This window comes from Neodiprion lecontei, chromosome 3 (genome assembly GCF_021901455.1).
Source record: "Neodiprion lecontei isolate iyNeoLeco1 chromosome 3, iyNeoLeco1.1, whole genome shotgun sequence".
Taxonomy (NCBI): domain Eukaryota; kingdom Metazoa; phylum Arthropoda; class Insecta; order Hymenoptera; family Diprionidae; genus Neodiprion; species Neodiprion lecontei.
The window spans coordinates 7,729,213-7,867,651 of record NC_060262.1 but is presented as its reverse complement, the minus strand read 5'-3'; the positions used below and the strand labels follow the sequence as shown (position 1 = coordinate 7,867,651).

The window sequence follows — 138,439 nt, the reverse complement described above, 5'->3', positions numbered from 1 at the left end:
GGAAGGGATTCTTAATTAAAAATCCACAAAAAACAGGTATCAAAGTCCAAAGCGCGCAAATAAAACGATCAACGAAATCAAATTAGTGATTTCGCAACTTTGTCTTTTGTCAAATAATACTGTTTTTTAATAACTACGCTTACTACGTTTACCGTAAACCAATTATTTTTAATTAACTTTTGTTACTGTGACTATACCATTTATTTTGAATTCATTTTTGTTAATGTGCTTAACCCATTATTTTGTAATAAACTTTTTGTTATTGTGTTCAATTTAAATTGCGTATCGAATGAATTAACAACCTTCTAACCACCACTCAATTCTGACTCTAGGTGGTAATACACAAATCGTTACACACAATGTGCTTACTGATTTCACAAGAACGTGCGATAAAATTATTCGTACAAAAAAAAAAAAAAATGAACTTGGATTACTTGGAGACTCCTGAGCCCCTAAATATGGCTGTGAAAGAAGCACGTCCTTTAAATTTTGCACGCAGTTCGTAGGCCGAGCAGTTGATTTATAATAAAAGTCAGTGCGACAGTGCAAAAGTAATGTTATGGAGCTCATATTAGAATCTTGGGGCTTATCCGAACTTCTCCCAACATATAAGGGGGGAGACCCAGTTGGAACGTCCAAAAAAAGACTTTTTTTCCGAATTTTTTTTGGCCAAACGACAAAATAATTTTTAACCACAGTTTTTCCATATGAAAGATATATATTTAAAGTACACATTACAATTTTTTCAAAGAAAAATATTTAAATGTAAACCGGTAGGAAGCAATGGGCGAGACGTCTGCAAAAAAAAGGGTGTTGCGGTGATCACTCTCGCTCTGCAATGGATCATCTGTAACCAACAAAAGAGGGGGGGATCATTAGTTAATGATATAATGCTGTGGACGAACGAAGGGTTTTGAAATTCTTCAATTTTTCACAAAATGGCGGACGTTGAAAGTCAAAAGTGTAGTTTTGACCAAAATTTCGCACACATTTTTGGCTATAAAAAAAAAAATAATTGTCCAAAAAAAAAAAATTCCATCGTTCATCCGGAGGACAACTATGTATAGAATAAGTGAGACAAATTTCAAACCGATCGGTAAGGCCGTTCTCGAGTTACAGTGATCACCGACTTCGAAAACATGGTTTCGAGAAAAACGCGTTTAAAGTTTTGACTACGATTTGCATGCAGATGAAAAAATTATTTTGTAAATTACATTGAATCGTATATTCCTGAGTCATATACTGCGGCTTCCTCTGCTTTGTTATTAAATAAACAATAAAGGCTTTAACGGACCCTCAAATAGTTGAGCGTCCAGCTGCGGCTACCTGCCTACTTTTATGCCTCAGACACGATGCCTTTCAAAGTTATATATTTCGGCGAATAACGGTCCGATTCGCCTGTAATTGGCCGGAAAATACTCTTCAAATATTGTACTTTTAGAAAATGGAAAAAAAATCGATTTTTTCAAAATTCTAACTGGGTCTCCCCCCCCTTGAGTATTAGTGCAGTGTGTTTTTATTCATAAATTCCTGATCTGGATATGCGAAATCATGTTTGAGGTTAATGTGTGCGATACAAGATTTAATTTCGACTTAAACGGGGAAAATTCGAACGTTCGACTCATCGACTCGATTCAAACTCACGGTACGTAATATTCGTGCCCAAAGAACGACGTGCGCTTTTCGAACGTTTCAAAGTGAGTCGGTTTGAAAAAAGTGACAGCAGCTATACATATACGTAGTACGGTAATGAGGCAACAAGCGTGTAGTTTGATGTAACTAAATAGGATTGATTAACTAATAATAAATATTTCAGTGATCGAACATCTTGTTTGATTGTTTTGTGTAACAGGATCCTGTTTCTAAATAAATAGATAACTTATTAATTATTAAAAAATCTTCATCACACGCAAAGAAGTATATACAAGTGCACGATTTCTTATCTATAAATAAATATTTAATTCGCCACATTCAAATATATGATTTGTTGACAGCACGGTCGTATATACAGGTCTGGGCACTCCCATATATTTCGTATACCCCACAGTGTGCCTCTATCTGAGGCACATTTTTCCCACGTTGGCCGCAAAAGCGCGGAGCACCGCAATCTCGGGGGCACGTGTGTGACAGAGACAGAGCGACATGCGCGCGCATGCATTAGCGAGGCTGTAATAACTGCGCGCATGCCCCTCCGTCACTAGCGACGTGGCGAAATTTGGGAATATCGGCCTCAGTTAGAGGCACAGGTTTTTGGATGGAGTACCCAGACCTGTATACACGACCGTGGTTGACAGTAAACAAGTCCTGCTCACTTTAATAAGACTCTTTTCTCGGTGTAGGTGAGTGAGAAGAAGTAAACACCCGTATAAAATTACACCTGTATACATTCCAATGATGAGACATGAAGCTAACTTATCAATCCATCTTTACACCAGCTGGGAACTGACGTTTACAACTACGGAGTCTCTACTCGACTACAAAGTCAACAAATACGTTGCATTTTATGGATGGTTCATTGCCGTTCAAAGACGTCCCTGATAGTTAAAGACATACTTCTGGAAAAAGATTTAGCAAAATTTAAGAAGGTGCCCTAAAAGTTATTTTTAATTGTTTCAAGCGATGCTTTTAACTTGACAATTTTTAGTGGGATTCGTATAAAGTTATGAGTATGCGTTAAACCCTTTGATAAATTATTAGATTTGTTAGTTACAAAGATGTTTTCATAAATACAAAACTTGGAAATAACGGAATTATCAACAGAACCGATGCTTTATATCAAATGATTTTGGAATGATGAAACATTTATTAGATTCTCAATTATACTCTACTTTGGCTTATTTTACCAAACGAAATCTTTCGCAATAAATTGATTGAAATGAGTTTTTCCACGATGTCGGAATCGTTGAATACCGAATTCAGAAAGCGCCTGAGGTTGTATCGAATTCTTATCGATAAATATATATTATTATTTTGTGAGAATTTGTTTTCACAATTCTATATTACGAGTTATAATTTTGCTCAATTGAACGACCGATGCATCAACATTCACGACACCTTACGTTTGTACAGTTAAAAAATCGATTCGTGGGATATAATTGTATGAATAAAATTTCAGATATTAATTATTTTAAATCATTTATTCGTCCATCCATTTATTCGCAAAATTAAAATACGCCTTTTAGACAATGAATAGTCAGGGGAAATGAGTTTTATGAAAATGCTTTTAACTAGTCTTCTTCTTCAAACAACAACACTTTACTCATTGTTCTCCCTTTTCTTTGTTTTATTTAACTTTTATTTCCGTCTATCGTAGTCGAAGTCGGTTCGCCTTCTTCCGAAATCGCTTTCACCCTAATGGTTAGAAGCAATCAAACGCAGGTCATGACTGAGTCACATTGTGCGCCATGCACCATGGAAAATAGTAAAGAAAAAGAGCTAATCTATTCGCTTTCACACTTTCTGGGAAGTTGCATTTATTGAACTTTTATGGTCACTAAACTAAGAGGGTCACTAAGGCGGAAAGTCCTAATGGTGTCATAAAATGGCAGATTGTCGCAGCTCGCCGTCCCAATTAACCCCGGATCAGAGACATTTTATGGTACCTTTTGTGTACTTCCTACCTGCGATGCCTTGTAGTCAAAATGAATTGAGGTTGAAATTTCACTTCATTGTTTTTCTATTTTAATTGTATCAGGTATACATTTTATGTTTTCGGATTTCTTGCGCCAGCCGTCGCGGTTTAGATATATCAAATTCTTACTTTCGTAATCTGGGAAACTTTGCATTTCATTGCGAAGAGTTAGATTATGAAAGAAAAAAATTTATATGATGTACCTGTATAAGAATACGATCGTTTGTGAATTACCTGCGAATCTTCAATCGTTGTCTTCAATAAGAAATATACGACGATGAAAGCTTCTTCTAAAATCCATTTCTGTATCATTTTATGTTTGTTTGTGAATTTTCTTGGATTTCAACGCGGAAGAATATCCAACTTCGTCAAACCTGAATAAAACTATGTTTTCGTCATTCGCTTTTGAAGGTTTGTTAAAAAACAGTTTAAAACGCAGACAAGTTGCAGTACCGACAATATTATGTTTGAGAAGAGGCGTGTAATTCTTGAAGAAAGATCATAGCCACTTTTTAATCAACGTTGCAAGAAAAGTTTTCGTTTCAGTTTATGCTGTTGGTCCTACGTTGTTTCCGATGTCCGACTCTGAATGTTTTTTGCTTGAAGAAAAGCAACGCTGAAAAAAAAAAATAATATATAGAACGAAATAAATGGATTAGTAAATGATATTAAACAATTAGATTCTATTTATATAATTTAACGAAATAAATGGATCAATAAATAATATTAATCAATTACAATTTAATCCATTTATTTCGTTAAATGGTGATTTCTTACTTTAAGACACAACTTTGATGCGCTGGTACTTTGTTAATTTCATCGTTGTAAATCGCCCAATTTTTCGTAGAATATCTATGAATATAGGAAAGACATATGGCAAGTTTCAGATTTTTTCAAAATACTATTCAGGCGGGGGCGAAAAAAATAGTGCAGTAAGTCCGAATTCCCATTGAAATTACATTGGAAGATTCATGGCCTTGGCGGGAGTACTTAGGGTTGGCTTACAGGCTTCCAGTTTCGCGTACTTTTTTATTTGTTTATTTGCAAACTTTTTTCGCCTTGTCCGCAGAAAAATTCGAAAACACCCCAAATAAGGACCAACTTAATGGCACACCCATTGCTTGTTTCGCATGGTACATTTCCATGCAATATTCGCAACAGATATCTTTCCGTGTAGTTCAGTTCACTTGAACTTTGCATTCGGACAGTGCAGTTGTTCTGAAAATCTTCTCGCGAATACTTCAAAACTTGAGTAAAACTAAGCAGTTCTTTAAAAAATCGTGTTGTAAACTCTTGAATAACTGTTGAAAATTTTTGAAACTAAGAGTTCTACATCTAGTCTTGACTGTAAATTGAAAGTGAATTTCAGGTGCGAGAATAAAAACAAACCAGTATAAAGGTCAGTAAGTTTGTTTTCTTGAAAAAAAAAGTTCAAAAAAATAATGAACTTCCGGTTCAATTAATTAACAGTCTATTTTTAAATTATAATCCGTCATCCTGAAGACATCTAGCGAAACAAAGGGGATTATTAACCAGTTCAACGAGATCGACGAAAAGTGAGTGACAATCTTTTCTTTTATTCCAAAAGCTCATTTTCTCCTCAAACCCACCGATATTCAGTGATTTTAAGCAAACATGCACTGAAGGCAATCGTGTTTTGCAAAATTTTTGCTTTCGAACGAGCGTTAAGTCACCAGGTAGAAGAAAAATAATTTCTTTCTTCAAACCGGTGTAATCAAGTGAATTACCCTGGGTACGGGACCTATAACCGATCGTCTACTCCGCGTCTTATTGGTTCAGCCGGCGTTGGGCCTCACCAATGACGCGCCTTGTCTTTGGGCCTTCCCCCCTCTCTGCCTGGCTCACTCAGGCGTTGCTCCCACCCGGCGCATTTCGGTCTCCGCCTGCAGTTCACATAATTTTTGAAGAGATTCGCAAATTCAGTCGTCAACACTTCGTGGTCAGAGTCGGACGGTATCGAAGACGAGCAAAATGCGCTGTTCGGTTGATCGCGTTTTAGTGACGATCTCAAGTTTCAGTGAGTTATTTTCTTTTGTTCAACTTTACATCAGGAATAATTGTTTGAAAATGTCATTGTACACAGCTAACTTCAGTCACGGGTCACATGTATTATATTTTCTTAACGTACGAAGCGTTAATGTTTTACGTAAAAATAAATTTTGTGAATAAACACGGTGAAATAATTTTTAATCGTGATTATATTTTCGATGAACGTACACTTGTCCTCATAGCGTGAATTAGCGCGCCAATTCTACTTTTCACAATTCAAATAAGTGACGCCGAAGCTACAGCGAAATAGCGAGCTCATCGTGAAATCACCGTGACCTGGTATTTGCGCATCGATTAAACGTAAGTGACAGTCGAAATACTAAATGTTATTTTCGTTTTTATACCCGGATGTTGCTACAGTAAGTAATTTGCGTCCTCCGTAATGTGGGATAAATTTAATTGACTTCGATTCATATACGTTGATAATATTTTCATCGGGCAAATGATATGACTTCCGATAAAGTCGCGTTATTGTACAAACGTTTGTCATAATAGCCCGAGGCTTTGATACTGATTTTGGTGATTGAGTGATAAAATTTAGAACAAATATCCAGAATGGATAAATTTAATGTATAATTGGTAACGAGAGCCTTAGATCCCGTAGTTCGTAAAAAAAACAAAAAAAAAAAATGGGTGCGTGTACTTATGTAGATACGCGCGTGAGAAGTTATACTTCTTTGGCATCATTGAACAAGCCTTGCCGAATTTTTTCAGCTTCCTTGGCAGCTTGCTTTCGATTGTAATAGTTTTTACACATTTCCGCATTTGTTTTACCCATCTTGAAAACTGGAATAGAAATTGAATAAATAATTTATAAATAATAATACGTAAGGATAGTTAACCTTAATTATATTGGAGCACTTGAAAAAGTATATAAGCACAATTTTTTTCACTAATATTTACGAATAGTAAATGATATTAATCAAAATATTCAATTTAAATCACCACTGAATATAATTTATTAGCACATATATAATTCGCACTTGTATGAAACTAAAACACATGTTGTGAATGTAGAAACTAGAAACATGTGGATAAATATTATAAATATGAAAACAGTGATCAGAGGCGACAAGCGTGCCAACATGCGCGACTAATGGAGGTTTTATTTCTATTTTGTTGGTAGCTATGAGCGGTTTAGCGGGCAGCTTCAACCTGTTACTTTTGTGTTACAGTGATGCGCGCGCATCTTAAAATTTCACTCTCAACGCGCCTAAAGAAGTATAATTTCAATAATAAATTTATATGACATAATTTGTACTAAATATTATAAGACGTAATTTTAAATATTTATTATTGACTATTTAATATTTTAATAGTAAATTAATAAATTCAAAAATTGAATTAAAGTTATTTTATTCATTTTTTAAATATTTATTATTTTTTAAATTTAAGATTCACTTTTCATTTTTATCAAAAAGTTTTTATTAAATTTGTTCATTTATTTTTATAAATATTTATTCTTTGTTCAATTTAAAAATAAATATTAAAAAAAAATAATATTTTAATTTGATGCTCGATTTTAATTTTATTGAATTATATTTGACGGGCAGTAAATATTTTTTAATAAATATTTAATTAAAATAGAAAAATACACAACATATCAAAATCTTCTGTCACACAATGATAAATAAAAGAAGTATGTAATAAAAAACAATAAAACAAATAACGGATGTCTTACATTATATTTAAATAATCTATTAAATTTTTGTCACGAACTTTTTATTAAATTTTCTATTAAATTTATTTCTTTATTTTGTAAATATTAAAAAACCAATAATAAATATTCAACATTGATAATTTAAATAATATTTAGTATTAATTATATTAAATAATGATATTTTAATTTATATCAATAAATAATACATACGGATAACTAACCTCAATTATATTGGAGCACTTGAAAAAGTATTTTAGCACAATTTTTTCACTAATATTCACAAATAGTAAATAATATTAATCCAAATATTCAATTTAAATCACTACGGAATATATTTTATTGCCACATATATAATTCGCACTTCTATGAAAATAAAACACATGTTGTGACTGTAAAAATTAAAACCATGTGGATAAATATTTAGCTTTTTTTCGAGACTTAATGAATTTGGTTGAGTGAGCAACTTCATCCTGTTAATTTTGTGTTACAGTTTTGTGTTACAGTGATGCGCGCGCATCCTGAAATTTCACTCTCATCAGTTTTTCATAACGCGCCCAAAGAAGTATAACTTCAAAAAGAACATGACAGATTCTTAAAGGAAATTTAATGTTCTACAAAAAAGATCTCTTAATATTTTTGCCTCAATTTAATTTTTCAAAAGTTATTCTCAAAATTGAAATTTCAAGTTTTTCTTCAATTTTATTTCTCAAAATTGAAATTTCAAGTTTTTCTTCAATTTTATTTCTCAAAATTGAAATTTCAAGTTTTTCTTCAATTTTAATTGAGAATAACTTTTGAAAAATTAAATTGAGGTAAAAATATTAAGAGATCTTTTTTGTAGAACATTAAATTTCCTTTAAGAATCTGTCATGTTCTTTTTTATACATTCATTGATTCGTTAGTCACGAAATTCCAAATTAAAAAAGTCAAATCGAGAAATTATATCAATTTGTTAAGCTTAATTACTCGGAAACGGCTTGTCTGACAAAAATCTATAATCAGACCTTTTTTGTAGGGAATTTAATTTTATAAAGGGATAAGTGAACATAAATTTTTTTCACTTCAATATTTCGACAGTTCTGACGTAAAACATCAAATTATTACTAAAAATCAAAAATAGCGATGATAGACCTCTTAAAGTTAATATTAAGGGCTTAAAATTTCATGAAATTTTTTTTTTTGCCATACTGAATGATATTCTCAATATATTTTTCAAAAAAAAAAATAGTCAATTTTTTTGGCCCAGTCTATTGTATAGCATTAGTTCTTACACCTTATCAATTAGATTTTACCAAAAAAGTTTCGAGTGAATTTGAGTGAGTGTAAATTGATCGACCATCAACGTTGTAAATTTATTCGGAATAAGCGTTCGCGACTCAAATTGATATCTGAGCGTCTGAAGCATAAGGAATAGCCTTTTAATTTCAAGTCAAGATTATTTGTACGATGCTCTAATATTTGTTTTGCACATCACACATTTTCCTTTCCCGTAATCAACAACTTCGAAAAAAAGGGAGGTAGCCACTTTGCGTAATTCACCATTTCTCCGCCTCTGTTATTGTAAAAGCCAAAAGTACCAAAAGTAAATTACCGTAGTTCATAGTTCATATTCATAGGGCAATTAAGTGCTTCATTACGCGAGGCATCGAGCTAATCCTTTTTTTCGTTAATATCTACTATCACCACGTGTTTTCCTTCCGAATTGCGGAGTTAGCCCAGTCACTATGTAATTGGAACCTTGCAATAATTCCGTTGTCGCCCTTCATTAGTTGAATCGTTGGGTAGGGTGACTGGCTCTCTAAATTCAAAATGGCGATCTAAAAAAAAATATATCGCGAGATTCTGTTGGGCGTCTGGCGTGGTTGACACGCCTTGAAATCTTTATCTTCGTTAACCCTCGGGAATATGCTCGGTAGCTCAGTACCGCGGAGAGGGGAAGGGTAATTTTGGAGAGAGAGAGAGAGACACTCGACAACAACACGCTATTTAAAAAGAAAAGTAAAATAAAATAATATACTTTACAACAGCGGTGATACAAAAACAAAGAAAAAGTAATTTAAAATTCGCTCTTCGCGATCCAAAATCACGTAACAGAAAATTATTCGTAACCTACGTTATTTCTTAATCTGTTGAGCTTGCAGCTCCCTAAACAAAATCTACCTCACTATTTACACGCAACTCTCAATTCGAAACCTAGATACGTTCACTCTACAGTAATAATTGCTCGAAACCGAAACTATTACTAATTTCTTCAATATCACCTGACTCGGAGCTTCGATTCTACCGGAACCCTTATTCTCCACTTATCTCAGCTGAACAACATCCACAGAGCTCAACCGTACGTGAAACTCAATTAAACCAATTCTTGAACGCCATCATAATTCAGACGCAACTAAAATTCAATAACACGAACCTCTCATCTCAACCGCTACTCAACTAAACTCAACGAAATCGTAATCTCAACTAAACGCAATTTCAATTTAACTCAACTCAACTAAAGACCATCTTAACTAAACGGAAACTTAACTAAGCGCAAGCGCAACTAAACGTGACCTCAACTAAACGCCGTCACAACGTATCCGAACTCAAACTTTCTCCTCAAAAACGCTATTCGCTAATTCGAACACTCCATTTCGGCAATTCGTGATCTACTCGAGAGGAGACACTGAAAAATACAATAACGCGGCTCGACCCGGTACAGCGGAAGGAATTCAATATATACATACGATGAATGTTGAAGCCAACAAGCATGGTATCAATAGTTCTGCAGGTCAAAAGTTGGAAAAAATGACATGACTTCTCATTATGGTCCGTACGCAGTCAGCTCACTTCAGAACAGCAACGTCTGAAGTCTGCGAGCCGAATATTTACGTTCACTGAATCGATTGATTATAATTATTTGAAAATGTCGCTGATCAGAATTATAATGGACTCGATCGGGAATATGAAGAGTGAGGTCGAAGCAACTCGATGCTCACTCGAAAACGTTGATATCTCATGCTGAGAGCAAAACCTTCGTTGTCGGTGTACAAAATAGATGTTCAAATATATTTCTGACCGGGACTATGTTCGAATAGACTGCGACGATGGAGAAAACGTTCGGCACAGCTCGGAAATCTCTTTGGAACACCTGCATCTCACGTCATAGAGCCAAAAATTCGAGGTACCCGTTGAAGAGAATCATTTGCCGGAACTGATGTTTAATTACACCGAAACTATGAAAAGACTGGTCAAAGCGATTGGGAACTCACTCCAAAACATCAGCATCTCGCATACGGACGACAGCATGTAACGTCGTGGAGAAGAAAGTGAGGGATTCATGTTTGATATATTTCTAGGAGTATGTATCTCTGATCAGGACATTGTTCGATCAGACCAGAGCTGTCTGGGAAAAATATCGATCTGGAAAATTTCTTCCGTTTACCAACAGCTCACGCCGACACGACAGAACTGGACGTCTTGGCGCCGACAATTGGGGTCAGCGTTTGATATGTTAATTAAAGTATATGTTCCTCATCATAAAATTATTAGATGAGCCAACAGCTTTCGTAAACGTTAGAAAAAAAATACTCGAAACATGTTTCCGAGTTTTGGCGCTTGAAATTGTCGAGAGTGTTTGATATATTTGTGAAAATTTGAATTTCATGACGGAAAATTATTCGATCGGAACTCAGCTCTCGAAAAAGTGACAAAAACAAAAAAAAATCGAAACTGACTCCCGAGTCTTGGCACCGAAAATTGGGGTAAGCGTTTGATAGGATCTCAAAAATTCATATTTCTCGTCAGGAAATTATTTGATTAGTCCACAGCTTCCGGAAAGTGAAAAAAAAGACCCGAAACTTCTTGCAGAGTTTCGGCACGGCAATTGATGTAAGCTTTTCGTGTGTTCATAAAATTTCGAATTTCTCATGATAAAATTATTTGTTTAGCCCACAACTAACGAAACACTGAAAAAAATGCCCGAAACTTACTCTCGAGTGGCAAGGCCGGAAATTAGCGTAAGTGCTATTGAAGGCATGAAAATTTGGATTTCTCATCCACAAATTATTCAAGTGGAACAAAGACTTCAACGAATTGAAAAAAAAAAAACCGAAACTTGATGCCGTGTTTAGGCACCGAAAATCGGGCCAGCGTATGATATATCTATAAGAATATATACTTCCTAATGTGAAATTGATGGATCAGACCTCAGCTCTCAGAGAAGTAAAAAAGATATACTGAAAACTCGCTCCAGAATTTTGGCGACGGAAATTGGCGTGCGTATTTGATATGTTTACATTGATTTATATTTTTTATCAGAAAGTTATTCGATCAGACCTCAGCTTTCAGAAACGTGGCATAAAATACAGGAAACTTTCGTCAGAGTTTTGGTGACGCCAACAGGCGTGAGTGTTTGACATGTTTCACTTTTCATTTGGAAATTATCGGTAAGACCTCAGCTCTCCGAGTCGTGAAAAAAATTCTGCAAACTCGCTCCAGAGTTTTGGCAACGAAAATTGGCGTGAGTGTTTGATATGTTTATGGAAATATATATATTTCACCTGAAAATTATTTGATTAGCGCACAGTTTTCGGAAAAGTGAAAAAAAAACCGAAACTTGATGCCGTGTTTAGGCACCGGAAATCGGGCCAGCGTTCGATATATCTATGATAAGACATACTTTTTATTGTAAAATTTATGGATCAGACCTCAGCTCTCAGAGAAGTGAAAAAAATTCTGGAAACTCGCTCTAGAGTTTTGGCGACGGAAATTGGCGTGAGTGTTTGACATGTTTGTGATGATATATATTTTTTATCGGAAAATTATTCGATCAGACATCAGCTTCCAGAGAAGTAAAAAAAATTCTGGAAACTTGCTCCATAGTTTTGGCGACGGAACCAGGCGTGAGTGTTTGACATGTTTCACTTTTCATTTGGAAATTATCGGTAAGACCTCAGCTCTCCGAGTCGTGAAAAAAATTCTACAAACTCGCTCCAGAGTTTTGGCAACGAAAATTGGCGTGAGTGTTTGATATGTTTATGGAAATATATATATTTGACCTGAAAATTATTTGATTAGCCCACAGCTTTAGGAGGAGTGAGAAAAAAACCGAAACTTGATGCCGTGCTTAGGCACCGAAAATCGGGTCAGCGTACGAAATATCTAAAATAACATATAATTTCTATCGCAAAATTCATGGATCAGACCTCACCTCTCAGAGTAGTGGAAAAAAATTCTGGAAACTCGCTCCAGAGTTTTGGCAACGAAAATTGGCGTGAGTGTTTGATATGTTTATGGAAATATATATATTTGACCTGAAAATTATTTGATTAGCCCACAGCTTTAGGAGGAGTGAGAAAAAAACCGAAACTTGATGCCGTGCTTAGGCACCGAAAATCGGGTCAGCGTACGAAATATCTAAAATAACATATAATTTCTATCGCAAAATTCATGGATCAGACCTCACCTCTCAGAGTAGTGGAAAAAAATTCTGGAAACTCGCTCCAGAGTTTTGGCGACGGAAATTGGCGTGAGTGTTTGAGATGTTTATGTTGATATATATTTTTTGTCGGAAAATTTTCCGATCAGACCTCAGCTTTCAGTGACGTGGAAGAAAATAGAGAAAACTTTCTTTAGAGTTTTGGTGACGCGAACAGGCGTGAGTGTTTGATATGTTTATCGAAAGATACGTTTTTTATCGCAAAATTATTCGATCAGTCATCAGCTTTCAGAGACCTGGAAGAAAATACAGAAAACTTTCTTCGGAGTTTTAGTGACGCAAACAGGCGTGAGTGTTTGATGTGTTTTACTTTTCATTTGGAAATTATCGGTCAGACCTCACCTCTCAGAGTGGTGGAAAAAAATTCTGGAAACTCGCACCAGAGTTTTGGCGACGGAAATTGGCGTGAGTGTTTGAGATGTTTATGATGATATATATTTTTTATCGGAAAATTTTCCGATCAGACCTCACCTCTCAGAGTAGTGGGAAAAAATTCCGGAAACTCGCTTCAGAGTTTTGGCGACGGAAAGTGGCGTGAGTGTGTGATATGTTTGTGGAAATATATATATTTGACCTGAAAATTATTTGATTAGCCCACAGCTTTAGGAGGAGTGAGAAAAAAACCGAAATTTGATGCCGTGCTTAGGCACCGAAAATCGGGTCAGCGTACGAAATATCTATAATAACATATACTTTCTATTGCAAAATTCATGGATCAGACCTCAGCTCTCAGAGAAGTGGAAAAAATATACTGAAAACTTGCTCCAGAGTTTTGGCAACGGATATTGGCGTGAGTGTTTGATGTGTTTTACTTTTCATTTGGAAATTATCGGTCAGACCTCAGCTCTCAGAGTAGTGGAAAAAAAATTCTGGAAACTCGCTCCAGAGTTTTGGCGACGGAAATTGGCGTGAGTATGTGATATGTTTATGGAAATATATATATTTGACCTGAGAATTATTTGATTAGCCCACAGCTTTAGGAAAAGTGAGAAAAAAACCGAAACTTGATGCCGTGCTTAGGCACCGAAAATCGGGTCAGCGTACGAAATATCTATAATAATATATACTTTCTATCGTACAATTTATGGATCAGACCTCGGCAATCAGAGAAGTGGAAAAAATTCTGGAAACTCGCTCCAGAGTTTTGGCGACGGAAATTGGCGTGAGTGTGTGATATGTTTATCAAAAGATACGTTTTTTATCGCAAAATTATTGGATCAGTCCTCAGCTTTCGGAGACGTGGAAGAAAATACAGAAAACTTTCTTCGGAGTTTTGGTGACGCAAACAGGCGTGAGTGTTTGATATGTTTTACTTTTCTCTTTAAAATTCTCGATCAGAACTCAACTTTCAGAAAGGTGGCAAAAAATTCTGGAAACTCGCTCCAGAGTTTTGGCGACGGAAATTGGCGTGAGTGTGTGATATGTTTATGAAAATATATATATTTCACCTGAAAATTATTTGATTAGCCCACAGCTTTAGGAAAAGTGAGAAAAAAACCGAAACTTGATGCCGTGCTTAGGCACCGAAAATCGGGTCAGCGTACGAAATATCTATAATAATATATACTTTCTATCGTACAATTTATGGATCAGACCTCGGCTCTCAGAGAAGTGGAAAAAATTCTGGAAACTCGCTCCAGAGTTTTGGCGACGGAAATTGGCGTGAGTGTTTGACATGTTTCACTTTTCGTTTGGAAATTATCGGTAAGACCTCAGCTCTCCGAGTCGTGAAAAAAATTCTGCAAACTCGCTCCAGAGTTTTGGCGACGGAAATTGGCGTGAGTGTGTGATATGTTTATGAAAATATATATATTTCACCTGAAAATTATTTGATTAGCCCACAGCTTTAGGAAAAGTGAGAAAAAAACCGAAACTTGATGCCGTGCTTAGACACCGAAAATCGGGTCAGCGTACGAAATATCTATAATAATATATACTTTCTATCGTACAATTTATGGATCAGACCTCGGCTCTCAGAGAAGTGGAAAAAATTCTGGAAACTCGCTCCAGAGTTTTGGCGACGGAAATTGGCGTGAGTGTTTGACATGTTTCACTTTTCGTTTGGAAATTATCGGTAAGACCTCAGCTCTCCGAGTCGTGAAAAAAATTCTGCAAACTCGCTCCAGAGTTTTGGCGACGGAAATTGGCGTGAGTGTGTGATATGTTTATGAAAATATATATATTTCACCTGAAAATTATTTGATTAGCCCACAGCTTTAGGAAAAGTGAGAAAAAAACCGAAACTTGATGCCGTGCTTAGGCACCGAAAATCGGGTCAGCGTACGAAATATCTATAATAACATATACTTTCTATTGCAAAATTCATGGATCAGACCTCAGCTCTCAGAGAAGTGGGAAAAATATACTGAAAACTTGCTCCAGAGTTTTGGCGACGGAAAGTGGCGTGAGTGTGTGATATGTTTATCGAAAGATATGTTTTTTACCGCAAAATTATTGGATCAGTCCTCAGCTTTCAGAGACGTGGAAAAAAATACAGGAAACTTTCTTCAGAGTTTTGTTGACGCAAACAGCCGTGAGTGTTTGATATGTTTTACTTTTCGTTTGGAAATTATCGGTCAGACCTCACCTCTCAGAGTGGTGGAAAAAAATTCTGGAAACTCGCACCAGAGTTTTGGCGACGGAAATTGGCGTGAGTGTTTGAGATGTTTATGATGATATATATTTTTTATCGGAAAATTTTTCGATCAGACCTCACCTCTCAGAGTAGTGGGAAAAAATTCCGGAAACTCGCTTCAGAGTTTTGGCGACGGAAAGTGGCGTGAGTGTGTGATATGCTTGTGGAAGTATATATATTTGACCTGAAAATTATTTGATTAGCCCACAGCTTTAGGAGGAGTGAGAAAAAAACCGAAACTTGATGCCGTGCTTAGGCACCGAAAATCGGGTCAGCGTACGAAATATCTATAATAACATATACTTTCTATTGCCAAATTCATGGATCAGACCTCAGCTCTCAGAGAAGTGGAAAAAATATACTGAAAACTTGCTCCAGAGTTTTGGCGACGGATATTGGCGTGAGTGTTTGATATGTTTTACTTTTCGTTTGGAAATTATCGGTCAGACCTCACCTCTCAGAGTGGTGGAAAAAAATTCTGGAAACTCGCACCAGAGTTTTGGCGACGGAAATTGGCGTGAGTGTTTGAGATGTTTATGATGATATATATTTTTTATCGGAAAATTTTTCGATCAGACCTCACCTCTCAGAGTAGTGGGAAAAAATTCCGGAAACTCGCTTCAGAGTTTTGGCGACGGAAAGTGGCGTGAGTGTGTGATATGCTTGTGGAAGTATATATATTTGACCTGAAAATTATTTGATTAGCCCACAGCTTTAGGAGGAGTGAGAAAAAAACCGAAACTTGATGCCGTGCTTAGGCACCGAAAATCGGGTCAGCGTACGAAATATCTATAATAACATATACTTTCTATTGCCAAATTCATGGATCAGACCTCAGCTCTCAGAGAAGTGGAAAAAATATACTGAAAACTTGCTCCAGAGTTTTGGCGACGGATATTGGCGTGAGTGTTTGATATGTTTTACTTTTCGTTTGGAAATTATCGGTCAGACCTCACCTCTCAGAGTGGTGGAAAAAAATTCTGGAAACTCGCACCAGAGTTTTGGCGACGGAAATTGGCGTGAGTGTTTGAGATGTTTATGATGATATATATTTTTTATCGGAAAATTTTCCGACCAGACCTCACCTCTCAGAGTAGTGGGAAAAAATTCCGGAAACTCGCTTCAGAGTTTTGGCGACGGAAAGTGGCGTGAGTGTGTGATATGTTTATCAAAAGATACGTTTTTCATCGCAAAATTATTGGATCAGTCCTCAGCTTTCAGAGACGTGTGAGAAAATACAGAAAACTTTCTTCCGAGTTTTGGTGACGCAAACAGGCGTGAGTGTTTGATGTGTTTTATTTTTCATTTGGAAATTATCGGTCAGACCTCAGTTCTCAGAGTAGTGCGTGCTTCACACACACAGATCAAGTTTGACCCTCAACCGTTTACACGGCCTATGATGTTCGGTTTATTCCACTCGTGCCTTTGCACATGAGGGTGAGGAAACAACCTCTGAGGCTACCTCGTAAAACTAAGTTGAAGCGGTCAAACTGTTCAAGCTTTACCAGGAGTTGATCACACAATCGACAAGTAATCATTTTCCACCTTCTTTCCGAGTCCAGAGACCGAATCCTACAGCTCCATCCAAGGGACAGGAAATTTTTAAAATTAATATCACATTCGAGCTTGCGCGAAATCTCCACGTTATCTCACGTATCACGTGTGAAATTCTGAAGAAGTGCAGCCCGCGAACAAACTCGAAACGTTTCAATACATATTTCACCTGAAAATTATTTGATTAGCCCACAGCTTTAGGAAAAGTGAGAAAAAACTCGAAACTCGATGCCGTGTTTAGGCACCGAAAATCGGACCAGTGTATGATATATCTGTGATAATATATACTTTTCATTGTAAAATTTATGGAACAGACCTCAGCTTTCAGAGAAGTGGAAAAAATATACTGAAAACTTGCCCCAGAATTTTGACGAGGGAAATTGGCGTGCGTATTTGATACGTTTATTTTGTATATTTGTATATTTGTATATTTAAACCAGCAATTTACATGATATACATACTTGACTTAAGACTAATAGTCTCAAGGACAATAATATATACCCTGCAGAGACATTTAGCATGTCTGTGCGCAGGACTGGCGAAAGTAGATAGAGAAAAAAATAACAAAATAGTTATTTAAGATATAACTAAGAAAGTTTATCAACAATAATATAACAAATTATAATGTGAAATATAAGATAAAATGATCATTTTTGTTGTAGTTTTTCGGTGCTTGAGTAGTTTCTTTGTGATATTTGGTAGCTCTTTAATTGCCGCTTTGTATTTTTTTTACTACATTCTAATATTTTCAGCTCATGCGTGAGTCTGTTATAGCTCTTTATTCCCTGAATCACATGATCTTTGAAGCCTATAGTTTCGGAGGTCTTTGGTATAATAATGGTTTTGTTTCTAGTATTGCCTCCCGATTGGGTGTATTCGGTTTTCAAGTCGTCATAATGATATAGCAGTGACTCCAGTGTGTAAGTCTCGCGGATGTTTAGCGGTTTCATCAAATCAGCATTATTTCGCGCAATTATCTTCCATAGTCTGTGCTGGACCCTCTCAAGAGAGTCCATTACATTTCCGTATGCTCCACCCCATTCTATTATACCGTAGTGAGCTACACTTCCAAAAAGTGTATAATACATCATTACCAGAATTTTTTTATGAGCGAAATGCGATAGTCTCCAGAAAACGTACAGCAAATGTCTGGTTTTTTTGATAATGTGGTCTATTTGAAAATTCCACCTGAGATGACTATCAAAGATAACCCCTAAGTACTTTGTACTCTGTACTCTCTTTATTTCCATACCGTTAATGGTAATTGTGAACTCTGTCGGAATGCTGACTTGATAAGCCCCAAAAGAGATGAACACAGTTTTTTCTACATTTAAAGTCAATTTATTATGTTTGAGCCAGTCTCCAATTTTATCTAAATAATTCACCATTTTGAGTCTTGCTTGCTCCCAAGTTGACTCGGTGCTAATTATCGAAGTATCATCAGTAAAAGAAACAGTACATCTTTGTGGCAATTCATCGAAAATATCATTTATGTATATAACAAAAAGCAGTAGCCCTAAAATTGAACCTTGCGGCACTCCCATTTCAACCTTTGTTTCTTTGCTTTTGGTGCTATTTAAATTTACAACCTGCTTTCTATCTGTCATATAGCTTTTGATAATGTCTAATGCCTTTCCCCTAATACCGTATCTGTGTAATTTCCTGAACAAAATTTCAAAGTTCACGGTGTCGAAAGCCTTTGCCAAATCCAGGAAAGTGACAATGGTAGCATTCGTTTTGTCTATATTTTGATAGAGTGTATTTGTGACGAAAGCCAGCGCATCTTTTGTGCCCTTGCCTCGTCTAAAACCGTATTGCATGCTAGCGATCAATTCATTTTCCTTGATGAAGTTGGAAAGTCTTTTGTGCAACAACTTTTCGAAAACCTTGGCAATGTTAGACAGAAGTGAGATTGGTCTATAGTTTTGCACAAGGTGTTTATCCCCAGCCTTATGTATGGGGATGATTTCAGCTTTTTTGAGTGCTTTCGGCCAGACAGAACGCAGGATACACAAGTTAAAAATGTGCTCTAGCGGTTGGCTTATGTACCAGGATATGTGTTGCAAAACAGTAATTTTTATGCAATCTACGCCCCCTGCCTTAGGCTTCAGGGCATGGATGGTGTTGAAAATTTCTTCACAACTTGTGGGTTTTATATAAGCTGTTTTCGAGTTGTATTTAGGCATTCTGATCTGATTTTCTGGTGCTACTATTTTTTTTGCAAGGGATGTTCCCACCGTACTGAAAAAATTGTTGAAACTATTTGCCATTTCTTTTTCTGACCCTACTTTTACCCCATTTACATTCAAAAAATCAATATTATTCTTTCGTTTCTTACTGCCATTTATTTTTGCATTGATGAATTTCCATAGTGTTTTATTGTCCCCCAATTTAGCGTACAGCTCTTGGTTGTCGTGGGAGTTCTTTGCAGTTTGTATAATTTTTTTCAACCTTTTTTCATAATTTGTGTATTGTAGTTTCAAATCTATATTCTCTGGTTCGTCTTTCCGTAATTTATATAGTTTCATTTTGTTTTGAGTAGATTGTATTATTGCTGGAGTGATCCAACTTTTTCTAGGTTCTACTTTATTTCCCTTTTTTTTGAAAACTAGATTCTCGAATGACTGTTTGAATTAACGAAATCAAATGGTTAGTAGCCATATTTGGATCAGGGATGTTCATTATTTCACGCCAATCTGTTTTTTCACAAGTGAGTTTCAACTTTTTATAGTTAATATATTCAGCTTCCCTGCTTTCTTCCTGAACTTCCTCGTTCCCGAGTTGCAAGAGCAGAGGATAGTGGTCTGGGTATGGGATAGTTAGTTTTAGAGATCTCATGAACCTTTTTTGGGTTTTGACGAAAATATTATCAATACATGACTCCTTATTTGGATCACAGCTACTGGACTTTGTCATTTTGTTGAAGCATGGCGTATACCCATTTTCTAAGTAATTATTGAGGTAATTTTCTGTGTCTATGTCATCCAATTTTAGAATGTCGATATTAAAATCACCGAGGATCATGTGATTTTTATTTTTTGCACGCATTTTTAAAAATTGTTTCATTACATTAACGAAAAAACTTTTGTCACAGTCGTGACATCTATATATACCTGACACCTTGAGCTTTCTTTTGTCAACTACTATTGTAGTTGTTATTATTTTTAAATTTCCAAACACTTCTACCATACTTTCCTGCTGTAGCTCTGTTTTTACGTACATAACCACTCCATCTGACTTGTTTATCAGACCATAGTTATAGTACAAGTTATACCCTTTCAGGTTATTACTATCAACGTGTGGTAAATTCCAAGACTCCGCGCAAACTATTATATCAGGCTTGGTTTTGACACTCTCAACAAAAGTCTCTAATAGTTCTGAATTACATTTCAAGCTTCTTATGTTCAATAATAAGAATATGATGTTATTTTTATTTCTAAGGCATTTGTCGAGTGTGTATAAATCAGGAATTTCTTCTTCTAATGTTGTGCCTGTGTATTCTTCACCATTCGTTTCATCTTCTGTTGTGTGATAGTCCCCGCCGGGGACAAAATTTCCTTCTGCTACGTTACTTCTGATATTTACGTTGCCCGCGCCTTCTGGTGACGTATCGCTGCTGGTGAAGCTGCTTGGCTCGCCCTCTTGCGTTTGTCCTATGTTATCGATATATCTCGGAATGTCGAGTTTAGTTGGGTAATCTGTGGTTCCAATATACTTTGAGATCTTATATCTCAGATATTCGCATTTACTAGTGTCTGTCGCCATGTGGTTGACGTCACAATGTTTTGAGTATTTAGAGTTCCCGTAAATACAGTTCGTACACTTCACAGTTTCCTGGTCGCATGCGCTAAATACATGGTTTCCTGCACATTTCAAGCAAACTTCAAGTTCGCATTTTTTCCAGCTATGTCCGTACCTTCCACATTTTATGCACGGTTTCATGTTGAGATCATCATAAGCCCTACAGCACTGGTGTCCCACATAGATCTTGTAATTGTTCTTCCTGATGAAAGTGTAGATTTCAGCCGTAACCTCAATTATTGCCGCTTTCTGCGTGTTTTTTGTTTTGTATGTATCCACAACAGTGCATTTTGTTTCAAGCGTACTAAAATTTCTCTCGTTGATGTCAAATTCTAGATCTTCCTTGTTCATGTAATTTTCGATACCCACCAGTTTCATTCTTGGGTTTTTTAGCTTGTCGTGTTCAATTTCGAAGTTTGTTCCAATTTTTTCTATCAAAATATCTTGCATTTCTTGTGTATGCTTTTTAAATTGGCATTTAATAATGGTAGTGCCGTCTTTTTTATTGAAAACTCGTTTCACTGGTAAGGCTGTTTCTTCACAAATAGTTTGAAGAACTGTGTCGTAGATTTGTCCATTCTTGTCTGATTGTTTGGCTTTTACTATGATGTCAGGTACTTGTTGATTTATGCTTGTTTTTTCAGTGAGTATGGTTGCGTATGATTATCCTGCTTTTTCTGTGTTTACTTCTTTCAATTCTTCCAGGAGTTTGCATTTTTTCTGTAACTCACAGTTCAACTGTTTCAGGAGAGCATTTTCATTTTTTAGAGCATATATCACGTCCTCGTCTTTCCCGAGGAGAGTTTTGTCATGCTTGCTAGTCTCACCTTTTGAAAGGCTACTGGAGATATTTTCAAGCATTTCATCCTGTAGTTTCTTTTTCTCATGTAGTTTCACTTGCGCGATAATTGTTTTTGCATTTTCATTCAATGTTTTCTCACTCACTTTTGAGGTTAGATTCACATGTGCACGTTTCGAGCAGATTATTAAAAACTTCCCGACATGTCTTGTTTTTTCATCGTATTCAGAAATGTGATATGCATCTTCACAAATCACACAGATTGCTATTTGATTTTTAACGCGTGGGTGACAAATTGATCAATCCGATTTATCAGGCGGTTTCTTACTTTGATGCCCCATGAGCGCCATCCCAATTACTTACCCAATTACTTATGATGATATATATTTTTTATGGAAAAGTTATTCGATCATACCTCAGCTTTCAGAGACGTGGAAGAAAATACAGAAAACTCTGTTCGGTGTTTTGGTGACGCGAAAAGGCGTGAGTGTTCGATGTGTTTTACTTTTCATTTTAATATTATCGATCAGAACCCAACTTTCATAAAGGTGGCAAAAAATTCTGGAAACTCGCTCCAGAGTTTTGGCGACGGAAATTGGCGTGAGTGTTTGATATGTTTATCAAAAGAAACGTTTTTTATCGCATAATTATTGGATCAGTCCTCAGCTTTCAGAGACGTCCGAGAAAAAACAGAAAACTTTCTTCGGAGTTTTGGTGACGCAAACAGGCGTGAGTGTTTGATGTGTCTTACTTTTCATTTGGATGTTATCGGTCAGACCTCAGCTCTCAGAGTAGTGGAAAAAAATTCTGGAAACTCGCTCCAGAGTTTTGGCGACCGAAAATGGCGTGAGTGTTTGATACGTTTATCAGAAGATACGTTTTTTATCGTAAAATTATTGGATCAGTCCTCAGCTTTCAGAGACGTCCGAGAAAAAACAGAAAACTTTCTTCGGAGTTTTGGTGACGCAAACAGGCGTGAGTGTTCGATGTGTTTTACTTTTCATTTGGAAATTATCGGTCAGACCTCAGCTCTCAGAGTAGAGCGTGCTTCACACACACAGATCAAGTTTGACCCTCAACCGTTTACACGGCCTATGATGATGGGTTTATTCCACTCGTGCCTTTGCACATGAGGGTGAGGAAACAACCTCTGAGGCTATCTCGAAAAAACCAAGTTGAAGCAGTCAAACTGTTCAAGCTTCACCAGGAGTTGATCACACAATCGACAAGTGATCATTTTTCACCTTCCTTCCGAGTCCAGAGACCGTATCCTGCAGCTCTATCCAAGAGACAGGAAATTCTTAAAATTAATATAACATTCGAGCTTGCGCGAAATCTCCACGTTATCTCACATATTACGTGTGAAATTCTAAAGAAGTTCAGCCCGCGAACAAACTCGAAACGATTCAATGTATATTTCACCTGAAAATTATTTGATTAGCCCACAGCTTTAGGAAACGTGAGAAAAAAACCGAAACTTGATGCCGTGTTTAGGCACCGAAAATCGGGCCAGCGTACGATATATCTATGATAATATTCACTTTTTATTGTGAAATTTATGGAACAGACCTCAGCTTTCAGAGACGTGGAAGAAAATACAGGAAACTCGCTTCAGAGTTTTGGAGACGGAAATTGGCGTGAGTGTTTGATGTGTTTATGGAAATATATATACTTCACCTGAAAATTATTTGATTAGCCCACAGCTTTAGGAGGAGTGAGAAAAAAACCGAAACTTGATGCCGTGTTTAGGCACCGAAAATCGGGCCAGCGTTCGATATATCTATAATAATGTATACTTTCTATTGCAAAATTTATGGATCAGACCTCAGCTCTCAGAGAAGTGGAAAAAATATACTGAAAACTTGCTTCAGAGTTTTGGCGACGGAAATTGGCGTGAGTGTTTGATATGTTTGTGATGATATATATTTTTTATCGGAAAATTTTCCGATCAGACCTCAGCTTTCAGAGACGTGGAAGAAAATAGAGGAAACTTTCTTCAGAGTTTCGGTGACGCGAACAGGCGTGAGTGTTTGATATGTTTATCGAAAGTTACGTTTTTCATCGCAAAATTATTGGATCAGTCCTCAGCTTTCAGAGACGTGGAAGAAAATACAGAAAAGTTTCTTCGGAGTTTTGGTGACGCAAACAGGCGTGAGTGTTTGATGTGTTTTACTTTTCATTTGGAAATTATCGGTCAGACCTCACCTCTCAGAGTAGTGGGAAAAAAATTCCGGAAACTCGCTACAGAGTTTTGGCGACGGAAATTGGCGTGAGCGTGTGATATGTTTATGAAAATATATATATTTCACCTGAAAATTATTTGATTAGCCCACAGCTTTAGGAAAAGTGAGAAAAAAACCGAAACTTGATGCCGTGCTTAGGCACCGAAAATCGGGCCAGCGTTCGATATATCTATAATAATATATACTTTCTATCGTAAAATTTATGGATCAGACCTCAGCTCTCAGAGAAGTGGAAAAAATTCTGGAAACTCGCTCCAGAGTTTTGGCGACGGAAATTGGCGTGAGTGTGTGATATGTTTTTTAAAAGATACGTTTTTTATCGCAAAATTATTGGATCAGTCCTCAGCTTTGTGACGTTGCACCTAGAGTGCAAGTCACAACAAACCCCAAACCCGCGGGGAAGAGCCGAACGGGTGAGTCCTGTCCCGTCGGAAAAGGCCCGAACGTAACCAAAGCCCCCCGACGCTCGGCAGAGCCGAGCGCCAGCAGCAGTACGATCACGGCCGTGACAGCATCCAGACCAGAGCAGCCTAGGCTACGAGCGAAAGAGAGAGAGAAAGAAAGAACGAGAGAAACCACCACACTCACACCGACACCCCGCTACACGCACGCCGACGACCCCCGGAACCAGCGAGACCCAGCCACACGCCACCGCACCTCGACACACACACACACACACGCACCGACCACACCAGGTTAGCCTGCATTCTACAGCCGATCTGCTCCTCCCCTCGCAATACTAACCCTTCCGACCTCACATTCCCCGTCACCTCCCACACTCCCCCCCCCCCCCCCCGCGCGTACCTGTAAGTTAGTATTAAGAAACGCTAAGGGCTGAGGCGTGATCAGCCCCCGTTCCAGTCTACAACCCTCTTGTAACTTTCATAGTTTAAGTCGACTCACCTCCCCCGATAGCAACGCATGTACCACCCCCCCCCTTACTTGTTGCAAATACACACACCAAGTTTTACCTATTACATCCGCCCCATCTCTAATTGTCTCCCTCCCCCATATTATTCGTGCGGACTCAAAACCCGTCACAAATTGGCGCCCAACGTAAATTACCCACATTTTTACCCCAAATACGAACAATTAAGAGACAAAACACAGGAATAAACGCTAACAAAGCACACACAGACTCACGAAACAAAGCTACACAGTCACGAAAATTCGAATAAAGACCGTTGAACACACACACTACCAAACACGAGACACACAATGGCAGACCAAGGACACAGAGAACCGCAAGGCCTAGCGCGCGAACACATGGACATACACACACCCGAACGCAACCAAAACAACCCGACACAGAGCGAGCCGCGCGCGACACGAGATCAACAAACGCCGACCCAACCGCAGGAAATAAATAGACGACGCACGATAAATTCACCAAACGCAATAAATATAATCGATGCAGCTATCATAGAAAATACACACAATTTACATAGTACACAAATTTAACATCAAGAAAGCCCAGAACCAACAAACCCCACACAAAGATACAATATAACCCCAACACCTACACACACGCAAACTAACACGGTAACAACCAGTCAAACAAACCGACACTTCACGGGAACAGACACATTTTTAGCCACCAACACACGTAACACACGACTTATTCAAAACCTGATAGACCTCGGAACACTACCAAGCGACAGAAACGAATACGAAGACCCACACATATACAGCACACAGTCAATACACCCCACAAACAACCAAAACACGACACACCTAAACCACACACCAAACCCGAACAATACATACTGGAATCAGCCAGCAATGGCAATGAAAACAATACAAACATGGAACATAAAATACTCAGGAAACACAAACGAAGACATAGACGAATTTTTACAAAATCTCCGCGACTATAAAACGGGTTATGAAATACACGATACACAATTAATCAACAACCTCAGCCCGATACTCGAAGGTGACGCAAAAAACTGGTACAGATTAAATAGAGGCAAATGGCGAACACTGGAAGAATTCGAAAGAGACATTACACACGTATTTCAAGACATACAACATAGAGACAGACTGGAACAAAAAATTAAAAACTACGTACAAGGACCAACACAAAAAATTACACAATTCCTAATACAATTTAGAACACTACTATCAAAACTAAAACCACCATACCACCCACGAACACAACTAGACTTGGCATACAGAAACATGAAAATAGAATACAAGGCATACATAAAACCATACGACTTCGCGAACTTCGAACAACTGGAAATAGCCGCGAAAGAATGGGAAGCAAACATCGAATGGGAAAACACAAGACAAACAATATTAAATAACTACACACACCCACGACAAACCTACACACACCAAACACACCACACACAATACATCCCATACAAGTACGCACAAACACAACCCCGCCCAGCAATACTCCCAACACCAAATATACCACCGGCACTCACAGACAACATACGACGAAACCAAACAAACCAAAACACGCAACAGACTCGATACCCCGCAATCACGTATAACTCACCACACTACACTCCGCAACAAACACAAACGAACTCAAACACAGGCACAACACCACGTAGATGCTTTAACTGCAACCAACCCGGACACTTCAGATGGCAATGCACACAGGTACAGAACCAGGGAAACGAGTAAGGGTTGACCCAGCAAGGGTGGAGGGCAACCCCACAAACAACACGAACACACCCGAGACAGTAGCACCTACAACAGATAACAACAGAACGGAAAGTAGATTTCACATCAGAATCGAAATCCACGGTCACGAATTAAACGCATTAATAGACACAGGCGCGACACACTCATACCTAGGCGCAGAAGTAATACAAATACTACACAACACAGACACACCGATAGACGACACACCCGACAGAACAGCTACAATGGGAAACGGAACACAGGTGACGATAGAAGGAGCAGTAACACTCCCAATACGCCTCGGCAACATAACAAAAGAAATTAATTTCGGATTAATACCAAACTTAGGCTCGCAATGTATCATTGGGAACAGCGGCTTAATAAGATTTGGAATACAAATAAATTATGGAAAAAACACATGGTCACTTATAGACGACCCACAGACAAACTACCACATGCAAGCCAGACCACAAGAACTACCAACACCACTCAAAGAATACATACAAATACATCAAACACAAAAAATACGACACCAATCAACACAAACACACACAAAACAAGCAAAAGCAGCAGAAAAATTAGAAGCAACGAAACAACAAACGAACCCGAAAACAACAGAAAGACACGAAAACACACAAAAAACAACCATAAAACAAAAACCACTAACACAAACACTACCCAGCACAAAGACACCACCGGAAAACACCCCCCCAAAAGACAACCCACAGATCACACAAATCACTAAGCAAAAAATCATACCCACAAACGCACAAACAACAGACGACACACAAACCGACAAAGAAACCGAACCACAGATATGCGCAGGAATACAAGAACTCACACAATCACAACACACACAACTACAGACGACAATGCAACAGAAAATCTCAACACTACCAGGCCAACTCGGCCTAACACACCTAATCAAACACAAAATAGACACACAAGGACACGCACCCATAAAACAAAGATATTATATGGTATCACCAAAAATTAGAGAAGCCATCCACACAGAAATACACAAAATGCTGAGAGAAGACGTAATAGAACCATCAGAAAGTGAATGGTCGAGCCCAATTGTCATGATAAAAAAGCCAAATAACACATATCGCTTCTGTTTAGACTTCAGAAAGTAAACTCAGTATCAAAAAAAGACGCATACCCACTACCATACATGACAGCAATATTAGACAAACTACGGACAGCACAGTACATATCAAAAATCGACTTAAGCCAAGCATACTTCCAAATACCCCTCGACGAAGACAGCAAACACATAACAGCCTTTACAGTCCCGGGAACGGGCTTATTTCAATTTAAAAGAATGCCATACGGACTGACAGGCGCACCGGCGACATTCCAAAGACTACTAGACAGACTCATAGGCCCAGAATGCGAACCATATGCATTCGCATACTTAGACGACATAATAATAGTAACACAAACATTTGACGAACACTTACAAAGACTAGAACAAATACTCAAAAGAATTACAGACGGGGGACTAACAATAAACCCAGAGAAAAGTAAAACCCACAAGTAAAATATCTCGGATACATAGTAGACAGACACGGACTACACATAGCCCCGACAAAACACAACCCATAGAAAACTACCCAAGCCCAAAAACAATAAAACAATTACGGAGACTAATGGGCATGGCCTCTTGGTACAGACGATTCATACCTAACTTCGCACACATTACAGAACCACTAACACGACTACTGAAAAAAGACCAGAAATGGCACTGGGGAAAAGAACAAGAAAACGCAATGAACATAATCAAACACGGACTCACATCACCACCCACGCTCGCATGCCCAGACTACACACAAACATTCACACTACAAACAGACGCTAGCGGAACAGGGATAGGTGCCGTAATAACACAATCTTTCGATGACGAAGAGCACGTCATAGCATACGCTAGCCGTGCGCTAAGCGAAGCAGAACGTAAATACTCCACAACTGAGAGAGAATGTTTGGCGGTAATCTGGTCCATTAAAAAATTCAGACCCTACGTGGAAGGATACCACTTCAAAGTTATTACAGATCACCACGCACTGAAGTGGCTTAGAGAATTAAAAAACCCCACAGGCCGACTTGCACGATGGGCACTAGAATTATTAGAATACGACTTTGACATTACACACCGAAAAGGTACAATGCACGACGTACCAGACGCACTTTCAAGACGACACGAAGACGAAGAACACATAGAGACAATAGAAGACACGACAGACAAATGGTACACATACAAGAAAACACAAGTACAAACACGCCCAGACAAAAACGAACCATGGCGAATCAGAAACAATCAACTATACTTCCACCGCCCTAACCCCCTACACTCAAACCTCCTACCAGACACAAATCCATGGAAACTAGTAATACCCAAAGACAAAACAACACACATACTACACGAAAATCATGACGTAACACAAGCAGGCCACTTAGGGATCGAAAAGACATACCAAAGAATAGCCAAAGAATATTATTGGCCAGGGATGTACAGAGACACAGTAAACTACATAAAAAAATGTGACACATGCCAAAGAATTAAAACAATACAAGCGCGACCGGCAGGGCTAATGGGTACTAGAATAATTGAAGAACCGTGGACAGTAGTAGCCTCAGACATCATGGGCCCACTCCCACTATCAAAGCAAAAAAACCAATACATCATAGTTTTTGAAGACCTATACACCAAATGGGTGGAAATTATACCGATACGCAAAGCAAACGCAAAAACAGTAGAACAGACATTCCACTCACACGTAATATCACGATGGGGTACACCACGCATACTACTAACAGATAACGGCACACCATACATAAACAAACTCATACGCGAACTGACACAAAAATTCAACATAAGACACGCAACAATCCCCCCATACCACGCACAAGCCAACCCCGTAGAACGAGTCAATAGAACCGCTAAAACAATGATCCAAGCCTACGTAAACAACGACCACACAGAATGGGACATACACTTACAAGACTTACAATTCGCAATCAATACATGTACACACACATCAACTAAACACACACCAGCCTTTTTGAACCTAGGAAGGGAACTAAATCCCACACAATGTCTAAGAAATCAGTTAGAGAACGACGACGAAATAGAATTACAAGACACAGACAGATGGACAGACCAGTTGAGACGACTACAAATACTTAGAGACGAAGTACAGAGGCACTTAATAGAAGCAAACGAAAAACAAGCACACTACTACAACCTACGAAGACGAGACATTCAATTCAAGGAAGGAGACAGAGTACTGAAAAAGAACCATACACTCTCGTCCGGACCAGAAAGAACGACAGCAAAGCTAAGTAAAAAATTCATAGGCCCATACACAATCACTAAGAAAGTCTCACCCACAATATACGAATTAACAACAGAAAGCGGTAAAAATATAGGAAAATGTCACATAGAAGACCTAAAATTATATACATAATCAAATAAGCAATAAAAGAACCACGCCCAATAACACACCTCGAAAATAAACTAACATGTGTATTCACCCCACAGAAACACAACATGGAAAAGCAGCAACCAAAAATACCGGCCCTGATGACACTGCGACTGACGAGACCGACGACAACGACAACACAGACAGAAAGAACACCACTATTGCAAACACCAGGACAGGCCCCACACCCACACAGATACGGACGCGACGGCACACACCAGACTGAGACCCGACGAACCCTACTACCGACACCCACCACATACATACAGGTAACACAGACCACCACAACAACAACACACATAACAACCACTGCACCCACAGCCACACAGAGACACTCACAAACACACACACCGATGACCACACACACAATTACACTCTCCGGACCAAGGCAATGCCCGAAATGCAACGGGCTGGTCCGGGGCATAAAATACACAGAACACATGCAAACCTGCACACAAGCTAACACAGACACACCACACCCACCACAAATTGTCACACACCCACCAACAGTTACCCAAACCACACGAACCACGGCCACACACACGACTACACACCCACCCACCAAGAAACAAACACCCCACACAACCACACGCCCCACACCCACACCAACACCACGGCACACACTACCCCCCGCATCACCCCCTCAATGGGCACGCACCAGATTCGCGAGACCACAGACAACAGAAGACAGGATCTTACAGACATTCACCAACATGGACAGACACACAGAACCGACACAGACAAAACAAACATACAAAAAACACACAGGACCACCCCCCGAAATAATAGCCATAATTGCAAATTTACAATCAGCAAGCACCCTGGACGACGAATTACGAGCACAAAGAGAAAGATACATGACCAGACGGACACACGAACGCACAAACACTGACGAAACAGAAGCCGGCACCTCAACACGCCAACCACACACCACACATCAAACAGCACCACACAAAACAACCCCCAAACACACCAGACACCGACAGCGACACAGATTCCACCACCTCCACCGCAGAAACAGTTATACACATCGAAACCACACACACAAGCACGCTACAGACACAAACGACGGACAACGACACAAACAGTAACACCGACACCACCTCACTCACGGACACAGTCGAACATACACAAACACCCCAACCAACCACACACACCACACGGGACTCAAAACGATACAAAAAACGAAAATCAATACGCAAACAGAAAAAAGAACAAAACAGAAAACACTAGACAAACTGACAACACCAAACGGACGGACGAACAACGACGCACACACAACACGGGACGCAATACGATACAAAAAAGGGGACAAAACAGAAAACACCAAATACACTAACAACACCAAACCGACGGACGAACAACGACAGACGGAGGCCAAAGAAACAGAACACAACCCAAAAAGAGAGAAGAGAAGGGAGAAGCAACCACGAGCCACGAGGTACAAAGAACAACGCAAAAACTCACCAAGACCCACACCGACGAGAGCCACCGAACCAAAACCAAAAATTCAAGTACAAAATAATATAAGAATAGAATAAGTTTGTATAAGAGAAAAAACATGATTTTGATTAAGACACAAGAGACCAAGTAGAATAAGTAGATATAAGACAACCCACAACCCACACCAAACACACACCCCGCAAATACAACCCAACCTACATCCCTTATCCCCGACAGATCGGAGCAGACAACACAGAAACAACAGAAATAACAAAAGGAGAATACACAGACGAAATGACCACAAAATCCGTCACCGAAACCGGCTCACCCTATAGGCCTCGCCCCGCGTGGGGAGGGGGGAGTTGTGACGTTGCACCTAGAGTGCAAGTCACAACAAACCCCAAACCCGCGGGGCAGAGCCGAGCGCCAGCAGCAGTACGATCACGGCCGTGACAGCATCCAGACCAGAGCAGCCTAGGCTACGAGCGAAAGAGAGAGAGAAAGAAAGAACGAGAGAAACCACCACACTCACACCGACACCCCGCTACACGCACGCCGACGACCCCCGGAACCAGCGAGACCCAGCCACACTCCACCGCACCTCGACACACACACACACACACGCACCGACGACACCAGGTTAGCCTGCATTCTACAGCCGATCTGCTCCTCCCCTCGCAATACTAACCCTTCCGACCTCACATTCCCCGTCACCTCCCCCCCCCCCCCCCCCGCGCGTACCTGTAAGTTGGTATTAAGAAACGCTAAGGGCTGAGGCGTGATCAGCCCCCGTTCCAGTCTACAACCCTCTTGTAACTTTCATAGTTTAAGTCGACTCACCTCCCCCGATCGCAACGCATGTACCACCCCCCCCCCTTTCTTGTTGCAAATACACACACCAAGTTTTACCTATTATATCCGCCCCGTCTCTAATTGTCTGCCTCCCCCATATTATTCGTGCGGACTCAAAACCCGTCACAGCTTTCAGAGACGTGGAAGAAAATACAGAAAACTTTCTCCGGAGTTTTGGTGACGCAAACAGGCGTGAGTGTTTGATGTGTTTTACTTTTCATTTGGAAATTATCGGTCAGACCTCAGCTCTCAGAGTAGTGCGTGCTTCACACACACAGATCAAGTTTGACCCTCAACCGTTTACACGGCCTATGATGATCGGTTTATTCTACTCGTGCCTTTGCACATGAGGGTGAGGAAACAACCTCTGAGGCTATCTCGTAAAACTAAGTTGAAGCGGTCAAACTGTTCAAGCTTTAGCAGGAGTTGATCACACAATCGACAAGTAATCATTTTCCACCTTCTTTCCGAGTCCAGAGACCGAATCCTACAGCTCTATCCAAGAGACAGGAAATTTTTAAAATTAATATATTATTCGAGCTTGCGCGAAATCTCCACGTTATCTCACGTATCACGTGTGAAATTCTGAAGAAGTTCAGCCCGCGAACAAACTCGAAACGTTTCAATATATATTTCACCTGAAAATTATTTGATTAGCCCACAGCTTTAGGAAAAGTGAGAAGAAAACCGAAACTTGATGCCGTGCTTAGGCACCGAAAATCGAGTCAGCGTACGATATATCTATAATAACATATACTTTCTATTGCAAAATTCATGGATCAGACCTCAGCTCTCAGAGAAGTGGAAAAAATATACTGAAAACTTGCTCCAGAGTTTTGGCGACGGAAATTGGGGTGAGTGTTTGAGATGTATATGATGATATATATTTTTTATCAGAAAATTTTCCGATTAGACCTCACCTTTCAGTGTAGTGGGAAAAAATTCCGGAAACTCGCTTCAGTTTTGGCGACGGAAAGTGGCGTGAGTGTGTGATATGTTTATCAAAAGATACGTTTTTTATCGCAAAATTATTGGATCAGTCCTCAGCTTTCAGAGACGTGGAAGAAAATACAGAAAACTCTCCTCGGAGTTTTGGTGACGCGAAATGGCGTGAGTGTTTGATGTGTTTTACTTTTCATTTTAAAATTATAGATCAGAACTCAACTTTCATAAAGGTGGCAAAAAATTCTGGAAACTCGCTCCAGAGTTTTGGCGACGGAAATTGGCGTGAGTGTGTGATATGTTTATCAAGAGATACGTTTTTTATCGCAAAATTATTGGATCAGTCCTTAGCTTTCAGAGACGTGTAAGAAAATACAGAAAACTTTCTTCGGAGTTTTGGTGACGCAAGCAGGCGTGAGTGTTTCATATGTTTTACTTTTCATTTGGAAATTATCGGCCAGACCTCAGCTCTCAGACACACAGATCAAGTTTGACCCTCAACCGTTTACACGGCCAATGATGATGGGTTCATTCCACTCGTGCCTTTGCACATGAGGGTGAGGAAACAACCTCTGAGGCTATCTCGTAAAACTATGTTGAAGCGGTCAAACTGTTCAAGCTTTACCAGGAGTTGATCACACAATCGACAAGTAATCATTTTCCACCTTCCTTCCGAGTCCAGAGACCGAATCCTGCAGTTCTATCCAAGAGACGGGAAATTTTTAAAATTAATATTACATTCGAGCTTGCGCGAAATCTCCACGTTATCTCACATATTACGTGTAAAATTATGAAGAAGTTCAGCCCGCGAACAAACTCGAAACGTTTCAATATATATTTCACCTGAAAAATATTTGATTAGCCCACAGCTTTAGGAAAAGTGAGAAAAAAACCGAAACTTGATGCCGTGTTTAGGCACCGAAAATCGGGCCAGCGTACGATATATCTATGATAATATATACTTCTTATTATAAAATTCATGGATCAGACCTCAGCTCTCAGAGAAGTGAAAAAAATTCACTGTAAACTTGCTCTAGAATTTTGGAGACGGAAATTGGCGTCAGTGTTCGATATGTGTATGAAAGGATGTACTTTTTATCGGAAAATTATTCGATCAGACCTCAGCTTTCAGAAACGTGGACGAAAATACAGGAAACTTTCTTCAGAGTTTTGATGACGCAAACAGGCGTGAGTGTTTGATATGTTTTACTTTTCATTCGGAAATTATCGGTCAGACCTCAGCTCTTAGAGTAGTGGAAAAAAATTCTGGAAACTCGTTCCAGAGTTTTGGCGACGGAAATTGGCGTGAGTGTTTGATATGTTTATGATGATATATATTTTACATCGGAAAATTATTCGATCAGACCTCAGCTTTCAGAAACGTGGACGAAAATACAGGAAACTTTCTTCAGAGTTTGGTGATGCAAACAGGCGTGAGTGTTTGATATGTTTTACTTTTCATTTGGAAATTATCAATCAGAACTCAACTTTCAGAAAAGCGGAAAAAAATACTGGAGACGTGCTCTAGAGTTTTGGTGGAGAAAATTTACGTGAGTGTTTGATATGTTTCCGGAAATATATATATTTCACCTGAAAATTATTTGATTAGCCCACAGCTTTCGGATAAGTGAGAAAAAACCGTAACTTGATGCCGAGTTTAGGCACTGAAAATTTGGCCAGCGTTTGATATGTTTATAAAAATATATAATATTTATTGGAAAATTTTTGGATCAGACTTCAGCTTTCAGAGAAGTGAGAAAAAATACTAGAAACTTGCTCCACAGTTTTGGCGACAAAAACTAGCGTGAGTGTTTGATATGTCTATGAATATTTATATTTTTCATCTGAAAATTGTTCAATTAGGCCACAGCTTTCGAAACAGTGAGAAAAAACCGTAACTTGATGCCGAGTTTGAGCACCAAAAATTAGGGCGAGCATATGATATGTCTATGAAAATATATGCTTTTATTGGAAAATTATCGATCAGACCTCAGCTCTCAGGGAAGTGGAAAAAATGTACTGAAAACTTGCTTCAGAATTTTGGCGACGGAAATTGGCGTGCGTGTGTGATATGCTTATGAAAATACATATTTCTCATCGGAATACTGCGTTCGAAAAAGTGAAAGAAATGCTCCGAAACTCACTCCTGAGTTATGGCGTCGGAAATTGTCGTAGTGTTTGATATGTTCATGAAAACATTTATTTTTTCATGAAAAATTATCCGATCGGACCACATCTTTCAAAAAAGTAAAAAAAAAACCAAACTTCCTCCCCAGTTTTGGCGCCGGGAATCGACGTGAGTGTTTAATATTTCTACGACAATATATACTTCTCATCGGAAAATTATTCGAGGGGCTACAGCTTTCGAAAAATTGTAAAAGAAAGATCTGAATTTTACTGCCGAGTTTTGATGCCGGAAAGTGGGGAAAGCGTTTGATATGTTCGTGAAAATTCATATCTGTCATCAGTAAATTCTTCTATTGGACCAAACCTTTCGAAAAAGTGAAAAACAAAGACTCGAAACTCACTGCCGAGTTTTGAAGTATTTTTGTCTCTATCACCATATGTCACTTATTATATTCTTATCTGTTTCAGGTAACTGAGTTTTCTTGACCATACCGAGAAATCAACGTTTCATTCTTTAGGCTTAGGTCAGGCATGTGCCTGGTTCAGGGTCATTCATCTTGTTTTCACCTATACATTGATTTAGTAGCGATGCACTTCAGAATCCTCGTGATCACAAAATGTAGCATTATTTGTTCATTCGTGGTTCATCTTTCAATGGATTCACACTCTTTCATTGTGATCGTTTCAGTGTCAGAGTTTCCCTGAGTCCCTCAGTGGTCATGTTCGGTTTGAACATTTTACTCTAGAATTATATAGCTCTGTCGTATTTTGGTGGTTGTGCTTATTATACTCTTATTTGTCCCCATTTCTTTAAAGATTTCTGTATCGTCATCCGGTAGGTAAATGATAATGTCCTACAGCGATTCGTGTTTTCGATCTTGGTTTAGTTGTTCATTGTTTTCCGTATTCACCAGGTTCTGTATTTATTCATTATCTCATACCTCACAAGAAGAAAAACCCGTGCGCAAACATCCAAAGTCAAACGACGTTTGCATATGAGATAAAAACAATCACCCATAACCCAAAATTAAAACATCCATTTTTCATCCATAATTAAAACAGCCATCTTTCATTGACGACAAGTAGTCAGTGAGTTAAAAGACTGAAAAATTTTGAACGAACTGCGAATATGCGCTAGTACAAATTGATTGGGAAAAACAATTCACCATAATTATTATGTGACAAAAAGTAATCTGCTGTTGTTCGAAGAACGTAGGATCAATCTTGCGAGTATTCTCTGTGGATTAGGCCTACTGGGGATACCACGTAAAAAAAAACGCGTCGGGTGCTCTACCGCTTGCGGTGGTGTGGAAACGAGCATAACTAAACTTATTTTCACTGGTCAAATACTAACATATTGCAAGTTTTCAAATGGCAATTTTCTTTATGCGTGAATTCAACTCGTTATCAATAAAACTAATGCTTCGATAATGTGTAACGCATGTGGAATCGTAATACCTTCGGATTTCTCTACTTTAGTCAGAGTGAATTCCACGTAAGTACATTTTTCTTTTTGATAAATTTCGTTTCTTAATTCAAGTCAACAAGGTGTACATACTTTTGGCAATTGAAAGTTTGGCACTTCCAACATCTTTCTTCCCCGTTTGGTCTTTTGAATCTATATTGTACAGAATTATTTAAAAAATTTTAAGACAAATTTGTATACCCGTTCGATTCGTAGATTATTTGACCGAATCTACCGTTGATCACTTTTTTTCAAAACAGTATTACATTCACATATTATACATAAAAAGAAAGGCAACCAATACGATAAATTGCATTTTATAATATTATTACTTGATGAGACTCAATTAAAAATCACACAAGAAATGTTTTGTCACATTAAACACATAAAATCATATCATTTTCGATAGAACGGAAGGCCAGACTTTGACAGAATAAATTCGTAAAACGCGAAACAAATGATGCATTAACAAGTTTCTTGTAATTTTAATATGTATATTGTAACTCATTAACGTTTTACCTTTGACTCCTCTTCACTTCGTGAAATTCTTCTTCTATAACCTAAGTCTGCAAAACCTTTCATCGATATTTTTCTTGACCTAGATATCATAGATAATTGATGAGAAATTGATTATAAAGAATCCGAAAAATCTATTTATAGGTGATATCAGTCGTTAGTTTCTGATATCCTATATATTGTATTATTACACAGTTGGGTCCTGTGGGTAATATCATTATTAGGAGTTACCGGAAAAGTGCTGAAATTTCGGATAAAATAGTATCGATTTTGTCGGGAATGCGTATTCCTAAACTCGAAATTCCTCACAATCAACGCGGGCATTGCCATAAACGTATAATAAAGTGGACAGATATGAGTAGTTATATTCTGGGCCACTTGATAATAATTTTCTGAACAATCTTATGTTAGGGGGTTAGCGGACAGAGTCGCAATCTAACCAGATAATATGACTAGACGTCGGAAAAAGGAACCTGGATAGCCTTTCAAATTTTTTTCATTTTGTGACAATGATTGCCTGAGGTCAATCGGGGTTTATTACAGCATGGGCTCAAACATTAGTAACAATCGAGTCTTACCTAATTTCCAAAAAATATTTACAAGTAGTATTTTTGTGTAGAAAGGTCTTAGCTTTCCGCTGCAAGTAAACAGTATTTTCAAAAAACCACGGAAATTTAACGTCAGTTTAGAAATTATTTTCACACGTCAGCTGCATATTTCGGAATGAAGATATGAGCGTTGACTCAAGATGCATATTATTATCTTCTGTTAACGGTACAAGTTAAGTGTTAAACGTATGTACCGAAATTACATAAGGTGCACATGGGAACAACTATATATCTCCATCCTTTAATTAACTTCTTCGACTACGTCTCTCATTCTTCGCGTCAAGAAAAGGTTTGCAACTCTGTCAACAGCAAACCAGGTGCATAATTATTGCGCATCTATTTAGATACTATTATTTTTGGCGATCCGATGGAGTTATATTAAAATTGCTGAATTTGGCCCAGATGAATTGTCGTTATTGAATAGTATACGGCGTCCTCACGGAGTTATCTGAAAATTTCAGTCTGCTCCCGGTTCGTCGTTCCATAGGCATAACAATATTCGACTCTGCATTATCTGGGAACATGCGGTGAGCGATGGTAACATCAGTTCTTGTCGCCACTACGTACCGACCGCTTGCCGACTTGAGTTGGGCATATAAGGATGGATGCAGAGGGCGCTGCTTGACGAAGAATTTATCTCGTCCATTTTGAATTACGCAAAGTCCCACAAGGCTATCCGCCTTTATGCATAGCATGATGTAAATATACAAGGTGTGCCAGAACTGAAGACCGATTTTCGCTCAGTCTGCCCATATCCAAGATGACGTCACAGAAATCACGTAATATCACGTAATTAGGTTACTTGAGATTACTTAATTATTTCCGTATATTCTGTTTCCTGAAAATGCCAGTTTGCGCAGTCAAAAGTTGCAAAAATAATAACATAAACACCGAAGGACAAAATATCAAGCCTATATGACGTCACCTTGGATATGTTTTTTGATTGGTTCAACTAAAGCGTATGCGCATGGTTTCACCTTGTTTCCTTACATCAGGATGCATAGGTATAAATTTATGATTAGTGCGTTGTATTACATATCCTCAGTCAACGATTAGTGTCTCAAATATCGTGGGTCCCAGTTTAGGATTCAGTTTGTCTGACAATGAGTTAGCTCAACTTGTTTTGACGATAAAAAATAACTCTTCTTACCACAAATTCAGCGCTAAAAAAATGATTAGATCTGAAAATGTATGATATTTATTACTGCAAAAAATCGTATACATATATCAAATAAATAATCATTATAACCCTGCGCGTCTTTCGTTCGTAAAGTGAAGTATTACGTTTTAATGAGCAATGCACTTATTTTTTATCGATTAAAAATATAGTTTACTCTGTTATAGCACAGCTGTTCAAAAGCTACCTCTTGACCAGAAACTGGTAGAGAGATTGCCAATGCTCGCCCTGCGGGTGAACCAAGTTGCGGGGGGATTCGGACGAAAGGTTGCACTGCTCCAAGTGGCGGAAATAAACACTACTTTTAGGCACCCCCCACCCTATGAGTTCCCAGCCCACAGACCGTGATCAAAGGGAATACGATCTTATACATGTTCATATAGTTTACGGTAATATTCTGACGTGAAATTTCCTGAAGAAATTTCTCGTGTAGGTTGCATGTTTTTCGCTAGATTTGTAAAAACAATTTGTACTTACAATTTTCAAATTAACAGTAAATAACGTTAGATGTAACGTACTAGAAAGTTTCCTGTATCTATCACAAGAACTAAGTTCAAATTAATAAAATTAAAAGTATGGAAACAGAAGGCTAATTTTAAATTAATCATACACTTTTCAATCAACGACACATTTATACAACTCAATTTCAAAACTTGATAAATTCTTCACACACGAAATCTTTACAAGAGTTTTTTCTATCCACTAATTGTCACTTTGGAAAAAGAAGCATGTTGACCCCACGTTTCGAACTGACACAAACAGTAGATGAAGTTACCGTAATTGTTCACGCTCCGTATGCACGTATCAAAGACACAGAAGTTTATGTCGAAGATTATGACTTCAGATTTTACTCTGCTCCTTATTATCTCAGGTATGTAAAAGAATGTCATTTACTTACTTTCTTGTTGCCTTTATATAGAACAATTTTTTAGTTTTTAATTTTTTTTTATTTTGCTAGCATAGATTTACGTATACTTTCTAATCAACTTCCAGATTAAATCTTCCTGGTAAAATAGTTGAGAATGATTCGTCTTCTGGATCATACGATGCTGAGAAAGGTGACTTTACCTTACGGTTCTCAAAAGTGAATAAAGGAGAAGAATTTCAGAACCTGGATATGATTACAACGTTGCTTGCTCCACCGAAAAAAAGAACCCAGGCTGTTCCGACTATAGAAGTTATAAGTAAGATTGTGATAAAGTTGTTTCAAAGTATCCACCGCTTACACAGTGATATTTAAAAGGTTCAAGTTTGCAATATTCATTTACTGAAACATAAAAAACAAATCACTATTTTGCAACGGTAAGAGAAATTGGTAAGGATTGCAGCTGTAATATTAATATACTTTGTTGTATTTGATACTTAATTCACAGTTTACATTCCAAAATTCACATTTCTTTTTAGAAATGCGCCGTCATAATGGATATTGTCAATTCTAATCTTGTTACTATTCAACATTAATGAATAAAACATTATTTTAAATTCGATTATCAAAATGTCACAAGCTGAAACAGACTACGATTTTGTAAAGTTTAAACTAAATTGCTTGTTGCCTATTTATTATAAAAAACTTACAGTAGAATATTATGGTACAAGGAATAATCAAGCAAATATTAGAGTTCTGTCTAATACGTGGGGATTTTTGGAGCTCATTTACTATCATTGGAAATCAGTTGATTTTTGATTAAATGACATCAAACCTGTTTTCAACTTAGCCGTGTCCCGTGAGTGTGTGTGTATTTTATATTATTATTCGCATGCTCAGTTTCTTTGAAATTTGATACATTCTTAGCCTTGTAGTCACCGATGACTTTTCAATGCCAGAATGTATTAAAATGCTCCAAATAAGGGTCCATGTAAAAGATTCGGATTCTTTGTGCGACTTGTTCAACTATACTATTTCAATAAACTCGTACTATTTCTTCGCTACGATTTTCCATATTACGAAGACGTAAGCATACAGTGCTTGAGGTTTACCATGTTATATATATTGCTTATTCTCCAGGTAATCCTGTTGTGAGTTTAGCAGAAGAGAAAAATGGTGAATTGCAAACCAACGAAGTGAAGTGCAACAGTGAAGGAGCAACGGTTGATGGTGAGAACAGAGACGGAGACGAATGGTTTCTGCCTCAGAATCTTAATCAAGAAAATATACAATCTTCTATTCAACCTCCCAACTACGGTTTCGGGGGCAAGTTTTCCCGTGCTCTGGCATCATTTGAGGTTTGTAAATCATGTTGTAAAACTGTTTGTCTATGTTTTCACATTTCAAGAATACTTTGAGCCGTAAAACATTAGCTTACGTAGTTTTTTATCCCATTCAATTTCTAGTCGCACGTCTAGTTCTCCTGTAAAGCTTCGTGCTAAGAATTCATTTATATTTAAGTTCGTTATCTTATTCAATCTATAGGGATGACGAGTAGTTTTATGATTTTAATTTTTTTTATCGTTGCCTTGATTATCGTTCATTTTTGCACCTTTCCCAAAAAATAACGTATTATTTTACTATCGCAGAAGATCTTTCAGTAAAATTTAGCATCACTTTTCGCGACTAAACTTTCAAAGTACAGGCATTATTAATGCAGACAAAATATCAGCAGTGTCCAATTAACATTTGCCATTTTTCACTTTCAATTGCCTTGTATACGCACAGCAAACGATATGTCTTTCAATCCCTGTAAAGTCCTAAGTTTACAGGGGATCTCAAATGACCCCAAAAGAAGCGAAAATCAAGAAGTACTGCCATTGTTAAAATACTTTGTATATTTTGGCTTTATTAACAGATTTCTTGCAGAATGAACTTTGGCAGGTTGGTTAGCTGGTTTTTTGATACCCTATTCAATAGACAATTCGCAAAAAAAAAAAAAGTAGTTGAAAAATCAGATGTTAAGCATAATTGTGAGTTTTCGACTACTAGAAACAGTGATCATTTTTTAATCGGGACATTGTTTATTATTATTTGTTTGATTTCAGTCAGGGTGGACAGGTGAAATAATAGATCTGCCAGCACCCGATGTCACACCTTCCATCGAGCGTGCATGTTTAAGGCAAAAGCACGAGTTTGAACAGTTCAGTGAAGAACATTATATGGCTGATTTAATTCAGGAAGAATACATCAGACCTTACATTGATTTCAAGGCAGAATGGGAGAGCTTGAAAAGCACCGAAATCACGCTTTCAGATACGGAAAAAGATTTACTGAAAGAACTACCGAACAAAGAGTATTTGTTGGATAGCAAAGAAGTAGAAAAAATTACCTTTGGTTTAGTTGACATTCTGTTTGGCAGTTGTTACAATCATAGGACCACCATGGGTGAAAATACGGTAGAAAGTGGATGGACCATAAATAAATTGAGTTCTACGCTTTGCTGGTTTCAGGCAAGTTACAATTGGAATTAAATGATAAAGCAAACTGGAGAGAAAAACCAGAAGTTTAAGTATCCGAGAGTTTCTAATTTTGTAATGATGCTCTACGCAGATTCTCACCTAATTGTATTTTTCTAACGTTATAGGAGTTCAATAATATGGAAGAAGTTGTTACAGCTTGTGTACGGAGATCGTTGTGTTACCCATTGTACAGAAACTGGGAGCTATCTGTAAAAGTATTGAACGATGTTAAAATCGTTCTCAGTTTAGGTCTGTATAAATATCTGTGAATCGCTTACTCGTTTTTTGGTAGCAATTATCTATATAGATCTATGTCTGTGAGTAAATTGACAACACAACTAGCTTTTTTATCACTTTTTATATCCTATTTCATATCACAGTAGTTATTCAATCTTTTTGTCAGCAGAAAATCCTTTATATACCTAAAATGTGGGAGCCAAGTGTAGGAGTGTTACCTAATTTCCTAAATTTTTTTAAAGTATATTCTGATGCACGGAATAAGGTTTTGCTATACATAAACAGACCAATGATGTAAACTGAAAGCATCGAATTATAAGCGTAAAAAATTGTCTGTTTCAAGATATTGTATTCTCTGAATTTTACATATTCCAAACAATCGTTAAAATACAAACTAAATACTTTTCGGTTCTAGAGCTTGTGGATAAATGAGAGAAATTTTTATTTTATTTCTTATGACTGCCCTGTGAAAATGAAATCTTGATTGTTTGTTTTTAAAATAATTCAAATCGTAATCACTGGTTCTCAGTTTGCTGATGTGAAATTACGTTTCTTATGTTCAGGGAAAAAATATGTAGTGAAACGTTTGTGTGAAATACACGAGCTCTTCAACAATTCCTACGAACCACGGTACATGCTCAATCAGTTGTACATAAAGGACTACTTGATTTGGTTGCAGCAAACACCATCGTCCTTAATTGAATCTCTCAGCGTATCGTTGAGCACGGTAATTCCTGATTGTCAAATAAAAACTATTTCTAGACTCTCTAAATTTCAATCCCACTTATTTGCATACTGACTTTTACTTTATTGCTCTGGTTCTAGATACACCCAAACAAAGTCGAAATGGGCTTAGATCTTGTTGAATTAGAAGCAGCAGCTTTCTCCGTTCAAGATGAAGACCTAGTTATAGAAAATGCCATCCATGAAATGGTCGACAAAGTAGGCAACATGGCATTATACGAGAAGAACGATGAGAAGTAAGTTAATTATCTTGGGATTGCTAATGTTTTAGGAACACATCAAAGTTCAAAAATTATGTTTCGTATTTACATGTAATCAATGTAGTTACATTGACGATTTTGAAGTTTCTTAAGTACAAGTTTGCAGGTAAATTGTTTCGAGCTGTGTAAACAATTAGATAGTTCTACTCAATTTATTTCTGGACCATATTAACTGAACAATACATTTGGCTTACTGTCATTCTCAGACCTCAAATTAATTGAAGCAGTCCAATATAGTCACGTAAAATCCGGTTCTTGTAATTTAAAAGTTGTTTCCTTTGGCCAGAAGATTGATTTTTCCATGTCTAATTTTTTTGCTTATTGTAATTATTTTTCTTGTCTTGAAATGATTCGATCATTTTAAATTGTTATGAAATACCGTTTATGAAAATAGTTTCTTTGCTGTCTTTGCAAAATCGAATCCTTCGTATTTCTTTTACACATGCACATCCAAACTTTTAAATGATTTTTTTTCCATAATCGTAAATTTTGTCATGATTTTTGTTCGTGCAAGACCAGAACAACATAACTGCTTTTACACCGCGAAACCGTTTTCTTAGGTATGGTTGAAAAAATAAAGTAATTTTTCCATTTGGTGAGTGCTGCTAAGTTTGCTAATTACGTAGCTATTTCAAATTATGTAGGACGAAAATTGATTCAGTTGGTTTTGAAAGTCTTATATTAAAGTTAGAATTATAATATACAGAACCTAATTGCTACGATAATTTAATCTATTTTTGAAGGCCTAAATTCACGTACACCATGGAGAGCAAAAAGTTCTTAGACTATTTGTAAGTTTTACAAAACATGGTAAAAGTTTAATGAAAAGAGTTTTATTTTGAATTCTTAACAATACTAATTTTTTTTTAAAGACCGTTTAATCAAAATACTAAACGCTTTTAAATAATTCCTTGTGAATAGATGATGGACTAGAAAAAAAAGATGCTTAACTTCATCTCTGGCAACCATATTATTTCTATTACAATTTATGGTTACTTTCAATACAATTTGTTGACTCTTTCCTTTTCATGTTGTTTACAGTGTCTTCTTTTCCTGAATGAGCATTTTCTATGTTCTCTGCCATGGTATTCTTATCAATGTTTCTGGTCTTTCTATTACTGCCATTTAGTTTTTTTTGTGGGAGATCAAGCATTTCGCATCAGATAATTATTATGCTTGTTTGGTTTTCATTTTATCGCTTTACAGCGCTTCTTTCGTGATTTCCGTGATAAAATTGAATTATAAAACATGAATGCGTGTATGTGGAATGTTAGCCAATAACAAATCAGAGACAAGTAATGAATTTACGTTATTATTGATCATTGTACTTATGTAAGTATATTCGATTATTTTAGATTGCGGAGAGGAAGTTCGAGCTCGTCGGATAGCAGCGACACTGATTCTGAAACAGAATCTGACAGTAGTAGTTCATCAAGCACAAGTACCGATGAAAGTCTCGATTCTGATGATACAAGCGAAGTAGAATGATTTTCAACTAACCCTGATAGTTTTCATCTATTAGTTTGACACCGAAAACAAAATTGATAAATTTTTTTCTATTAATCAGGAAAAAAAATATCTACGCGCTGAAGGTGATATAAATAATATGTATAATAATATTTATCGGAATCATGCGATATGTAATATAAATACGGATATTTTTGATGAAATTCAGTGTTAACTTTTGTACATTTTTTGTTCACCACTGGGCATTTTTACCGGTTGTTTATTTATTTATTTTCATTAAACGTAATAACATCTTCTATTTATCCAACGGATACAGTTCATGGCTATTCTTTAGATGTATCATTTCCATACCAAGTTTATGGTTTCAATTTGTCATATATTGCAAGTTAAATTTGTGCAAAATGTAATTGTTGTTCTGTACAAAGATAATTATCATCCCTGAAAAGCTTTTTTTAGATCGCTGTTAAAGTCGCCAGCCATCGAAGAAGTTCCATAAAAAACTAATTCCCAGGTGTAATCGGGTTTCCAACTTCGACTAAAACATGACGAGTCACGAATTCTAAATTTTACCTGATGAAAGTTCTATCAACTACTTAAATTACATTACAAGATTCTTTTCTTGGAAAAACTATTGTATATACACCTGATCTTCGAAAGTACCTACAAAGGATATGCGTAGAATGTAACATAAAAGAATTATTGTTGAAAATGACGTAAGTATTTACATAGTGAGCTTTGTCAAATACTCATAATATCTAGATTTATAAGGAAAAATAAATTTATTAATTCAAATGCCTATAAGTTATTGATCGAATGCATAGTCAAGCCACGGAATAAGTTTGCTGTAATGCTCAATCAGACGATTTGTCTTGGCCTCCTCTTCCATAATTTGGTCATCAATGACGGTATCTTCTCCTACTTTTTCGTCAAGCGGATTTTTTAATGTACTCTCCTTGACGTTTGCGTTACCGATATTTATCTCATCGAAATTCACAGCATCTTGTGTTCCCTAAAATTGAAATTGAAATTGTAATTCGAACCGATTGATACTCAGCTACTAATCAATTAACTCGATGAAGTCGTAAAATTTATATGTCCTACCTTCTCACCGATTTGTTCCATTTCGAGCTTTTCGTCATATTCTATGTTCTCAGGGTCTTTCCAATATTCTGCATCTTCTCCGTAAAAACCAGGGCTTTCATCTTTATAGTATATAATGTCCAGATGATCGTCTTTGTCCGTATTTTTACCTAATTTGTGATGATGTTGATGTTGATGACGATTGCCATGGTGTTGGTCGTTTTTATTATCATTGTTGTCATATTCTCCGCTCCCTGGATCTGTTTCATCGACTTCCTTACTTTTATCGTTATTTTCAGAATTTGGTTTGCTGTCATTTGTTCCAAGGAAGTCTTCGTCAGATGGCAAATGCCCGTGATATTCTGGACGTCCAAGTTTTAGGACCAGGTATTCATGTTTCTTGAACGGTTCATCGTGTATATGCCTGTGAGGTGCGTGCATTATTATCCTAATTGGCATCAAATAGTCCGCATTCTGTGAATGTTCCTCGGAATTCATTCCTTCAAATTCTTGTTCTGTTCTATGTATATGATTAGCAGTTTTATTCTCGAACAACGAATCTAGCAGACTTGAAATTTCCATCTCTGAGCTGCTTTCATTACTGCGATTGTTGGAATCATTAGCGTTTGATGAATAAGGATCTATTTCTGAATTTTCATCTCCATTCTTATTTTCCCAACTACTTTTCAATTTGAGGGATTCAGATTTTTCAAGCTTATGCCGCTCATGTTCATTGTCAAGATAATAATTTTTATCCTCTTCACTGTAGCGATCCGTTGAATTCTCTGTTTCCATACCCTGGGGCTTTATCGGTTCCAAATTATCGCTGTTTTCATTATAAAGTGCTTCTGATAAATCACTGTCAGGCATTACCTCTGTGTTTTTATCAGAATTTGGAGCATCCGTAATGTTGGAAGTATTCTGGTATTGTTTATCCTCTATTACTGGAATCGGAGTTTGTGAATAGCTGATAGCACGGCCGTCATCTGAATATTGGACTGTTGTTGGTAACAGAGCACCGATATTGATACCTTTTTGTCCACTGGCGCTTCCATTTAAAAGTTTTATAACATTTTCAGGAATATCCTGGGACTCTTTAGTATGATATTTTTTCGTTGCAGTATTATCGGTGTCATCGAGCTTGTACTTTTTAACAGCAATTTCTCTCATGTAATCGATATTCAAGTTCTCTGGTAGGGTATCCAAAGGCTGTTCGGTTTTTATTTTTTCACTTTCAGTCGTGGTCGTTACTGTTTCAGTGGTAACATCTGCCTGACTCTCCGTTTGACTAATGTTACAGCTTCCGCACGGCTGTTCTTTGTAAGTCGAGAGAATTGCAGCTTTGACATAGGGAAAATGTAATATGCTCCATGGCACTATTACCCTGTAACTCAGCCTTCCACACCTAGGAAGAATTTCAACAGACTGTTAGAATTATAAGGGCGTTTTATTCTTCAAACTTTAAGATATCATGTGGCTTACTTATCTATAACTAAAACTTGATCCCTCGATGCAGATAACTTTTCCCAAATTTTAAGTTCTGACGTATCTTGAATAAATTCTATATCTGGGTCGATCTTCTTCTTTAAGGCTTCTCTAGTTCTTTCTATTTTCAGAAAATCTTGATCCTCTGTCGGATCTGCTGCTCCCCAAGCTTCTTTTTCATCTTCTATTTCAATAGCGCTAACCGTAGCTTCTGGCTTCGACGAATTCACAACATAAAATCGGATACCGGTTATATTAGTCTTTTCTAAAAGACCTTGAAGTGTTTTGAGCCTGTAAATAAATTAACGTAACTCAAAATAGTGTAAGTCGACCCAAATTTGAGCTACAGAAAATGTTCTTCCATCTCAATAACCAATATTAATTGAACAATCGTTTTCCTTGTCGACTTAAATTTGTTTTGCTGGTTCTTAAGTATGTCGAAAATCTTTGGCTGCAGTGTCTATATTCTCCTCTCGTAACCTATCGTTTTATATAAAATTTCAATTACGCACGAATCATTTGTTTCAACAAAAATAATTTTGTCAGACAAAATTTAGCATCAGCACGAAATTGAGTTATTTTTGTGAATTTGATAACGACAGGTAAATTTTGTAGTGGCTTAAGTTTCTAGCTTCAGCCAGTTTTGCAACCTTATAATTATCTTAATTAATCATTGTTCTGAAGTTGTTAAAGCAATTGATATAAATTAATAATATGAAGTGACTGATTCTGAAATAATTGCAGAAGTGTTTATATACCCGAGAAAAATGTTCATAGGAAACTAAGTCGTTAAAGTTTCCATTATATTCCTGACCTCAGGTTATCAGCATTATGTTAATGCTGCAGTTTCAGCATTTTTTGGCAGTGCGTCAATCACTGGTATAAACGATTTTGCTAACACTGGCGCTACGGTATCATGCAATACTTCCCAAAGTTGCATCAATTCATTTTTTTATAGTACTGATGTAGATCAAATGCTTGGTTGTCATTATCATTTGTAACAAATGGATTTTGAACGGATGAGAACCAAATGAGGTCAAGTCGGGAATTTATTCAATATATTCTGCAAGAATATTCATTTCTTTATTAACCTTATATTATTCTATTGTAAACAAATAATGGGAGAAAAACTGATGATTTGGGAACTAAAAATAAGAAAGAAAGTCGAACAATCCAAGTTCGTTAATGTGATTCTTTTTACCAGCGTCTTAATAATTCTCAGAACTTCTGTTGGAACATAAATTCAAACGATTCAATTAATGTTCTCGCTGACAATTCTAGTTATTGTTATTCAGCGAGAAAATAGTTGAAACGAATAAAAATTCAGAGCCATTCTCATCAGCTTGCCTTGACACTTTGACAAATTCCTCGAATTCTACAATTGTTTTGTAACTGACATTCTGCCGTGCAGTAATATAGAGAATACAAAATGATAGATAAATGCAATGTGCTTACATGGTGGCTTGTCGATGGCTGTACTGCCACGACGCATCTAAAAATGCTATGACGCTTATGATCCCAGGTTCTTCCTGCCAACTTTGAACCGGAGTACATTCTTCGATGTACTCATTGTCGTCAGTGTTCTTTTTCACTCTTAATGTCAACGCCGAAACCAAGGAGGAACCATCTTGCCAAGAGAAACCTGCTGGTCGTACTTCAATCGGAATGCAAGAGCAATGGGAAATCGAAGTCACCAGAGCAAATGCCAGGAAGATTCGCATCTTATTAAACCTTGATTAGAAAATACTGTTATTTATGATGATTTTTTATTGTACTCGGAAAAGATTTACGAGAGTTAGTATCATTTGAATTTAACAAATGGGAAAAACACAGATCCAGTCACGTTTTAAATCTAATCTAAGAACGTGACGAAAAAAATTAGCTCTCATCTTGGTAAATGTGATCTAGATTTTACTCAAATTCACTTCAGTATATTGTTCACCTCAGAAATTATTGAATGAGCGCAGTTTTCAGTACAATTATTCTTTCATGATAGAGATCCAAACTAAGAAGTTTCTTCGTTTCCGATTGATGGGCTGTATAGCTCTCCAACAAAAAAAGTCTCGATCGTGTAAGTGAAGGAAATGTTGATGAAGCTTTTTTACAATCTTATCCGAAAAAGGTTCGCACGTGTTTTGACGTAAAATCGCTATTTTTCAAACAAAGTTGATACGTGTTCGCCAAACTAACTTTCTATCATACTTTCTCCTTTTGCCACGGTAGAGGCTTCTTTCATAAAGAGTTAGAAACCCTAGGAATCGAAATCAGATTAACGATCAACAAATTAACGTTACCACAGTATTACATTATCGAAAAAAGGAATAATAAATTATAAATATATTTCCGTTTTCCTAATTTGTCGACATAGATTGAACGATTAATTTCGTTTCTCCCTTTCTGCAATCGCGTTCAAATCTATGTGTTGTAAAAAATTTTCTCAAGTTTCAGTTAATCGAGAAGAGATTACATTTAAAAAAATGTGCTTCTAAAGTGACAATAATAGTGTTTCATATTTTTAAATTCGAACTGAGAATATGCGAAGTTTTGCCGTTTTATGTAACGAAACAAAAGGGATGTTGTTTAAATAAAAATTAATTATAAATCCGATACTTAGATATAAAACCGCGTTTCGCAATGCATTGAATTAATCGCGTATAATAATTGGCCGTTTGTGAGTATTTGTTTTTTTTTTCAAACGTTCGTCACGCCTGACATTGAACGAAATTCGTCGATTAAACAATAAAAATTGAAACAAGAATAGGTAACGTATTATTCTTAACTGGTAAGGCGACGGCCAGGCGAGAAATCGTCGGAGTGTATGGCAAGAAACTAATTAATAAAAATTAAAACTTACAGTGCGGCATCAACTCGGCGCCAAGATACTGCAGAGGCAAGTTTAACGAGCGCCTATCAGTTGAAAACTGCCTCCGGAATTGAAATCCGTTTTCCTTGATACATATCTGTATTACGCAGCTGCTGCTGCTGACATTGGTCCACAAGTTCTCCCTCTTTAACTTAACATACTTAAGTCCTCTCCCTCGATGTATATTATACTAAAACGTGCCCGCATATCCCGCGACGCACAACGCTCGATTATTATACATGCATGGTCGTGAAATAACCGTAAATTATATCCTTACTAATAGTATTCGTGTATTATATTAAACTTGTGCGTAATATTGTAGATTTAGAAAAAATGGAAACGCAATAACATGTAACTGTCTTCAATTCGATGGCCGTTAAGAACTGAACGGGATCAAACGTTATACTGCAGTTTAATGTATGATTAATGTAATTGTACACTTGAAATAACTGACAGAACGACTGAAGTATTTTTAACAAATATAAAGTATACATACACGTAGCGTTATTCGGGATATTTTTTTACACGTGCTTCACATTTCGTGGTCAATAATACGAAGGTAAGAAATCCGGCTTACAATTGGCGCTTAAAAATTTTGCCTCTGTAGTTGAAACTAGAGAAACAACAATTATATCTGTCTGATTAAATAATTGCTTACCAATCTGCATTATTTAATCAGCTTTAGCGTGATATCTTTAATGAGAACGCACAAATTGATTCGGTAATAATTTTAATACGATTTTATGTTTGTATCGGATAATGAAGACTAAAGTTCTCGGTCGAAAATTAATAACTGACAAACAATTTACTCTCAACTCCAGAGTTTAACCAGGAACATTTTCGATTACAAATATATGAAATATATATTATCTGTTTGCTTCCATGGAAGAAGTAAACATTTCGCAACTGAATTGGGTGGCAGCAAAAACTTTTTCCTGAAGATATCATTGTCTTCTGCATTTTGTAATAATTTTTTTTGAGGAAATCAGAATCAAATGAAGTTTGGGAGTTGATATCTCAACCTATGAATAACCGTCCAGTCAAAGTTCATTTACAAATTAATTGAAATAATGCCTGCGAATATTTTCACTCGTGTAGTTTTTATTTTTTAGCAAAAAAAATTGATAATCGAGGTAATTTTCTTCACGTAATTGACTGATCATATATTTTCAAAACTTAATATCACCGTGCCTCAAAATTTGCTCGAAAGACTAACGATGAAGAAAATCCTTTTTCTTCCACACGTACTTCAAATAGCGTAAAATATTTGGTATTGTGATAATACAAGTTTTTGTGTACTTTTAATGTAATGTCGTTGAATATAGTCATGAATAATTCACGTAATTCGTTGATACAATAACCATAATAATCGATGCTGGATCCTTGATATCCATATGTATATTATATAATAACGAGAGTTGTAATTCTCTGCTTCTCTTAATACGTACTATTATACACACATAATGCATGGATGTTTATGTGTATCACACATGTACGAAATTTACTTTTAATACGTCCAAAGCGAGACACAGATTGTCACGTGAACTTGGACTGTGTGTGATTACAAGAACAGTGTGTCCCTTGTTTCAACGCATTTCTTGTGCCTTTTGCCAGCCACCCGCGGGACTTTTAGACTCAGGCCTTAGAGTTTGATACTAATTGAAGTAATATAACGCAGTCGGGCCTTGGCGTTCGTTTCATTGATACGTTCTTAATCGTCCTTAAAATTTTCACGGGCACAAAAAGACACAGGAGAATGATTCCTTGCACTCGTATAAGAAGTGAATTATCTCGCTGAAAGTTAACGTTTGAAAATTCGAAATTGTCAATTCGTTTAAATCTTAAGTGTTTTCACCGCGTGAAACTTTCCGCGGCAATATAAAATATATTCCACATATCGTGTGAATATGTTTTCATTCAGGCTCAGAAATTTGTTCACATTGTTTACTGTTTTCGGCCTATTTTGTCGTAATTATTCATTCGAAGTTCATCAATCGAATGAATTACACGATTTCAATGGCACCCATGCAGCCAATCAGGATCGAGACGCCTGGTCTGCAAACTCTTCGGCTGCAGACTTCCTCAACAGCGGACTTAGGAAAAAACCATTTCAACAACAAAGTTTCCCTCATATTTCTAAACTGAAAGTCGAGGTTCTGTCGAAAATGCTCAAAATCCACGTAGATCAATTACGGGATAAAACCGACCAGGTGCAGATAGTTTGCGAAACATTTATAATTTCGTCAACAATTCTTACATCAGAAAAATCACTAATTATCAAACTTGGTAAAATTATTTGACTAATTATGAGAAAAATAGTTTACCGAGTATATATAAGTCTTACTTTGGACAGTTATTGTGAAATCTGTTTTTGGTAATATAATATCTAGCTCGCATAGTAAGAAAGACATTTTCCCTGAATAACGTTATTGCTGAAAATATGACCAGAATGAAATGCATATGAAAGTTGCGATTTAAATTTCAATTAAATATAATTAAAAAAATCACAACTAACGACTAGAACTGTAATAATATTCTTATTCTTTTAGGTGGAACTGGTTTTTCTTGTTGATGCGTCAGCGTCGGTTGGTTTGGAAAATTTTCGCAGTGAGTTGAATTTCGTTCGTAAGTTGCTAGCGGATTTTACCGTAGCCAGAGAAGCCACGCGGGTCGCCATTGTGACCTTTGCTGGAAAAACCAACGTAATACGACATGTGGATCAAATATCCAGCGTCGAAGATGGTAATCATAAGTGCAATTTGCTCAATCATCAAATCGGAAGCATCGAATACACAGGCGGTGGAACTTACACCCGAGGTGCTCTCCTCGAAGCCCTTGTAAGTAAAATTGAAGAGGAGAACTGAAAGGTTGTAAGTGTCAGCCAATCAAAATTTTAAATAAACTGAGAAAAATTGTTTTTTCTTCATAGCATTTCATCTGTGGATTTTATTTGAAAAAAAGAACACCTACAGACTTTTTAATTTGCCTCTTCAATTCGAATCGAATTACTGTTTTAGTTGTCATCAAGAATCAACCGGTGATTGTTATGGGAGTTTATATGTTCACTCAATGTGCACTTACAGCAGTAACTCTAATTTTTTGGCGTTTTTATTGGTAAAAATTTAAGTTATACAACCGCAGTTACAATCAATTGAGTCCAACCAATGAAAAAAGCTATAACTTAATATCCTGACGTTCAACCTCAAACCACAGTTCTAATAAGCTTTATAATCACTTATGACAATGTAGCTTATTAAAAAGTGTAGAAATAATCTAAAAGTAAGTCAACGGATCATAGAATTAATTCATTTTCATTAATTCACATGAGTCATTTTTTTCTATCCCATAACTCTAAGAGTAATCATTGCGGTTGAGCATCAGAAACCTCTTATACAGAAGTACAAGAATTGACTATAGACATCAGAATGATTAATGATAATTTTGAAGTAATTATATTATCGCTTCCAAATTCGGAAATTACGACATCATATCCTCGAAAATATATTCTGAACTGTGCTGTAATACTGTAAAGTATCTCGGGCGGAGGAATTTATCTCAGAAATGTGGGAAAGGCCTAAATTTCCTTTCCAATTTTACATGAAATTGGAACACTATTTCAAATTCTCAGAAATTTCGAGGGATTTCACCACGTTTTCAGAAAACGTATGGGTTTTATAAATTTCATAAGTAAAGTATGCGAACAATTTAATTAAACTTATTTCGTAGTTGTTAAAAAAATACCATTGAAAATTTATTTGCCAAGTTTCTTTCTGAGTTGTGTTATTTACAAAGATTTTTACAATTTTTTTCGAAATAATCGATATAAGTTTTTTTTCCAATTTTAATAGAATCTCAGAAAAAGAACAGAGATCTTCTTAGATTTTTCAGATTAATGTCCTTATTGAGGGTTGCTGGGCTTCTTTCGAAACAATATCAATCGAGTACTTTATATACCTTTTGAAATCACCAATAACTGGGAAAAAGTTATACCTATGTACGAAATTTGTTTTTATTGAATCATGTATAAGTATATACTTATTTGTTGTATTTATTTTAACACAGAGGCAAAAGTTTTCCTAGTTTAGCACAAGTGCTGCATCACATCTTTTTTGCTATTCAGCTTTAAGAGCACCTTATATTTTCTGTAAAGGATTCAATAATTGAGAAAAGCTCTCGCAAATTAACACTATCCTTTTTATATAGTATAGATATCCTTCGTACGGTCAACTATAATAACACGATAATTGCAGGATATTTTACAACACAGTCGCTCCGGAGCCCGTACAGCTGTTTTCCTGGTAACGGATGGATTCAGCAATGGAGGAGACCCTAGGCCAGCTGCCACTCTATTGAAAAACGCTGGTGTCATTGTTTTCACCTTTGGAATTCGAACAGGAAATATTGGAGAGTTACATGACATAGCGAGTGAACCTGGCTACGCTCACAGCTACCTCTTGGACAGTTTTCCTGAGTTCGAAGCACTGGCTCGTAGAGCATTGCATCACGGTGATTCGTATAGCCAATTTTTACTGATAAATTTTGTCGCTGATATTAACCTGAATAACACCAATTATTAACCTTACAGACTTGCAGTCGGGCGAGTATATTAAGATTAATTTTCTGCAAGACTGTGATTTACTATGCTCCAAAAATTCGACCGAAATTGGTGACACGCAGTGTTGTGACGTGAATGCATCTTGTGCTTGTGGAACAGCCACTGGTCACTACGCCTGCTTATGCCACCCGGGTTATTTTGGATCTGGATTTTATGGTTCCTGTCAACGTTGGTATCCAGTTACATTTTCACATCGTATCGCTTCGCACATAATTCTTCGCCGCAGCATTTTCATTGGATTTATTTGTGGATTTCATTACCTACAGTTTGTCCGAATGGAACATTCGGTCCTGGGAATATCCCAGGAGATTCCAATGCAGCCTGTATTCCTTGCCCAGACTTGAATCACGTTACTATCAAGAGCCCTGCGATTAGTTCAGCTGATTGTGTTTGTGCAGCCGGGTTTACTACCAATGGAAATAAATGTGAAGGTCAGTTGAATTTGTTGATAAAGGATTTATTTTTTGTGGCAATTCTGTGGGAAAAGTGTATAGATGTATTTTACAAGTAGTAGTTTATTCATAGCACTGTAACTGCAATATAAGCTTTCAAATGAAACCCTTGCCAGCTGCAATAGTGGGAAAGTCTCCTGGTATTAAAACCGGCTCTTCGATAGGATATGTAAACATGTACGAACCATATTTTTCCAATTTAAAATCCTGTTTTGCTGCGAGCCATCCATACTGTAACAAAATATAAGATGTAAAACGACAGTATTAAACATCAAGTCGTAAATGTTTACTACATTGATCCGATGAAAATTTTTCGAAATTATACATTCATAAATCACAATCATAGAAATGCACGAAAATGGTGTCCATGATATTTGGTTTGAGTTCTACAAGTTAGGATACCATTTACCATAGACACTATAATTAAAGTCAGTTCATTATGCAGTCACTTTGGTAGTATTCCACAAAACCTTGCATGTAGGAAACAGTAGGGTAATTTGATAACTGTTTTGATGAACACTGTTGTAAATAATGCAATATTAGCTTGATATATTCAGATTCGACATTTCCACCTACTTGACCACTAGTTGTTTCAGGATAAGGTAGACAAGTTCTCTCATTCTTTTTGGATTCTGGAATTTTCAGTTCTCCTTTTCGTTCTCTGCATAGTTCTTTTCCTTCTTCAAGAATCTGTCTTCAAATTTATAAGTTTGCTTTCCAACTATATCGCTTAGCTGTGTACCATTTAATTCATCAAACAAAAAGCGTGTCAACTGACGTTAAACGTTAAAATCAAATTTGATTTACGTGTTATTTGTATGTGTCTTGAGTTTAATTGTCATCTTTTGCGAGTATAAGTACAATTTGTCAAATATTCTTCTCATGTAGCTAATCGAACTATACAGTCTGCATCGTCTGCATCTTACTTACTCGTATTCATTGAGCAGCCATCCATATCTTCTAAACCAACTATCGTGAATTCTTTTGGTTTGATTAACGCTTTCCTCAAAATTTTTAGAAGCTGCCACAAAATCGATAGATTTTTTACTTCGAAAATTCATCATTTTGATTGATGTTTATTGTGCTTCTGAGTAGAAAATAATTCGCGCAGATTAGATAATAATTAATGACATATTAGGGTTGTGAAACTTGGTCGATATAACAGTTGAAATGACAAAATAAATGCAATGTTTTTTCTACATATTTGGTGTTAACGAACATATAATACTATGTATCAACAGATAATGCATGTGTTCACTTCATTTACAATCCCGTCTTTGATTCCAAAAAGTTCCATTTGAACTTAAGTTTGTAATTATAAGACGGATCCTCTTCAATAGAGGATCATCAAGCCTACTCATGATATAAAAATCACTTTGGTGTTCTAAGCTTTTTTGACAATATATGAAATATATGAAAATTAGTAGTCAGGTAATTCCCCATTCATTTGAGAAAGTATGTAGATGAAACTATCTGAAATATCTTCCTGATTTCCATCAGACTCTTTGGAGTGTCTGTTCTTATAAAATTTATAGTTTGAAGTTCACTGCTTTTTAAAAACACTTTTTATAGTTTCCATAACTGAAGAGGTTGAAAAATATATTGTCATCACTTCGAATTACACAATGATCGCGTAGGAAGGCAATTTCTTGTTAAAAATATTCCATATATTATTTACAGCCATAACTTGCCCCAAACTAAAAGTGCCAGAAAATGGGTATTTAGTGAAAGCAAGTGCCTGTAACAATGTTGTTAATGCTGCGTGCGGAGTTCGTTGTAAAATTGGTTTTCATCTAACCGGCGACAGCATTCGACTTTGTCTTAACAGTGGTGCGTGGTCTGGTACTCAACCACAGTGTCTTTGTAAGTAAAACTTCGTTTCTCACTAAACCAAAAATAACATTTCTTTCGATAAAATGTGTATTTGTAATTTCACTAAACACGTAAGAAAATAATTATGAGCTTAACATTAGTGGCTCCTAAAACTGTAAAATTAATTTATTTGTTGAAAGATATTTAGTGAATACTACTACTACTACTACTAAATATAAGTGGAATAACGTGCACTCAAAGTGTTCAGTAGAATTTTCTAGATTATTTATAGAAATTCATTTGAGTATTATATTTCAATTACTGAGCACTCAAGCATGTACTTTAACTATCGGGATTATTTTTGCATAACAGTTGAGATATATTTATATCAAAGTACACGTTGCACTATCGTCAAGAAATAAAGTATTCTCTTGGCCATCGATAATTTTTAGGTGTAATCTAATGTATCGAAGATTTTGTTGTTTCCCAAACAACTCTGGAATTGCCAAATTCAAAATGGTTTGACCAGATTGTATGCACTATCAAAATAACGTTCCAGTAAAAACATGCCCGGCACTACAAGCACCGCCGCATGGAAAAATACGGTGTGAGCACGAGGATGATCATCAGGTGATAAATGCTGGCCTCTCTGCATATCCAATAGACACTCATTGTGAATACAAATGTGATATCGGCTATCAGCTGCGTGGAAGCAGAGCCAGAAATTGTTTGCCTCTGTCAAGATGGGATGGCCTTAGGGTATCTTGCCGACGTAAGTTTATCATTATATAGTTCATCGTGATCAGTTTCCTAGTTCTCTTGGAAAACAAATGATAAACATTACGCCTCAGGTATTATTTAATTTGTGTGCTGTTAATAATCATAATGATAAACTTATATTGGTTTCTAAAACAGCAATCAAATGTCACCCCCTGAGATCTGTGCCAAATGGTGAAATAATTCCGCCACAGTGCACAGGGTACAATAAACTGCCTTTTGCCACAAAATGTACCATTCGATGCAAAGAAGGCTTCACTCGCACGGGTCCAGAGAACAAAGTCTGTACTGGACTCACTGGCTCCTGGTTGCATCGTCACAATGTGACCCAATGTATAGGTGAGCAAATAGAATATATGGGGGAGCTGGGAAACTTGAAGAACTGGATCTTGTATTAGAAGAAATTTTATTAGTTTCGTTTTTTCCACTTTCGTCAGATGTTTCTCTGAGAATTGATTTCGGGTGGATCGATATTGAAAATATTTGTCATCAATCGAGATACTCAATTACATTTCACTAATTGTGACATAATGTGTTTTGATTCCGATAGATAGCACTCCCCCAAATATAACTTGTCCTTCGAACATCACCGTTGAGACTTTGTCAGGCAAAAACTATTCCATGGTCAACTGGACGAAGCCATTAGCAATTGATAATGCCAAGGCTGCCCCCATGGTTTGGACCGAGCCAGCTGTTGAAGCACCATGGAAATTTGGAATCGGAACTCATGTGGTTACGTACATAGCGCAAGATGCCAGTAAAAATAGGGCAGAATGCAAATTCAGTGCTACTGTTATAGGTAAAAATCTGGTATATTGTTCTAACATTAACCAATAATGCATTTTGTTTTCTGTTCAAATGCGTAATCAGATATTTTACAGACAAGGAACCACCCACTGTTGAAAACTGCGTTGATCCTCCTATTTTTCTACTTGAGAACAAGTCGATGGCAATAAATATTACTTGGGACGAGCCTGTATTTTATGACAACTCTGGACATCCTCTGGAGATTAGTAAAAGTCACACACCTGGAACAGAGATTTTCAATCTCGGGACAACTCAAATCGTGTACAATGCAACAGACAAGGCTAATAATACGAGAACTTGCACATTTAATATCACTGTAGAAGGTAAATCTAATTTATATACCCACAGCCATTGAATTGAAAGTTTAAATGGTAGTATCACATAAATCAAGAAATACTTAATAATTTTTTAAGGATTGAACTTTCCGTTACAGATTGTGAAATTCATTGCTAATTATCAATTGATACTATATTCTACGTAAATTAAGCTGGTTATTTGAGTCAATGTCTTAATTCAATTGTTCATCTCAATGCTAAATATTGGTTACCATTTTTGCGCGAATTCCAATTTAGATGCATGTGAAAACGTTCCATCTCCAACAAATGGGCACAGCGATTGCTCCGTTCTGCAGGAAGGGATTCGGTGCGTTGTGGTATGCGCTGAAGGCTACGGTTTTGTATTACCTGAAACAGCTTCATACATAGATGATGAGAATGTAACTTTGACTTGTAACAATGGCAATCATTCATGGAATAACGAGGTGTTTCCTGATTGTTCTGGTTAGTATGTAGATTTATTAGGATGCTGATATGCAGAAGCTTGATGAAAATTATTTGATCTTTTGCAATCAAGATAATTTGAAAATCGTTTTCTAAGTTATGAAAACTTTTGCTGGCAGGAAAGTAATCAATAACGTTGAATTCTCAAAATACTTTCAGTGACGCAAGTACCCTATGCCATATCTCAAGATCTGACTGTCGTATTGGATACAAATACTTCTAACTGCAATGATCCGACAGCTCTGAATTCAGTAAGTGAACTCTGATGAAGCAGTATGTGATTGTTGTCTTTGGATAAGAAGACTTAAATATATATATATATACACTAATTGAAAATGTACCTCTGTGTAAGATTTTTAGTAGTGTAATTTTGTTTATCAGCTAAGTCAGAACATCAAAGCTGGCTTGGAATCACAATTGAAACAGGTGTGTGACGATGAAGTACAATGTAACATTTCTCAATCTGCGTTCGATTGCAATGGTGGAATGGATGAAGACAGCAATGCTTCGAATACCATTCTAAATACGTCGACTCGTAAACTAAGAAGAAGTGTTAAACGTTTTCCTCACAGTGACAAAATTGCTGTTAGGAGAGGTTCAAATTCTTCGAAAAACCATACAAAATCTGAAGTTAAATGGGACAAAATTGAATTGAAGTATAAAATTATTGGTAAAGATTCAGTATTAATTTGTTGGGTTATTACGATCATGTACTATTAATGCTATCCCTACTGAATATGACAATGTCTGAAATCATATAATTTATTACATGCTGATTTCCATCATAACATCTTATGATTTATTATATGAGCATTTGCGGTAGGGATTATATTGAGGTAAAAATAGAAGTAGGGTAAAATACGATTTTTTTTGTGGCTTGACAATCTTTTTGTTTCAGGAAAAATGATTGATGATACTGGAAACAATTCAAACCAAGAAATTATTCAGTTGAAAAAGAAAATAGAAGCAATGATGAAAGGTGGTTATTTAAGTCTTCTCGACAATAAAACAAGCCTACAGGAAATCAGCAAACAAGTTCTACGTCTTTATGTAATATTCGAAGAACCTAAAGAACTCTGCTCCACTGGTAGCGTCCTGAAGAAGCACCGTTGTGGTGAGCAAATGGTTTCCTTACGGCGATTAGATTCTTCATAAGACGGTTTTGCTTATATTATACTATAAATCACACCTCACGATATTCATTTCAGTAAAATGTCCAAGTGGTACATTCCATAATACAACGAAGAATCGTTGTCAGTCCTGTCCGTTGGGAGAATATCAAGAGGACGTTGGATCTAGCACCTGTAAGAAATGTCCGGAACACACTTCAACAAGAAAAAAGCATTCCAAACGCACGTCGGACTGTTTAAGTGAGTCATTTGATTGAAAAATTAACAAATTACTTTACATAATTTCTTAGAATTTATTTTAGCGTACTTGCAACGTCTGGTTATTCACTATAGATTTTTGTCGTCCTGGTTATTATTCTCGACGGAAAAGGCACCACAAATCGACCCTTGCCTTCGAGCCATGTGTCACTTGTGCAAAAGGCTTTTATCAACCTGATTATGCTCAGTTGAAATGCATACCTTGCCCAGCAAATACAACAACGTACAATCGTGGATCTTATAGCATTGACGAATGTCTTGTCATTGATCATGCTGACAAGGATCCTTGTCATAAAAACCCTTGTCATAATGGAGGAAAATGTGTGCCAGTCGGTAGTGACTTCAAGTGTGAATGTATTGGAGATTTTATTGGTGAGGATCAATTATATTGATTTATTTGTTTTTACACCGACTAGCCAGTAAATCAACACGAATTGAGCATGTCCAAAACGGAATTAAAACAAATCAAATGGAATTCAAAAGAATTGGCACACAGGTCTTTTAATTCTATTCAATTTGTTTTAATTCGTGGCAATTTCGTTTTTGACTGACACGAATCATTTCAATTCGTTTTGGTTTACTGGGTAACATATTCGGTCGATTATACTATTTCCAGGTTCCAAATGCGAGATTCGTCCAAATCCATGCGATTCTTTGCCTTGCTTGAACGAAGGGCAATGTATTGCTTTAGATGGCATTAAAAATTCAGTAGAACATAAATGCCTGTGCAAGAGCGGCTTTACAGGAATCAATTGTGAGGTACGGAACATGGAAGTAATTCAAAAATCTAGGAATACATTTCTCAAAGTTGTGGTATTTGCTTTCAACTTTTCATAATTTCCACTTCTCAGACTTATATCGACGAGTGCTCCACAAATCCATGCCGGAATGGAGGATCGTGTATTAGTACAGAGGTGGATTACAAGTGTATTTGCAAAAATGGATTCGAAGGTGAATACCAGTTTTCATATACATTACACCAACTATCACTTTCATTTCTATCATTATATTTACAAACGAGCATTGGACGAATTAACGACCTTATTTTAACTTTGGTTTTTTTTTGTTACTTACGTTTTTATTTCACTTGATGAATCGACAAGTAATTGTTTGATCCTCCTTGAAATTGTTTCAATTTCGAATATAATAAAAGCCTCTTCTGAAGGTATACTGTGATCGATTGTAATTATGACAATATTCCCAAATTCCATGCTCAAGGTGATAATTGCGAAGTAGTGATTGACCATTGCAAAACATCGATCTGTGAATCTGGATCAAAATGTCATATCATTAATGGAACGTGGCAATGCATCTGCAAACCGGGCTTCTTAGGACGTCGTTGTAGCCGGCTTCCTTGTGATTGGTTACCCTGCCACCAAAACGCTGTCTGCGTTAATATCGAGGAATTAAATGCAACCAAAAAAAGTTACAGGTTCGCATGTTTGGTTCGCATCAATCTTATAAAGAGAACTAATATTAATAGTCAAGTATCAAAGATTTCTTCAAGTTACTTTTAATTTCTGCAAATGATTTAAAATTAGTTGTAAACCGTTTTAAAGCTATGTCTGGAGAATTTTTGAACAAACATCTGCTCGAATTTTATAATTCGCAATGTCTCATTCCTCATTCCAGGTGCGAATGTCCAGAGGGTTATACAGGAATCGATTGCACTACACATGTGAATCACTGTAAAGATTTGCTTTGTATGAACAACGGAACATGCATGAACAATTTCTCGAATTTTAGTTGCGAATGTCGAAAAGAATTTAATGGATCCAAGTGTGAAAATGGTGTGTAAAAAAGAGTTGGAAATATTTGCTGTGAAATAAATTTTAATGTTATCAAGAATAATGCCCCAAATTTTTGTAAAGTTAAACGTGACGATATGTTTATTGCAAACTAATGTTGTTGCGATCTTAGATTTAGTCACTATTTCAATTCATATCCTTGTGGTTTTCTGATGCGGAAACTCGTATTGAAAAACTGTTGAATGTTTACAGAATTATCATCACGGTATACGATGTACTTTCCCAAGTCTGGGACCACAGATTACGTGATGCTGAGCGGACCAAACAAAAATCTATCGCAAGTGAGTAGTGAAAAAATAATTACACGCAGTATGTGAACCTAACTGAGATTTGTTTCAGTTTACTGTTTGTTTGTGGCTTCAATCGTTAGATACGGTCAACTATGGTACGGTCCTTTCCTACGCTACGCGACTTCACGACAATGCTCTTACACTGACAGATTACAATGGGTGAGCATTACAACAGACAAAGAAAATTTCGTTTTTTGTTCAACGGAAATATCAGCAGCAAACAGACCCAACAGATCCGATTTTATTGCCTAATAATAGATCAATTCTATTGTTTTATAGGTTCGTTATTTACATCAATGGGAACAGAGTTGTCACTGACATTACTGCCAATGACGGCTACTGGCATTTTGTGTGTGTTACTTGGGAAAATGTCTTTGGATTTTGGCAGGTGTTTGTGGATGGTATAGTTAGAGAAAATGGTACTCAATTGGCAAGTGAAACGCTAATTGAAGGTAATAAGAGCAAACGTATGAACGATTATTGAGGATAATGATACTACAGAGATAACCTGCGGTCTTTGTACCATTTGTTCAATTAGGAAATGGCACTCTGGTCATTGGACAAGAACAAGATCGTATGGGTGGTGGCTTTTCCGAATCGGAATCATTGCTGGGAAAGCTGAGCTCGTTAGATATATGGGACGAAGTTTTGAATGGCGATGTCATAAAAAAGTTAAGTCAGCAATGCGAAACTTATCACGGTTCGTTGTACAGTTGGGCTCAGCTTCAACAATATGTTCGTGGTAACATTGAGGTAAACCTTCTTTAAAGTCATTCCTTTCGTGTGCGTTTATGGTATTTAATGATGGTAATATTGGATGAAGTCTGTGCCATAAATTATTCGTATATGATATGTGCTTGACCATCAATTTTTTGACATATCATTGTAATTTTGTCAAATAACATCATGATTGAGACATGTGTTTATTTCTAGTCAACATTTTCTTACCGAAATATTTTTATTACCGTCGAATGAATTGTTGCAATTTATTAGATTCAGAATAGCAGCTTCTGTCACGCTTGCTCATTACCTAAAGCTCCATTCAAAGGACAAATAGAAGTAAATTACGATGCTTCGGAGATAGTCTATACGTGTGAAAAAGGGTACCTAGTCAAATTTGGTAAAAAAGAAAGTGCAGTGCTCACCAGGAGGTGTTTAAAACAAGGACAATGGGAAGGTTACTCTACTCCAACATGCACAAGTGAGAATTACATAGTGGAAAGTTTTCTTGCTTGCATAAGTAAACTCTTATCTACAATCATTAAAGATTTACGTTATTCAGTCTGCAATTAATTGTTGATTAAAGAAATCGATTCAACGAATTTTCAGAAGTGAAATGTGGTTTTCCTGGATATTTTCCGAGAGGTCAGGTACATGGGAGATCTTACAGTTACGGTGACCAAATTCATTACTCGTGTAAAAAACGTTCGACATTAAGAGGAAATCCAAATCGAATTTGTACGGCTCATGGAAAATGGAGCGGTGTGCAGCCTTTATGCATCAGTAAGAATGTTTCATACATGTGCTAAGAAATATTTATATGTGTTTTTCCCACTTCCGATTCTCTATTTGGCATTGCTTGTCCTTGAAGTTAAGAAAATTGACTACCAAAACAGAAGTTGTGATAAATATTTTAGAATTGCTATTACCTTTGAAAATTTTTAGGAATTTGTCTTCGTAGATCTAAAGAAAATTCGATTGAAAGGCAAGTTTTCATGAAAAGTATCTGCCAGACAATCATAATTTCAACTTGAAAATTGATAATTGAACACAAAACTGTCCATTCAATAATAAATACATTTTGGGAAGTTTAAGAAGGTCAAGTGTGCAAAAATAATCCCTCTTTCCGTTCCTGAAGTGACGGTTAACTTAATTCATCACTGTTAGGTTTCATGAGTTTGTTTAAAGTTAGAATATCGTTACCAGTAATTTAAAATACTTAAATTGTAATCGCGGTATGAAATAATGTAGAATTTATATGTTTGTAATAGGTAAAACATGCAAAAATTTACTCGCCCCAGACAACGGTGACATCGAATACCTGATCGAAGATCATGAGCGAAATGACACATCCATATTGCAGGTATAAATGTTGCATTCTGTACTTTCTGTGCATCTGTATTACTAAAATTTACGAATCCTGCAACAGGTTGGACAACAATTGGCATTTATATGTAATCCTGGCTTTCGCGTGCTTGGAAATATGTATTTAACTTGTATGGAAAACGGAGAGTGGGACAACGCTGTACCTAAATGCATCGCGTTTGGCTGCCCTCCACCGGAATTGTAAGTTAATTATGTTTTCATGGTGCAGAATATACACAAAATTATCAGGCAGACATAAAAATCTAGTACTTGCATTATTATTTTATCAGGATGGAAAATGCGTTCATAGCATCTAATATTTCGACTGGTGTAGAAATTTTACCAGCAGAAAGTTTTCTAAACTCTCAACGTGACAACTTATCGGAGGACAGTGCATCCTTGGTATCTGGCTATTTTTATGGTGATATTGTTGGCTTTTCATGTCGCCAGGGTTTCAAATTTTTTGGCAATCACAATATGATTGCAGAATTTCGAATTCAATGCACTAATAATGGATCGTGGAATGGTTTGGTCCCTAGTTGTGTTCCGCTGCGTTGTCTAAGACCAGAGCCGATTAAAAATGGAAAATATTACCTTTTGACCAGCAATAATAGTATGGCAGAAAATTCAGGTTATGGCACTTTTGGGAATTTAACATTCGTAAACAGATTGGTACCTATAAGTACTGAACCTTTGCCTGATTTTCATGGCCATTTTGACATACCTGTTTTTACTGACAAACCAAACTCTTCAGATTCCCAAAGTAATATGACAAAGAATAATACCATGCCTGAAGATTTTCAAATCGAGTCCAACGCTTCTTTCATACTTGGAGCACGGATTTCAATAACATGCAACAAAGGATACAAACTAATCGGTGCTTCGATTAGGCAATGTACAAATAACGAAACGTGGTCTCCTGATGCATCGAATTGTGAACCTCGGGAATGCAACGTAGAAAATCATCCAATAATCAATGTGCTAAGTACAAATAGGGAAGAAATAACATTTGATGGTGAAATAGAGATGAATATTAAAAACCAAAGTATTGTGGACATTTTTCGGGCAAACAAATACATTCGAGGGACTCTGCAGAACTTCATATTCAAGAATACAGGAAATGTTTTTGGTGACACGATAAGTTTGACGTGTGTAAATTACACCAAGATTCATTTTGATGGTATTGGAATAAACAGGATTTTGAGAAATGTTACATGGAAATGCAATGAAAACGGTGTGTGGGAAATTATGTATAAAGAGATGAGCAACGAGGATTTTCAACGGATGGTGGATGAGAAAAAGGAAACACTCTGTCGAGAAACTGTTTGTGGTTTACCAAAGGTATAGGAAATGAAACTCAAATCCCAGGTGGACAAATTTAAACTATGTTGGCCATAGAATCATTTTAGTAACGGACAAATGACTACAGAAAGTATTGCATTTGAACTGATTTTCAGACACCAAGAAACGGATATATAGTTGACGATATTACTAATAGCAGTGTGATAAAGGTGGGTGATTCTGTTATGTTCAAATGTCGCAACGGGCACATGCTTGCAGGTGGTGAAAGCGCAAAATGTCTTTCGGATGGCACATGGTCGCCAATACCTAATTGCGAATGTAAGTCGTTTAAAGAAAACAGAAAAAGAAACAGGGCGATAAGCTTTAATCACTAATGCCATTAAAACGTTAGTACCATGCATGTATGGCTCTTATTTTTTTTCAGCAGTAACATGTGGAAAACCACCAATCCCTCGTAATACAGTTCTTAACGATAGCAGTGCTGAAATTAGCGGCTATGTTTCTGGTAATATGGTTTCGTACCGGTGCGTTTCTGGCTATAAAATGTATGGTCGTGGAAATGCGCGATGTTTGGCAAGCGGAAAATGGTCCAGGATGAGCGGGAGGTGTTCTAGTAAGTGAAATTTGGAACTGAACTCATCTTACAATTTGCTAGTCGACAATTACAATGAAAAATTTACAGTAGTCGAACGTTACAGTAAATGTTTTGAGAGTGTTCGATGCAACAAAAAGATGAATAACAAAATTCTCTAAATAATTCACTGCAGTCTTGCATACTAGGGATGTATTGGATTATAATTTTCGTTTTTCTAGGAATAACTTGTGGAAAGCCTGCCATACCTCCTGGTGTTGAAATTTTGGGTCCATCTTACCTGTATGAAGCTCAACTCACTTACATTTGCCCTGATCAAATAATAAAAGGCAAGATAACGTGCAAAAGCGATGGTAAATGGAGTGAACTACCCGATTGTACAGCACTGAATATTCAGACACAGGCCAGAAAGTAAAGTAAATAATATACAGGTAAATTCTGACGATATCTATGTTGGGTCAGTTTTGTTGTATGAACTGATGCCATGAAATTCACACAGATTCACCCTGTATTTTAATTGTATGGCGTCGTCAATTGTCAGTTGCACAATCGTTCTTGTTTCAGGAATATAGTCTCACTATGTCGTATTTAAAATGACGTCAGAATTTTCCATGATAGTAGACTTTGGGTTCTTAATTCTTGTGAAACCTCAAGTAAAAACTGAAAAAATATTCAAGGGGAATTTAATGTGTTGTTATAATGAATTTTGAAGTTGAACTGGGACTTTTTTGTATTGTTCGAACTGAATCAGATAGCTTATTGAATGTCACTGCTTAATCAGGTCACTGCTTTACACAGAAAACACCACTTATCACCGAAATGTTAAAGTTACAAGAGAATACAGGGCCATGATTTTATTCACTTACAAGATCGAGAAATACCTTGCGAGTATCATAACTATTACTTTCAACTTTCTTCTATATTCTGATATAGGTATGTACAATAAAAAATTATACAAGATAACTAGTTTTACACTTTTTTCAATGGCAAAACCATATTCATAATATACGTACATTACCGACAAAGGGCAAGGTTTATCTTCGCTCATTTCTCGTGAAAACAAATTGACACTTGAGAAAAGTTAGAATCAACTTATCTACGCGCTATCTACTTAGCTTTGTCAACGTGATGGCATACAGCTGCAATTAATAAGTTTAAAACTAATAAAAATTCATTTCATCTGTATGCTATAGTATTCCATACTGATTTCTTGACGCACCAAGTATTATGACCCATTTTCATTCGAGTATTAAATAGATGTCCCAACGACCCAGGTGAATCATTATATGAGGAATTTTCAACCTATAAAAGATGAAGCTCCAAAGCATTAACAATTTATAAGAATTTATGAGCCATATCTTTTAACTATTTCAAAGTAAATATTTATTCCAAATAGGCAAAGACAATCAAACTGCAATCCTGCTAGTAGTTAAAGTACGTAAACTGCTGTTGTGCTTCGCTCTTAATCTTAGCTAACTGCAGTGTGCAGGTATTTCATCCACCTCGTGGAAAGGCAAAGTAAATTTTCATGCTTTTGAAAACTTGAAAAAATAAAGTGGTAAAATATTCAGATTACCAAATTAACAATTAGAAAATTTTAAACCGAAGCTAATGAAATTAATAATATAAATAAAATAAAATAGAGCGCGATACATTGCCACTCATCTTTTGTACAAAAAAACAGAAGACGAATCATTTATATTCTGGGTCATGGGTAAAGTCGTCTAATTCTGATTTTTAAAAAATACGGGTTGAATGTCTATCAGTGGCGTAACGGGCAAAATGCCACGGGCCCCAGTGAGCACAGGAGGACCCTCTAACATTTATTATTACAATATTTAGTAAAATTAATTAGTTTTATCTTTAATTAATTTAAGTTACCTACGTGCATACATGAGTTAAACACAAAAATGAATCAAAATTTTAATGCATTTGTTGGCAAAGATATCTTGTCAATTTCAGAACGTATCCGGTAGGTAATAAAATCCTCGCCACTTTTAAACGCAGCGCTGCAGTTGCAGAAAATGAAGTTTTCTTGTTAGTTTTACAGACCATCAATGCGGCCTCTGAAGCACTTCAATCTAAAGCCATCGATCTTTGAAATGTCTCGAAGCGCTTGCAAGTCTACCTGGAATACCTTGAAAAGTATCAAAATGAATGTAGAGATTTAAAAACGCAAGCAAATAGTATATCAAAATCTGACGTCAGAGAAAGATGAAACGTCATTTTGATGGAATTTGCGAGGATGAACGTCTCTAAGATCCTGAAAGCTTGTTTAAAGTGAACATATTCTATCGTGTATTATACATCGTCATTAACTGAGATCGCGTTTCCTTGAAATGAATGAAATTGTTTCCAATTTGCAAAATTTAAATGATACCGATTTATTGGAAAAGGCTTTAGTATTTGTCGATTTATATTAAAAAAAGACATATTCATCTCCTTTGCCAAGGAAATTTTCAGTTTTTGATCCGCTTTTAGACAAGAAATGGAAACGTCATCTTCTATAGGAGACTTTGCTGATTTATCAATCATGAAGAATAATTTTATTTATTCAAGCTTTCCTGAAGTGTGCACTGCATTTCTGTTATTTTTAACCATTCCTGTGACAACGGCTAGTGCCGAGTGAAATTAACTAATTATAATAGCGTTTTATCTGCCTACTTTACATAGTGATTTATTATAACATAAAAGAAACTTTAACGTGAGTTGAGCTTCTTTATATTGGGTGGGAGAGGGCCCCATTCGATTCATTTGCCACCGGCCTCGAACGGTATAGTTACACCACTGATTACTATTAGGAGTTTGGCATAGCTGTATTAAAGTACCAGTCTAGTATCACAAAGTCTAGAATCGCTGCACTTTGTGTTTCTTGATGTACAAATTTATGCAAAAAATTTATATGATTTGTAAATAGTAGGTACCCATAAGAACTACTCTTAATCAAATCATCCAGTAGCATTCTGATACTATTTGTTTGAACCAAATGTGGAAACAAACGTGTCTGCCATAATAATAGGCTTTAATCGTCGAAACTTTGGGCTCTAGGAAGAGGCAATAAATACAATTAAATGATATGACGAACTTACCTGTAAGCGAAGTTCGAGTATGATTGTATTCGGCACGTCTCTTCCGACTAGATTAGTCCTTGTCTTGAATATCTACATGTAATACTAGTTGTGATACTCTGGAATGTTACAACAGTGTTTTGGAGAAACGACCCACACGGAATATTTACCTTTAATGGATGTACCATGGACATCCATGACGGATAAGCAATATATCTATCAGACATCCATTTCAAGCAAAATGATAAGTACATTAGAGTTCTATTAGAGATTCAAATGTCCACTTGTTATACATCTAGTAGAAATTTACTAGATATCCCCACAGATCTTCATTAGAAATCTCACTGATTTTGTGGAGAACAAATTTGGACCTCCGATGGACGATCTTTCTACCCATTATTCACGTACAGCACGATCTTATGGATCTATTAAATGTAGAATTCTATTAAATATCTACATAGAAATTCATTGGACATATTATCGATTTTATCGGGAAGAAATTAATACCTTCATGCAACGTTCTTTTTATATCATCTATTTGGAATGGAGTCATTCTGGTTTTGTTTACGTAACATCAAAAATATTAAAAAATAATGTAGACTAAGTACTTGAGGACAGCTGAATACTTAAATATTCAGATGGAAAGGTTGACCGTAGGTGGCAACGAAAGGTTAAATCAAACTTAACAGACTGTACTTACTGATTTGGATCTTTGCTTTTAATTTTTTTCTTATCTTTTTCTTTCAACATTACATTGTCAATGGTCTTAATGCCTTATATATTTTTAATCATATTGATACAACGTTATTCCCGGATTATCTAGAATGTCGATATTGCAGCTTCGCTTTTTTACTAGCGACTCTTGACGATCTGAAGGTTTCCTCTGCGGCAAGCCATGTGTTGCAATGTGGTCCCAAAATTATCTCTAACATCAATATCGGAATCTCTCTCTTTCACCAGCCACTTGACGACATCAAGGTTTCCATTTTAAGCAGCTATCTGATGTAATCTTTCCCCACTGTGATTCCAAGCTGTTTTAACAGCATCTCGCTGGCTTGCCGGTAATTTCAAAGTCATCAAATGCCCATTTTTAACAGCTGTGTGCATTGGTGTATTTTCGTGTTCATCGGTAGCATTAATGTTAGCTTTTTGGTCTAGCAGCCATTCCACAACTGCCAAGTTATTTTCATCTGATGAACTCTCGACATTTTTGAAGTTGACATTTTGAAATTATCCTACGCATCAGAATTCTCCCATCACGCCCGGGCTTAATGGTAATTAACTTTTGCGGATTGGCAAAATTTTTTGCAAGCAATGTGCAGTAGAATTTCATATTTTTATGGCTGCCTTCTTCAGTAGCAATGTGCAAAATATTTTTGCCATCTTGGTCACTACGAATTTATCCAATTCAATCTGTCAGAAAGAAACCTCTAATGTTGAGCTCAATGGTGGTTTGGATAACAGATCGTTCAGATAGGCACGGATTACAATTATTCTTTGATTCAAGCAGAATTTGCTTCAAAGTAAATATTTGTAATTTTGAGATTGAATGGGTTTCTTCCGATTTTTATAATTATTCATGTAAATAATCGGCTACAATATATTCCATAAAAGTAAGGCGAATGAAATGTGCTCTCTGATTGATTACAATTGTCACAATGCCAGTTCACTTTGTACCTCTACTAATCTTGTCTTTCAATTTTTTCACTTTGTCCATTTCTTTCGGAAACAATTTCCATGTCCCTGAATGCTCTTCTTTGAGCAAGATGTACAATGCTAATCGCTGTTGGGCCATCAGAAATTTTGTCCTCAATTCCTTGGCATCTTCTTGCGCTCCAGGATTACTTAAGCCTTTTATTTTTTTTTTTTCTTACAATATACTGCATACTTCTTGTCACATATCTACTCTGATATGATTCAACACATCCAGCTCCATATTTTAATGATCAACTACTCATACAATCTCATCATTATTGCAGAAAAATACTTCAGCAATCACTTGAATTTGCAGTGGAACATCACAGAATTTATTCAGCTGATCAGAGATTGTATTTGATAATTTCTCTAGCACAGTTTTAGTACTTTTGGATACTTAAATGGAGAATAGACGTTGATGTTGAGGCTATGCCCCCGAAGCGAAAGTGCCAACGTACTCTTAGCTTATTCCTGGGATATCTCAAGAATTTTAAGAACTACTTTTGGTCCTTTAGTGTTTAATTACTCTTATTCTTGTTGCTGTTTTCTTTCAATATTCATTTTCTTCTTTTTTTTTGACCCCTTCTGGGATGTTCCCCAGTTGCGTTGACGTTTACGAGGCTTCAGGCGGGAAGGATGTAACAGCACGACAAAAAAAAAAAAAAAACACACTGAAACAGAGGCAGTTAATGTATTATTGTTTAGAAACAAATGCACCTATATTATAATTTAAGATTATTTCTTATTATAAAATCAGCCAGGGCCGTAATAACCTGGGTTGGCCCTTTTAGGAATATTTCTTGCAGTTTAGTACCTATTGTAATTTTGTGTTTGTGTAAAAAGTCCTTGAACTTGACTCGGGGGAGGCTAAAGTATAGGCACTTCCAAACCAAGTGGTTAGCCGACGAAACAGGGTGACCACACGTGCAAATCTGTGGAGCAACCAGACCCATCTTGGCTAGGTGCTCATTGGAATTTGTATGATTTCATTCAACTCAACTGATCAGTGTTATTTTTTTCCTGCTAAGGGACAAATTAGCAAACCATGGATGGCAGGTGAATTTGGCCGCTAAAGAGCAATAGGTGATTCCTTTCAGGCGTTCTGAATCGAGGATACTAAATTGACTTGAAGTTAAGGTAGAACTTCTAGATAAGTGCCTTAAGTTGGCCCAGAATACCCGGTTGTTCAGCGCCAGAGGGCGGTCCCTGGCGAGACGAGGTTAGATCTACGAGCTCGTTACCCGGGATTGCGACATGTGCTGGGATCCAGATAAGGAAACATTGGTACTCTAGCTTGTGGAGGTTGAAAAGCTTTTGTTTTATTGAGATTAGAATAGGGATGACCTTATTGTAGGTCGAAGGGAGCATGAGGGCTGTGAGGACACTAAGGAAATCGAAAAGAATTAAGGATCTATTACACCTCATTTCAATAATTAGCTTAACGGCCTTGAAAATATTGAGCGCTTCTGCAGAAACTATGGATGAGTGGCTACTCAAGCCAAAACAGGCTGGTTCCCTTTCACTCGGTGGATAACGAAGGTAGAGACCCTCGAAGGGAAAGCGCTTTTGGAACCGTCCGTATAAAACTATGAGTGATTACCAAACCTCGTACCACAAATGGATCTTAGCCTTGCAGTGGGGAACGGATCCTTCCTTACAGTAAAACCTATTTCTGTGTTAATGTTTGATTCGGTGAAAATTGCAAAATAGTCTAGACCGAACCATGGGGGAATTTTAGAAGACATAATCCATGATGCTGATGAAGCCCAATCTACCTGATTGAGGGAGAGCCTTTGCTTGACCTGCAGCCTGTGGAAATCTAGTTTTGCCAGCCTGATATAAATTGGATAGTGATCACTACCTAGGGGATCGTCCAGGGTTGACCACGAGGAGCTCGGAAAAAGCGAGACTGAAACAAAGGTCAGGTCAGGCACGTTTTTTCTATATAAATCTACATGGATTCTGGTGGCTGATCCATTGTTTAGTATGCATAAATTACTTTCTTCGAATGCCTCGGACAAAAATCTTCCGTCCTGATTTAGTAGTTGGCTGCCCCAAAGGGTATGGTGTGCATTAAAGTCTCTGCAGATGATTAGATTATTGAATTGGGATGCAACTTGGAAGAACTCCCTTCACCCTCACTGGTTAAGAAATTAGTTCGGAGGGCAACAAACATTAGGAATATGGATGTTGCTGGAGTTCAAAATCCGTAGTCGGACCATGTCCCACTCCATCTTATTCGGGAGTGGGTGATGATCAATTCTTTGGAAAAAAAGGTCTTTTGCGATCAGAAAGGTCAGCCCCCTCCCACAGGGTAGAGGCTGGCCTGTTCCTCCTGACCATGTTCAAGCGTTTCTAGTGTAAAAGCTGATTCGAAGTTAACCAAGTTTCCATCAGACATACAACGTCATACCTGTTACTAAAACCCTCGAACGTGTTCCACTTAGTAAAAATAATGCGACAGTTCCATTGAACTACATCTAGAAAATAAGCCATATTATTTTTGGCGTTGCCGCCTATAAAGCTCCTCCGAAGCTTTGATGTTCGCTATGATTTTTTCAGAGTCGGAAATTCTTCGACGATCCGGATGCATAAAAATTTAGAGAAGTCCCCAAGGGACTTACGAATTTTTGTCCTCACCCAGTCCCTCATCCTCATGTCCAAATCTGACGGAGACGGTAAGGTTTAAGATATATCAAGATACTGTTCTACATCCATTGAAGAATCTAGATCCTTATAATTAAATTCCAGAATCAAGGTAGTAGTCTGTTTTTCCCGTAAAGGGAACAGGATCTGTTAAGGGGGAATCTGAGGCCGGTAAAGAGGTAGCCTGTCCAGAGAAAGCTGTCGTAGTTTGTCTGGAGTTCCAGTTGACATAGGCAGAGATTACTGGACAGGATATGGATGGCATACTCCTAGAGTCGTTCTTCCTGATGAGAGATAATGGAGAGAATTCCTTCCTGTGCAGTAAGGAAACCTGAGCAGTGGGGGATGAGTGGCCTTTAAGGCTGCCGCTTCTTTAGAGAATTTTGTGCGAATAAGTTCTTTTTTCTTGCTACAGATCGGGCAACCCCTGTCTGAAGCTTTATGTTTGCCCTGGCATTTTGCGCAGCGGAAGTTTTGAGATGAATTTGGCACCTCACAAGATGTTTCATGGTGTAATGTACAGCAATAATTACATTTGGCTTTGCCCCGACATTGAGATTGTACGTGACCGAATCTAAAGCAATAGCGACACATTTTTACTAATGGTAAATATGGTACTATGCCCCTAGTGTTCAGAAATATGGCAACCTTGTCCAGGAGAGCCGAGCCTCGAAAGAAGCATTCGATGCATGTCGAGTTCTCCCGTTCAAGACTGCCATCCGAGGAGTGAAATATACACGGAATTCTTTCGATATGGGAAACTTCAGAACCAGATTGTCCTAACACGGTGATGTTGTCCCAAACGTCTTCTTCTGAGAGAGAAGGGACCTACATCTTTGATTAGCGCTATTTTGTAAATGCACCCATCGAGAACATATGCTCCTAAGGCTGGATTGCATTTTTCAATACCTTGTCCGACGAAGAAATTTGCATCCTCGACATTGTTGAAGAAAAGATTATAATGGTTGGTGCCTGATGCCTTAATATTTGAAATGCTCTTGAGGAGTCTATTGTTCTTTAGTAATTTAGCAAAACTCATAGTGTGAATCTTGCCCGCATTTCCCCCATTTTTACTGTAGACCTGTACCAGGTATGGTGGGAAGTCACCCTGTATATACCTATTGCTACGGACCCTCAAAGAGGTCACCCAGGAGGTTAGTTGATCAGCCCCTCTAATTTTGTTAGGTGGGGAATTTGAATCGCCGGGGACCTCGTCAGAGAGATCCTTGCCCCATTTCGAGGCCGGTGTTAGTAACGTATCAGGCATTATGACAGGAAAGAGAAAGAAGAAGAAAGAAACACAAAAAGTGAAAAGAAACAAAATAAACAAGAGAGGAGAAACCAGAGGATTTACAACAATCAACAAGACAGGACAAACCTTGCAGAGATCGAAACAGGAAGTTAGAAGAGAAGCGGCCTGCCTCTCCCTATCGCTTTCCAATTCCGACTGGGACCGGCGTCTGTTGATAGGCCATCTTGAGGCACTCTTAAAGACGTTTTGACACGGGGTATGTTCCGATATACACTGCGAGCACTGTTCAGTGCTCTTACTGGGGAGAAATTCGTTCCGTTATAGACGGACAGTATACAGTCGCAGTATCCTAGGGAAATATATGACGTCATAAATCGTTGCCATTTTTCTACTGTGAACACTGGTGCTTTCGAGGTAAGGTGCTCTCAGTGCTTTGATCACGTGATCAACAGCGTTCAGAAATTTAGCAGCTTCCACTATTGATAATTATTATTATTGAATATTGTCATTTAAAAATATCGGCCGTTAAAAACAAAAATGGAAAATTTGAATAAATTGTGTTTATTGCAATGTGAAACAAATATTATCTATGAAATGAAAGTAACGCCAAAAAATGTCGATCACAGTATACTGTACTGCGTTCCGTTTTAAGCAGTAACCAGTATAGCTAACTGTACAGGAACGGCTTCGCAGTATATTAAATTGACGACACACCTTACAGTGCTCGCAGTGTATATCGGAACATACCCACGGTGCTACAAATCGGTCCGAGTTTTCGCATACAGATTTTAGTAACTTAAATTTCACCATCATTTTGCGCTCCGAGGAATTCAGACGGCGCTGCGGTCGACAACGTAAAGTTGAATTATTTACATGCTACCAACAGTGCAGAATCCTAAGTAGATAAAGCGATTGAATCATAACCTCTATTGTGCTCAAAAAGGTAACTTGAATGTTTTCTGTTTAATATTGTAATTTCCCATTCTACTTATTCTGGAACTTATTCTGGAACTTATTTTGGAATTTTCATGTGGATCCAGATACTGTATTATATGAAATGACGGATGAGAAAAAGAAAATTGAAAAAAGTGCTCGCTATTGCTTCAATAGTTGATATATTTTCATTTTATATTTGATATTTACCTTTGGAATTCACACATGCGTGATGCAAACTCTGCAATCATCTGCAATTGGCTGCCTGAATTCGCACAGGAGTGAATGCAGCAACTAGTACGGAATAATGGGACGCGATCCATTTTTTCATCCGCGTTTTCGATCCACGATTTACGTCCGAGTTTGTTGTATACACGATAAGGTTTCCCTCTGTACGATACGAGTTCTGGTAACTTTTCGTCGGTCCGAGAAATCGATTTCTAGCACCGTGTAAATACGTCTTAACGGAATGTTATGGGAATGTTGCTCGCCATGACAATTTCATCGTTAGGCCGGTGTAACATCCGACCGGAACGTCCGTATGTTTTATCGACTATTATTACTGCATGTTACTTTTATCAACTAACCAAACTCGAAGTACGAGAATCTTGTAACCATAAGGAATTAAAACAACTGTCTAACTATTTGGAATATCCCTAGATGGAAATAACTATGACATTCACTAACTAAAGCTTAAAAACCATGTTACGAGATCTTCGCACTACAAAGAGCTATAATATTATTATACGTTACTATACATATATCACTATCATATTAACACCATAATTAACTAACACGATTATATCCAATTATTATATAGCACTCGACAATACCATTTGTGCATTCGGAGCTGAGAGCTATTATACTATAAGCAACTTACGCTTTACCATATAGCCTGGAGTATAGAAGACTGTAAAACCATGGATAAATGTATAACCAATATAATGTAAAGATAGCACTGCTGCAATAACCCATAAAACCAGAGACTGCAAAACCTTCAAAACCGTGAATACTAATTATTCAGCATGAACTATACCTTCCTCCGTAACGCCGTATTGTAGGCAACACGCGCAACGTTTTGAAGGCAATGCAGATCTCCAATGTGGAGCCATACAGAGCTTCATCTAGAGAACACATTAGGAAACTTACCGACGAAACGATTGAAAGTAAATCAACTCGCGCTAAACTCAAAGATGCATTCGTGGCAACGCCCAATGACAGGCAACCAACAAATATAAAGAAAACGTTCTAGAAGCTTCCAAGCCGATTTATATCAATATAAGAATTAATAATTACAGAAGAGAATTATATACAAAAAGCACACATGTAAACCTGCTCTAAAACTATGGATTATCAAATTGTTAAATACCCTAAATCTGTTAAGATAGTTATAACACAAACACCTAAGAATATTTGCAGCAGCGCGATTCTAATAATGTTAAGCAAATAGCAACTATGTTTCATAAACAATCGCTATTGTACTCCAGGTGAATAACGACAGTAATCGATTATAATACATATGTAATTTTATATAGATACACGCTATAAAACTAACAAACGACGGGTAACCAATATGACATATGGACTTTGTAACGAGCAAGATAGTAAAAATATTAAGAAGTAAACAGGAACTAGAATTAAGCGCATCGTGACCCTGAAAATGCACACGGCACTTAAATAAAACATGAGTCACCACTAGCGCATACGCACTGCGATGACCACATATTAGGAAATAGCTGCTGAAAGCACAAGACGGGGGAAGAAGCTCAGTAGCCGAGGGGCCAAGGGGGGCTTGCGCCTCAACAACAAAGCTCACGCAGAATGGAAAATTACAGAACAAAGTCTCCGCACCTACACCGCCGCACCAGTGCAGCGTTATACCATATGTAAAAACTTACAATATGGTAATAGCTAATGAATCAAGATCACAGGCGTGCATGCGGCGAAGATGTCGTGTCCTAATTAGAATTCCTAGAAAAAGGGGGAGGTGCGCAAAGGTGACAAAAAATCTAAAGAGGGGGATCGTTCTGCGCAACGATCGACCCTTATAAAAACGGCGACCGATCACCCGATCGTCCTCTTGGTTTCTACCACCAGATTCGTCATCTTGCTCCGGTACAGTCTCGCGGTAAAATCCTTTTGCCTTTTGCATTTAAACTTTTCATACAATGTTACTCTGCCCAAAAGTCCAGCGAGCTTTCAGCTCCATTTTGTCATATTAAGTTTAAGATCTTACACTGTGTAACTCCGTTTTTGTGACTTGAAATATTAAACTTATAAAATAAATCGAAGTTAATCAAAGTATTCAAATATATTAGAGTCAGTTATTCCGTTAAATCCTCCCACCAATCTACGCTGCAACTCATCACATCCAGAGTATTCTCAAGAGGTAAGCCAATTAATTAAATCTTTTATCCAATAATTACTCCTTCTTCGGTTCGTTCGATTAGAGCGACAGAATGCCCGTTGTCCGGTGTATTTCAATACTTAATCGGTAATTGGTGACCCAAACTACTGATGTGAGTCTAGCTGTAGCTGTGTGAATGTTTCCAGTGTCTAGCATCTGGAAATTTCCACCAGGTACCGTTCCGACGTCACACCAGTGTATATATACAGGGTGTCCCTAAATTGAGGGACACGGACCAGCGAGCGTGATACCTGACTGAAATGCAACCGAGAATTTCTTTACCGGAAGCTCGTCCGACGCATAGTTTTTGAATTATAAGCGATAGCGTTAGGCCAATCAGAGTGCACCATTTCATCTGGATTTGCCGCCAAGGAAATTGCTGTTTTGTTCGTCTGGGTGAATTTTTATTATTCGGTTACAAATTAAATATCGGCACCTCCCCTCACTCGCTGTTGTACCCCTTCTCGAGCGCTGACCTCGGTATTGTTGCCGCGGCACACGCTGCCGGCCGCACACCCACGGACGCACACTCGTGTGTGTGAAAATAAGCGAATGCCCAGCTACACAATACTACAAAACACACATCTACGAGTGAAAATAAAAATAAGTCTCCAAATAAATCAGCGGATTTAAGATTTAATGTTATAAAACACTTCCAATCATCGATGTATGCATAAAACTAGAGATTTTAGATGATTGATATGCCGTTAGGGTTCATAATTAGTCATTCAATCAATCTGAATTATGCTTTCCGAACATTTTTTGTGTCTTTGCAACATAACTTTTCCACTAGTTTGAAATTCATCATTGACATCCGATTTTTCAATAATGCGAGGGAACAACAACTCGCTGAAATGACGTGTCAATAGGTTTGTAAATCACTTACGATTCACCTGAGTTAACACAAAATAACTGAATAAATGAGAATTCACTGACTCACTAAAAATGATAACTGAAATCTGGAGAATTATTTGAGATTTAACTGAATTAGGAAGAGTTGTAACAAGTCAAGTTACTTTGAATAACTTTAGATTCGTGCCAAAATTTTATGTTTAGAGAGAAAAATAATTAAATTCAAATAAAAAAGTAATTTTAAATCAAGAAGAAGGAAATTCCCAAATACCTGAATTCAAATGAAGCAATTTCAATTTAATAAATCTATCTGAATTTGAAGAAAAATAATTATTATTATTTGGAATAGAAAAATGAAGTCGAACTACATGAATAAATTCAATTAATTCAACTCAAAAAAATATGGTGTCATTCAAATTCCCAGTTATTTCCTCGTCGATTCAATGTGGGTCTGGAGCCGCTTGTTTACTAACACGAACGATGCAATACAGTATCGATGTATGTGATTTAAGTAACAATTACCCAAAATTTGTCAAACTCAAAAATATTTTGAATAAAACTATGAATTATCGAAATATCTCTTCTGATATTAAGACTACACGCAGAAATTTACCAAATTGATTAATTTTTACCAATTTGATCGAGCCATGTCCGATTACTTTGTTGAAATCGATTAATCGATACATCAATTATTCTCAGATAAGTGTCCATCACTAGCATTGATCTCAACAATTTCAACGTTACTTGCCACTCCGGACCCACATTGAATCGACGAGGAAATAACTGGGAATTTGAATGACACCATATTTTTTTGAGTTGAATTAATTGAATTTATTCATGTAGTTCGACTTCATTTTTCTATTCCAAATAATGATAATTATTTTTCTTCAAATTCAGATAGATTTGTTAAATTGAAATTGCTTCATTTGAATTCAGGTATTTGGGAATTTCCTTCTTCTTGATTTAAAATTACTTTTTTATTTGAATTTAATTATTTTTCTCTCTAAACATAAAATTTTGGCACGAATCTAAAGTTATTCAAAGTAACTTGACTTGTTACAACTCTTCCTAATTCAGTTAAATCTCAAATAATTCTCCAGATTTCAGTTATCATTTTTAGTGAGTCAGTGAATTCTCATTTATTCAGTTATTTTGTGTTAACTCAGGTGAATCGTAAGTGATTTACAAACCTATTGACACGTCATTTCAGCGAGTTGTTGTTCCCTCGCATTATTGAAAAATCGGATGTCAATGATGTATTTCAAACTAGTGGAAAAGTTATGTTGCAAAGACACAAAAAATGTACGGAAAGCATAATTCAGATTAATTGAATGACTAATTATGAACCCTAACGGCATATCAATCATCTAGAATCTCTAGTTTTATGCATACATCGATGATAGGAAGTGTTTTATAACATTAAATCTTAAATCCGCTGATTTATTTGGAGATTTATTTTTATTTTCACTCGTAGATGTGTGTTTCGTAGTATTGTGTAGCTGGGCATTCGCTTATTTTCACACACACGAGTGTGCGTCCGTGGGTGTGCGGCCGGCAGCGTGTGCCGCGGCAACAATACCGAGGTCAGCGCTCGAGAAGGGGTACAACAGCGAGTGAGGGGAGGTGCCGATATTTAATTTGTAACCGAATAATAAAAATTCACCCAGACGAACAAAACAGCAATTTCCTTGGCGGCAAATCCAGATGAAATGGTGCACTCTGATTGGCCTAACGCTATCGCTTATAATTCAAAAACTATGCGTCGGACGAGCTTCCGGTAAAGAAATTCTCGGTTGCATTTCAGTCAGGTATCACGCTCGCTGGTCCGTGTCCCTCAATTTAGGGACACCCTGTATATATATATATATATCAGTGGAAGACACCACTAGCTAGGGACGGGCGACATCAGTTCGATATTACATATATCGATATCGTTAATTCGATATACCGAAATATCGAATCGAATTATAGGTCATGGTCTATCAGCGTATATCGATATTTTTTCATCGATATTTTCTTCGATATTCGTTTTTTTTTTATAATACGCAGAACGGATGGAGAGATAATACAGGAGAAAAAGGAGAACGGTGTGCCTCGTGGTCGGTTCGTTGGTCGGAGTCGCCATTGCGTGAGAGACACTTGACTCTCTCCGCAACGCAACAAAACTTATTTCACGGAAAGCTTCCCTCCGTAAAGATTTTATAGTAAGAACATTTTAAATATAAAAAAATATACTTAGATATATAAATCGCTGGAGAGAACCAAGACGAAGGATAAGGACAACATAACCTCAAAAAATTAGAGCACGTTATACTGTTTTGCGCTGAATGCGCGCATAAGCGAGTTTCGGTACACGGTCTTAGTTTTATTCCACCAAGGCGTTTTCGAGAAAAATACGTCAAAATTTCTTCGGAGTTTTGTTCACCTAGCTAAACCCTCTGTATCGGTCTTGTACGAACCGCATTGCATCAGCTCTCTCGCACTCTAGCTTTTTATCGTGCGTAGTGAGCCTCGCCTTGATGAAAAAATGTTTTGTTTCGATCTCAACTCTCAAGGAGAAGTGACCCAAGATGGCCCTTTTGAAATTTAAAGTTCGGCGTCATTTCACACAAGATGGCAAAGTGGCACAGCGTCAACACTGTCTGCAAGTCATTGTTTCGAACAGTTGCACAACAAGTATGTGGAGAAATTATGTGGAAAAAATATACGATCGAGAGAAATCTCGCTAATGAATAGACTGAGCAATTATTCGATAAAAAAAATAATGATCTATTCATATTCTAAACTATAGCAGTATAAATTGCAAACGAATTTGATTGACATTGTGAGAATATGTCTTAATAGATGTATGTAATATTTTTCCATCTATATCCACGACTCAAAAAAATCGAAAGGATATTTCGAAATGGAAAAAAATGCCGAATAAAATAATACGATCGAGAGAAAGGGTGCTAATGAATAGAAATGTATATCCATTCAACAAGTATGATGACTAATTCGTCTTAGCAATCATTCGAAAGGGGAAAAAATGTTAAAAAAATTATGTATTTATATTCTAAAATATAGCAGTATAAATTGCGAACCGATAATTGGTGTATGTTGTAATTTTCCGTATATATCCGAGAGTCTAAAAATCGAAAGGAAACTTCAAGACTGTAAAAGAAACCCAGGTATGAAATACGATAGATATTATCACTAGTGAATAGAAATATTGTTTCTACAAGTAATATTGATTATTCTATGTACTTATTGAAACAAAAAAAAAATAAAACGGATAAAAATGTTATTTAGTTATCTTTGCAAATATTATAATTGCAATAGTAATGTTTTATTTATATTCCCATCGCATATTTTTTTTGTACAATTCCGATACGATATTTGTGATATCGATATTTTTGCACCAATATATCGGAACATCGTATAATAGCTTTGTGATAAATCGACATAAAAATATCGATATTTCGGCATTCGATACCCATCCCTACCACTAGCGGACGGTCCGAGCGAGAGGGGGGCCTACGTGTCACCCAAAACCAATAGAGGGGGAACTGGACATACGCATCGGGATCCATCCCCTGCGAAGCCAGACGGTTCAACCGCAGCGGACCGAAACGTCACTTCGCATTCAGTATTTGAACCGAACAGTCGCATTGGCTTCGCAGCTTAAGCGGTAGAATTTTCATCTATAAATATTATAATTTCTCTGAATCAAAAGGCTAGAAAACGAAAAAAAAGTTGAAGTGAACTCAGTGCACTCCTCTCACTCACCCATACTCATCCATTCCGTCGTAAATATGCCGAAACCCAATTCTAAATCCACTCGACGTCGTCAATTGATCAGCATAAGACGCCGTCGCAACCGAGAGGCAGCAGAAGCCGCTCGCATCCGAGGCATCAAAAACCAGTTAGAGGTTAACAATCACATCCCGAGTCCTCGGGCGTATTCACCACTTCCGGAACCCGAGGTGGAAGGACGGATCATCCGAAACAGCAGTCCAGAGCCGGGGGTAGAAACGAGCACCACTGATTAAAAGGTAAGCGCAAACGCAATATCATAAAGACGACTCACCTCACGTCGCGGTCCTCCCTCTGATCGTATCAGTCCGTATCGGGCACCCGAGTCCCTTACCAAAAACAGTGCTTCGGTGATAGTCTGTAGATTTTTCGGTGTAAGCGATCTGCAAGAACAAATTGTTTTAGTTTTGTTTTTTTGTTGATGTTTTATTCCGGGACGTCAAAAGTGGTATATAAATACCATTTTAGCTCTAATCTCCAGTGTAGTTGTCAGGATGTCGTGTCCTTTACGTTCTTGATTCATCGTAGGGACTCGTGATCGGTGACTATAGTGTGAATGTCCCTTCGTATGAATAAGGTCGCAAATGTTTTATGGATCAAATGACGGCAACAAATTCTTTATCGAATACCGAGTAATCAACTTTCGTTTTTTTTTCAGAATTCTGTATGCGTATGCCACTGGATGGTCAGTGCCGTTTTTTTTATAGTCAACTACAGAACCAGTTGCATATTTCGAAGCACTGGTAGTCAGAACGAAAGGTTCCAAAGTCGATCGCCGTTCATGTATGAGATTAAAACAATCACTCTTTATCCATAATCGAAACAGCTATCTTTCATCTATAAATAAAACAACCATCTCTCATCCATTATTAAAAGTAAGGGAGCATGTAACAGTTGAATTTAGCCGCCAAAGCAGCGACTACGGGACCCAGTGATAGGTAGGTCCGTAGGGAGGGGGGCTTTCACCTAAGCGGTGATACGACGGGTTAGCAATCGATCGAAAGGTGTAAGCGAGAGACGACGGGTTAGAGATTCGATCGAGAAGTGTAAGAGAGACGACGGGTTAGAATCGATCGAGAAGAGAAGCGGGAGACGACGGATGAGGGTTGATCGTCATGAGAGTGCGCTCTAAAGAAAGAATAATAACGAACGAAGAAAGACAACCGACCAGAATGAAGTAAACGCATACGGATTCCCGATCCAGGAAGAACCCCCGATATATGACGGACGAGGGGATTCAATTCGGCCGGGCACGGAATTAGTGAGCGCAACCGAAGAAATGGGACTGGGATCTGAAGAATATCCTCAATGACGCTTATGATAAGTTTTTAGATATATTCTGACCTGTACGATTTTATTTGTAATTTTATGAGTGTGCCTTTTCTGGAATCGTTGTCGTCCTAGATGTCCGCCGTCCCCATTTTATTTATACAGTTTATTTATTATTTTCGTTGATATTTATACGCTTCATTTATTCGGTTCTAATTTATAGATACATGTCATTAGGTCATACCAAACGTCCGGAATTTCGTTTTAAATAAAAACAATAAAAAACAATAAAAGTAAATTGATAACGGCATATTTTCGTTAATTGCGAGGGGCTCCGCAATTGGAGTGAATCCTAGTCTCAACAAACCGCGAACACGAAAAGACCGTTACAAGCATAATAAGGAGGCGCTTGTTCATAAACCAAGGCAGCTTTGATATCACCTAAGTCCGTTTAGTCAATTGATTCAGGGTGTTTTTGGGTCGGAAAGACCGACCTTCCTCTTGTCCATCATAGGTGGTCCTTTATATTATCTATATTTACCTTAATTTCAAGGGTTAAGGCAAAAGAACTTCACAATAGCGCGGTTTTCTCACCGGAAAAAACCTCAAGAAAACCGCACACGTTGTATTTGGCGCCCAACGTGGGGCCTCCACTAGCCAATAAAAAGAAAATTCAAAGCAAAGTAGAGTCTTGATATAACAATTATTTCCGGAACTAGTCTCGTCCTGGAACATAGAGATCACTCATGTTATCATTCTTCAATCAGATTTGGATCATTTGTAGCTTACGGCCATTCGTGCCTGTTAAAATTTTGTCACCTAATATAACAATGGCGGACAGAGAAACAGGCGCGGTGTACACTCACAGACAACGGTAGACGTAATCGCTATGGAAAACGATACAGGATATGTTGAGGCCGAATCTCCGACCTTGGCACATCATAGTACACGTAACCAATTTAGCCCAGATAAGTATGATGATATATTAACGCGATTGTTAAACGCAATCAAAGAGAGCGAGGAAAGGCTCAGAGCTACTACCGCCGAAGACAGGGAAAGCGTGTCAAGAATAGGAACAGACGTCCGTACTGTAAACAACAGGGTCGGAACAGGGATGGCGGATTGCACCAAGCAGATAGAAGATAGTAAAAGTACACTCAGACGACAACAAGTAGTCCAGTATACAGTGATACGGGAAGAAATAAATCAGAGCCATGAGCACAGGTAGGAACGATTCACAGAACTAACTAACAGACACGATTAATTGAGGTTACAGAAATGTAAACGAAAATCTCACGGATATACCTAGCGCAATTGCAAGGCATGCAAAGCTTCCTAGCTATGGGGGTAGGAACGACGAAAGACCGATGGGTTATATATTTGAAATGGAAGAATACTTTGAATTTACTAAAATCGACAAAAATTCTGTCTTGTTCTTAATGAACCAAAGCCTTGTAAATGAGGCAAAAGATTGGTGAAATGCGCGGAAGCAAGTAATACGCACGTGGCGCGATTTTAAGGATAGGTTCGTAAGTCGATACTGGGGCGAAGATGCCCAAAGGGAAGTAACACGCGATTTAGAATCCGGATACTACGTACCAGAAACGCGTATCAGCTGGTCAGAGTACGCAAGCAGAAAATTCGCAGTCCCAACTGGTCTCATTCCGCAGATTCCCGAAACCGAAATCGTAAGGAAGCTAATCAGGCATATTAAGGATAGCACAGTTGAGGTGGCTGGATGCCGGAACATCCGTGACATAGACACCTTGTTGGGTTTCCTAGACGAAATGCAATCTGGGTGGAGATCAAATGCACAGCGACAATTCACGCAAAACGCGACGCGACAGAATAGCTCTCGAAGACCGATCGACAACACCAACATGGAGAGGTTATAGCCAAATCAATTCCGAGGTAAATAAACCGACGGTACCGCAGCGTGAAGTAGACACGGCGGGATCAAACGACATAAGAAATCGGGCTAATCCGCTTGACCACGCCCTACGATTTATCTCAAATCTAGTGTTGATTAAAGGACCTGAATTAATTTGTTTCGATCCACAGTGGCAATCGACAACAAGCTTGAAACCAAGGCCACGTTTTTGAGTTTGTTGAAATTTTACTTTTTGTTTACAATTTCCGCAAATAAGAATGTCCGACAAAGCAGTGAATACTGTGAAAAATTCGATGATCCTATAACAATGTATAGGATTCACAATCACATTCTCAATAGTAGCAGTCGAAAGTTTTCTTTTGCTCGTACTTGCTCCACCTTCTTCACTGACACTCGACTCACTCTTGGTGTTTTGATTTCCATAAAATGATCTTTTACGTGGTCTACTTCGTCGTTCGCAAGATTCATGAGAACCTTTCGGATACGAGGACATTTTGAAAACTCTCGGCAAGAAAGCCGGAGCTCAACTAACCAGACTCGACGCTCTGTCGAAATATCGTAAACGTTCAAGAATGTTCTACCCAATGCCAAACAAGAACATCTGCTGAAACTCCCCTCTTTCTATTATTCAATAGCACAGCGGTATTGAGGCAGTTAGCTGGAAAAGAAGGGCCTGGGCGACCGCTCCGTTATAATTACCGTGCGCTTCTTCACAGAACCGACGGGCGGTCACTTAAGTGCTCATTGCATTCGAACTAATGGGAATTTTGCTTTGAAATTTTGACCACATATTCTTGAATAGTTATACTAACGATTCATGCAATAAAAAAAAAGACGATTTTTCGATCGGTCTAAACTGGTTTCCTCCCTCAATTCCAGAGTCGAGATCGGTCCAAAATTGCTTATGTGTTTACGTTATTCAATGTTGTTCTCGCGAGGAACTGCTTAGTTGCGCGTTTAACACAATGTTGTGACCTTGAGGAGAGCCGATAATCCAGACTAGCGATCGACGAGATCCCAAACTCGTGGTAACTTCGATATTGCGATATGAGTCAACAGCCCTTTTCTTTCCTCAAAAGAGACGTTTTCCTCTAGTAGCCGAGATGCGGATAGCCAATTCACTGCTGGTTTCGAGAGCCAGTATGGTTCGAAGGTCCAAAGCTCCGAATTTCGGAGTTGAGCTGGAGATGCACCGCGAGACGCGTGATTGAAGAGGTTTTCGAAACCCGGGACGTGATGCCAACAAGTGCGCGCGAGTTCTTGGATTTCTGTGACGCGATTACGAACGAACTCTTTCCACCGTGATGGGTGACTATTGATTTGCGCGAGCACGACTGTGGAATCCGTGCACAGACAAACCGGGGTGTTTTCGAGGCTGAGAGTCGTTTTCACCTGACACATCAGCCTGACGAGAAGAATCGCAGCACAGAGTTTGAGGCGCGGAATTGTTACCTTCTTTAGCGGCGCTACTTTAGTTTTCACGCACACTAGTGAGACGCGCACTTCGTGAGTGTTATGTATGTTCACGCGTAGATCACTGTGCCTAATGCGCTTTGAGAAGCGTCCGCGAAACCGTGGATTTCCATACCGAGAGATGATGAACTTCACCCGATCGATCGTGGGATTGTGATAGAGGAGATACCTTCGAGTTTCTGTGGAATTTCGATCCATCGCAATAACAATGAATTGGAGAACGGCTCGACCCAGTCGAGACCGAGTGACCACAATTCCTGCATAACAATATTTGCTCTGATCGTGATTGCGGAGAGCCATCCGAGAGGATCGAGGAGTTCCGCGGTTTGAGAGAGGACTCTTCGTTTCGTGAACTTGTCTCGAGCTTGATGAGCTTGCGGAGACAACGCAAATGCGTCGATATCTGGTCTCCACGCGAGACCGAGAGCCCGAAAAAGAGAACTTTCATCGATATGCATTGCGATTTCTTGATTGTTCCGAGAAATGTCAACGAGAATTTGTGGATGGCTTTAACTACACTTTTGAAGTTCGAAGCCACCCGCTCTGATTGAGTTTGTTGATTTTCTCGCAACCTTGACGAACATCCTTTGCTCCGGAGGGGATGTCGTCGACATAAGTGTTGTCGAAAATGATGTGGCTTGCGAGTGGATTCTGCTTATCTTCATTCTGAACGAGTTGATGAATTACGCGAATCGCGAGACCATACGTTGCCGTAGTTAGTTGATAATCTTCGATGGGTAGCTCTGGTTCTTCGCTCCAAACGATTCGTTGCAGATCTTGGTCATCCTCGTGGACCAAAATTTATCGATACATTTGGTGTCTGATGAGAACACACAGGATATTGTCGCCAGCGTACGAGAACGTCTGCAAGATCAGTCTGCACGGTTGGACGAACGAGCAGATTGTCATGAAAAAGTGTCCCAGATCGGTTTTTTGGCTCATTGAATACGACACGTAACTTCGTTGTAGAACTGCTGTCGCGAACAACGCCGTGATGCAGAAGATAAAAAATGCGAGAACTGTCTTGAGGTGCACTGATAGCGCGACGAATGTGTCCGAGGTCACGATATTCACGAAAGAAGTTCGAGTAAGCTTCCTTGAGTTTCGTATCACTGCCGAGACGCTTCTGCATCCGAAGGAGCATTTGATGCGCGGGAAGTCGAGAGTTGCCGAGCTCTACCGGATTCTGTTCGAACGGTAGCTGAACTACGTAGCAGCCAGACGTGTTTCGCGAAACCGTTTCGCGGAAGTGTTGCTCACAACGCTTGTCTTCGGAAGTTAGTGCGGAAGGTTTCGATACTTCTTCCTGCTCCCAGAACTGCTGCAGTTCGTGATCGAGAGAGCATTGAAAGCCTTGGATTGCGCTATGAGGGAGGCTGGCTGTTTCCGAAGTTATACAGCCTGAGAGGATCCATCCGAACTGAGTCTCTTGCGCGACTGTAATTCCCGGTGTTCCTCTTCGAACGCCTTGCGCGATGATGTTGCTGTATATGTCAGCGCCGGGAATGATGTTGATTTGACTGGGATGGGCGAAACTTGGATCCGCGAGTCCTCGCAGATGTGGCCAGTCTTCGACGAGAAGTCGAAATGAGGGTAGAAACGACGTGAGTCATGGAGAAGAACGAGCGCTTCTACTCCACATGAAAACGAGGTGTGAACACGAGATTGCAGATGCAGTCTCGCAATACCGCGAGTCACTGCAGATTATTGAGCATCGACGCCGATGATCGGTATCGTTGCTTGATGTCGCGGTAATCGCAATTGTTGCGCTAGCGATTCCGTGACGAAGGTACTTTCGGATCCTTGATCGAGTAAAGAGCGAGCGATGATTCTTTCTCCAGTTTCCGGATTCGAGGCGATCAATTACATTGTGGCGAGATCTGGAGATCTGGAGAAGGACTGGAGATCGTTTGATCATCATAGGCTGAACTGCGTGGTTGCTCATCTGAGATGCGCTATTCGATCTGGGTGCGTGCTGAACTGCAGGTTGAGCTACTGCAGGTTGAGCTACTGCAGCCTGTTGGTGAGATGTGCCACTACTGGCAGATGCTGAGATTGAGGATGAATTTCGATGCAGCAAGGAGTGATGTCGACCGTTGCACACGCGACATGTCTTGTTGGATCAACAGTCCTTCTGCTGATGCAGACCGAGACAGTCGAAGCAGAGTTTCTTCGAATGAACTACTTCCCTTTTTTGATCCAGAGATTTATCGCAAAAGATCGAGCAGAACGCGATATAGTGATTGCCTTTGCAACAAGCACACCATTATTCTTTTCATTGCGCCGCATGTGACTTTGTCGGCTGAGGGATTGACCTTTTTTGCGACGAATGCGAGCATGCTTCATGGCTTTGAGCATGTGGATGCGACGGATGAGAAAAGCTTCAAGCTCCACGAACGTGGGAGGTTCGAGTGTCTCACACTTTTCCCCTATTCTTCGACGGATGCTGGCTCGAGCTTGCGAATCGTCATGTGCACGATGATGTGATCCCAATGATTCTCGAGACTGACGAAAAGTTCGAGCTCACCGAGAATTTTGCAGGTATTGCTGTGTAAGTTCCGAAGACGATTTTTTCGTGACACAAGGAATCGCGAAAAGTGTCGCGATGTGAGAATCCGTCAAAAGTCTCTTGTTTTCGTACCGTGATACGAGAGTTTCCCAGGTTCGACGGAAGTTTTCAATGTTAAGAGCGATGTTTTTGATGAGTTGTGACGGCTCACCGGTCAGACTTGTTTTGAGGTAGTGCAATTTTTCCACTTTTGAGAATTACGAATTTTCGCGAACGACTGATGTGAAGAAGTCGTGGAAAGACTTTCAGTCTGAGTAATTGTCCGAAAAAGTAGGCAATTCGATGCGTGGTAGCCGTTTTGATGTTCATACAGTTGTGAGTTGGGGGGCTGCAGCGATTGACGCGATCGGTGCAAATAGAGGCTTGAGAGATTCGAGTAGATCGAGCATCTCTCCCTTCGTATTCATGTATTGCTCTTTTCACTATCCGTAAGTCTTTCCCGAAATACGAAAGTCTTTTGATCACGTCGAGTTGACCACCTTTTGCTGCGATTCTAATTTGATCGACTTTCCCGTACATATCTTGGAACTTTAGCCAAGTTGAATTTAACGCATCGAGTCGCGATTGTACTTTCTCGAGGGTTGTTTTCGCTTCACCGAGCTTGCGCAAGTTTTCAAGCGCACGACAAATGCGCCAAAGAAGTTTGGATTGACGTTCAACGTATTCTTCGATCGTCATTTTGACAATCAAGGGAAGGTACACACTTCGACACACCAGTGTTTACATACAAGGTCTAGTTACGGTCACTGCAGAGGATACCGCACTTTTGGATTTAACGGACGCGAATGATTTTTGACGATAGTCTTAACTGATGGTGAGCTGTTCACTTTGATGGATGTGGATTTCCACGACTTGACGCATACGCGATAGTTCCGTTTCACTCACTGGCTAATTCGTTTCCCCGTAAATCGTGACGATTTTCAAGATTCGACTCGATTCGCGAATGATCCGGCTCGAAGGACCAAAAAATGTTTGGAGAGATAACAATAGAGACTGGACCATTGACGTGAGATCCGCAAATTAGTGATGAATGACTATAGCGAGAAAGCGGGATAATGATTGAAATAGATTATATTTGATTATCAATAAAGAATACCTTATTAGAGAAAGATACAAAGCGATACGATCTGTATCGCTAGAGAACAGAATGACAGCTGGGGATTTACAAGGCGAGAATACACATAGATTATACACAGACATGATTTGGCAACAGTAGATGATGCGACATCAGATACAGAGCTGATTTACTTTGAGTCGCTACACGAGCAAGCGGCTAGATTTGAGGTGGAGACGGGGCAGGTAAACATTGGACGTGAGCCTGAGTACATATTTAAGGATGATTTTAAATAGCGAGTTATACGAGAATATCATGAGTACGAAATACTTTAGTTTCAGCTTATACATCGCTACTTTTTCGAAACAAGAGCCATTGACAAATTACTTTGAAGTACATTATACACTATTCTGCTTTCGACTTTAGATAGAATGTTATTGTCGGACTTGCCGTCAAATGTTGGGGATACATATTTTAGCTCCAATATTTTGAAAACAAAGTTTGAATCGTGAAATGTTACCTATTGGAAGGAAAACTAGTTACGGTTACTGCAGTTATAGTTTATAAATCTAATCAGAAAATTTAATTTCAACAATTGCAAATCTTGCAATTTTCGATCTACTGTATCTTCGAAAGGGTTGGACGAAAAAATTTGAAAAAAATCATGAAAGCTCTCTTTGTTATGTACTTTTCAATAAAAATTTTTTGTTGTGTAGAGTTCAGACCCCCCAGCACAACTTCAGTCAATAATTGGTGGAATGACCCATATATATATCTCAAAATAGAGTGACCTTATCGAAAAAATAATTGTTTATTGAAGATTTACACACAAAAAAAAAGAAGAGAGAAAAAATATATATAGTAAAGGAAACTACAGAAAAGCAATAAGGGCAATCGAATAAATTAACGGACGAAACTGGACAACACGAGGCTAAATCATACTCGGATCACTAGTGATAAGTTGATATTATACCTATATTTATATTACTTTTACACATATTATCCACATTGTATACAAACAATCACGATTTTACCATATACACGACAGGAAGTAATAGTTCAAATGATTTTGTCAGCTGGTTATACATTCTGTTTCCTTTCTTCTTGTACTTTTATTAAACATTGACACGGAGATGTGGTGAAGGCGATATACAAAATTATTTATTTATATTGTAACGGAAGAAGGGCATTCCGTCACAATTGGCGCCCGAACAAAATAGAATTCAACTAGTAAATTGTTACGCATATTTGTTTCTGTATTTATCTATACAATAATAAATAAATAAAAGAATAACAATAATAACTTTTAACTGAACAGATATGCTGTATCTAAATAATAGTAGAATGTGTCTAGGTAATTCGAGAGATATTAATGTAATTTGATGTTCACCAGATTGAAATTTCAAGTGACAGAAAAGTTAGTACACGAAAAGTCGTTCATACAAAATAAAAAATTCCGGATTCAATAAAACACACAAGTTCTGAAACAATAATTGGAGGAGATGCAAAAGAAAATACGAAAATTGACGCTTCACGTAGAAAGTAATTTAAGTGGACAACATGCAAGTAATGTGACGAGTGACACCAGACCGATACAAGTTTTGATTAACACTTTTTCGATAGAAGTTAGTATACCGATTTTTCAAGGAGAAAAAGATGATAACCCATTAGATTTTTTACGAGACTTGAAAGATTATTTTAGACTCAAATTTATATCAGATGACTTAAAATCATCAGTTGTTGGAGCAGCAGTTAAAGGACGTGCAAAAGTATGGTTTGAAAATTAACGAAGTACATTTCAAAATTTAAATGCCTTTCAAGAACAATTTAAACAGCAATTTCATTCGGTCGATCAGCAAATAAAACTTAGAAGAAAATGGAATAATATTAGATACAGCTATCAAGATGGTTCCTTGCCAATAGATTTTGTGAAAAAATCTACCGAAGCTAAAATTATTACGAAGCATGCTGGTAAATGGGAAATGAATTCGTTTATTATAGTCAAATGCCAATGGGTGTTAGAACAAAATTAGCTAGAATCAAAGAATCCGATTCTATATTGCAAACTTTATCTGATTTAAATTTAACTAACGAAGAAAAAGAATTAGAGAAAAAAAAAACGGTAACCAGGTAAATTCTCAACAATCTTATAATGGTCAGCAGATGGACGTTAGATATACTCGAAAATAAAACAAAAACAGTCAACAGTATTATAATAGAAATAATAAAAATAACGGGTTGAACTTCACAATGTCCAATATTTACGTTCCACCACCTGGTTTTCCAACTCAGCAAACGGGCGACAGTAATCGTAATCAACAAACATCGCAGCAACTTCAAAATTTAAACTCGTAACCGACTCGATGGTTAGTGATCCGTGATCGGGCTCGGATTTCATGGATTTTGTACCGGATCTAGATATAAATATTTTGGAAGAAGAGGAACGTGATTCAGAGACTAAATATAACAAACAACTTTACAGTCCGTTAATTGGGTGCAAAATATACGAAAGAGTGGTTTCCGCATGTGTAGACACAGGAAGTCAAGTGACACGTGTATCACACTATTTATATTTGCAATTTGAAAACAAATTCAATGCGTATGAACTACCAGTATCGAACACAAAAATTTTAGGTGCTATCGAAAAAAAAGAAACTAATATAGTAAAACAAATATTTCTCCACCTTCGTATACAGGATTTAGATACAGAAACAATTTTTTTAGTTTTGCCTCATGTGAATGTTGATATTATTTTAGGTGCGGATTGGCTTATTAAAAATGACGTGGATATTAGTTATAGAAAACAAAAGATTGGTACCAAAGACAGATGGCTGGATTCAGGATATGTGTTGTTTGATGGGGTTTTCATGGATAAGTTTGGGTCTTGTGTAAACGAAGAGCTGAAAAGAATGAATAGTTTAGAAAAGATTGATGTAGCATTGATTGAAGTAGAGAACAATTTGTATAACTCGTTTGAAGAAAATCTTGAAATGGTTGAAAGTAACAGCGAAAATGAAAATTCACTGACAAATGATAATGTTTCGGCAAAGTATCGAATTAGTTAAATGTGTGTCTCGCGACACTCGAAATCGTCCTCACGCATGGACGCACACTCGCGTGCAATGTTTACTTGCCGTCTCTGCGTCAAATCTCGCCGCTATCAGCTGTATCTCATGTATTGTCTGCTGTCTCAAAATCATGTATGTGTGTAATCTGTGTGTTCTCTCGCTCTGTAAACGATCTGTCTGTGTAACGTTCTCTTGCGATACGGTCTGTATCGCCGCATCGAAATCAATAAAAGTCTCGCTTATCGGTAATCATTATCTCTCTCCGTCTCAACATCATTTAGTTTCATTCACACTCGTTCACAATCACTAGTTCGCGGATCCTATGTCAATGATCCAGTATCCATTGTCATCTCTCCAAACAGATAATAACGACTCTAATATGATGACTGAAAATTCATTGACAAAATGTAACACTGAATATGAAATTATTACTTGTGATATAAATGTAAATGCTAATAATATCTTGTGCCGTGTAAATAATATTTCTTTTAGTGAAACGGAGCAGAATAAGATCGGAAATTATTCAACGATTGCTAACGTTAATTTGACAGAAGATTAATATACAGAAGATCACAACTTTTATATGGAAACTCAATGATCTGTGCGTGAGCTTACGACCATAGATGAAAATCAAAAATCTGCTTTACTAAATGTACTGTTTGAACGTCGTAAAGTTGTCTCGAAATCAATAGGATGTACGGATTTATATACTTACTAGGGGCTTCGCCCCTGCGCGCCTCACTATTTCCTTATACATTGTCTGTTAGACAGGTAAATTCATTTACGCTGATTTGATGACAGGACTGCAACTGTTGATCGGTTGTTTTCGATCAACCCGACATTGCTATTGGCTCCCTATGCAGGCCTGCTCGGATTGTTTTAGTAAACGAATCCACTCGCGTGCACAAAACCCCCGATGCTATGCAACTCCAATTGCGTTTGGCGACTTATTTTGCTATAGTTATTATTTTCAGATTTTTTTTACGTATATATACATATAGAGATATAGAGTCTACTGTGTCTGGTTTATAATGTACGAATAATTGGTATCAATTCTTTTTTTTTCTTCAAATAAATTTATTGTCTTGTACATTTATCACTTTAAATTTAGTTCGAAGTTGACCAGGGAGCGAAAAATCGTTCACTTTGAGATGTTTTTGCTGTGGAATGATAAATTTTTTATCATTTTCTTTACATTTCCTTGTACAATTTTCATCTATCATACGTAGACGGACCACTCTCTACGTCGTCCGTCTCCAGCTCCTCCTCTGCTGCTGCGCACGATCATCTAATCCGTCATCTTGTTTTATGGTGAAAAAGGCGTTAAATTATTTGCTTAGGGATTCATACGTGTTTGACTGTATTTTCAAATGTCGTTATTTTTTTTCTTATTTTGACGAATGATTGTATATCAGTAATTATTTTTTCATTTTTTATGGCTAGATGTAGAATTCACTGGTAATGATTCTCAAAAAGAGTCCGGCTCTGTGGTTTGCCGAGTTGAATTTGGATTTTTTGCAGATTTGCGAAATTTTGCAGAAGTATGATGGTGTGACATACATGAACGCTACTGACCTGACAAATGGTTACTGGCAAATTCCTTTGGACAAAGAATCTAGACCATATACTGCTTTTTTACACGAAACATCGCTTTATCACTTTTGTCGCATACCTTTTGGATTAAAAACAGCAGGTAGCGGTTTCATTCGTGCTACGAATATGGCGTTAGGTGATTATATGAATTCTTTTTTAACTTCATACGTGGATGATTTGATGATAATGTCACAAATCGATGATGATCATTTGAACTATTTGTCGAGAACAGGTAAAAGTTTTGGGAATCATAATCAATAAAGAGAGAATCCGTCCGGACCCTGAAAAGATGAATGCCATACTGAATTTCAAATAACCATCAGATCGGGAAAATTCACAGAAGTTTTTAGGAATTTGTAATTATTATAGAAAATTTAGTTCAATCATGCTCAATTAATAAATCCGTTTAGGGAATTACTCAGTGAAAAAAACTCTTGGACTTGGACATCCATTCACCAAAAAGCTCTAGATGATGTTAAAAAAAATTCATAAAATCTGTATTTTTAGATAACTATATGACGAACCAACCTTTTTATATTCAAACTGATGCCAATAATTTGGGGATTAGCGGTATATATTGTATCAGTATGATAAGGATAATGACCAACGGATAATATCCATAGCTAGCCGAGAGTTAAGCAAATGCGAAAGTAAGTAATCAAATTCAGGACCTACATTTATCGGATTCAGTTTTTCGTATACACTGATCACGAACCTTTAACTTTTCTTATGTCAAACTCATATTATAACTCTCGTTTATTAAGATGGAACCGTTTATCACAACAATATTCATTTACTACCAAACATCGTCCAGGAAAACATAATGTAGTTGCTGATTTTTTTAGTCGCAATTTTGCCAACTCAAGTCAAGATACAAATTCGAGCGAACTGATTATTTTAGCAACTACTAGTACTATACTAAAGTAGGCCAACGTCGAAAATATAAAATTTTTAACATTTTTGCGGAACAACCTTCAAAATCACAACTGAGGAAAATAAAAAGTTTACAAAAAGCAGATTCGGAAATGGAAAAAAATCGTGTAAATTTAGTAAAAGGAGAAAGTTATACGAATTATAAACTGCATAATGACATTTTATTTCTAAAAATGTAAAATCATAATCTTTGGCGCCTAGTTATTCCAATCAACCTAGGCTAAGAATTAATAAAAACAGTTCATGAACAATTAGCGCATGTTGGAATATATAAAACAAACAACTCTATTTAGAACAGCTCTATTTTTGGAAAGGGACGTGCAAGGATATAAAAAAAGTAATTTGCAATTGTGACACATGTCAACGTGTAAAATATAACAATGTTTGTATGGAATGTGAATATCAGCCAATCATTCCCTGCAAACCATTAGAACTCGTGATTTTAGATTTTTACGGGCCTCTTCCAACTTCAACTGGAGGCGTACAATATATTTTAGTGGTAATGGATGCATTTTCGAAACACTCTATCCAATTAAAAAAGCAACGACTTGGATAAGTTTAATAAAATTAATGAAAGATTACTTCCCGAGACTTGGTAATCCAGTGGCAATTTTATCAGATAATGGTTCACAATTCACAGCAAAAGCTTGGAAAGAAACATTGGAAAAAGAAGGTGTAAAAATTATTTATTCATCCATTCGACGTCCGCAATCCAACCCGACAGAACGATATATGCGAGAATTGGGCAGATTTTTCAGAACGTATTGTTCGGAATGGCATGCAAAGTGGGCAAAATATGTAAAACAAATAGAAGAAATTTTAAATTCAACAACGCGTCATAGTACCGGATATACCCCTTACGAAAGTCATTTTAATAAAATTAAAAATTTTAAGATAAAAGAGCTAATAGATTTTCCAAACGCAGTTCCAGTAAGTGATAATATTAAGATCTATAATGCTCTAGGAAATTTAAAAGCAAACAGCAAAAAAGAGAGCCAAATACCAAAAATCTATTTCTAAAATAACCTTTCAGGCAAACGATCTAGCATTACTGAGAGTGCCACAAACTTCAAACGCTTTAGATAAGGTAACTAAAAAATTTTTCCACTTATACCAGGGTCCGTATCGCAATGCAAAATCATCGGCACATGTAATCAAAACAGTTTGAAACGGTATTATAGCGAAACATGAAAATAAGCAAACGAACTCGTATTTACTTCTGCAAGCCTTACAATAATTTGACATTGCTATTGGCATACTGGTATTCTGCGATAGAATATAAAAATAAATAGTTAAAAAAAAAAAAAATTTGTATATCTGGTGTTACCAATCGAAGTACGACGTAACAAGAGTTGAAAATTTACATGTCTAACTTAAAACTAGAATAGGGAAACAATTGACGATTGTGATGATTTGTGTAATCTACGGTGGCTTAAATGATCCAAAGATATGTACGCTAATTTATAAGGAAAAATCTGCCTATTTTTCAGACAATTAATTAATTAATTTACCATAAAGTATGTGCATCAATAGGAATCAACAATGATGATTAGGAATGGCACATTAGTCTTGGAAAAAAAAACAAAAAGAAAAAAAGCCGTTTTATAATCACGAGGGGGGGGGGGGGGGGGGGGGGGGGGTGTAACAGTCGAATAAGCCCGCCTAAATCACAACAAGATTTGAATGTCGGCGGATGTAAAGGCTTGACTTTCGTAGCTATGACAATAAGTTTCGTCATCACCATTTCTTGCTCTCACTCCATTAGCGACGAGCGAACCGGAGATGCGTGTAAAAAAAAAAAAAACATATAGATATGTACATAAACGGAGTGAGCTCTTCGAAAATTAAATGTGTATTCAATAGTCACAAATTTCTCAAATTTAAACAAGCACCTGAGTTATATAAAAAACAAAAAACGAAAAGAGAAACATATGTAATCAATAAAGTCTCAATCAATAATCGATGTAGTCTCAAAAATTGTCGTTTGTGTGATTTTATTCAATTTACCAACCAAGATGAATGCTTGGGAGTTTCGCATAGCAGTCGTTGTGTTTTTGTGAAATGAACATTTTGAGTTATTTCGTTTATTCTAACGTTTATTTATTACGTCTACTCGTTTTTTTTTTTTTCTTCGTAAATTGAAAGTGCCATGTCATCATCAGGTAATTTCCCTTAATTATATTAGTACAATCAGCCTTGCTTATCACATAAGCCTTCTACATATTAATTTTGTGATAACTAACTGTTTTACATAATTTGTTTTTGTTCGTGACAGATTTTCTTAAATAAATTGTTCCGAGGAGGGCCACCATCCGGGCTGAAACGTTGACACAAAAAAAAAATTGTTTTTGTTATGACCCTTGTATCCAAGAATAATATTTACGCTATAATCAATAAACTACGAAAAGGCAATAGGGGCAATTGAATAAATTAACGGACGAAACTGGACAAACATGAGGATCAAAACATACTCGGATCGCTAGTGATAGTGCAGGCGCTGAGAAACATTCCGTTTGCAAAAACCGATGACCACATTCTGATTGATGATTTGAGTTTAGAAAGGGTTAAAAAACGATATTGTGGAGGTTGCCGGGCGGAATTATGGTCCAGTTTTTTTTTCGGCCCTATAATAGGAGTTTTCGGTTACATCGTTGTAGCTGTGAGAAAAAACGTTGTATAGTATGAAAAAACTGTTGACCGTTATTTCTCGAATGAAATTTGTAATATTTTACCCGCGTTACATGGTTCAACAGGTTGCGACACGACAAGCCGATTTGCGACTAAAAAGCAATGCATAAGCGCTGCATTCGAAGAATTCGTTCAGGATGTTCTTTCTATTTTTGCAAGTAACTCCGAAACTCCGATGTATTTTAATGACATTGAAAAAGTTTGCACTTATTTATTTGCGAAACAAAAAACTACAGCAGATGAACTGCGTTTCAAGATAATTTCTCGTAACATCGGCTTCAATTTCAATGTATCCAAAGTTATTTGCACTTCTGATGCTTTGTATTTACATTGCTTAAGAGCTGCAGCTCAAACATATTTGCGGAGAAATTCCTCAGAACCAACACATGAGCCTCTGAATTTTCTCCAATTCGGTTATGAAAGATGAGATGGAAATCTGTACTCGGTGGAAATGACAAAACCGCCTTTGTCAAATTCTTTAATCAGACCTTGCAAATGTAATGCTGATTGCAGAACAATGTCCTGCAGTTGCAAAAAAAGCGACATTAATTGTATATCCCTTTGCAAATGCATCGGCAATAATTGTCAAAACTTACCAGAATAAGAGTAAAATTTTGTTATTTTTCACTACTTATTAATATGTAAACCACTTTTTTTTTTTTCTTAATGATTAAATTTGTATTGCATTATCATCGTGGCGTTTTTCGTTTCATACTTTACCCAAACAACCTTTTAATAGTCAAGAACAACGTTTTTTTTCACAGCTACAGCGATGGAATGGAAAACTCTTATTATAGGGCCGAAAAAAAAAAACAAATTGGACCATAATTCCGTCCGGCAACTTCCATGATATCATTTTTTAACTCTTTCTTAACTCAAATCATCAATCAGAATGTGGTCATCGGTTTTTGCAAACGGAATGTTGGTCAGCGCCTGGTCTATGATAAGTTTACATTATACACCTATTCATATTCCTTTCACACATATCATATACCTACATTTTATATAAATAATGACGATTTTAATATGTACACGATAGGACATAACAGTTCGAATGATTTTATCACATGGTTATACATTCTGTTTTACCTTCTTCTTGTTCGTTTATTAAACGTTGACACGGAGATGCGGCAAAGGTGACATACAAACTTATTTATTATTTTAATTTATTCGTGTGTATTGTAACGGAAGAAAGGCATTCCGTCACAAAGTCATCCTCACATATGTACTCACACTCGCGTGCAATGTTTACCTGTCGTCTCTACCTGAAATCTAGCCACTTGCCAGTGTCGCAGCTCAAAACAAATCAGCTCTACGTCCTATGTCCTATTATCCACTGTTGCGAAATCATGTCTGTGTATCATCTATGTGTATTCTCGCCTTGTAAATCCTCAGTCGTCGTTCAGTTCTCTTGGGATACAGATCGTATCGCTTTGTATCTTTCTCAAATAAATTATCCTTCGTTGATAATTAAATGCGATCTATTTCAATCATCATTCCGCTGCCTCGCTACAGTCATTCATCACTGATTCGCGGATCCCATCTATTGTTATCTCTCCATGCAGTTAGTATTCGACCAGTGATGATAAGTTCACTTATGCTCGTTTCCACACCACCGTAAACTGTAAAGCACTCGGTGCGTTTTTTGACGCGGTATCGCTAGTAGTCCTACTTCACGGAAAATGGTTGCAAGATCGATTCTTCGAAAAATTGCAGATGACTTTTTGTCATATATTAATTATGGTAAATTGTTTTTTCCCCGATGAATTTGTACTCGCGTATATTCGCAGTTTGTTCGAAATTTATCAGTTCAGATTATAATCCGTTGACTACTCGTCGTCAATGAAAGATGACTGTGGTAATTATGGATGTAAGATGGTTGTTTCAATTTTGGATGAAGGGTGATTGTTTTCATTTTATACGCGAACGGTAATTGACTTTGGATGTTTGCGCACCGGTTTTTCTTCTTATGTGGTATCGGATAATCATTAGAATGGAGAACCTGGCGAATATGCAAAACAATCAACAACCGAACCACGAATCGCTGTAAGACGTTATCATTTACCTATGGGAAGACCATGCAGAAATCTTTGAAGAAATGGAAACAAATCGGAGTATAATAAGCACAACCACCAAAATACGACAAAGATATATAATTCTACAGCAAAATACAAACCGAACATGACCACTGAGCGACTCGAAAAAACTCTGATACTAAAGCGATCGCAATAAAAGACTGCGAGACAATTAAAAAATAAACTACAGCTGAATAAATTTTACTACATTTTGTGATCATGATGATTATGAATTACATCACTAAATCTATGTACCGGTAGAAACAAGATTACTGACTCTGAACCAGACCTGAACCAGACCTAAGACTAAAAAATAAAACGTTTTTTCGGTATAGTCAATAAAACTCAGTTATTCGGGTAGATAAAAATATAATGAGTGACTTATGTCGATATAGACAAGAATATACTTAGCTCGGATGAGAAAAAAATATAATTAACGAAAAGAGAGATATATTAATTAGTTGAAACGGTCAAAAAGTCTAATCAGCTAACACATACAGAGGGTTCGATTACCTGAAATCGACAAAAGGTTTGATTGGCTGAAATAATCAAAAGCTTTGATCAGCTGAAACGGACAAAAAGTTTTATTAGCTCAAATAGACAGAGGGTTTGATTAGAGGGTGGTGTTTTACACTGCGTTTCGAGTCTATTTGTAATTTTTCTCCAAAGCTCTGGTCTGATCGAATAATTTTTTTTCATCAGATATATACATTTTCATAAACATATCAAACACATACCCCAATTTCTGGCTCCAAGACGTTGAGTGCTGTCGTTACGGGTTGACATGCTGGAGAATAGGAATGAGTTTCGAGTCTCTTTTTTGTTTCCCGACAGCTCTGCTTTGATCGAACAATGTTCTAATCGGAAATAGATTTTTTTAACGTTACATGCTGCCGTCTCAGAATGAAATGCGGATGTTTTACAGTGAGCTTCGAGTCTTTTGTTTCTCGACAGCGCTGATTTGATCAAACAATGTTTTGATCATACATATACATTATGTGTAATTTTGTTGTTGTCATTATATTTTAAAGGCCATTTCAGTGGTAGTACAAAAAAAAAAAAAAAATTGTTGATTGTTGGGAACGTTTAAGCACACTGTGATCTAGAAGACCCAGCTGTTCTCGAGTTGCCTTCGGCGATTCAGTCACGACATTTATAAGTTTACGTTGCGTCAAATTTTAGTTATGATACGAAGTTATTATGTTAAGTTTTTACGTCAAATCGTAACGAAATTAATTTACGAAAAATAAAATAATACGATTATTGAAACGAAAGGGCGACATGCTTGGTTGCTCAAGAGCCGTTGAAAAAAAAAAATTTCATAGCACCGACTGCAATAAATCGATCTAGTAAGAATCGATTTTAAAGGGGGAAACCGGTTTATGAGGTCGAAATTTTGCTGTTTTTCATGATTTTTTTTTAACCAGGAAGGAATAATCACAAAATGTTTAAACTTGGAGGATATTTTATTTATGTTTTCAAGTACACTTTGAAATTTTTTCAAACGATTTTCGCCGGAAATAGTAGAGTTACCGCGTGCAGTCCATGGGCGATTGCCATCCGAGCACCTGGATTGCGTACGCCCCTGACGTCGCAATTTTTATCTGTAATCATCAGGATTTTTTTTTTCATTAAAAACATATTTTCTAAGAATACGAACCTAATTTTGATCAAACAAATTGAAAATTGCATGTTTTTGAGGTGTTTGAACACAATGTCATGTTTTTATACTATATTTTTTCATCTTTCTTGCATAAAAACATATATTTTTAATAACGGTATAATCCCCGAATCAGGTTCATATCACGTGTAATTGAATAAAGAATATCTACACCAAATTTCAGAACGATTGATCATTAACTTTTTGAACTAGAATGTACGCAAGTCGAAAAAAAGTCGTTTCGAGAAAAACGCGTTTGAAATAAAATGTAGCGAAAACGAGAAATTCAAGGCAGTAATTAATTTTAAAAAATGCTCACCGATTAATCAGCTATTCCAGCACCATATAGCAATCCCTCTTCTTGCTCATATGCGTCATTTTTAGCTTGCAGCTCCGCTTGACGAGCTATACGACCTTCCTTCGTCTCCAATGAGCTGCGCCTATTCTGTCTCGTCACGCGCTTTCTGTCCATGCTCTCGGCATAATTGAAGCTCTGTGAGCCAAAGACGAAATTTAATTCATTCATCAGCATTAGAAGGGCTGAATTTCCTTCATTGAATAATGCAGTAGCCAAGAATGCTGCAGCCTCGACTATTTTTAAACCAGCATGTAGATGCTTTGGAGTCAGTCGCCAAACGGTTGAATTGAAACTTTCGTTCGCATTCTGCGTATGACCGCCTAAGCATTTCGTCAGCAGATCGTCTCTCGATACATCTTCGTATATCGGAAGAATTTATTTTTCAACGTCGGGGTGTAATGGGGCAGGGTGCGGTTCAGGCTCTGTTCCAAGTGCTTTAGCTTGCTGCCACTTGCACCAGCTATCTTCTCCCTCTGGATAGTTGTCGTGTTGTGGATTGTCGTCTGTGGATATCATGTGCTGAAAAGTTGCCATTATAGCATTCTTCGTGTCTTCGACGCTGTTTATATTTCTTCGAATTTCTAAGCTGTAGTACGTGCTGAGCTTATTCACCAACGCCTCTGTCAATTTTCCTTTTCCGCCCAGTTTTTTATCTTTCCTGATGTTTCGGAGCCGAGTTCCCATCCTTTTCTGAACATGGCCTATATATTCACTTTTAACGACTTTCAGTTCATTACCGTAGGGATTCAAATTTAGAATTGCTGTGAACGTTTTCGAATCTCCATCACCGTTGTAATTACCGTGCGCTTCTTCACAGAACCGACGGGCGGTCACTTAAGTGCTCATTGCATTCGAACTAATGGGAATTTTGCTTTGAAATTTTGACCAGATATTCTTGAATAGTTATACTAACCATTCATGCAATAAAAAAACAGACGATTTTTCGATCGGTCTAAACTGGTTTCCCCCCTTAAACATCGTAAAAATTGAAAAAAAGAAATGTTTGAAATGTTTTTTTTTTTAATAATTGTAATTTGCCTCACATTTTTTTAATTCATAATGATAAAAACAAAATTATCTAAAACATTGTTTCATTATTAATCTTTTACAAATATAAAACAATTTTTGAGGATTCTTTACAATGTTATATATAAAAAAATGTGAAAAATAGTAATTTCGTGCTAACGTTTAATCTTTCATCTGCCATTCTTTAAGCGTTAACGAATTTAAAAAATAGTAATTGCTGTAGGTGATCTGGAGAAAGTCGGTTTCTGTCCTCCGTTAAAATATTGCCAGCTCGTGAAAATAACCTCTCGGAAGGTACCGACGTTGCAACCACGATCAAGTATTTTTCTTGCGATTTCACTGAGTGTTGGATAAACCATTTTATATTGATTCGACCAATAGAAAAGTGGATAGAAAAGACAACGCGCAGCCGCAGAATCGCGAATTTGCCTGTAGGCGCCACTAGTCGATTCTTAGCATGAAGGATCGATTCATGGAAAATCGAGACAACAAGGAATCGATACAAAAGATCGATTTTTAGACCTCATGGATCGATCTCGGCAGAATCGAATCGAGATCGCCCATCTTTACTCCGACTAGCGAGCAGACAAGTCGCCTTTTCGATCCGACAGGTATCTGAGCTATCTACGAATAGTCGTATATTCACAAAACGCAAAAGAAAATTATTCACGCTCACCTCACCCTTAACAATTTGTTTTCTTATATGTTACATTTATCCCTACATCATATGGAATTTTTTTAATTTTAGGTGACAATTTTTCCACATATGAATAGATCCACCAATTTTTCCCTGATCTGTATCCATATTCCAATTAATTGTATTATACATATGTTGGACTGTGGTGCCGTCGGAAGGTTAGTAAACGGATGACGCCAGAGGTTGCGGTCGATAGTGATATGGTATTGACAACTGTTTATTATGAGAAAAATCGAGTTGTAAGAATTGGATGGTATAATACAAATGCGAAGGCAGGGAAAAAGACGAAGCTAGTTAGTAGATGCGTATGCGCAAAGAGCACGGCGAAGACTGGTTACAGATGACGAAACAGTGCAGGTTCGCCCCCGAGTCGAGGCCAAGGGTCGCGTCGCGCCATAAATGCCACATGTAGGGAAATTTAAACCCTTAGTCCTCGGCTAGCGAGGCGAGGCCTGGACACTCGAACGTTAGTTGTAAAGAACTATAGAAAAAGCTGGACATGGAGAAAAGGAAATATTTCAAGGGTTCTTCGCCGGCTTGCTGGTGGCGGGTGTCCACCACATGGACTCTTTCTCTTTTGGTTTGTTCTTTAATCTTGAAAGGATAACCATTATTTTCCAACATAATATCGACTAACTTTAGATTTCTTCGGCGAAATTTGGCATAAGAAAAATTCAAGCATTTGTCATACAAACCCATAGCCACACTTTTTTCATGTTGTAATGGATGTTGAGAATTAAAATTGATATATCAGCCTGACCACGTTTTTTTGTGACGCCCATCAGTAATTATTTTGTTGTTGTCATTGATAAGTAAAAGATCTAAGAAGCTAATTTTATTGTTTACTTCTAATTCATGTGTAAATTGTAACCCAAGATGAAACGTGTTAAATTTATCAATTAGCTGTCGCAATTTTTCTTTATGAACACCAGTGATGATGTCATCTACATATCTACAATAATATATATTGAAACGTTTTGAGTTTATTTACGGGCCGAATTTCGCGAGAATTTCATACGTAATATGAAAAGTAGCGCGGAGGTTTCGCGCGAACTCGAATATTATATTAATTTTAAGAATTTCCTGTCTCGTAAATAGAACGGCAGGATTCGGTCTCTAGACTCGAAAGGAAGGTGGAGAATTGTTATTTGTCGATTATTTAATGAACTCCTGGAAGAAGTTGCTACAGTTTGACCGTTTCAACTTGGTTTTAGAGATAGGCTCAGATGATGTTCCCTCACTCTCATGTGCAATGGCACGAGTGGAATAAACCCATCATCATAGGCCGTGTAAACGGTTGAGGGTCAAACTTGATCTGTGTGGGTGAAGCACGCACAGATCGATCGCTATGAGAAGATGTCTCGTGATGCGAAATACTTGTTTCCGGAAAGGAGGTATTGAAATAATGAGTGAATGTTTTGTTCCCGTGAGGCGGGATAAGAGACAGGGTGTGAAGTTTTGAATTTATTTTCCTTGTGATCTTTGAGAAATTTGTGGTAACTTAGGAAGGGATAGATCTTCCTGATTTACTTTGATAATAATTAGGTTTGCTTACGGCAAAACTGAATATTAATTGCGTGATAGCATGTTGGTCAGAAGGACGGTATTTGACAATCCTGGATCGTCGCTGACAGTTTGTTTCGATATTAATAATTATTCGTTTAGTTAGTACTAAGACAGAATATTATTTATGTGATAGCATAGTAGTCAGAAGGACTTGGATAGTAGTTCAGTTTACGTATGGCAAGACTGAATATTATTAGCGTGGTAGTCAAATGAATGGGAATTCTACACAAACATGCGTTCACCTGTATTAGGACATTCAGTCGCAATGACAGAGACTCTCTACAGGTTCAGGTGTCCTACCTATGGGTCAGAGGATTGTGAGACGATCACCGTATCTGAGCTATGAGGTCAGATGCAATGCCGTTCTTCACTCAGACACGGCTCCCTAGTACCTAAGAACTTTTTATTGAAAACAAGTAAAAATGTTAATACGTTGAATGCCCTCCTTTGATGGGAAGTGGTGTGTGAGGATTCCTGGAAGGACAACTCCACGTCACCTGATCTTGAGTCCGTCGATATCCGGCTCCTCGTATACGTGGAATGGTCCGTGAATATGAGTACGGATAGGTCCTCGCGTTGAATAATTCGTCGATCTACCTTGGCGTGTGGGTCAATAGATGATAGATTGCTAGATCCACGTTTGCGCTCGTCTTTTATACTCTTACTGTCTAGTTTCGCCGTTTTCGGGGATAGAGATTGGTCGTGTCCCCTGAAGAAGGGGTACGGTGAATCGTGCGATTTGATTGAATTACCGGTATGTGGTGGGGTTATCGAGTGGGTAGTGAGATTTGGGCGTGTCACCACCAAGTACAATATTTGGGGCACGCGTTGAACTTCAGGTGGACGGCACGATAGCCAGGCGTCCCGTCACAATATATTTCCATAAACATATCAAACACTCGCGCCGATTTCCGTCGCCAAAACTCTGGAGCGAGTTTCCAGAATTTTTTCCCACTACTCTGAGAGCTGAGGTCTGACCGATAATTTCCAAACGAAAAGTGAAACATGTCAAACACTCACGCCTGGTTCCGTCGCAAAAACTCTGAAGCACGTTTCCAGAATTTTTTGCCACTTTTCTGAAAGTTGAGTTCTGATCGATAATTTCCAAATGAAAAGTAAAACATATCAACCACTCACGCCTGTTTGCGGCACCAAAACTCTGAAGAAAGTTCCCCGTATTTTCTTCCACGTCTTTGAAAGCTGAGGTCTGATCGAATAACTTTCCGATAAAAAATATATATCATCATAAACGTATCAAATACGCACGCCAATTTCCCTCGCCGAAATTCTGGAGCAAGTTTTCAGCATATTTTTTCCACTTCTCAGAGAGCTGAGGTCTGTTCCATAAATTTTACAATAAAAAGTATATATTATCATAGATATATCATACGCTGGCCCTATTCTCGGTGCCTAAACACGGCATCAAGTTTCGGTTTTTTTCGCACTTTTCCTAAAGCTGCGGGCTAATCAAATAATTTTCAGGTGAAATATATATATTTTCTTGAACATATCACACACTCACGCCAATTTCCGTCGCCAAAACTCTGGAGCGAGTTTCCAGAATTTTTTTTCCACTACTCGGAGAGGTGAGGTCTGACCGATGATTTCCAAATGAAAAGTGAAACATGTCAAACACTCACGCCTGTTTGCGTCACCAAAACTCTGAAGAAAGTTTCCTGTATTTTCTTCCACGTCTCTGAAAGCTGAGGTCTGATCGAATAATTTTTCGATAAAAAGTACATATTTTCAACCACATATCAAACACTCGCGCCAATTTCAGTCGCCAAAACTCTGGAGCGAGTTTCCAGAATTTCTTTTACTTCTCTGAAAGCTGAGGTCTGATCGAATAATTTTCCGATAAAGAATATACATTATCATAAACATATCAAACACTCGCGCCAATATCCGTCGCCAAAACTCTGAAGCAAGTTTCCAGAATTTTTGCCACTTTTCTGAAAGTTGAGTTCTGATCGATAATTTCCAAATGAAAAGTAAAACATATCAAACACGCACGCCTGTTTGCTTCACCAAAACTCTGAAGAAAGTTTCCTGTATTTTCTTCCACGTCTCTGAAAGCTGAGGTCTGATCGAATAATTTTCCGATAAAAAGTACATATTTTCAAACACATATCGAACACTGACGCCAATTTCCGTCTCCAAAATTCTAGAGCAAGTTTACAGTGAATTTTTTTCAGTTCTCTGAGAGCTGAGGTCTGATCCATGAATTTTACAATAAAAAGTATATATTATCATAGACATATCGTACGCTGGCCCGATTTTCGGTGCCTAAACACGGCGTCAAGTTTCGGTTTTTTTCTCACTTTTCCTAAAGCTGTGGGCTGACCAAATAATTTTCAGGTTAAATATATATTGAAACGTTTCGAGTTTGTTCGCGGGCTGAACTTCTTCAGAATTTCACTCGTAATATGTGAGATAACGTGGAGATTTCGCGCAATCTGGAATGTTATATTAATTTTAAGAATTTCCTGTCTCTTGGATAGAGCTGCACGATTCCGTCTCTGAACTCGGAAGGAAGGTGGAGAATGATTACTTGTCGATTGTGAGATCAACTCCTGGAAAAGCTTGAACAGTATGACCGCTTCAACTTGTTTTTTCGAGATAGCCTCAGAAGTTGTTTCCTCACCCTCATGTGCAAAGGCACGAGTGGAATAAACCCATCATCATAGGCCGTGTAAACGGTTGAGGGTCAAACTTGATCTGTGTTTGTGAAGCAACACACAGATCGATCGCTATGAGTGATTGACTCGTAATGCGAGAAATTTGTTTCCAGAGAGGAAACCTTTAAATAATAGTTAAATGTTTTGTTCCCGGGAGGCGGGATGAGTGACAGAATGTGACGTCGTGAATTTATTTTTCTTGTAATGTTTAGGAAATTTGTGGTAAGTTAGGAAGGAATAACTTTTTCTTATTTAGTTTGATGATAATTCGGTTTACCTACGGCAAGACTGAATATTATTTGCGTGATAGCATGGTGGTCAGAAGGACGGTATTCGACAATGCGGAATCGTCGTTGACAAGTTTGTTTCGATATTGATAATTATTCGTCTAGCTAGTACCAAGACAGAATATTATTTACGCGATCGCATGGTAGTCAGAAGGACGGTATTCGACGATCCAGAATCGTCGTTGACAAGTTCATTATTTGGTACTGATAATTATTCGTCTTGCCAATAGCAAGACAGAATATTATTTACGTGACAGCGTGGTAGTCAAATGATCTGGAATTCTACGCAAATATACCGTCACCTGTATCAAGGCATCCAGTCGCAATGACAGAGACTCTTTACAGGTTCAAGTGCCCTACCTTTGGTTCAGAGGATTGTGAGACGATCACCGTATCTGAGCTATGAGGTCAGACGCAATGCTGTTCTTCACTCAGACACGGTTCCCTAATACCTAAGGACCTTTATTGAAAACAGATGAAATGTTTAATACGTTGAATACCCTCCTTTGATTGAGAGTGGTGTTCGAGGACTCTTGGAGTGACGAGTCCACGTCTCGTGATCGTGGGTCGTGTCGACTTCTGGTTCCTCGTTGAGATGAGATGATCCGCCAAATAAATGTGCGGATGAGTCCTCGCATTGCACGATGTGTGGATCTACTCTGATGTGTTGTACGATAGATGATAGATGTCGAGCCACATTTGCGCTCGACTTTTATACTTGCTTATTGTCTAGTTTCGTAGATTTTGGGAATAGTGATTGGCCGTGTCCTTTGAAGAGGGAGCACGGTAAATCACGTGATTTGGTTGGTTTATTGGTAAGTGGTGGGGTTACGGAGTGTGTCGCAAGATTTGGGCTTGTCCCGATAATATTTGGGGAGCTCGGGCTGACCGTCAGGTGCCGGTACGCCGGCAAGGCGTCCCCTCACAATATATGTCCGAGTAGTAGTCGTGTCGTCGGAACTCTTTGCATTTGCCGAACGGGTATTCATATTTAATGATAGGAATTTCAAATGATGCGTATAATTAATGTACAACTTCAATATTACAATACTGAGCTTTCTTAATTTAGTGTCTCTTAACACGATAGCTGGCACTCAATCTATCCATTATGTGTTATGGGAAGTTCGGTAACGAATCCACGGTCGGCAGGATAATCGATGTGTCCTTACTCGACTGCCTCTCAATCAGAACTGCCCCACCCTTCGCACCTTCTTATTCCAAAAAGCTTCACCGGGCTCATCAGCCCTCTCCCCTTTTCCCTCTTTACCTCTACAGGTAGATAACGATACCTATCCCGCGACCGTGGCTACGTTCGGTGACCAGATGTGTCACCTCGAACCCAATCAGCGAATGTCATAAACGACTACCCTTATGTTTAAATTAACTACTTATTACGGTTATAAATGTTTAAACTAGGGTCTTGGGAATTTCCACTCTCAGGGAAAAACCCGACCATTCTTCTCTCTTCGACATATATTGTAACGGGTACGTTTCATCACGGGCCACAGCCTATGTGATAAAACCGTTATTGTGTGTTCTTTGTCAATTTCTAATTGAAATAATAGATTTATAAGGAACCGCCTCTGATGGGTAAAAGCTGGATTAGCTTATCAGAACCAAAAAACCCTGGGTAGTCGAACTGATATGCGTTGGTCAGCGTCCGCCGTCTTTGTTTACTATTTTGGATGCTAGCAGGTCACGGTCGCTATCGATGGTCGTCTCGACCAGCTGTCTGTATCAGTTGTTGACATGTTTTGTATATGTCACGGGCACCGTTGGTGTTGATGCGATTTTGAACAGCTGTCCGTTACATTATATACATTCTAACGTAACCGGTGATGCTACTTAGACCACACGCAGCCAATGGTTCAGCAGCGCTCGTTGACACGCCGATTTACAATAACACAGTGAGCATCACTGCTTAGCATCCGCTGCCTGAATGCCGCTATGCGGAATCACCCACGTGCCCGCATACAGACAGCCAAATCTGCAAACACTGACATACGTTGGGACAACGACGGGACTAGTGAAGGCCTTCACTGACAGATGCTCCAGTATCGCTACAGCTCTCATTTACACGATGGAACTCCGAGGTATTTATGTACGCGCCCATTTCGGCATCAAGTCAGTTGAACCGTGGTACACACCCTGCTGACTTAGAGCGTTAGACTGTGAGCACTGTGAGCACTGCGGGCTATAACCGGTGATTCTAATCAAAATCCAAGAGCTAAATATGAGGCTCTACCTAACCGATTCATATCGTAGCGAAGTAATTTGAATCGATCTAGAAAACAAGCGATAGAGCTAGCAACAAATCCTTATAGCACCAAATTGATTAGAGACATTATAAAATACATTTGTTGGGATTTGGTCAGGCTTAGGTACGTCTAGGCCTTTGGTTCTGTAGCCATGTATTATTGCATACCAGCTGAACACCTGACCATTACAACGTCAAAATAATTTTCTACAAGTAACTTGATGTTCATTTATGCTTTAAAGTTGAAAATCAACGAGATCATGCAATAGTTTGACTTTGCCGCTTTGGTTAGGTTTAATCCGAAAAATATCGGTATTAGGAAGAAACATGCAGGGATAAAAGTTGTGGGAAATTAACCTTCGTTATTAGTTATTGGAGAAAAATGGTTTTTTTTTTTAATTCAAAATGGCGGACATAAGCAAAAGCCGGATTTGGTTGGCATTTTGAATTTGGACCGCCAGTCACCCTTCCCAATGATTCAATTGAAAAAGAGCGACAACGGAATTATTGCAAGGTTTTAAGTACATAACATACATTATGACTGACGATCCACGGTTTCAATTGGTTTTAAATTAACCGTTAGGTTTGGAATCAATCTTTAGGTTTGAAATTAACGGTCAGGTTCGCAATTGATCGTTAGGTTTGAAATTAACAGTCAGGTTTGGGTACCTGGGTACCCTTGTCGACTATAGCCGGGTCTGGTCCGCTGTGAGACCAGTTCGGTTACCTGCAAAGTAGGCAGAGCATTGAGCAGGATCTGACCGAACTGGACGCGTTTGGCTTCGTAAGCGTGTCGGTCTCTCGTGGAACAGAGAATAGTGACTGGCCCAAGTCTGCGATTCGGAAGAAAAACACGTGGTGGTCGTAGATATTAACGAAAACAAGAAACAGCTCGATAAATCGCGTAATAAAGCACCCCTAATGGTCATATACCTTTGGGACTGATTCCAAGAACTCCAAGTGTTATTGCAGTCTCGATCTTATATCTGCTATTCGGATATTTTTTCATCGTATGCGTGCAGTAAATAAATTGAATATATATATCCACAATGAACTGAACTTCTAGATCCGCAACTTGTGTTTGAGATTTGGCAAGATGAAATCGCGAAATTCGATCCCTTGATCCATCAAAACGCATCATTTTCAGGGTATATTGATTGATGAGTTGATGATCGTGATCATGGAGAATATTATGAAGATTTGAATTCGTTGGTGAAGGTAAACGATATATTTTCGATGCATTGATAGCTTTTTAAACATCAAGCAAGATATAATAACGTACCGATTAGGCTTGAATAAAATGGGTCGAATCTTGGTCTACACCGGTGTTTTTGTAACATTTTTCATAACAGTTAACTATTGGGCGAAAGGCTCTGCTTCTCGATACCTTGAATAATGACTTGAAAACACTCAGCGACGCAATAATATAGGTGAAGAAATGGTGAACTACCCAAAGTGGCCACCTCCCCTTTTTTGGAAGCTGATGATTACGGGCAAGGAAAATCTATAGTGGTTTAACCTTCTTACTCAGAATAATGATGTGTAAAACGACTACTATAGCATCGTATAAATAATCTTGAATTGGAATTAGAAGGTTATTCCTTATGCTTCAGACGCTCAGATATCAATTTCAATCGCGAACACTTATTCCGAATAAACTTACAACGTTGATGCTCGATGAATTTATACTCACAAAAATTCACTCGAAATTTTTCTTATATAATGTAATTGATAAGATTTAAGAACTATTGCTATCAATATATATTATGGGTACGATACTGACAATGAGTAGCGAGTGTCGCTATCCCCACCCGACCCCCACTGTGCCCGAACCTGCGCGAAGCTGTGTCGGTCTCTCGTAGAACAGAATATAGAAAAAGCCTTCATCATCATAGATTCTTTTTTGAAGACAACGATCAAAGATTCGCAAGCAATTCACAAACGTTCGTTTTCCTATATACATCATATAAAATTTTTATTTCATAATTTAAATCTTTGTAACGAAATGCAAGGTTTCTCAGATTACGAGAGTAAAAACCTAAATTACCTCACTCGTGACGGCTGGTGTAAGAAATCCGAAAACGTTACAAAATGTATACCTGATACAATGGAAATAGAAAAACAATCAAGTCAAATTTAAACCTCAGTTTATTTTAACTACAAGGTATTGCAGGTAGGGAATACACAAAGGGTACTATAAAATACATTTAATTCGGAGTTAGTTGGGACGAAAAGCTGTGAGAATGTGCCATTTTATTACAGCTGTCGGATTTTCCGACTCAGTGACTCTCTTAGTTCAGTAACCATAGAAGTTCAATAAATGCAACTTCACAGAAACTGTGAAAGCGAAGAGATTAGCCCTTTTTTCAAAGTGTTTTCCATGGTGCATGACGCACAATGAGACTTCGTCATGGTCTACGTTTGATTGCTTCTAACCCTCAGGGTGAAAGCGATTACCGTGCAACAGCAGGAGTCGTCCAAGTAAATTAGATTTACGGTATTGGTATGCAGATGAAAAAAATTATTTCCAATTGTGAGAGTCGAATATTACTGTGTCAAGCCGGACTCTGCGTTTGAGACAAGGATTACGTGGGAGAGAAAATCCGCTTTAACCTAGGGACTCTAAATAGGATAAAAGTCTTGTTATAGTGAGCAGGATTTCATTGCTATTAACAAATCGTATATTTGAATATGGCGATATACATACATCAACACAAATACATTCGCTGAGCTGGTGAGACCGAGCCACAGTCGAGCGTAAATTTTCGTGGGCCCCGTCCGCTGCACACGCATACCCGTGCACAGCTTGTGTAGTACACTACACAACAGCTTCAGCGGGTTGAGCCCGCTAGCGAGCGTACCGGACGAGTTCAGGATCGTCACGCTTAGATATGAGCAATCCTCGCCAAAATGATCACTTTTCATCCTCTCCGCTTTTCCCAGGCTTTTCTCCGACATATATATAAATTATATATGTTCTCTGCTAAGAGCACGCGAGGATTGATCAGCCGACATATGATTGCGAGAGAGATAGCTGAAATTTTTCTTTTCCGGGTTACCAAATAAAGAAACAAAAAGAAAAATGGAAAAAAATCTATACACTCTCGGATTTTTTTTTTTTCATTCCTTTTTTCTCTTCTGGGTTACCCCCACTACAAAAAAGGTGGGTTCAGTAAAAAAAAGCAAAAGGAAAGAACGAAAAAATCGACCGGTTCTAGAAATTTTCTTTCTTTCATTTGTTTTTTCTTTCCGAAAATACAAAAAAAAGCCGGGATTGAATTTAAAGAAAAAAAAAAAAAAGAGTGAACTGCGATCGAACCCGTGTCCCGCATCACTCCACCCTCATATGGTATCCAATCAGCCACACTACTGCTACGTCCATGTTTGCGTGTTTGCTTGATATGTTTATGGAGCTTACTTGGAATTCGTTGATGGTTCTCTAAAAGATTCAGTTCGAGAAAAAAAAAAAATTTCCCCCAACCACTTGCCCATTGCACATCTTGCATAAATGTTATCGAGCTGGCTTCGTATATTTTTCCATAGACTGCGTGTACAAATATTCGAGAACACCAGGCGTCACATATTTTCATATCAATAAAAAAATAATATTTATTAATAAAAAAAAAAAAAAAGTATTCGGGCTGGGAATGGTTAACTATTTTGCTTCAGCGTCCGCTAATTGAATCCAAAATTTATCAAATCTGGAGATACTTTTATTCGCTGACATTCATAATTGAAACAAAAAAAATCCCAATTCTTGCATTCATGGAAACATCTGTGCGAGCGGGGACAAGGATGCGATTGGCAACCACTTGCTCGATCGACCGAGTATATCTATATATACTCTGCGAGCGCGTCTAACTTCATGCCTGGCACACGATTGTGGGCAACCTTCGGTGCGTGACCGCCTAGGTGTCACGTAGACGCTCCAACCTAGCTGGCATCCCGAAAAGCCGAGCGTTGGGGATTTCCCTACTCATCTCTGCATATACTGCAGGCCGAGACCGAAATTCGCAGGGCGGGAGCAACGCCTGAGGGAGTCAGGCAGGGAAGGGGGAAGGCCCATATGATGTTCAAATGTTTCGTGCCGAGATGATTCCTCATTCAAAATTGGCGTGGGTGAAATAGCAGTGGGATATTACAGTTAAATCGAAAACAGCGAAACAAATTATTATAAAATATTTCGTTGCCAGCTGACACGCGTATTCACGCACTCAGAACACGTCGCATGGCTACCGCTGAAACGACTGGGATAGCATATCGATTGTTTAAAGATTCGCGGCATTTAGATACGACTGGAATTTATTTCACCCATGACAAAATAGCAGCCCAAATATGTCAATTGCATTTCCGTTGTTGGTTAAGCTCTATTTACTGATATTTTACGACGCGAAAATTCGGTGATATAAGATGGCGCCACTATTAGATTTTCGGCTCGGCACTGTAGTCCAATCAAATTAGCTCTAATAATAGGTCGATCTTGTTGTTGGCTTACCACACTTGGGGACCAAGTGCTTTTTATGTAAAAAAATGCGCTGATTTCGAAAATCTTAGTCCTCGTGGGCGCAAAGTGGCGGAACATGGTTTTAAAAATCAAAAACTGAAAAATTACCAAAAAATGTCGCATTTTTTCGCATTCATCGTCGAATATCTCAGAAAGTATGGCTCTGAGGCAAAAAATGTATAGAGGTAAATCTGTTTAGAATTACATTTCCCACAAGATGCACATGGTCTAGAATGTGAAGTCTCAAAATTTGATTTTTTTTTATGTAAAATACGAAAAAAAAATTTGCAAAATTGAGTACTCATTATCCCTCCTTAAAATTCATCCAACCTCTTTGATGATCTGTAATTAGTTACCTCTTTTGGTTGCAAAAAAGTGAGTGGAACCCGATCCCTGTGGGTTGAATAGTTATTGCATAATTAAGTAACAAAAAAAAAAAAAGTAACGCCTTCTGTAGCCTTTGCTATAATACCCACACTGGTCCTGATTTTCTTACACATATTAGACACCCTCAACAACAATGTCGAATGGTTTACAGAATTGAAAAAACAAAAATCACTTTTTTTTCCTAATAACATTGTCAACACCCGTGTGACCGGCTTGAGGATCATTGTGGGCTTCTTGTCAAGCGCGAGAGTGAAGTTTTGCGGGCAGAACTAATTTCCAAGTATTCAGATCTTTAACCAGAGTACCTATCATTGGGTCTTCACGATAAAAATACAGTTTGTCACCTTCTATCTTCCATGAAGGAAATTGCCTATTTTGCGATATTACCTCATTTTTACGGTAATCGTACCATGTATTATTCGAAGGTATTATGGCGGCGACTATTTCGAGGATACGAGATAGGAACCACATTTAGTGCATATTTACGGTGGAGAATTTCGAAATCGTAACCAAGCAATTCGCGAGCCCAACGAGCTAGCCTTCCAGTGGCATTTTTGAGACGATGAAGCCATTTTAAACTGCTATGATCAGTAATGACTGTGAAATGGTAACCCGCAATGTAACCGCGATATTTCTGGATTGCTCATGTTACGGCGAGACATTTTAGCTCTGTGACTGAATATTTCCGTTCGGCGTCTGACAGAGTTCAACTATCGTATGCGATAACGTATTCTATTTTGTCTTTGGTTTGGGTTAATACTGCCCCGATTCCGACATTATTGGCGTCAATTTGCAAAATAAAAAGTATTTTAAAATTTAGGTATGCTAAAGTTGGTGCGGTAGTTAAGTAGGTGCGAATTTCATCGAATGCGGTATTTTGTTCTTGATTCCAAATCCGATTTTAAAATTTCTTTAAGAGCCTAGTTAATGGTTCGGTAATTGAAGCAAAATTAGGGATAAAGCGTCAGTATCACGACGCCATTCCTAAGAAGTGTTGACTAGTTTGACGTTAGTTGGTACTGGATAGTTAACAACACGTGAAACTTTATCCGGATCTACTTGTAAATCGTGCTCATTAACGAGAAATCCAAGGTATTTAACTTCCTAGTGGCAAAATTTGCTCTTTTCAGGATTGATCGTTAACTCAGGTAAGTGAATGGTGCGTAAAACATGCTTAAGCCAGTGAAGATGTTCTTCAAAAGTTTTGACAGCTTCTATCATCCCATCTAAATACGCAAACGCATGTGGATCAGGCCCTATTGATCGGTCTAACAGTCTTTGGAACGTGGCCGGAGGTCCGGTTAGGCCGAAAGGCATTCTGTTCAAGTGAAACAATCGTCTCTTGGGGACTATAAACGCGGTAATTTCACGGCTGTCTTCTGTTAGCGGAATTTGATAGTAAGCTTGGCTGAGGTCGATAGTGGAAATATAGCGAGCTGAACGAAACTTGTTCAGGATACTGTCGATTCTAGGCAAACGGTACGCGTCCTTCTTAGAAACTTGGTTAACCTTGCGAAAATCTATACAAAAACGATACGATCCATTCGGCTTCTTCACCATCACTATGGAGCTGGCCCATGCACTACGAGATATTTGGATGATGCTGGCTGCTTATATTTTGTCTATCTCTTCGTCTATGGCTTCCTGTGGATCGCGAGAGAGTTCCCTACGTCGATTCGATAAGAAGCAAGATTAGTTACTCCAATGCGCTCGGGCCTAGGCGGTATTTTAAATTTCAAAAAGGCATCCAACTCGAGGTTTTGTTGTTCAGATAAAGTGAATAAACCCTTGTAGAAATGACTGGAAGTTACGCGGGAGTCATTACTGAATGCGAAAATGTGATCAGGTTTATCCTGGAAATGCCATGTCGATGTGGCAAAATCCACTATGATCCCGAATATTCGAATGAAATCTAAGCCAATGATGCAAGAGAAGCTAAGACTGGGTATTATGCGGGCGAGAATATTATGCTGCACCCCTCGGAGTGTGAATGGCAAGTCCACTTCGCCGGTAATCTGCGCCTTCTGACATGCGGCCATCTTGACCGGTCCTAAGCGAGTTGGTAAAACTGGAAGTCTCAAGGCTGTGACTAGCGATATGGTTTCCAGTCCAAGGAAGGTGCGAGAAGATCCTCAATCGAACAGTGCCTCTACTGGTTGCAATAAGATCTCGAACTTGAGGAATAATGGCGGTATCCTAGTGTTTGTTTGGATCGGACTACAAAGTTCTATCCACTCGGGTGAAGGAGGGGTTTCCGCAGTTACCCGATCTTGCAGCAAATGTATGCTCCAGCCATAGATGGAGTGTAGAGTGTATCCATGAATTCCGACATTAATCACTGTTTGGATTAACTGTATCGTATAGTAGATGCCCAGGACTCCAGAACTAGCGGTCCCGAACAGCATGAATTTGTTCCAGAGTTTATGTGATGCTGATTCGGCGATTTCATGTAATGAATTCTCGTCCAGTAGTCCAGATAATGATATTTATGAGTCAGAAGTAGAATATCTATATCAGGATGTCCTGATGCTAGAAGTGTCAAAAGGAGTGACCCGAGTTACGGCGGCAATTCAGAACATAATTATTAGTAGAGCGAATTGACTCATTTTTCTCCTTTTCTGCAACAAAGTGTTCCATTTTTAATTTGAGTAGGAAAGTAAATTAGTCATTTAAATTGACGATTTTAGTAGGTGTAACATGTATACACATTCATCGTTGTGCACACATATCAGAATCGATCGGGATTCTAATTATCGTTCGGTTGTCTTCGAGTACATGATGTCTCTTGTACACTATACGATCAGTAATAATTTTTGTGCAGATAAAATCATTTTCGCGATGGATCATGGAAAGTGAATTTTCCAAATTTCCAATGGTTTCACATAAAGGAACTATTTTGGTGACATCAATTTCGAAATAGAATATCACGTTATAGGTTGGCGATATTGAAATTCCTTTCCGGACTACTTCGATAATTGGGGGTTCTTTCGAAGGGCCGACTGGGTATAGGGTTTCCATTATTTTTTCCTCTGCATTCCCACTAATTTTCATCATCGATCGTTGTTTTTAGCGATATTCTGTGAGTCAGGAAGTGCGATATTCAAACCATGTGACGGGATATGAAGTACGACGTCACGACTCCTCCCTTCTTAAGGAGAACCAAGAAGGTCTTTTATTATTGGGAAACCACAGAATTGGCTACTTACTTCGCAAGTGACTATGTGACTGAAGCTGTTAGGAGAAGATTTCCGAATTTCCAATTGTTTTAAATAAAGGAACTATTTTTGTAACATCAATTTGGAGATAGAATATCATGTTATAGGTTCGAGATATTGGAATTCCTTTCCGGACTAATTCGATAATTAGGGGTTCTTCCAAAGGGCCGAATGAGTAGAGGGTTTGCACTATTTTTTCCTCTGCATTCCCACTAATTTTCATCATCGATCGTTGTTTTTAGCGATATTCTGTAAGTAAGGAAATGGGATATTCAAATCATGTGACGGGCTATTAAATGCCACGTCACAACTCCTCCCTCCTTGAGGAGAACCGAGGGGGTCTTTTATCATTAGGAAACCACGAAATTGGCTACTTACTTTGCAAGTGACTATATGACTGGAGCTGTTGGGAAAGGATTTCTGAATTTTCAATTGTTTGAAATGAAGGAACTATTTCTGTGACATCAATTTCGAAGTAAAATATCATGTTATAGGTTTGAGATATTGAAATTCCTTTCCGGACAAATTCGATAATTAGGGGTTCTTCCAGAGGACCGACTGGGTAGAGGGTTTGCACTATTCTCTCCTCTGCATTCCCACTAATTTTCATCATCGATCGTTGTTCTTAGCGATATTCAAATCATGTGACGGGTTATGAAATAGGACGTCACAACTCCTCCCTCCTTGAGTAGAACCGAGGAGGTCTTTGATAATTAGGAAACCACGAAATTGGCTACTTACTTTGCAAGTGACCGTGTGACTGGAGCTGTTGGGAAAGGATTTCTGAATTTCCAATTGTTTGAAATGATGGAACTATTTCTGTGACATCAATTTCGAAGTGGAATATCATGTTATAGGTTTGAGATATTAAAATTCCTTTCCGGACAAATTCGATAATTAGGGGTTCTTCCAGAGGACCGACTGGGTAGAGGGTTTGCACTTTTCTTTCCTCTGCATTCCCACTAATTTTCATCATCGATCGTTGTTCTCAGCGATATTCTGTAAGTAAGGAAATGCGATATTCAAATCATGTGACGGGCTATTAAATGCCATGTCACAACTCCTCCCTTCTTAAGGAGAACCAAGAAGGTCTTTTATTATTGGGAAACCACAGAATTGGCTACTTACTTCGCAAGTGACTATGTGACTGAAGCTGTTAGGAGAAGATTTCCGAATTTCCAATTGTTTTAAATAAAGGAACTATTTTTGTAACATCAATTTGGAGATAGAATATCATGTTATAGGTTCGAGATATTGGAATTCCTTTCCGGACTAATTCGATAATTAGGGGTTCTTCCAAAGGGCCGAATGAGTAGAGGGTTTGCACTATTTTTTCCTCTGCATTCCCACTAATTTTCATCATCGATCGTTGTTTTTAGCGATATTCTGTAAGTAAGGAAATGGGATATTCAAATCATGTGACGGGCTATTAAATGCCACGTCACAACTCCTCCCTCCTTGAGGAGAACCGAGGGGGTCTTTTATCATTAGGAAACCACGAAATTGGCTACTTACTTTGCAAGTGACTATATGACTGGAGCTGTTGGGAAAGGATTTCTGAATTTTCAATTGTTTGAAATGAAGGAACTATTTCTGTGACATCAATTTCGAAGTAAAATATCATGTTATAGGTTTGAGATATTGAAATTCCTTTCCGGACAAATTCGATAATTAGGGGTTCTTCCAGAGGACCGACTGGGTAGAGGGTTTGCACTATTCTCTCCTCTGCATTCCCACTAATTTTCATCATCGATCGTTGTTCTGAGCGATATTCAAATCATGTGACGGGTTATGAAATAGGACGTCACAACTCCTCCCTCCTTGAGTAGAACCGAGGAGGTCTTTGATAATTAGGAAACCACGAAATTGGCTACTTACTTTGCAAGTGACCGTGTGACTGGAGCTGTTGGGAAAGGATTTCTGAATTTCCAATTGTTTGAAATGATGGAACTATTTCTGTGACATCAATTTCGAAGTGGAATATCATGTTATAGGTTTGAGATATTAAAATTCCTTTCCGGACAAATTCGATAATTAGGGGTTCTTCCAGAGGACCGACTGGGTAGAGGGTTTGCACTTTTCTTTCCTCTGCATTCCCACTAATTTTCATCATCGATCGTTGTTCTCAGCGATATTCTGTAAGTAAGGAAATGCGATATTCAAATCATGTGACGGGCTATTAAATGCCATGTCACAACTTCTCCCTCCGTGAGGAGAACCGAGGGGGTCTTTTATCATTAGGAAACCACGAAATTGGCTACTTACTTTGCAAGTGACCGTGTGATTGGAGCTGTTGGGAGAGGATTTCTGAATTTCCAAATGTTTGAAATGAAGGAACTATTTCTGTGACGTCAATTTCGAAATAGAATATCATGTTATAGGTTCGAGATGTTGGAATTCCTTTCCGGACAAATTCGATAATTAGGGGTTCTTCCAGAGGACCGACTGGGTAAAGGGTTTGCACTATTCTATCCTCCGCATTCCCACTAATTTTCATAATCGATCGTTGTTCTTAACGATATTCTGTAAGTAAGGAAATGCGATATTCAAATCATGTGACGGGCTATTAAATGCCACGTCACAACTCCTCCCTCCTTGAGGAGGACAAAGGAGGTCTTTTATCATTAGGAAACCACGAAATTGGCTACTTACTTTGCAAGTGACTATGTGACTGGAGCTGTTGGGAAAGGATTTCTGAATTTCCAATTGTTTGAAATGAAGGAACTATTTCTGTGACATCAATTTCGAAGTAGAATATCATGTTATAGGTTTGAGATATCGAAATTCCTTTCCGGACAAATTCGATAATTAGGGGTTCTTTCAGAGGACCGACTGGGTAGAGGGTTTGCACTATTCTTTTCTCTGCATTCCCACTAATTTTCATCATCGATCGTTGTTCTCAGCGATATTCTGTAAGTAAGGAAATGCGATATTCAAATCATGGAACGGGCTATTAAATGCCACGTCACAACTCCTCCCTCCTTGAGGAGAACCGCTGGGGTCTTTTATCATTAGGAAACCACGAAATTGGCTACTTACTTTGCAAGTGACCGTGTGATTGGAGCTGTTGGGAAAGGATTTCTGAATTCCCAATGGTTTCAAATGAAGAAACAATTTCCGCGACATCAATTTCGAAATAGAATATCATGTTATAGGTTCGAGATATTGGAATTCCTTTCCGGACTAATTCGATAATTAGGGGTTCTTCCAGAGGACCGACTGGGTAGAGGGTTTGCACTATTTTTTCCTCTGTATTCCCACTAATTTTCACCATCGATCGTTGTTCTTAGCGATATTCTGTAAGTAAGGAAATGCGATATTCAAATCATGTGACGGGCTATTAAATGCCACGTCACAACTCCTCCCTCCTTGAGGAGGACAAAGGAGGTCTTTTATCATTAGGAAACCACGAAATTGGCTACTTACTTTGCAAGTGACCGTGTGACTGGAGCTGTTGGGAAAGGATTTCTGAATTTCCAATTGTTTGAAATGAAGGAACTATTTCTGTGACATCAATTTCGAAGTAGAATATCATGTTATAGGTTTGAGATATTGAAATTCCTTTCCGGACAAATTCGATAATTAGGGGTTCTTCCAGAGGACCGACTAGGTAGAGGGTTTGCACTATTTTTTCCTCTGCATTTCCACTAATTTTCATCATCGATCGTTGTTCTTAGCGATATTCTGTAAGTAAGGAAATGCGATATTCAAATCATGTGACGGGCTATTAAATGCAACGTCACAACTCCTCCCTCCTTGAGGAGAACCGCTGGGGTCTTTCATCATTAGGAAACCACGAAATTGGCTACTTACTTTGCAAGTGACCGTGTGATTGGAGCTGTTGGGAAAGGATTTCTGAATTCCCAATGGTTTCAAATGAAGAAACAATTTCCGCGACATCAATTTCGAAATAGAATATCATGTTATAGGTTCGAGATATTGGAATTCCTTTCCGGACTAATTCGATAATTAGGGGTTCTTCCAGAGGACCGACTGGGTAGAGGGTTTGCACTATTTTTTCCTCTGTATTCCCACTAATTTTCACCATCGATCGTTGTTCTTAGCGATATTCTGTAAGTAAGGAAATGCGATATTCAAATCATGTGACGGGCTATTAAATGCCACGTCACAACTCCTCCCTCCTTGAGGAGGACAAAGGAGGTCTTTTATCATTAGGAAACCACGAAATTGGCTACTTACTTTGCAAGTGACCGTGTGACTGGAGCTGTTGGGAAAGGATTTCTGAATTTCCAATTGTTTGAAATGAAGGAACTATTTCTGTGACATCAATTTCGAAGTAGAATATCATGTTATAGGTTTGAGATATTGAAATTCCTTTCCGGACAAATTCGATAATTAGGGGTTCTTCCAGAGGACCGACTGGGTAGAGGGTTTGCACTATTTTTTCCTCTGTATTCCCACTAATTTTCATCATCGATCGTTGTTCTTAGCGATATTCTGTGAGAAAATAAATGCGATATTCAAATCATGTGACGGGCTATTAAATGCCACGTCACAACTCCCCCCTCCTTGAGGAGAACCGCTGGGGTCTTTTATCATTAGGAAACCATGAAATTGGCTACTTACTTTGCAAGTGACCGTGTGATTGGAGCTGTTGGGAGAGGATTTCTGAATTTCCAATTGTTTGAAATGAAGGAACTATTTCTGTGACATCAATTTCGAAATAGAATATCATGTTATAGGTTCGAGATGTTGGAATTCCTTTCCGGACAAATTCGATAATTAGGGGTTCTTCCAGAGGACCGACTGGGTAGAGGGTTTGCACTATTCTTTCCTCTGCATTCCCACCAATTTTCATCATCGATCGTTGTTCTTAGCGATATTCTGTAAGTAAGGAACTGCGATATTCAAATCATGTGACGGGCTATTAAATGCCACGTCACAACTCCTCCCTTCTTGAGGAGGACAAAGGAGGTCTTTTATCATTAGGAAACCACGAAATTGGCTACTGACTTTGCAAGTGACTATGTGACTGGAACTGTTGGGAAAGGATTTCTGAATTTCCAATTGTTTGAAATGAAGGAACTATTTCTGTGACATCAATTTCGAAGTAGAATATCATGTTATAGGTTTGAGATATTGAAATTCCTTTCCGGACAAATTCGATAATCAGGGGTTCTTCCAGAGGACCGACTGGGTAGAGGGTTTGCACTATTCTTTCCTCTGCATTTCCACTAATTTTCATCATCGATCGTTGTTCTTAGCGATATTCTGTAAGTAAGGAAATGCGATATTCAAATCATGTGACGGGTTACGAAATAGGACGTCACAACTCCTCCCTCTTCGAGGAGAACCGAGGAGGTCTTTGATAATTAGGAAACCACGAAATTGGCTACTTACTTTGCAAGTGACCGTGTGATTGGAGCTGTTGGGAAAGGATTTCTGAATTCCCAATAGTTTCAAATGAAGGAACAATTTCCGCGACATCAATTTCGAAATAGAATATCATGTTATAGGTTCGAGATATTGGAATTCCTTCCCGGACTAATTCGATAATCAGGGGTTCTTCCAGAGGACCGACTTGGTAGAGGGTTTGCACTATTTTTTCCTCTGTATTCCCACTAATTTTCATCATCGATCGTTGTTTTTAGCGATATTCTGTAAGTAAGGAAGTGCGATATTTGAACCACGTGACGGGTTATAAAATAGGACGTCACAACTCCTCCCTTCTTGAGGAGAACCGAGAAGGTCTTTTATTATTAGGAAACCACGAAATTGGCTACTTACTTTGCAAGTGACTATGTGATTGGAGCTGTTGGGAAAGGATCTCTGAATTCCCAATGGTTTCAAATGAAGGAACAATTTCCGCGACATCAATTTCGAAATAGAATATCACGTTATAGGTTCGCGATATTGAAATTCCTTTCCGGACTAATTCGATAATTGGGGGTTCTTCCAAAGGACCGACTGGGTATAGGGTTTCCATAATTTTTCCTCTGCATTCCCACTAATTTTCATCATCGATCGTTGTTCTCAGCGATATTCTGTAAGTAAGGAAATGCGATATTCAAATCATGTGACGGTCTATTAAATGCCATGTCACAACTCCTCCCTCCTTGAGTAGAACCGAGGGGGTCTTTTATCATTAGGAAACCACGAAATTGGCTACTTACTTTGCAAGTGACCGTGTGATTGGAGCTTTTGGGAAAGGATTTCTGAATTCCCAATGGTTTCAAATGAAGGAACAATTTCCGCGACATCAATTTCGAAGTAGAATATCATGTTATAGGTTTGAGATATTAAAATTCCTTTCCGGGCAAATTCGATAATTAGGGGTTCTTCCAGAGGACCGACTGGGTAGAGGGTTTGCACTTTTCTTTCCTCTGCATTTCCACTAATTTTCATTATCGATCGTTGTTCTCAGCGATATTCTGTAAGTAAGGAAATGCGATATTCAAATCATGTGACGGGCTATTAAATGCCATGTCACAACTTCTCCCTCCGTGAGGAGAACCGAGGGGGTCTTTTATCATTAGGAAACCACGAAATTGGCTACTTACTTTGCAAGTGACCGTGTGATTGGAGCTGTTGGGAGAGGATTTCTGAATTTCCAAATGTTTGAAATGAAGGAACTATTTCTGTGACGTCAATTTCGAAATAGAATATCATGTTATAGGTTCGAGATGTTGGAATTCCTTTCCGGACAAATTCGATAATTAGGGGTTCTTCCAGAGGACCGACTGGGTAAAGGGTTTGCACTATTCTATCCTCCGCATTCCCACTAATTTTCATAATCGATCGTTGTTCTTAACGATATTCTGTAAGTAAGGAAATGCGATATTCAAATCATGTGACGGGCTATTAAATGCCACGTCACAACTCCTCCCGCCTTGAGGAGGACAAAGGAGGTCTTTTATCGATTAATGTTATTCTTGGATATGAAGGTCACAACTCAAAACACTTTTTATCGTGTTAACGTTTCGGCCCTGGTGGGGGCCCTCCTCAGAACATTTTATTCAAATATCTGTCATGAACAAAAATAAAATAATGTACAACTAGGTTTTTACAAAATAAGACATATTGGTGTAAATAATATGCAAGGATGTTTAAGCAAGTATAAAAGAGGAATTACCTCGTATGAGATGACACTTCCAATTACATAAATGCGTGTTGGTAATTGATGAATAAATAGAACAAAAAAACAATAAAGACAAAAACCGAAACACACTGCGTTCACGACACGTAATTCCCACGGATTCATATTTGTTGTTGGTTTGTTAAAATGAAATAAAACACACCGCCGTTATGGTTGAGTCCAGAGCACATAAGCACAAGTGGAACGTCCAGTGTGTAGTGGGAGGAGGTCGATCTCTATAGTTATCAGAGCAACGCAGAGTCAACGGGTTAAAAGGAAACCAAAAATATTTTTTTTTTTTTTTATTAAGGACGTAAAATCGAGAGCAAGCTCAGTCGGTAATGGACAATTACTATGGTCGTATCACAGAGGTGTAAATATTACTTAGATGTTCTATGTCTTGTTTACGGTTGACAGAATTAGGATGTGCTACAATATTGCACATTTCTAACAGTAGCCTATTGTAATACAAAGGTTCTACGTCAATAATGCTGACTTGAGAATAATTAAAAGAGTGGTCGAAATCGATGGCATGTCTCGTCAATGCAGTATAATTATCCTCATGTTCATGGATATTGCGTTTATGTTCGGTTATCCTGGTGTGTAGTTGTCTACTAGTTTGGCCTATGTAAGCCATGTTGCAATGGTTGCAAGGTATTTTCTAAACTACACCAGAGCGCATACCGAGGGGTAAGGGGTCTTTACCCGAATCAAACATCGAGGATAGATCATGTGCACATTTGCCCGCAAATTGAATTTTGTACTTGGAGAAAGTTCTGTTGAGTGACTCAAACAACCCCGCAACGTATGGGATGGAAATATAGCTTTTTTGATTGGTTTGTGTAGTAGTTGTATCGAAATTGTTGTTAGGGCTGGTAGATGACAAGATGGAATCATATTTAAACTTTATATGTTTGTTGAGCAGGCGAGGTGGATAGTCGTTTTTACATAGTACCTGCTGAATCAAGGACAAATTTTTTTTGTGAAATTCCATACTTGAGAGTCGAATCGCTCTGTCAACTAAGCAATTTATCGTTCCAATTTTGTATGATCTGGGATGGTGAGAATGGTAATTTAAATACCTTTGTGACCAAGTAGCCTTGTGAAACCAATCAGTTTTAATGAGCTGATTATCATTGATAATCAGGACATCTAAAAAGCTAATTTGGTGATTAGACTCTAATTCAGATGTAAATTGTAGTCTCGGATGGAAACTGTTGAAAACTGAAAGCATTTCTGCAACTTTATGCGACGGGACAGCTGTAATTATGTCGTCTACATATCTGAAAAAGAATGAAGGCTTGAAGTCCAGTTTATTAAGACAGTATTGTTCTAGGTCATCCAAAACCAAATCAGACAAAATTGAAGAGAGCGGTGAGCCCATCGGTAAACCATACGTTTGAGCATATATGTTGTGGTTAAATTTAAATATGGCAGCCTTAAAACATATGTGCAATGCTTTTAAGAGTTCGTTAAGTGGGACCGGAATTTTGTCCACCAGCTGATGCCAGCGCTGTTTGACAGCGTTGATTGCAAGATCTTGTGGTACATTAGTGAATAGGGATACAACATCAAGCGAAACTAAAATATGATCAGCTGGAAGACGAAGGTCCCTAATAGCATTCACCAGAGCAAAACTATCTCTTATCCGTGACAAGGGAGGTATGATGTTGTTACCTATACATTTACTGAGGAAACGAGCCAGATTAATAGTCGGACTATCAGTGAAGGACACAATAATTCGTACCGGTGTATCAGGTTTGTGAATTTTCGGTAGTCCGTAAGCTCTAGGTGGTAGGCAATCCGTTTTTGCAATTTGACGTCTCAGTTGATCAGAGATAAATTTGCTTTTAAACCAATCAGTTGTTAGTTTTTTTACTTCTTGTTGCAAAGTACAGGTGAGATCGTATCTAACAACATTGTAAGAATTATTGTTAGATAGTTGTTGCAACATTTTATCCTCGTACATTAGTTTGTTCATCACAACAGTCTTGTTTCCCTTATCCGCCTTCAAGAAAAGTAAGTCCTGGTTGTTATTTTGGAAGATCTTGGTTTCTTTGATTTCATGAAGGACATTCTTGTCGGCGTGAAGGGGAGCAGGAGTGTTAATGAACTTTTTTATTGTGTTGGTAAAATCTTGCCGGGCCGTATTACGAGAATTAGAAGGAATGCAGGAAATCTTTGATTCGAAATCCGATATGAGTTTGTTGGTTGGGATGCAGTTATTCTTAAAAGGAATGCCATATTTAGGTCCCATTTTTAGCACGTCGATAACATTGACAGGAATATCAGTGTTGCTGAGGTTTACTATCCAATTTTCAGAGGTCGGGTCAATTGGATTAGAATTGAGTCGTTTTTTGTTATTAATCAGATTAGCTAACTTGTTGATGTTAGCCGTCTTGTAAGCGTTGAAGGCCGGTTCTAATTTCAGGTATTGTGTGTCAAAGAATTTTTTTGACACTTCAACCGGTAATTCAATTAAGATGTCATTCTCAAGCGACAACAAAATATTTTGGTATTTGACAATGGTCACGTGAGCGTCACTGATCTCTAGATTGAGTATCGACCTTTGAAATTTGTATACATTCTGTGAGTAAACAGTACGCGACTTAGACATTTTAGAACTAATAACGTTCGAGATAAGCTTAGGGAATTTTAAATGGGTTGGTAAAATCGATCGTTTCTTGCAGTTTAGAAGAAAGATGCGGTGGTTTTTTAGCTTCAACAAGGACTCGAATATGGTGGCCCAACGTCGCAGCTTCCCCGCCAACGTCTTTCCATATGCAAGAGAGATATCATGAAAAAACCCCATGGTTCCCACGTTTTATTCCGTTGATATGATGAAGACGATTTATCTTGACCTTCTTTTATCATTAGGAAACCACGAAATGGGCTACTTACTTTGCAAGTGACTATGTGACTGGAGCTGTTGGAAAAGGATTTCTGAATTTCCAATTGTTTGAAATGAAGGAACTATTTCTGTGACATCAATTTCGAAGTAGAATATCATGTTAAAGGTTCAGATATTGAAATTCCTTTCCGGACAAATTCGATAATTAGGGGTTCTTCCAGAGGACCGACTGGGTAGAGGGTTTGCACTATTCTTTCCTCTGCATTCCCACTAATTTTCATCATCGATCGTTGTTCTTAGCGATATTCTGTAAGTAAGGAAATGCGATATTCTAATCGTGTGACGGGTTATGAAATAGGACGTCACAACTCCTCCCTCCTTGAGGAGAACCGCTGGGGTCTTTTATCATTAGGAAACCACGAAATTGGCTACTTACTTTGCAAGTGACCGTGTGATTGGAGCTGTTGGGAGAGGATTTCTGAATTTCCAATTGTTTGAAATGAAGGAACTATTTCTGTGACATCAATTTCGAAGTAGAATATCATGTTATAGGTTTGAGATATTGAAATTTCTTTCCGGACAAATTCGATAATTAGGGGTTCTTCCAGAGGACCGACTGGGTAGAGGGTTTGCACTATTCTTTCCTCTGCATTCCCACTAATTTTCATCATCGATCGTTGTTCTTAGCGATATTCTGTCAGTAAGGAAATGCGATATTCAAATCATGTGACGGGTTATGAAATAGGACGTCACAACTCCTCCCTCCTTGAGGAGAACCGAGGAGGTCTTTGATAATTAGGAAACCACGAAATTGGCTACTCACTTTGCAAGTGACCGTGTGATTGGAGCTGTTGGGAAAGGATTTCTGAATTTCCAATTGTTTGAAATGAAGGAACTATTTCTGTGACATCAATTTCGAAGTAGAATATCATGTTATAGGTTTGAGATATTGAAATTCCTTTCCGGACAAATTCGATAATTAGGGGTTCTTCCAGAGGACCGACTGGGTAGAGGGTTTGCACTATTCTTTCCTCTGCATTCCCACTAATTTTCATCATCGATCGTTGTTCTTAGCGATATTCTGTAAGTAAGGAAATGCGATATTCAAATCATGTGACGGGCTATTAAATGCCACGTCACAACTCCTCCCTCCTTGAGGAGGACAAAGGAGGTCTTTTATCATTAGGAAACCACGAAATTGGCTACTTACTTTGCAAGTGACTATGTAACTGGAGCTGTTGGGAAAGGATTTCTGAATTTCCAATTGTTTGAAATGAAGGAACTATTTCTGTGACACCAATTTCGAAGTAGAATATCATGTTATAGGTTTGAGATATTGAAATTCCTTTCCGGACAAATTCGATAATTAGGGGTTCTTCCAGAGGACCGACTGGGTAGAGGGTTTGCACTATTCTTTCCTCTGCATTCCCACTAATTTTCATCATCGATCGTTGTTCTTAGCGATATTCTGTAAGTAAGGAAATGCGATATTCAAATCATGTGACGGGCTATTAAATGCCATGTCACAACTCCTCCCTCCTTGAGGAGAACCGAGGGGGTCTTTTATCATTAGGAAACCACGAAATTGGCTACTTACTTTGCAAGTGACTATGTGACTGGAGCTGTTGGGAAAGGATTTCTGAATTTCCAATTTTTTGAAATGAAGGAACTATTTCTGTGACATCAATTTCGAAGTAGAATATCATGTTATAGGTTTGAGATATTGAAATTCCTTTCCGGACAAATTCGATAATCAGGGGTTCTTCCAGAGGACCGACTGGGTAGAGGGTTTGCACTATTCTTTTCTCTGCATTCCCACTAATTTTCATCATCGATCGTTGTTCTTGGCGATATTCTGTAAGTAAGGAAATGCGATATTCAAATCATGTGACGGGTTATGAAATAGGACGTCACAACTCCTCCCTCCTTGAGGAGAACCGAGGAGGTCTTTGATAATTAGGAAACCACGAAATTGGCTACTTACTTTGCAAGTGACCGTGTGACTGGAGCTGTTGGGAAAGGATTTCTGAATTTCCAATTGTTTGAAATGAAGGAACTATTTCTGTGACATCAATTTCGAAGTAGAATATCATGTTATAGGTTTGAGATATTGAAATTCCTTTCCGGACTAATTCGATAATTGGGGGTTCTTCCAAAGGACCGACTGGGTATAGGGTTTCCATTATTTTTTCCTCTGCATTCCCACTAATTTTCATCATCGATCGTTGTTTTTAGCGATATTCTGTAAGTAAGGAAGTGCGATATTTGAACCACGTGACGGGTTATGAAATACGACGTCACAACTCCTTCCTTCTTGAGAAGAACCGAGGAGGTCTCTTATTATTAGGAAACCACGAAATTGGCTACTTAGTTTGCAAGTGACTATGTGACTGGAGCTGTTAGAAAAGGATTTCTGAATTTCCAATGGTTTTAAATAAAGGAACTATTTCCGTGACATCAATTTCGAAATAGAATATCGTGATATTGGTTCGAGATATTAAAATTCCTTTACATACATACATATCAGAACCGAACGTGGTTCTAATTATGTATTATCGTTCGGTTGTCTTCGAGTATATGATGTGTCTTGTACACTATACGATCAGTTATGATTTTTGTGCAGACGAAATCATATTCATAACGGATCATGAAAAGTGAATTTTCTGAATTTCCAATGGTTTCCAATAAAGGAACAATTTCCGCGACATCAATTTCGAAATAGAATATCACGTTATAGGTTCGCGATATTGAAATTCCTTTCCGGACTAATTCGATAATTGGGGGTTCTTCCAAAGGACCGACTGGGTATAGGGTTTCCACTATTTTTTCCTTCGCATTTCCACTAATTTTTATTATCAATCGTTGTCTTTAGCTATATTCTGTAAGTAAGGAAGTGCGATATTCAAACCATGTGACGGGTTATGAAATACCACTTAATCAAGGCCGAGGAGGTCTTTTATTATTAGGAAATCACAAAATTGGCTACTTACTTTGCAAGTGACTATGTGACTGGAACTGTTAGAAATGGATTTTTGATTTTCCAATTGTTTCAAATAAAGGAACTATTTTTGTAACATCAATTTCGAAATAGAATATTATATTATAAGTTCGAGATATCAAAAGTCCTTTCCGGAGTAATTGGACAATTAGGGGTTCTGCTAAAGTGCCAACTGGGTAGCGGGTTTCAACTATTTTTTCGTCTACATTTCCACTAATCTTTATCATCAAGTCACCCATCATTGGGTTTACTATGAACCTAACCTCAGTGTGCTGGTGTACAGGCGGTATCCTCATTCCAGAACAATGCATACATATTTGGCTGGCTTAGATTCTCCAATTGTTGCATCAGGATCTGAGTTAGCCTCGTTGCTCATTTCTTTATTGGTCTTCTTGTTGTTTCGTCAACCTCGCGTACGTTGTCCTGTGAAGGGGTACATTGACTTCGTAAACTACGACGGGGTATTTTTAATTCCGTGACATAGTATTTTCCAATAATCTCATTCGTTTTGTCTGCCAATTCGACGACCATTGGTCCGAGTACTCTTTTTACATGAACGGGTCCTATAAAACGATGAGCGAATTTTGCTGAATAACCTTCTGCTTTATTGCTCAATTTTTTATTGGGATAATATACTTCGGTCCCTACTTTGATCTCTTCAGACGTTTGCTTATCGTTTTTAGATCTGGCAAGAGTTTTATCCGCGTAAGTTTTTAATCAATTCTCAACTTTGTGAAGGAACTCGTCAATTTTGCCTAATCTTTTGATCCAATGCTCGAACGATTCGTCGGATGTTCGTATACTATCGTCACCGGGTTTATGTATATTCTTGAATACTGCTTCACGACCGTGATTTAAATAAAAGGGCGATATTCGACTGCCTGCGTGAGGTACTGTGTTACACGCAAATTGAATTTTTGTCAAATGCTCGTCCCATTCATTGTGGTTTTCGTTCACGAATGCCGCAATCATAGGTTTTATTGTACGGTTAACACGTTCAACCGGATTTCCTTGTGGGTGATTTAGTGGTGTTGTGAGGTGTTCCACTCCACGAGCTTCTAGAAATGCCTTGACTTCTTTATTTATATACTCGGTGCCATTATCCGTAAGGACTGACTTTGGTCGAAAGGACATCCAACGCTCTGACAACATTTCTTCCTGTTCTTTGTCGCATAGGAAACAATTCTATGTATTTAGTATACAGGTCTAGGACTACCGTGACATTAGAATTACTTTTTTTAGTTCGTGTTTGAGAGACAACGGTATCGATTGACAATTGTGACCACGATTGTTGTAACGGTCTGGTTTTTAAGGAACCTTTGATCGGACTTTGATTGTATTTGACTTCAAGGGGCAAGTTTCGGAATCTTTTACGTAAGATTTGACATCTTGGGTCATACCGAGCCAATAATAATTTTGCCTAATCCTATCTAACGTTCTTTAGGGTTGGTGGTCGAGTGATTGAGGTAGATGACACAATAGGTTTACTTTAACACAGAAGAATTATTTATTATAAAACACTTAATTAGATTACAAAGAAGATAAATGATGTAACGTAATATTTGAATCCGCGCTGGGCGAGTTGATGAGCGCGGGTGACTGTTGAGTGTGCACGTCAGTCACTGTTGAGTGTCAGAGAGAGTCCCCGAGTCTCTACTTGCGCTGTGTCCGTGCATCGGTTTTATGCACGAGGAAACAGTTAGGAAGTAGGTGGATGGAAGGGATTTCTTGTCTGTGATAGGACGAAAAGGTACAAAGGAGATGACATGCAGAAAAAATGGGGAAAACCCAGTAATTAGGAAAACGTGCCTAAACTGCGCATGCACGATCAAGTCATAAAACTTGGATCTGCGTGCGGGCGGTCGGGTTGTAAAAACTCGAGACGCGCGGCGGCGTCGGTTGTAAAGGCTAGAGTACAGTGTATTGAGAGAAAAAACGAGAACACATTTGAGTACCTAGGAGTTCATAATTGCGGTGCAATAATTCAGGATTAGGAGAAATATGGATTTTTAAATGCATTTGGGATTTTTGGGATTTGTCACGTCCGGTTGTAATTTTCTGTTTAATTTTTGTGAGGCGAAGCCGCCACAGTTCTATCTCTTCCTAGGTGACCTGCAATCGGTAAGTCATGATTTTCGCGTAAAATAGTCAAAACGTCTTCTGACTCAATAACTTTGTTCCAAGGATTCTCATCGTCGATAAGAGCTTTTTCGGAATCGGACTTATAATAGAACAGTTCACCATTATTGATTTTCCATTCGGGAAATCTGTCTAGTTGTGTTTCGACTAATTTGAATTTCGTGTTATACCAATCTTGACCTAAGATGGAATTCAACTATGTGTGACCTTGTATCGTTTCTGCAACTACTTTTTCCCATCCGAGAGGATCTTCGTCGATGTCAAACATTCTTGACAGCGCGTCAGGTGCTTCGTTCGTAGTACCACGTCGACGTTCAATTTCTATGTTGTGTTGATAGAGATACATAGCCCATCTAGCTAGACGACCTGTTGGATTTTTCAATTCATGAAGCCATTTCAATGCTTGATGGTCGGTGACTACTTTAAATGAAACGCCTTCACGGTAACAACGGAGTTTTTGTACAGACCAAACGACTGCCAAACATTCTTTTTCGGTGGTCGTATACTGAAATTCTGCGCCTCTGAGCGGTCGGCTCATTACTTCGATAAGATTCTCTTTATCAGTTTCAGGATCGAACTGAACAAGGATCGCGCCTAATCCGAAATCACTCGCGTCGGTATATAAGATGAACGGTTGTCCAGGTATTGGGACAAATAAACGCGGCGCATCGGCTAAAGCCATTTTTACTTCTTCAAACGATCTTTGTTCGACGTTCGTCCACCTCCATGGAACTTTAGGACTCGTTAATTTGTTCAGGGGTCCCTGGATTCTGGCGATACATTTCAAATGCTTATGATACCAATTGACGAGACCGTTGAACTGACGAAGTCGCGTTCTATCTTGTGGAACGGAGAAATCAAGGATTGGTCGGATTTTTTCGGGATTTGGTCTCATGCCAAATTCATCGATTATATAACCGAGGAATTTAACTTCCTTGCACGCAAAGCTACTTTTTTCGCGATTGACGATTAATTTCGCTTCCCTAAAAACTTCGAAGACTAGCGATAAAATCGAGGTATGTTCTTCGAGATCTTGACTAAAGATTATCCAATCGTCAAGGTATGTGAAGACTTGATCGACCCATTTATTCGGTAGTTTCCGTTCGCGAAATAAATCTGCGAGCTTTCTTTTCAAAATATCCATTAACCTCTGAAAAGTGGATGGCGCACCCGTCAAACCGTAAGGCATTCTTAGCCATTCTAACAGACCTTTGCCTTCTACGACAAACGCAGTATATTTTCGACTTCCTTCATCCATAGGTATCTGATGAAAAGCCTCACTTAAATCAAGAGTTGAAATTATTTTCGCTTGATGGAGTTGCGATAAAATCGACCTCATATTATGTAATGGATATGCTGGTTTTTTAGTTTGACGATTTACAGGCTTGTAATTGATACAGAATCTAAGACCGCCGTTTCCCTTTGGAGCTACAACAGGTGAGCATGCCCATTCGCTATTACTCTAAGTAACGTAGCCCTTTTCCAATAGCCTGTCGACTTCCTGGTTAGTAAATTTACGAACGACTTCACTTCTACGATAAGGTTTTTGACGATGTGGAGTTAGGTCATTCAATTCAATTATATGTTTAATTAAATCTGTTTTTCCAGTACTTTCTTTATCAAGTTTTGCGAATTCGACGTCGAGAAAATCTTTTAACTGTTGGGACTGATCTACGGAAAGAGTTGTTAATTCCGAACGAACGATGGTTGAGTGTGACAACGGGTACACATTCTTACTGTCAGAAAGTGTCCAAGTTCTTAAAAATGGATCGACTGTTACCTTAAAAGACATCCAGAAGTCCATGCCTAGTATAAGATCGCACGATAATCCTGGCATCACGCTAAACCATTGCGTTCCGTAAATATCACCTACGTCAATGATGAAACCTGTACCGTGTGCCGTGTGTTCGCACAGTAGACTTGTCACCTAGACGTACTCCTGTTTTGGATGAAGCATCTGGGGTTAATTCTTTAACTTGGTACTTCTTTACCCGTTGATAAGCAGATAAGCTTAAAAATGATCTATCACTGCCGCTATCGATGATTCCCTTAATTTCTTTACCATAAATTGAAATTTTCACCGGAATTCTTACTATTTCAGTTGG

The 138,439-nt window shown here is 37.9% G+C and overlaps 4 protein-coding genes and 4 long non-coding RNA genes across 19 annotated transcripts; 3 read left to right on the top strand and 5 right to left on the bottom strand.

Annotated features, from left to right (window-relative positions):
* The first annotated feature begins 24,101 nt into the window (after positions 1–24,101).
* LOC124293540 lies at positions 24,102–30,360 on the top strand. Of its 2 annotated transcripts, XR_006903383.1 has the most exons (3): positions 24,102–24,567; positions 30,054–30,263; positions 30,316–30,360. It is a non-coding gene; the product is annotated as an uncharacterized LOC124293540 (long non-coding RNA). The 2 variants fall into 2 exon arrangements; XR_006903384.1 differs by having other exon boundaries at positions 30,054–30,360.
* An 8,287-nt stretch (positions 30,361–38,647) lies between these two features.
* Positions 38,648–45,831, top strand: LOC107217567 (protein SHQ1 homolog). 4 transcript variants are annotated; one of them, XM_046733280.1, is made up of 10 exons: positions 38,648–38,726; positions 39,292–39,995; positions 40,118–40,308; positions 41,130–41,347; positions 42,098–42,502; positions 42,637–42,760; positions 43,312–43,475; positions 43,574–43,728; positions 44,496–44,543; positions 45,108–45,831. In XM_046733280.1, the coding sequence occupies exons 2-10, from the start codon at positions 39,853–39,855 to the stop codon at positions 45,238–45,240; spliced, it is 1,581 nt and encodes a 526-aa protein (XP_046589236.1). In that variant the 5' UTR covers positions 38,648–38,726; positions 39,292–39,852; the 3' UTR covers positions 45,241–45,831. The 4 variants fall into 4 exon arrangements, with proteins under 4 accessions (XP_046589236.1, XP_046589233.1, XP_046589237.1 ...); XM_046733277.1 differs by having other exon boundaries at positions 38,657–38,951; XM_046733279.1 differs by lacking the exon at positions 38,648–38,726 and adding an exon at positions 38,996–39,136.
* On the bottom strand, positions 45,683–51,018 carry LOC107217556 (probable ATP-dependent RNA helicase ddx20). Of its 4 annotated transcripts, none has more exons than XM_046733274.1 (5): positions 50,639–51,017; positions 49,240–49,530; positions 47,782–48,075; positions 46,308–47,704; positions 45,683–46,230 (listed from the first exon to the last, which is right to left on the bottom strand). In XM_046733274.1, the coding sequence occupies exons 2-5, from the start codon at positions 49,503–49,505 to the stop codon at positions 46,022–46,024; spliced, it is 2,166 nt and encodes a 721-aa protein (XP_046589230.1). In that variant the 5' UTR covers positions 49,506–49,530; positions 50,639–51,017; the 3' UTR covers positions 45,683–46,021. The 4 variants fall into 4 exon arrangements, with proteins under 4 accessions (XP_046589230.1, XP_046589229.1, XP_046589231.1 ...); XM_046733273.1 differs by having other exon boundaries at positions 49,240–49,515; XM_046733275.1 differs by having other exon boundaries at positions 45,683–46,228; positions 46,321–47,704; positions 49,240–49,515; positions 50,639–51,013.
* A 1,038-nt stretch (positions 51,019–52,056) lies between these two features.
* LOC107217547 (sushi, von Willebrand factor type A, EGF and pentraxin domain-containing protein 1-like) lies at positions 52,057–68,317 on the top strand. Of its 5 annotated transcripts, none has more exons than XM_046733271.1 (33): positions 52,223–52,857; positions 53,197–53,484; positions 54,898–55,153; positions 55,233–55,430; positions 55,529–55,693; positions 57,395–57,577; positions 58,086–58,298; positions 58,442–58,642; positions 58,854–59,102; positions 59,185–59,433; positions 59,683–59,889; positions 60,049–60,140; positions 60,271–60,559; positions 60,788–61,003; positions 61,098–61,259; positions 61,353–61,649; positions 61,894–62,036; positions 62,129–62,228; positions 62,496–62,709; positions 62,910–63,067; positions 63,278–63,366; positions 63,425–63,534; positions 63,655–63,827; positions 63,914–64,128; positions 64,369–64,576; positions 64,705–64,878; positions 65,367–65,458; positions 65,525–65,661; positions 65,751–66,091; positions 66,215–66,801; positions 66,918–67,080; positions 67,187–67,375; positions 67,576–68,317. In XM_046733271.1, exons 1-33 carry the CDS (start codon positions 52,555–52,557, stop codon positions 67,767–67,769), a joined length of 6,855 nt encoding a protein of 2,284 aa, XP_046589227.1. In that variant the 5' UTR covers positions 52,223–52,554; the 3' UTR covers positions 67,770–68,317. The 5 variants fall into 5 exon arrangements, with proteins under 5 accessions (XP_046589228.1, XP_046589226.1, XP_046589227.1 ...); XM_046733269.1 differs by having other exon boundaries at positions 65,751–66,801; positions 67,576–67,785; positions 67,919–68,317; XM_046733270.1 differs by having other exon boundaries at positions 52,222–52,857; positions 65,751–66,801; positions 67,190–67,375.
* On the bottom strand, positions 59,097–70,833 carry LOC124293230. The gene is made up of 5 exons (XR_006903145.1): positions 70,593–70,833; positions 70,444–70,515; positions 62,352–62,546; positions 59,658–59,802; positions 59,097–59,331 (listed from the first exon to the last, which is right to left on the bottom strand). It is a non-coding gene; the product is annotated as an uncharacterized LOC124293230 (long non-coding RNA).
* A 285-nt stretch (positions 70,834–71,118) lies between these two features.
* LOC124293229 lies at positions 71,119–76,477 on the bottom strand. Its single transcript, XR_006903144.1, has 2 exons — positions 76,142–76,477; positions 71,119–72,788 (listed from the first exon to the last, which is right to left on the bottom strand). It is a non-coding gene; the product is annotated as an uncharacterized LOC124293229 (long non-coding RNA).
* Positions 76,478–104,062: 27,585 nt separating this feature from the next.
* Positions 104,063–104,773, bottom strand: LOC124293293. The gene is made up of 2 exons (XR_006903206.1): positions 104,595–104,773; positions 104,063–104,219 (listed from the first exon to the last, which is right to left on the bottom strand). It is a non-coding gene; the product is annotated as an uncharacterized LOC124293293 (long non-coding RNA).
* Positions 104,774–128,698: 23,925 nt separating this feature from the next.
* Positions 128,699–130,963, bottom strand: LOC107221299. Its single transcript, XM_046736044.1, has 3 exons — positions 129,744–130,963; positions 129,429–129,629; positions 128,699–128,804 (listed from the first exon to the last, which is right to left on the bottom strand). The coding sequence occupies exons 1-3, from the start codon at positions 130,961–130,963 to the stop codon at positions 128,699–128,701; spliced, it is 1,527 nt and encodes a 508-aa protein (XP_046592000.1).
* Between the last annotated feature and the right edge of the window lie 7,476 nt (positions 130,964–138,439).

Excerpts from the sequence above, each read along its gene's own strand:
- LOC107217547 (XM_046733269.1), top strand. The coding sequence starts at position 52,555 with ATGTTTTCATTCAGGCTCAGAAATTTGTTCACATTGTTTACTGTTTTC. Across the intron at positions 55,431-55,528 it reads ATTTTATGGTTCCTGTCAAC|TTTGTCCGAATGGAACATTC; the intron begins GTTGGTATCCAG and ends CATTACCTACAG. Across the intron at positions 65,662-65,750 it reads GGCTGCCCTCCACCGGAATT|GATGGAAAATGCGTTCATAG; the intron begins GTAAGTTAATTA and ends TTATTTTATCAG.
- LOC107217567 (XM_046733280.1), top strand. The coding sequence starts at position 39,853 with ATGTTGACCCCACGTTTCGAACTGACACAAACAGTAGATGAAGTTACC. Across the intron at positions 41,348-42,097 it reads GTGCTCTGGCATCATTTGAG|TCAGGGTGGACAGGTGAAAT; the intron begins GTTTGTAAATCA and ends GTTTGATTTCAG. Across the intron at positions 43,476-43,573 it reads TCAGCGTATCGTTGAGCACG|ATACACCCAAACAAAGTCGA; the intron begins GTAATTCCTGAT and ends CTCTGGTTCTAG.
- LOC107217556 (XM_046733274.1), bottom strand. The coding sequence starts at position 49,505 with ATGCGAATCTTCCTGGCATTTGCTCTGGTGACTTCGATTTCCCATTGC. Across the intron at positions 48,076-49,239 it reads AGCCATCGACAAGCCACCAT|GCTCAAAACACTTCAAGGTC; the intron begins GTAAGCACATTG and ends ATTTATTTACAG. Across the intron at positions 47,705-47,781 it reads CAAGTTTTAGTTATAGATAA|GTGTGGAAGGCTGAGTTACA; the intron begins GTAAGCCACATG and ends AATTCTTCCTAG.
- LOC107221299 (XM_046736044.1), bottom strand. The coding sequence starts at position 130,963 with ATGTCTAAGTCGCGTACTGTTTACTCACAGAATGTATACAAATTTCAA. Across the intron at positions 129,630-129,743 it reads CACAACATATATGCTCAAAC|ATATGTAGACGACATAATTA; the intron begins GTATGGTTTACC and ends ATTCTTTTTCAG. Across the intron at positions 128,805-129,428 it reads AAGGCTACTTGGTCACAAAG|GCTACTGTTAGAAATGTGCA; the intron begins GTATTTAAATTA and ends GTATTACAATAG.